Source organism: Limanda limanda, chromosome 15, assembly GCF_963576545.1.
Source record: "Limanda limanda chromosome 15, fLimLim1.1, whole genome shotgun sequence".
NCBI lineage: Eukaryota > Metazoa > Chordata > Actinopteri > Pleuronectiformes > Pleuronectidae > Limanda > Limanda limanda.
Genome location: NC_083650.1, coordinates 14,879,244 through 15,001,139, shown reverse-complemented (window position 1 = coordinate 15,001,139; position 121,896 = coordinate 14,879,244). Strand labels below are relative to the sequence as shown.

The 121,896-nt window shown below is 41.6% G+C and overlaps 5 protein-coding genes and 1 pseudogene across 6 annotated transcripts; 2 read left to right on the top strand and 4 right to left on the bottom strand.

The window, feature by feature from the left end:
• Positions 1-612: 612 nt before the first annotated feature.
• On the top strand, positions 613-10,565 carry oit3 (oncoprotein induced transcript 3). The gene is made up of 9 exons (XM_061087604.1): positions 613-740; positions 3,059-3,433; positions 3,516-3,626; positions 5,094-5,216; positions 5,303-5,425; positions 6,201-6,361; positions 6,513-6,925; positions 8,710-8,809; positions 8,974-10,565. The coding sequence occupies exons 1-9, from the start codon at positions 683-685 to the stop codon at positions 9,124-9,126; spliced, it is 1,617 nt and encodes a 538-aa protein (XP_060943587.1). The 5' UTR covers positions 613-682; the 3' UTR covers positions 9,127-10,565.
• Positions 9,559-14,258, bottom strand: pla2g12b (phospholipase A2, group XIIB). 2 transcript variants are annotated; one of them, XM_061087605.1, is made up of 4 exons: positions 13,166-14,258; positions 12,611-12,699; positions 11,715-11,880; positions 9,559-10,848 (listed from the first exon to the last, which is right to left on the bottom strand). In XM_061087605.1, the coding sequence occupies exons 1-4, from the start codon at positions 14,148-14,150 to the stop codon at positions 10,730-10,732; spliced, it is 1,359 nt and encodes a 452-aa protein (XP_060943588.1). In that variant the 5' UTR covers positions 14,151-14,258; the 3' UTR covers positions 9,559-10,729. The 2 variants fall into 2 exon arrangements, with proteins under 2 accessions (XP_060943588.1, XP_060943589.1); XM_061087606.1 differs by having other exon boundaries at positions 12,623-12,699.
• Positions 14,259-15,348: 1,090 nt separating this feature from the next.
• On the bottom strand, positions 15,349-18,653 carry LOC133021142 (uncharacterized protein C6orf118-like). Its single transcript, XM_061087919.1, is given in 10 exon segments — positions 15,349-15,425; positions 15,544-15,605; positions 15,732-15,785; positions 15,923-16,092; positions 16,403-16,464; positions 16,567-16,691; positions 17,176-17,235; positions 17,702-17,824; positions 18,041-18,611; positions 18,613-18,653. Coding segments are annotated over 10 exon segments (1,317 nt in total). The 3' UTR covers positions 15,349-15,376.
• A 5,443-nt stretch (positions 18,654-24,096) lies between these two features.
• On the bottom strand, positions 24,097-78,225 carry pde10a (phosphodiesterase 10A). Its single transcript, XM_061087614.1, is given in 23 exon segments — positions 24,097-24,313; positions 26,002-26,090; positions 26,753-26,833; positions 27,019-27,130; positions 27,252-27,424; positions 28,607-28,762; positions 28,887-29,037; positions 29,127-29,210; positions 29,439-29,581; positions 30,477-30,663; positions 30,816-30,908; positions 31,481-31,623; positions 32,245-32,296; positions 32,541-32,599; positions 33,025-33,075; positions 33,611-33,766; positions 34,669-34,809; positions 34,907-34,956; positions 35,923-36,043; positions 37,054-37,082; positions 48,394-48,525; positions 77,990-78,182; positions 78,184-78,225. Coding segments are annotated over 23 exon segments (2,538 nt in total). The 3' UTR covers positions 24,097-24,213.
• Positions 78,226-86,080: 7,855 nt separating this feature from the next.
• LOC133021026 (zinc metalloproteinase-disintegrin-like batroxstatin-2) lies at positions 86,081-92,286 on the top strand (annotated as a pseudogene).
• Positions 92,287-108,157: 15,871 nt separating this feature from the next.
• Positions 108,158-110,575, bottom strand: tbxtb (T-box transcription factor Tb). The gene is made up of 8 exons (XM_061087679.1): positions 110,370-110,575; positions 110,007-110,271; positions 109,744-109,878; positions 109,501-109,562; positions 109,340-109,401; positions 109,059-109,235; positions 108,612-108,744; positions 108,158-108,428 (listed from the first exon to the last, which is right to left on the bottom strand). The coding sequence occupies exons 1-8, from the start codon at positions 110,573-110,575 to the stop codon at positions 108,158-108,160; spliced, it is 1,311 nt and encodes a 436-aa protein (XP_060943662.1).
• Positions 110,576-121,896: the final 11,321 nt, after the last annotated feature.

The following is a 121,896-nucleotide window of genomic DNA, read 5'->3' as shown; positions in this document are numbered from 1 at the left end:
GTTCCACCTCATTTCTCCTAAAAGCCTTGTGGATTAATGCCTCCATTGATTAAATTACATATAAGACGTAAAAAGTGCGAGCGTCAGGTTAGTGTGGACAGTTTCTAAATGAAGCTTCAGGCCTTGTACATAGTAGTCAAGTAATGAGCTAGATGAGAACACGTTTACTCCACTAGCACAGCGTGTCCTTGCCGAGGGTCTCAGTCAACTCTGGTAAATCCTGACTGTGCAGACCCCGCCGACCCTTGAAGTGAAGGAGGCTCCAGCACGACACTAAGCTGATTAATGAGATCGGTTTAATGCTTCTGGAGATTAGATCATTGCTCGTATTTTCATGCCCGTTTAATCTCAAAGGATAAGAAAAAACGAGATAGACATTTAGACGTGTCATAAACCCCACACACACTTTTTCTCAGCATGATAGCAAAAAAAAATGAAAACACTGGAATGGAATATGAGGAGTGTTCGGTGTGAAACAATGGGAGGATTGTCCGTCCTGTTACTGGATTTGGGGAGCAGAAGGTGAAAGGTCAAGGTGAGAAAGAGACATGACAATATGACTCATGCAGATAAGAGGTGCCTATTAAAGACAAACTTCCTCTGAGGATGAACCAGAAAGGCTGAAGGCACACAAACATCCACACTGAGCTCCTGGTATCTTTGATTTAAATTTAAACACATCATGATTATTCTGGTGATGATCAGTCTGCTGCAGGAGCTTCTTGCTGTTGCAGGTAAAGGTGAGTGCAACATTTCCTAAGTAGCATTTCCTAGTTTTAAGATTATTTATTGTACTGAGTTTGAGTCTAAGCTCTGTGTTTATGAAATTCTTCTTTGCTACTATTCTTCCTTTCCTATTTACTATAGATTAAAGGATGAAGCAAAGACTACACTCTGTTGTCTACAGGTCAAACGAAAAGACCAATTTTGAGAATGTATTTGTTAATTTTTCAATACTTTTAGACTACCATGACCATTTTATAACACTCTGCGTCAAGTCAATTTATTTCTACTTATTATGGAAAAGTAAAACAATTTAACAAATATATATATATTTATTATTATTATTATTACTATTATTATATATATATATGTAAATAAATAAATATGTACATTTTCCTAAAGATGCTGGGTACTGAATGTATGTCTTTGGGACTATTCTAAACTGTGGATTAATACAAATAAAAAATACAAAGATATATCAGATTGTCGAAAAATGGGGACTACTTTTTTTGCAGGATTAGATCACTGATCTGTTATTTGAGTATGATTCGATGAGGATAAGATAAATAGAGAACATCACCAACTTAATAGTATTGCTATTAACACGACTGTTTTTGCCACAATAACAAGAACAACAACCTTGGTTCTTCATCGTCTTCATCTTCATCTGTACGGATGAGATGCAGCGTCTGACACAAGTAAAACGCGCCACAACGTTCCCTTAATAGCCATATTAAGCTATTCAAGCTCCATCTGGAAGATTTAACGCCTCCATTTACATACACCCACATGAGTCAGCTGTGTCCTCTGCCCCCCTCAGTTGTACGTCTTCAAAACCGGTCGTTTATTCTGTGAGTCCTCAGACTGATCCCTCTGCTTTTACTGGAGCAGCAGGCCGTGACAAGACGGACTTGTCCATTAGTGGATTAAATCATTTATGGTCGTAAAATTAGTCCCATGGCACACAAATGTGGTTACGTAGCTTTCAAGATCCAAGGTGCTATCAGTTAATTTGACTCAGCCGTAATGTAGAGAACGTGTTTGTGTGTTTTCATGTTTACTTTAGCTACAGGAAGAGGAACAGTTATTGTCACAGTAAATGTCAAGTCCATTAGTGGTCGCACGGAAAGTTATTTTCATTCGAAGTATGAGTAACAGTGTTAATATGGGATGTCTATGCAGAGCAATCTAACTAAATGGAAAGCCTATAGAGTTATAGTGGTTGGTTACTGCTCCACTAAAGTGTCACTTTATGTTCTGGTTGCTCGCCCTCATGTTTCCTGGCTCTGGCTTGTCACAAAAGCTTTGCGGCCGAGCCGATCGACCTCCTGCTGTGTCTTCATCCCAGACGACTGTCTCTCTCTGGCCCACTTTGCACATCGCCATCATCAGCACACGTCTTCTTCTTTTCAATTCGTCTCACATCCACTTCTTAATTACACTGTTGACAGGGCCTGAAGAAGTGAGAGCCCATTGATTGTTTTGCTGCACCTTGTTTACTCTGCTCGTTCAGTTGTTCTCCTGATTTGGCACAATCCGGCCGTAGTGAAAACGGACAGAAGGTTCAGGATAAAGAGCCGTTTGTGGACGGTTTGTTGGCTTTCAGTTCAATTAGAATTGACTGTGTTAGAGTTCATCATGGAGGTCCGAGTGTTTGACTTACGGCACAAAAGAAGATTTATAGCTTGTCTATGGACTGAGCTGACATTTGAAACCTCCCCAGAGTAACTAATGGTGTTTCCTAGAATTAGCGTCACTACATAACACACAAAATCACATCTAATGGTATTTAGCCATGCAGATAATGTTATTTCAGAGATTTATGTTCCGGCGGGGTCTTTCTTTGTGGTGTTTGCATGTTAATGCGGATTGGGATTAGATTCACTGAATACTCTGGATTGAAGAGGTAAATATTTACGTGAACGGTTGTTTGTCCCTGTGTGTCGGCCTTGTCCAGGGAAGCAGTGGCAGATCAGGGGCCAAAAAAAGGCCACAAATTACACAGAGGAACCGATTATATGTCCAACATCCAGTGAGGCACACGTTTAAGTTCACTGTAAACTCTGTAACTTTGAGCAAAGACACACATCATTGAATATATTGACAGTGGTTCCTCAGAAAAAAGCTTAGAAAATAAAAAATCTTAACAAATTATCATATTTATTGTTTATGTTGTTTTAAGTGAAAAAAATAGACAGGGCCCCACCAGCTCCCTATAGAGTCACTCTCTGTGACTGCACTGTGTTCCTACTCATTGTCCAGCCGTTCCTGTCTGACCTATTTTAAAACGCCCATTTAAATCACGTTTATAGTTTTTCCCACCCTCTTGCCTCAGCCTTGGACCCGTGCACGGCCTACATCAGCCTGAACGAACCCTGGAGGAACACAGATTACCACGTCAACAAGTCCTCTGGCGTGCCGCTGTGTGACAGCCACATGTCCGGAGAATGGTACCGCTTCACTGGCATGGCCGGAGATGCCATGCCCACCTTCTGTGTCCCTGAGAATCACTGTGGCACCCACGCTCCAGTCTGGCTCAACGGCAGCCACCCTCAACCCAATGACGGCATTATCACTCTCCAAGTGTGTGCCAGCTACAACGACAACTGCTGCCAGTGGAATGCCAGTGTAGACGTGAAGGCCTGCGCCGGGGGATACTTTGTGTACCGCCTGCCCAGACCATCAGTCTGCTTCCACGTGTACTGTGGCCGTGAGTGTGTGATATGTAAAAATATTAAAATCATGAATTTGCATTGGTTTTCATTTCCCTGTCCTGCATCTATGTTCCACAGATTTTTATGATATCTGCGATGAGGTGGACTGTACAGGTCCCAGTTGTCCGGAGTCGGACTGCCGCTGTGCTCCTGGAACTGAGCTGGGACCGGACAGACAAACGTGCCTGGGTGAGACAGAAACACAGGGAGGAAGAGAGGGCAGAGATCAATTGTGTAAGGTCAAAGATAAGAGGAGAGAACAGGGGATGGACAGGCTGGAAAAGGTTTCAGAAAAACAATGAGATTCAAGGCATCACCTAATATTTTAACAATTACATCTATGTTTTCATATTTTTTTTAGTCAAATATCCACATTTACTTGACTTCAGAATGGGGCAGAACTAGCAAAGACACAAAAAAACAATGCAATCAAGTGATTAGTGCAAACAGCAAAGTGCATATAGATATTTTTCATAGCTATGACTGCAGCTTTTCTGGAGCTTTCAGCTGCACCTCACAGTCTTCATCAGCATCATTATCACTCCATCAGCACCATCCATCACCTTCATTTGAATTGATTTTTAAATGGATAGTATTTAACTTTTAATGATATAAAAGTGGATATGAATAGTGGATGTTACAGAAATTTCGTTTCAGGTGAGCAGGTGAGCTGTGTTGACGTGCAGGAGGCCCAATACTGTGTATACAGTGTACAGCCATTCTTTGCCCACCCTTCTGTAACGCCTCTGCTTTTAGAAAGATTCCTGCTTGACTCTCTATCTTTCACACACTAGCTGACATGAAAGAATACTTTTACATTAAAATCAAATCATATTCAAATTAGCTCCTCCAGTGTCTGTTCCCCTTACAAACATCACTCCAGTGTACCACAACCTCATGACTTCTATTAGAGACATTTCATCTCATGCCAACGGGCATATTCTGTAAATGTGTGTGTGTGTGTGTGTGTCTGTCTGTGTGTGTATGTGTGTGTGTGTGTGTGTGTGTGTGTGTGTGGTCTAGATATTACTCATCTCTCTTTATTCAGTTGCAGAAGTGTAGTGGATATGTTTTGGTGTAGGTTAAGTCTCCAGGATATGAAGGTAATGTCCCCAAACAAGACCTATGAGCATGTGTGTGTGTGTGTGTTTGTGTTTGTGTGTGTGTGTGTGTGTGTGTGTGTGTGTGTGTGTGTGTGTGAGTGTGTGTGTGTGTGGGTGTGTGTGTGTGTGTTTGTGTGTGGGATGGTACACCTAATGATGGGTGACGAGCGTGCAGGGGGAGTCTATAGCCAGCGTGAGAACTGACATTATCTCATTATTCAACCATCAACCGAATCTTCCTCTCTCTGTCTCAGAAATAACTTTTTCTTGTCTCCATACCCACTCCCTCTTTCTCCTCACTGTGTCACACTCTCACTCTTTTCTCTCCTTTTATGTAATCCATCATATCAACCCATATACTTTTACCAGTTCTGCTCAGTATTATGAAATCTGTTTTGAAGTCCTTTAAGTTGATTTATCCTCCTCTTTCCTGGAACACTAACTGAATTGCCTTTTTGGCAATAAACTCCATCCACCTGGTACTCAGTCGATTAAAATAAGACTCATCTGCTAATAATATCTGACCCCGGTGTTTTGCATGTCCTGTGTTCAGATGTGAATGAGTGTGAGAAGGGCAATGGCGGCTGTGCCGAGTTGTGTGTGAACACCAAGGGGTCCAGGCGCTGTGAGTGTGGGCCGGGTCGCGTGCTGGATGAGGACGGACACCACTGCAGAGGTACATATGACACCCCAGCTGAGATACTTAAACCAATCACTGTGTTCTTCAATGTCTTCTTCTTTTCTCCGTGTGGCCTTGTGCAGAGATAGCAGGCTGCCACGTGAACAATGGAGGCTGCACCCACGGCTGCTCCTCGCTGCTGGACTCCTATCAGTGTCACTGCCCCAGAGGGCTGGAGCTGGGAGAGGATAAACGCACGTGTCAGGGTGAGTGTGTGTCTTCGTCTGTGTGTGTGTGTGTGTGTGTGTGTGTGTGTGTGTGTGTGTGTGTGTGTGTGTGTGTGTGTGTGTGTTAGAAAGGTAGATGCTGCAGTTAGATAATCAATCACTCAGTGAAGCAAGATCAATCTTGGTTACATGCTTGCATTAATCTGTAAGGATGCTCCGGATAGTACAGATTTGATCAGAATGGATTTCCCTCGGGCCATAACTTATATATTTCTAACATAATGCTGATTATTTATCTTTCAGGGAGGATTATATTAGCGGTGGATAATAGCAGTAGAAGACTGATCAATACTTTGCTACAGTCCTCCTTTTCAGGAAATGAGACACTCCATCCATTTAGTCATTTGGTCAAATTACTGCAGATTAATTTTCCTTTGATCAACTAATCAATTTTATATCATAATGTTAACAAAAGAGGAACATCTTGAATGGGTTCTTCCTTCACTCCATACCTAATTCTTCCACAAAGTTTTGTGGCAATTGGTCCAGAATTTTTTTTAGTTAATTTAGTTGAAACAAAATCAACAAAATCCAATATTTTAGTTAAAAGTCAGGCTGGTATAATTTAGTTTTTCTGTCAGTTTAATATTTCTTAATTTTTCTTTACTGCCTCTCCATCTTAGCTTTTACAGTTTTTTATAAAGCTGTATTTCAGGTTGTGTGTTATGTTTTCATTCAGTCCCATGACTGTGGTGCTGGCCCTTGTTATTACATCCATGCACAGGGTCATGATACATGTGTTTCTTTCCTGCAGTGCCAGTCCAGTGTGAGTCCAGCTCTATTACTGTGTCTGTCCCCAAGGACCTTGTAGAAGGATTGGAGCTCTTCCTGTCCAACTCGTCTTGTCGCGGCGTCTCCAACGGCACACACATCAATCTCAACTTCAGCCTGAAGACCTGCGGCACCACGGTGGAGGTCAGAGACGTTAAGTTGGAATTCTTGAATGTGCACAGGCCTCGACAGTTAAGGGAGTAATTCAATTTTAATTTCAGTGTATTTCAGAAATGTGTTGTGTGAGGCTGTCAGTGGGAAAGCTATTAAAAGTGAGGTGAATTTTGACCCTCAGGTGACAGACGACAAGATTGTGGGGACCAACCTGGTGACAGGCCTTCCCAAGAGCAGCCCCGGTAGCAGCAGAGACTTGATCGTCCGCACCAGCAAGTTGGTGCTCCCAGTCACCTGCGAGTTCCCCAGGGAGTACCACGTGTCGGACGGATACCAGGCAAGTCTGCGCAGCTCAGCCCTGCAGCTGGCAGGCCACAGCGAGGGCGTCTTCCCCTTCTCCCTGGAGCTCTTCAAGAACGCTGAGTTCTCAGAGTCCTACCGCACGCCGCCGCAGCTCCGCCTGCACGACTCCCTGTTCTTCGGGGTGGAGCCCAAAGAGAGACTGGAGGGCCTCTCGGCGCTGGTGGAGAGCTGCTTTGCCACACCAGGCCCCAAAGCTGACCAGGCGCTCAAGTATTACCTCATCAAAGATGGGTGAATAGTTTTATCTGTTGAAAGGCCACAACTCATCCTGACATAACAACACTGCTGAATCATCATTTACATTCTGTTTTTACTTTTAGTGTGACTTTTTCGTAAAAATAAGAATGTACTACACAGACAGTGATGGATGGGTCATGATAAACGTATTTCTTCATAAACTTCGACAATGAGCTGCTATTACTACAAGAGAGTTCAGGGCCACAAAATCGTAGAAAACAATTCTGAGATTTTTTCTCTTCACAACTTTATTCTCAAAAATATGATAACTGTTGTTTTCTACAATATGGCTCTAATACTCGTACATATATTAGTTTCATGTTTTATTTGCGATATGTAAGTTAACACAGGGTCAATGGGAAAATGAAAAGTGTTGGACGAGAAGCACAGGTCAGCTCTGCGTTGCAATAAGAGCATATCATTGAGAATATAGAGAAAGAAAAAGAGAAAAAAAAGAGAAACATTTTAATTAAGTAAAAGAGCTAAATATAGGAAAAGATTTAGTACAGTACTATATAAATTAGAGGAAGTAAGTGTAAAATCAAAGTGACAACTGTGTATATAAGTAATTGTACATTTTCCAGACAGACATGGTACGTGGACTTTTTCTTCTGGAGACACGTGGTTTATCATTTTTTTATTTATAATAATAACAGTGTTAATAATTTTACAATGTTGTGAGCTCCGCCGATGAAACCCCTTCGACCTCCATCATATTATTAAATCTCAGTAAATAACCTGAACAAATAAAAATAAAACTGCATGGTTCATTTCTAAAATAAGTGCTTTTTTAATATTTCGATTAACCTACCCTATAAAGTGTCCTGCTTATGCAGACACTAAAAAACTGCTGAAGTATGACTTTTTAATATTTTCCCATAAACACCAGAATACCTTGTAGTTGTGCAACATTAATAATTCTTATAATAAATGTCATTGATCCAACCCGGCTGCGGTGTTTGCACAAAGCCTCAGCAACAGCTGCTTGACAGTTATAGGACAGGAAATCAACCACTCCTTGAAAGAAATGTCAAATGAAAAATGCCACTGGCCTCATACTCTAATCAATGTGGAGAGAAAACAATCGTGTTTTTTGGTGGAAAACTCGAAACGTCCTCGTTATCTGGGGAACACTTAGTTCTGGCAAACCCTTTCGTCCCTGGATCCAGAGTAAGAGTTGATCGGGCAGCTCCCTGGACACCGAGACAGTGCAGGGCTGTGATCTGTTGTCAGGATTTCCTATTAGACTCGAGCCGAGGTTCAAAGCCTTGGGCCGGCTAAACTTAATGAAGTGGCTTGTTAGAAATACATACGGGTCACTGAGCCCTGTGTTGAGATCTCACCTGCCTATATGGCTGTATTTATCATTTATAACATCTTTACACTCTTATTGTTTATAACTAGTCTGAGCTGAAACCTGATGGTGCGATACTGTTCCTGGTCTCTCTCTATCTTCTCCTCCCCCTCCCCACATCTCTCTCTCTCTTCTCTCCCCTCTTTACCAACTATCTCTCCTCTCCTTCCCATTTTCCCCTGCTCACCTCAACCGGCCGCCCACTTTGAGTCTGGTTCTGCTCGAGGTTTCTCCCATTAAATGAGGGAGTTTTTTCTCTCCACAGTCGCCAAAGTGCTGCTCATTGTGGGAACTGTTGGGTTTCTCTACAATTTGTAAGGTCTCGAACTTATTATGTAAAGTCCCTTGAGGTGATGGATATTATCATTGGGCACTATACAAATCAGATTGAAATTGAATGTCCCCTCTTTGTCTCCCTGCTCAGGTGCATCTCTGATGAGGCGGTGACACAGTACACGTCAAAGGACCAGCTCTCTAAACACTTCCAGGTCCCAGTCTTCAAGTTCATCGGCAAGGACAACCAAGTGAGTACAACGAGCATGCTGGGAGCCAGGCGGCAGCTGTGTGTGGGCGTATGTCTGTATAATATTAAGACTTTACCCCTGGACTGAAGTGAATTAGCAGTATCCTCACATGCCATTTTTCTCTATCTCTGCTGTAAATATTCTTTGTTTTCCTCTGTTTACAGCAAGTGTTCCTCCACTGTCAGGTGTTAGTGTGCGGGACAGGAGACTCCCGCTGTGCTCAGCACTGTCGAGGACGTGTCCGACGGGAGGCGCGGACCAGTGACCCTCAGGAGCAGCACACGCTCACTGGAGGCCCCATCTTCATCCTGCCTTAGTCATGATGCTAACACACACCCAGAAACACAGCATGAGAACAGGCCAGCAGCATATAGAACGTTATATAACAGCAGGCGGGAGGGTTGTATCCAGTTTTGTTCAAAGTTCACAAAAAAAGAATAAGTTCAAAGTTCAGTTCTTAAAGATTAAAATGAACTACTTAACGCTCGTAACTTCCAAATTTGAATTTGAAGTTCACAGTCCCTGAAATGCACTAGTTCACGCTAAGTTCATACATTATTTTTAACTTGTTGAAATTCACCTGTGGACATATACATATACATATTTTTCAGTGTGGACATACTAAACTTCATCATACTGATAAACTACTTACATTTTTTCTAAGGTATTTCTAGCGATTATTAATTGGTAAGAAATAATAATTGTATACAGATATCGGACTTTAACTCCCCAATATTCAACCCAGTTGCTCAGGCCAGGAGATTCATTTTATTTTGTATGTACACACAGACACAGAGTATCATTTAAAGCCCCACATATACACATATACATGCAGATATACACACTCCTCTCTTCTCCACCTCCAGTGTCCCCTCACATCACTCTCGATCACTCACTTTCTATTTAATGCATGCGAGTTTGTGCGTCTCATCCACTTTGCCTGGCAGCACAATTTACTGACATTAGAGTGAATGGCATTTCTATTAGAAATCATTCTGAGGGGCCACAGTTCATTTGTAACAACTGCAGCATGAAGGATATTTTTCTGGGTCAGACTTTCAGGCATTTCTCAGGCTTGATTATGGCTTAAAGATTTAGTGGATTTATGAAAGTGGTTTATATTTCACATCATCACTGACTTGGAAAAATACATGTGATACATCCAAAGATGCTTCTTTTTTTTTTTGTTGGACTCATCTGCTCTGTATAATCACTGGCTGGGGAGCATGTCACACATTACAGCATGGCGGAAAAGAGATGTCGGAGCACGGTGCCTGGAAATTATTCACCTCCCTGCTTCATCAGCCTGACAGTTAATCTAGAATTAATCACGTCAGTTAATCTGCAATTAGTCGTGTATTTATTTATACAAAATAACAAATAACACACAAATAACTTACACCCAACATTAACTCAGTATAACTGTAATCGGCGTCACTTTTTATCTGACTTAGATTTGAGTTTTGAGCAAACTAGTGTAATAAAAGTCAAATAGCAGCACACAATGAACCACATGTGCCATAATACTGATCCTGTGTCTTCCTGTCTAGACCAAATTAATCCAACTGCAATATCCTCCCCATCAGGAAATTTGTTTGGAGTAATTTATGGTAATGGAGTCATAGAGACCAAAATATGGCCTAAAAATTAAATGAAAATGAAGTTTTGAGAGTGTAATATGCATGAGTGGTTCACTACGTTTCTGAAAGTCACAAGCAGACACTTAATTTCTATGAATAAAACCCAAGCAACTGTTCATCAGCAGTTTCCATGTGTGTCATTTCTTTCAAACTCTGACTCATGATAAATATCTCCTCTTTGACAGAGAAACCTATAAATACCAAGACTAATCTGCTGCTAATGAGTCTGGCTATTTGCCCGTGAAAGTGTCCATGCAGGGGTCGTCCATAGTTGTCTGTATCACAGTTCATCCCTCTCCTCGTCCTCGCAGACGCACGCTGCCCTCTGGCTGTTCATGTAGGGCCTGCAGCCCAGAGTCCCCACTGTGTTGTGGAGGACGTCGGCCATGGAGTCACAGGCTGAGAAGAGAGAGAGGGAAAAGGAAAAAGGAAAAAGAAGGGAGGCAGAGTTAATATACAGAACGGTATGGGTTGTTCTTACTGATGATCATATTCATAACAACATATATATTTTTGCGGTGGTAGAGAAGTATTCAGATCCTTTGAAAATACTCCTCTACAAGTAAAAGTCCCACATTCAAAACCTTACTTGAGTAAAAGTATTGAAGTAAGATGTACTTTACTACTGCTATTTTAAGTTACTTTAAAGTTATACTTTAAGTATGAAAAATAAAAGTGCAATGTAATGTTTTGCCATTCTCTCTGATGTTTTTGGATTCAAATTGCTGCTTCGTATATGTTGTTACTGCTGAAGTTGTTTCTCTCTCCTTTTAACTGTTATATTTACTGTTGAGTAGTTTATACATAATATTCTATTAGATATACATATCTATAGACTAGAGGAACCATGTCAACTATTCATGAGCTCAGAAAAACAGAGTTTGGATCAGCTTGAAAGGGCATCGTCAGTTTTTTGTGACGATGCAAATTCCAGTGGATCCAAAAGGTTTTTAAAGGGTTGATTTAGAATTTTCTCAACATAAGGTTTATCCTTCAGTTTCTCACAAACATTCAACACATCTGGAGACATATGGTTTATACTGACTTCCGAAAAGTAACTAAAGCTGTCAGACAATGGTAGTGGAGCCAAAAGTACAAATTTTCATTCTAAAATCAAGTAATAGAGTAGAAAGTTACATAAACATAAAGTACAACTACCTACTTGAGTAAATATACTTAGTTAGTGTCCACCACTGATATTCTGCCACAGTACATAGTCAGGGGAGAAGAAAAAGGGGAGAAGTAACTAGTTGCAATCTTCTCACCTTGTACCTGCGACACAAAGCCCAGGCTCTTCCTGAGGTCAGAGCAGATGTTGAGCAGACACGAGCGGAACTCAGCGTCACAGTCCAACTTGCTCGTCCCGCAAGTGTCGTAGCACAAGTCGTGTTGGTCACAGCATTTTGTCATGACAGGGACCCCGAGGTCGAGCTGTGAAAAGAACAAATTTTATTATGTCAGTGCAGCAGTAATAGATCTAGTCTTTTACTTTATCAGGGACCATTCAGTTATATGTCCTGATGGCGCTCATTTCACTATGTCTTAAGTCTTCAGCAAGTTTTGGGAGGTTCATCGTTCCGATCAGATTTCCAACCTGCTGGAAATCTTGTCGGAGTCTGCGACGACTCAAGCCAACTCCAGCCAATCAGAGAGCAAGAGATAACAAAGACTCAGGGTTTGGACAAAAACCTGAGTGTGTGTCGGGCTCAGGGTGGCAGTGTGTTTTTTTGTTTTCTCTCTTGGGCTTGGTCAGTTTTGAACTAGCATACACTGAAGAGTTTCACCTCCTCTAGCTGGATGTGTCTTTCTACAGCAGGATAATCACCAGATTAACCGTGTTTCTTTCTTAATGTAGTTTGGAGACCAGTCGGGGGGGGTTCTTCCTGGGGAAAGATTGTGTAGTGTGTGACCCCCTGTCGCCAGCCAGTTGTATGTGAACTCATACAAAATTGATACATTAATTGTTAGTATTGTTAGTAAACAACTATTTTATTAAAAAAACTAACAGGACAGGACAGGGGCACTTTAGGAGCCCCTCAGATCTCAGCTGGCCACCCCTGGATCTGCCCCTGTCCTGCTTATTAGTTGTGTTAATATAAATGTATTAAATGGGTTTTATGGTGTAGTTCTGAGCTGTTTGTGCTTCGAACAGGCCACCTACAGCTTCATTCACCTGGAATCCCACCAGAGACGAGCTGCAGCCATTGGGCTCCGGCATCTGGTAGCCGGCACGAGGCTGAGGAGGATCTCCTAAAAGAACAAAACCAAAAAAGTGAGCTGAATGTGTAAACGTGAACAAAGTAATGTCATCAGGTTTGCCCAGTCAAAGGATATATGTGTTCGTAGGTGTGATCTCTTCACAGATAAGATGTAACTTCTGTTTGAGAACATCAGTATTGATTGGGTAACTGTAGGAACAGACTGATAAACAGAACACAGGCAGGTTTCAGTATCAGCAGCTTCATGGTCGAGCACGTTATCTTAAATCGAGACATTAGTGGTTGATAAACTGACAGAAGCATTGATTCAATCTGAGAGTTCAAGTGAGCTGAGCAAATAAACACATTGCATGTAGACAACACAATAGTGACTGGAAGTCCTACTTTAGAAAAACCTGAACATCCATCTATCTCTGTGTCTCCTTAATGATTTCCTCCTCCAGGACAACAAAGATTTCTCAACTCTAAGTTAATTTGAGGGATCTCCTCGGTCTTACCATGTCTGCAGCGGTACTGGCACACACCATCGCGACCCCCCACCAGCTCCACCAGGGAGTCAAAGTATCCGTGCATCGACTGGAAACTACTCCTAATCGAGTTGAAGCCCCAACTGCTTTCATCTTCATTAGCTGAGGGTCTGTCCAGGGATGGCTTTGTCTGGACCGGTGCGATCTCGTTCCCCTCTTCCTCAGGGGGAGGTTGTTCCTGGGTGAGAGCCTCCTCAGCCAGGGCCTCCACAGCAATAGCGTCTTCTGAGGGAGGTTGTTCCTGGTTGACAACCTCCTCAGCCAGGGCCTCCACAGCAGTGTCTTCTTCCGAGGGAGGTTGTTCCTGGTTGACAACCTCCTCAGTGAGGGCCTCCACAGGAGTGTCGTCTTCCGAGGGAGGTTGTTCCTGGGTGAGAGCCTCCTCAATGAGGGCCTCCACAGGAGTGTCGTCTTCCGAGGGAGGTTGTTCCTGGGTGAGAGCCTCCTCAATGAGGGCCTCCACAGGAGTGTCGTCTTCCGAGGGAGCTTGTTCCTGGGTGAGAGCCTCCTCAGCCAGGGCCTTCACAGGAGTGTCGTCTCGCAAGGGAGGTTGTTCCTGGGTGACCACCTCCTCAGTGAGGGCTTCCACAGCATGGGTGTCTCCGGCTGGCACGTCACCTTCTGCCCCCGGCTCTTCAGCAGTGGCATCATCTACTATGAGGACATCCACTTCCTTGTTGTCAGCTGCTGGTTGATCCACTGCGAGTCTTTCTTCAGCTGCAGGAGCATCATCCTCTGGTTCCACCGCAGCAGCAGCTACATCTTCTTCAGCTGCATCCACAGAGGCAGCTTCAACAACACCATCACTTACAGCAGCTAAGTTTAGAACAGGGGCCTCCTCCTCCACTGTCGTCTCCTCCTCCACCTCCTTTGTTGGAACCAGGTAGTGGCCTAAAGCGGCCGACATGGCAACAGAGGTGCAGAGGAGAAGCAGGGCGACATTCCGAAGCAGCATGGCGTTGAAGTGGGTCGAAATCAAGGCAGAGGAAGCTCCAGGCAGGACGAGGTGTTGTCAGGCAGTGAGGGACAAAAACACAATGTGCCACTGGTGTCCCCGTCAGCCAGAGAGCAGACTTTGACCTGTGATTAGGTCCCAGCAGACAGCAAGGCACTCGCTCACGTCAGGGGCAAAGGTCACCCCATGATCAATCCAAGAACTCTTCTTCTGTTATTATTCTAATCTAATCATTCCCTGTGATTCTCCATCACATTAAATGGATGCAGTTTTATCCACAAAGCTATAATCGGAATTTAATGACTCAAAAGTCACGAGGAACTTGATCCTGGAAAAAAATTTAAAACCCCTCCTATCCACTCTATTACTCAGTGTTTCAAATGCTGGCATTTCATCCTGTGACCTTTCATCAAGATTTCACACACTTCAAATGATCTTCAGTGTGTTTTGATAAAGGTCACACATCAGCTCTGAGAATACAGATACACAACTAAGTATGTTCTTGTTCATTTGCCGAGATATTATTGGGTGGATCTTTCTGACTAGCTTGCTCCAATGCAGACTTCACAGTGTACAAGTCTTTTCAAATATGTTCCTGCTGCCCTCTGGTGTCTGAACTGTAATGTGCATCCAATGCTTTGGAAATTGAATTGTTTGTTATAGTTTGTCCTAAAAAGAGAGAGAGGTTTGTTTTTCTGATACCAGCTGTGATTTTTGATGAGGGAGTTTTCTTCCACTGCCTTTTTCATCTTGTACAAATTAATATTTATTATTTCCTCCTGTTGCTTAAAAAGAGAGCAGTTATCCTAATTTCCTGTTGCATCATGGCTCCACACAGAATATTTTAATTTTATCCTACTTTATATGATACTCACATTTTATTAATCCTCTATTTAAATATGACAGCTAAGGTAGGCTACTAGTAGTTAAATACATCACTATTTAACATAAATGAAAGATTTACCAACAAACGCATGATCCTGTTATAAAATATACTGCATCGTTAGAGGTCAAACTATTCAACCGTACATAGAGTAGCAAATATAAACTTCACATCAACCTATAATACACCAAACCACTGTTAAGATGTTTCATTAGTAACAATTGAAAAGTTATCAACTTGTTTTAAATAATTTTATTATGCATTACACTTTAGCCAATTCATACTGTCTGACTTTGAAACATGAATCTCCAGGGACGATTCTCTGGTTTACTTGTTGATGAAGCTATTCACTCTCTGCCTGTAGATCACTGTGTAGTTCATTCCACAGGGTCCTGTTGGTGAATACAGAACAGAGGAGAGAAGAAGAAAATAAGAAAGAGTCACTTGATCTCTGTAATCAACAGTAAAGTTCTGCAGTCAGCTGTGACATAAGTGCAACATTACATGTACCGTTTTATGGTCTTGCTTGACTTCTCTCTATTTAGCACCATGTGGATTTTGTTTTCCAGATTCTTCAGGGGAAAATACAGGGTAAAAAAATATAATCACCCACTGTTATGTAGCAGAAAATGCATTTACAATATGTGACGGTTTGATATATGTGATGATGTGGCAGGAAAAAGGTCAAACTCTCTTGCCTCGCTGGTGGCCTTCAGACGGTCGTTTATCGCTATCAGTCTCACTCTGTCTGACTGGAGGAAAACAGAAAAAGAGGTAAATATTATCTTTGGTTATATAATTCTTAGCACTTCATTTCTGAACGAGGGCAAAGGACAACATATTCTAAGAGGGAGGAAAAATGGAGGATAAGCGGTCTATCTCCCAGCACCTTTAGGTGTTTGATGTGTTGTTCAGCGGCGGTGGTTGTAACAGCGGACACCAGCTTTTCCTTAATCTCCTCCTCCAGCTGTTGGATCTCTCTCCACATGTTCAACACCTGGAGCCTCTTGACTTGGACACTGTCCCTGTGGCTGAGAGAGGTCCCACTGTCCCGCAAGCCTGACAGTGACGCATTTGTCCAAACACAGAGGAGCACAAACATGAATGCACTGTAGCGACTAATGTATGTGGACACGTGTGTTTGTATCCATGTGCATACACAACCCTGCAGACATCATAAAGTCACAGCTGACTCACGGACACTACAACACTCTCTTTATGTCTGATGACATGACAAAGTGATTATTTGCCCAGTCTATCCACAGACTGAACAAATGTGCTTCTGCCCTGCAGGGTAATAAACAGTACAGCAAATGCTTGGATGTGGTTTACCAATGATTAGACATACCGATGTAGTCTTGAGACTTACTCTTCATGGCACTGTCCTCTGGGCCTGTGAGAGCTGGAACATTGTGTGATTCATTTCGGACTCTGGGAAAGAAAAAAGAACAAATATGCTTAAACTAATAGAATGAACTATACGTTTGTGTGAGTGTGTGTGTGTGTGTGTGTGTAGAGAGATCCTTGCAGTACCGTTTATTCTCCTGTAGAGCTCTCCGAGCCTCCTGCTCCAGCCTGCAAACCTCTTTTTCAGCTTCATCCAGCTCCACTTCCATTTCTTTGCATCTGCCAAGATCTTCAAGTGAAATATTCAGCAACTGTAACATAGGAACACAACAAAGTAAGAAGAATTACTGTTTGCCATAAAGAGCGATGCTTGCTAGTGACTACTGCAAAACTACGTCAGGTTCCTGTCACTTATGTTGAGAGTTTTATTGTCTGAAATGTGCATCGCTACTGTTATGTAACCCCAACAACCTTATTTGGCTGTCAGTTATGTTCCTGCTTCATGACGATCCTCACATTGAAATATAGATGGAAATATAATACAGATGGTACTCCTGAGTTCAGTTTCTGTGGCCTGGCCTGTCATGAAAATGAATGACAGGCCTTGTTGTAAGTTTTATCTTTAACCTTTTTTAATGTCACTGATCCACAGGTGCAGTTGTTTTAATATTACTTTTAAATGTTGCAATATCAATTTAATTTATTTGAATTTTTTATTAAATTAATTATTAAATAATTAATACATTTTTATTTAAATGTACAGTAAACTGAATATAAGGGCTGTGTACATTTTACCTTGTCACATGGTGCAGACTGGGAATCCATTATGTGGTTGACATACAAATCATAATCTGTCTGGAAGATAAAAATATAAACAATATATATTTATATCATTACATGTGTGGGGTAGAGATACTGAGATATGTTAAGATATGCCACCGAAGTTACTGTTATATTTTTGATACTATTAAATTGTATTTTCTTAGTATTTTTTTGATATGCATGTTTGAAATAAAGCATAATACAAGCTCAACATAGTTGTATCCTGCCTTGACTGCATTATAATGTCAACCTGTCTACTCATTAGAACATATGAATACCAAGCAATGAACAAAACTTGTCTTACTCTGACATATTTATTATGAATGATGACAATGGACCTGTTGCCCTCTGACAACCTGCTACCTGACACACCCTGACTGGGGTCCAGTGGTTGTTCCACTTCGACACGCTTCACCAGGGACACACTCTCTCTTAGCGCTGTTACGTCTTATGGCACATGCTAAAAATGTGCTAGTGGGTACAGAGGAAATGGAAAAACCTTAATTTCCCTCAGGATGCGTCCAAATACTGGCGAGCTTTCACATACATCATCAAAGACGTCACTGAACACCGCAAGGCGGTCTCTGCTGGGCCAGCTCTGCACTGACAGCTTCTTCAGCTCCTGGATATGACAGAAACACACACACACATACACACACACACACCACACATCGTTAGCAAGTTTAAATGTGCCTGAGAATCTGTGCATGTCTTTATTCACCTTCTGCAAGAGGATTGAGAGAACATCAGAGAATTACCATCGCATTTGAAATGGACAAAGCGGAAAGAATGAAAGTTAAAAAAGAAAGTGTAGGGTGATAGTTTGTGTGCATCTCACCTTTTGTAGCTTCCTCTCATGCATTTCTACTACACTTCTTCCAGCCCAGAGGTCCTGCTTTGCTACTAATTCCCTCCCAAACCATTGTTTTGTCTTAAGACAGTCTTTGTTATTCCGTTCTCCGTGGTTAAAATGGCTTTTTTCAGAATCGGACAAGGGGTCAGGTTTTTTCCGGGAAGAAGCTCTCAGCTTGGACGGCACAGAGTTTGAGCAACAATGAACCATCTTGGGTACACTACCATCTTCTCTTCCGCCTGCATGTGATGAGCGATCAGAGGCCTGGTCTTGTCTCGAATCCAACAGCTCAGACTCGACCAAAGCTGTGCTGGCAGTAAACTCTGAGGGAGACTCTCTCAGTTCTTTGTCCCTCACATCGGTCAGTGTCTTTATTTGTCTCCTCTGGACTGTCAGAGGCTTTGGGGTTTCTCCTTGGTTCTGTGACATCCTCCAGAAAGGCTGCTTTGTGTCCATATGAGGCCGGTTCAGGCTGCGGGGCCCCAGCTGACCCGAGCACAAGGTCAGGGTGTCGGCCCTCTGAGCAGCCTCAGCAGCCTGCAGCACTCTGTGGACCAGCACTGAAGCTCCCAGGCGTCGGCCTTTAGCGGCTGGACATGAGTTTGTTAAAAAATCACATGAAGTGATCACCTCATGTATACTAGACATTATAAACTATAAATACAGAAACATAATAGCAGGACTGAGATGTTTCCATTGACTTAAGCTATAGATAATTTAAATAAACCGCACTGACACAGAATATACAACAAAAAAACAAAATATCATAATCATCAATTAATTAACTTTTGATTAAAACTATTAACTCACATACAATGGAACAGGTGAGTGACTTTGAAATAATTATCTGATGTTTTAACAACAAAAACACGTGAAAAACAAACTGTAGGAAACTATTGCAAATCCGGACAGTTCTCAAACAAACCACTTCCGCATTCGTCAGGCAGCACAGAGCCAAAATGTGCGTCGTATTTCTTTCTGCGTGATTTTAGAACATTTGTTAAGGCAAAACTGAAGCGTGAAAACAAAGTGGACGTAGGGAAAAGCAAAATAATAATCCAACCTGTTATCAAACTGTTTCTTACATCACGACAGAAAATGTTCCCTCATCCCAGTCTGTCCTCGCCTCGGTTACCAAGGAGACCGACACGCGTAAGCGTTGCGTTTAGAGCCTCGTTAATAATCGGACCCAAGAGCTTTGAGTTCCGTGTGATCTCACCTGAACCTGCAGAGACAAGACAGTGACGTGAAAACCACGACACGTTTGAAACGCAGTGCACAGGCGACCGAGGATTAATTAAAAGAAAAGAAGAAGAACAATAACTAAAGAGCAATTACTTAACTCACAGCAAGTCACGTGTTAATTGGTGTTGCTTATTGAACATCTGACACACAGAACCATAACCCTCGTCACGTTTAAACATCTTTAAAACTAGTTTTCATTCACAATGTCAAAGTTTTTAACATGTGCCTTTTCTTTTCTATACTATACGTTTCAGCCACGGATTCCTATATGTTTAATCTGTGTTATTTGTCCCTGCTTGTGTTTTATTTTGAAACTTTTTAAATTCCTTGTTGCCCATCTTGACCAGAACTCCCAGATAGAAGAGATATTGCATCTACATGTGACCTTGCTGGCCTAAATAAAATAAGTAGAGTATAGTGTCACCATGTGATAAACAGTTAAGCATGATACATTTAAGGACTGGTGTCTCATAGAAAAGGGTGTTCACACACTAAGTGAAGCTGATCACACAATGAATCATTCACTAGGCTTCATTTTAGTCATCCCCCCCTCACTCGCTCTCTCTCTTTCTCTCTCCCTGGGACTGAATAACCCGTCTACAAGTCAGCCGACTCATCATTGCTGCTGCTGCTGATGTCAATGCCATCTGAGTTCATCTGAACATCTGGCCTGTCTAAGATCTGAGGATCCAGAGGCAATAACAATGTGACACAGTTGAAGAATGGTTTCCAACACTGCAAATGACATCCTGCTTTAATATGGAAAAACTATTGACCAACATACATCCTCAAGTTGTCTTATTTTCCCAAACATCTCCCTATGATGAATCCTTGCACACAGCAATTACCCAATGAATCATGTAAACATTGGTAGTAGGGGAAACCCTGTAAATGCTTTAATCAAACTATTATCTTAATCGGGTTATTCACAATGATTGGCTTCTTGTATGCTGTGCAAGTAAAAACACAGTCATGAGTGGAGCCGGCGCTGGAAAACTGAAAAGAAGAGGAGTGAAACTCAGCCTCAGGGCTGGAATGGCCAGAATAGGAACGCACCCAGATGGCAAAGCTGAGCTTGAGGGAAGAGACAGTGTAACATGTTATGCTTCATTGAAACGAATAGGGCTACATGGTGGAGTTGAAATTAATTGTGATGTCCACTAACGTTTGATGAAATGATGATTAGAAGGAGGATGCTTGGAGAGCTGAAGCATTAACCTGCCAACTGAGCTTGTTTTGTTGATGACGACAACATTTCTTGCTCTATACTGCATATTATATAAAAAAGATTAAGGTTGTAGATAACTTTATGTCTCTGCATTAATTTGACCAGTTATCAATATGTCGTAAGCAGATAATGATCACATGTGTCAGTGAAAGAAAAATGTGCCTGTATTTGTAAGCCCTATAAAATTGCCTAACTGTAATAAAACACTCAAACTGGGGAACCCTGAAAAAAGAAATAAAGAAACATGGTGTGATGAGTCATCCCTCCAAATTAATTTTAATTTGGAAAACCCCAAAGAACGCTTTCTACATTAGTCGCCTGAATCTCACACTGTAGTGGGTCTGTCTGGTGATGGGCAGCCATCTTGCAGAAATGAGTAGGTTTCATTGTTCGTCTGAGAGCGCGTTCAGACAGGAATATTTGTGTCATGTGCTACAAATTTGTTTATATGATGATATAATATAGTGAAAAACACTTGAACAAAATTCAAACCTTTGAGATTGAGAAGAACGGTGACATTTAGGACTGTATGCGAGCACAAACTGACACTGTAAGAGCCACGGTCACGTAACAATTTTCTTAAATCATTCTAAATATTTCTATAATTTGACAAATAGTCTATTTGTTTGTCCCACTTGAAACTAAGGAAATATATTATTGTTTCTGCAGCACTACCAACACAATAATAAGAATTGACAAATTAGTTAAATACAGTACACACAAGTATAATTCAAACAATAAGTGAAGAATGATCTGACACACAGGTGTATTTTTTAGGTATTTAATAAAAGTCATTTGGGCTACTGCTCTTACATTTACAGTTGAGACATTCCTCAATTATTCTGGGTAACAGTAACATGTCTAGACCGTTTTGCTTCTCTTGATGTTTCACTTTGTACAAAACAAAAAGGCCAACATTATTTTTCTTTGTATAAAAAATATAAGTTAATTTAAATTTAACTCTAATTAAGAAAATAACAATAGTAATAGTCGTCAATAATAATAATAGTCGTCAATAATAATAATAATAATAATAATAACGATAAAGGTCATGAGCTAAACATAGTGCAGATGATGGGATATACCTGGTGCTGAAAAGTAGAAGGGACAGTGCAGTGTAATGGACTTAACCATGTTCTCAGGTGGGGTTGGAATGGGGGAAAGAGACAGTCGAAAGCATTCTCTCTCTCTCTCTCTCTCTCTCTCTCTCACACGCTCACACACACACACACACACAGTGAGAAAGCACACAACTGCCATTCAGTTTAGCACCATCAGAGTGAACAACTCAGTCTGTACAAACTATTTCCTAGGCTGTACACAATATACACCTATTATCCGCTTATGCAAAACTATATATAAACTTCAGTTTAGGTGCATGCTAATTGTTGCTCTTGGTTGAAGCTCACTGGAAGCAATTCGGTAAAAGTAAGACAGAGCACGTTGTGGAAACCGACGGCGCACTAGGACCTCCGCGGTGCCACCACCGAGGATCTGCAATCCACAAAACATTCATCAAAATGTACATTCACACCATTAATGGGGGGTGGGGGGGTAGGGCAGAGGGGATGGGGGAGCCACAGTACCAGTCGGAAAAACAAATGATTTGAGCAGTACTTTCATTCACTGGAATGACAGTTTCAGACAAAAAAAAACATTTGTCCTTTGGAAGATCTTGGGAACTCATTTGAAAGAGTCTAGAAAAAGTGTAACCCCTGTGCACGGCGTTGGGAGACTTGAGGGTCAAGGGAAGGTTTTGTTTTATTTTATTGTCACATCCAACGTCAACCAACTATGTTAATGTTGCAGTCCCAGAAGAAGACATAAGCTTAACAGGTGAGACGGATCTGAAGCTGACTAACAGTTCTGCTGTGGTGTCGGCCCTGAATCAACAGCAAAATGACAAAATGAAAGTTCAGTGTCGTCACTACAGCTTTGAACCCAGTAAGGACACCCGCTTGTGTGAGAGAAAGAGAAAACTTGAGACTGTGTAGGCTACTTATTCCACACTGCACTCTTTGAAACCCATCTCACCTTCACCAGGTTTTAGATAAGCATGATTTCTGGATATGACTTATACAACAGTTATTCACCCGTTGTTGCAAACAAACTAATCCTTATTATCTACGGGAACAGTTGTGCGGTATGTTTATTTGTCTCACTTAATCTACAAGAAGAAAGCAAATTTTGATTTTAGCTTCTCTTCTTTGGCTTTTAGAATTCTACAGTGATTTTAGGATTTTATCCTTGCATCTTAAGGCCTCGCTCGCCATCCCACAGTCCCATCGAGGACCGAAGGTGACTGAGGGTCTTTTCTGTCAGGACCCCCGCTCCATAGAACATAGGAGCTGAGTGAAAAACTCCTCATTCTCTTTTAAACCTCTCCAAAACAGTATATTCTTTACGTATGTGCTTTCTCTGGACAATGGGTCTGAATTCACCTTTAACTTTATTTATTCACTTTTAATCTAATTCTGATCTTACAGACTATTTTAAGAATTTTAGGTTTTATTTTATTCTTGTATTTATGCTCTTATGCTGTTGGATCTTCATACTGGTTTTAATTGTTTACCCTAATTTCTTAACTTTTTTAACTTGTAACTGTGTTTTGAAAAGTGCTTTATAAATAAAGATTTTAATCATTTCAATTTAAAGATTAGAGTTTAATTCATGAAAGAGATTTTTGATGAATAAAAGTAAATAATTCACGATGTGATAGTGGTGTAAGAATATTGTTATGACAGTGGAGACTCAGTAGTACGCAGTGTTGTCTGTGTATATGACACGAGCAGTGGTGCTATTTGTGCATCTTTTTTTTCTCGTGACCTCCCTCCTCCGAACATTATGACTGCTGGCCCGGGGTCAGATCCTGTTGATCAGAGGGGAGTCCATGTACTTCTGCAGCAGGTTCCTAAATGTCAGGGGGAGCTGGGGGGCAGTGCTGTGGGGTCCCACTGTGGGGAGAAACATTGTGACTCTCTTGTGACTGCGTTCACAAATGTCCACATTATCTAACTCCTCTCGCCAGGAGGCTGTATCACTTTATTCAAGTACTGCAAAGGATTTTTGCTCTAAAAGTGATAAATAAAATAAACATTCTGACGCCCACCTTCTCAATAAGGTGGCATTATACATCTGCTCTACACATTCCTTCTGTCTCTGGGAACACCTTGCTGAAGTAGTGCACGTACGATAAACCACAGAAGGCAAACAGTACCATTTAAAAAACAACTAAAATAACAAAGCCTGAACCGACAACAACGTTTCACATATCCTAGCCTGTGAAAGGTTCAGAGTAAGGCCTCTGCAAATACAAGACCATAAAAGAATCAGTTAAAATAATAAAATACACATAACAACCAGAATAAAACAACCAAATCAGCACAGGTCCATTCTACCAAATGAATTCCCAAGCTGAGTGGACGTAGGGTGATGGGTTGAAGTCCCTCAGCCCCACCAGCTGTCTGTCAGTCTCTGGGATTGGTGAAACCGCCAGTGTTGACACCTCCGTCACCCAATGAGGTAACTGTGTGTGTGTGTTTTTTTTTTCTTTTAAAGTCAAGTCGCCTTTAGCTGATCCGTCTCCCGCTGTCACAACATGTGGCTTCTTCCTCCTGCAGGAGTTCCAGGTCTGTGGCAGGACCCAGGTTGTGTTCCTTTGGTTGGCCAGAGACCCCTTTGGTCGTCAGTTGTCCACCTTGACAGGGCCTGGATCACATGGTCGGCTAGGCACCACATCCTCTGCCTCCCCCTTTGCAATCTTCTCCCACTGGCCATGGTTCTCCCTGCAGACACACAACAACTCAGGTCAGACTCTGCTGATATGGGTTTGCAATCAGGACAGTGCTACTAACACTGCTAACATCATATTTTCACCCCTGTCCATTTGTTTGTTGGTTGTTTGTTTGGTTTGTTTGACAGCAGGATTACGTAAAAAAGTGGTGGATAGAATACCATGAAACTTTGTTTTTGTTCCTCGTGGTTCAGGATGTGTTGAAGAAAATGTTTTACTTTCTTTCTTATTCTTTTTTCTAACACTGATACTTTTATATATACTGCTATAATAAAAAATCTGGCATATTAAGGGCACGGATTTCTATGAGTGGAGGTATTTCCTTTCCACTCGGGTTTTTGTTAAAGCCCAAATACATGGTTTAAAATTTGAAATGAGAGGATATAAAATCATCTGCCATTGTAAACCTGATCATAAATAGGGACAAAAATATATTTCTAACTTTAAAACAAACAAACAAACAGTAAATTATACTGTTAATTTAACACATTGAATAACTTTTTAAGTTAAAAGAGAAATTATAGATGTCTAAATTATGTAATTTCATGCAATAAAGTCGGAAATATAAGAATTAAAGATTTATTTCCTACAATGATCAACAAACCAAAAGGGCAATGAACCAAGCAAATCTGTATTTAGTAACTGAATGCATTTCATTGACACTTACCATTTATCCGAGTGAAAAATCTCAACAAACACATGTGACCACAGCCAGGGAGTGACTGTGCACTTCATTAGTCATCTGCAGCAGCAGCAGACCCATCAGCTCTGCTTGTTACGGAGGTAACCTCCTCTCCCCCCCCCCTGCTATAATCAAGCCTGACATACGAGCGCAAAAAGTGCTGCCCTTTGCTGCCATTCCTTTCAATTAGCCAGCCTGATGCAGTTTACACGTCTGTGGCAAATCCCACAACAAGCAGCCGGGCTCCTCGGGGTCTAGGCCTGCTGCCCACCCAGAGCCCAGTGCTGACGTACTGCCGGGGCTTAAATATTACCATGCTCACTTTGTTTGCATTCCCCGCAGATCAAGGTCACAGCATTTTAAAAACCAGCGGGTTAACCCCAGAAGGGCGGGCGAGCATGCAACACGATCCCGCTTCACCACCATAAATTACACACAATACATTCTTGAGCTCTTATCGAACGATGCACAGACACAGTTTCACATCACACACTCTGATGCACCATGTTATATAGGAGGAGCCAGAGTTTCCTGCTAGTACACTGTGTTCTATAAAGAAACTAATTCAATGAGATTTCAGAAAGCCATAGCACAAGTTTGTTTAATCCAATAGAGTAGCATGTGTGTTTTGTTTGCATTTTCAATGGAATGTGGAACATAAACGGACACACACACACACACACACACACACACACACACACACACACACACACACACACACACACACACACACACACACACACACACACACACACACACACACACACACACACTCCTTATCACCTCTAATCTTATTTTTCTGGCCAACTGCTGCACCCATATTATTGACCATGTCAGACAATACTGTGTAAAGGGACTGTTAGAAGAAACTAAACCAGCAGTTATTTAACAAATGTATTCTTGATCCATTCTCTGTCACATCAGAGTCTTTATGTCAATGCACGGAGTAAAGAGAGACTTTTTTCATCACTCTGAACCCTGGAGCTCTGAACACTTACTTGCAGGCTTTTAGTAGAGGGATGGATGGAGGGAAAATCTCTGCTAGTGTCGTGTAACATGGAATTGCAACAGCATTGTAGAACCCCACCTTTAAAAAAGGTACAAAAAGCAAAACAAAGTGAATAAAAATACATAATTAGACAATAGAGGCAAGTTTATGAAAGGTTATGATATTATACTGTATGAACAGCTTTAGAGACAGCCAGATAAATGAAGATTACTACATTTAGGAACAATGGGGTCATGTTGAATAATGTTACCCTTGCTAAAAATACACACAACACGGCAAAAACATTATCAAAAACCTAATCTGAAAATGACAGTTTTGATAAAAGCTTATTATTTGATTCACGTCCACATCATCATGAAAAGACAGTTACAAAAGTGAAAAACCCTTAGGATGTGTAGATACTTCACATTAAGTCTCTTAGTTAACCTTTTATAATTTAACATGCTAAATATATTCCACCACATATGTCTCTAGCAGCATTGGGCCTTTACACTGTATGGTGCTTCAAGTACTTCTTTTATTTTGATCTTGTGATCCTGGTATTGAACTATTTTTGATTCCAACTTTTCCACTTCTACATCCTGAACATTCTGGTTCTCACTACTCCTTGTTTTCTTCAAGTATCACTACCTTCCTTTCTCTGGCTGTTCCACTCAATCAGTGTGACATGTTAAACTCTCGAAGCACTTGAGGGTGTGAATGAAGGATCTGAGTCACATGAGCTAAAGAGCTGGTCTCACTTGGCCTTGGGGAACCTCGTGCTTCTTGTCTCTGTCCATCATTGGGATCGGCTGCATCCCAATCTTCTTCATCTCATCTCCCTGTGGAGGAAAGAAATAAAAAGAGAAATGCATTTTTTCTTTACTGCTGCATATCTCCATTAGACAACACTAGTTTGTCTCTTACAGACTGCAGGATATCTACAGTAGAAAGTATTTATAGAGATCTGACTGTTACACTGGAGGAATGATCATGACACTAAAACCCAAACAGTATCCCACTATACCTCGGCCCAGAACTCAGCATAGATGTCGTTGGCTGTGAGTCGTGTGATTTGCCATTGCTTGGTAACAGAACACAGGTCACATGCTGTCATCAACAGACCAATCACACGGTCCCTGGAGGGGAGCAAAGCACCGTTATGGCGATGTCGAGAAACTCAATGTGCCGTTTATGTGCACCAGATCCACACGTCTGTGAGGGATCTGGTCCCGTGCACCGGTGCAATCGTGACCTCACCTGTGCGAGTAGTTGTTGAAGTCCACCACACCCTTAGTCAGCAGTTCCGTTAGCTGCTGGTGGTTGTTGAAGTAGAGGGCGAGGTCCGTTGCGATGATGGCCTTTCGGATGATCTCTAGCACCTGCTCGTACTCAATGGAATTCAGGTTGGAGAAAATATTGTGCCCTTCCAGCTATGAGAAACAAAGAGATCAATAAAAAAGCAAAAGCTCCACTTATGAGGCGTTCAGCTCAGCGAGACTACAACAGGTTGTAATCTCAGATTCATCCCAGGCCGTCGTAGGTTCACGTCACCCCAGCTGCTCCTGGACTTCACAGGGGAGGTGTTGTAAATGTTGTGTGTGTGTGTGTTGTAAGCATTCATTTTCTAGAATATATATGTTAATCTAAGCAATTCTGCTTTCACAGGATACACCTGTCTGTGTATCTGTGTGTGTGTGTGTGTGTGTGTGTGTGTGTGTGTGTGTGTGTGTGTGTGTGTGTGTCATAGACTGTATTTAAAAATGGACGACACATCTCCACTTCCTTTCACTGTCCAAATAAAATAGTTAAAATATCTTGGATTCAAACTGTGTCATCTTTAGCATCTGGAGCCAGAGTCTGCACAGTTGGTGCAGACTCTGGCTGGTAGCGATGTCCCATCGAGACACATGTTCGACCAATCACGAGTCAGTCTGAGCTGTAAATTCTGATGTTTAACCCTGTTTTAGTAAACATGGTGAAAGAAATGTCCACTAGAACAAACATCAGTGTCATAAGAATTAGCGGAAATGACAGAAATCATCTTTGAGAAAAATTACGTAATGATTATTTAGACTTTTTGGTTTGGCCCATGTCCAAAACATCAACATACAAGAGACAGGCCTTAAATGCAGCCAGCCACCAGGTGGCGATCAAGATGGTTTGGCGTCACATTTGGGGACCAGTCATGTTGTCCATTTTTATAAATGGTACAAATTAAAATCTAAAGTTTAAATATATTCCAAGACGACTTTTATCTCATAAGTTTTAGTCTCTAAAATCAGCTCCATGGAGCGTTAATACTCATTAAATCATGTCAACTGTCTTTTTAAAATCACCATCTGTCTTTATTGGCAGGCTTCAATTTGTGATGTGAAGTTTGTCCGCATGTGGAATCATTTTTCAAATCCACTCCCTGCTATGTTCAATTATTTTGTAATCCCTTTGATTCTTTTTATGTGGTATTTCCATACATTTTGCCAAACGTCTGCAAGTCTTAAAGCAAGTTTATAAAGTTATAAAAAACATGTTAGGTTAAACATAAAACTTCATACTTGTTTCTAGCATTTAAAGACAATAAACAGATATAAATGTTTAACATAGGGGAGCTCTACCTGCAGGATGGAGACGGTCTGAGAGAAGTGGTGCTGCTCCATGGTGGAGGTGGAGTACAGAGCAGCCAGTGGATGGTCAAACTTCTGCAGGTACGCATTGCTGTAGCCCCGGTGGTCCAGGTCATGGCACAGGCAGGCTATCAACAGACCTTTCTTCTATAAATCACAGTGGGAACATCATAATAAAAAATGATTACATGACCCCAGAGGATAATCTTGTTCCCCAATTTGTTTATTGTAGTCAAAATGTGCTAAAACCCAGACCCAACAAGGAGCAAACCTCTAACTCTGTGAACATCCCAGAGGTTTTCTGTAGGATTGCATACATGCAGTGGGCCACCGTCACCGCGTGCTTCCAGTTGTGGTATGGCACACGTCGGTAGTTCTTCCGTACGGACATAGTGAACCGGCACAGCTTCTCCAGCTCAAAGCTACAAGCAGCGAGCGGAAAAGAATGATTAACTGTTGCTTTGACAAAGAACTGACGCTGACGAGTCATCAGAGCCGTGTGAGGCTTTACCTGGTCTTTCCACAGGAGCTATGAACCATGTAGATAAAGACTGCGGGCCAGATCTCCTCAAAAGGATTGATGTCAAAGTGGAACCTGGAGGGCGAAAGGAGAAGAGTCTTAAATTAGCAGCACACCTGGGAGACAGAAAGGAGACGGATAAGGGGACATCTGAGGACGGTGAATGTTGAAGTGACAGGCAGACAGATCCAGACAAATCCAGGTCTGGACTCTTTCACAGCCATGCAGGTCAGCTACTCTCAGGGTCACGGCATTCTTACATTAACAAAGCTGCTCTGAATCTGAATCTGAAAGTGCACTCACATTTCGATCTCTTTATAAATAGGTGCAGGGAGGTTGAGCTGGGTGAGGGTCTTCCATTCTTCCGATGTGCAGATGCTGTGATAGGACAGTTTCTCCATTGTCACTCTGTAGATGCATTCAGAGTGCCGGATCCTATGGTACATCTGTGGAAATCACAGAACATGAACTAGTTAAAATTCAAAATAAAGAATTTGTGAAAAAATATTCACTGTTGGAATTTCCAAAAGGGTCAAACAGAGTTAAGTTATCCACAACAGTCCTGTATCATATTTTATCTGCGTGTCTCCACATCTGGTTTGTATCCCTGTCCCCTTCCCAGACACGCAGGAATAAAGATGGTCAGGTGCTGGCGCCAAAGCCTTACACCTTCCAACCATGAATCACCATAAATCAGGAGCCGGCTCAAGTCCGTTTCCGTGAGACGTGCGGCATAAATTACGGCCAAACATAACTCCTGTCGGCGGACGGATGCAGACTGCTCGTCTCAAAACATTAAATTGCCTCATCAATTTTAAAAAGCAACTTTGTGACGCTGCTCCTGCGTAAGTTTGTCGCACGAGATGACGGTGAGTCAGGCCCCACCAAGGGGAGCGGCTTCAGACAGAAAGGCCATGAGGCTCAGAAGGAATCGTGAGAGGTAACAGACGGTCTTCATCGTCATGCGTCACACGAGAAGCTTTTTGTTCAGGTGTTTGGGGACAATGTACGTTTCAAATAACAGCTGTTGTCCCACTACCTCTAAAAAACCAGATGATACCACTCCGAGAAAACAGGGAAACCCGCAGCCTTACAGCAGCGGAAACGAGCCTCACAGCAATGAGAGTGAATTTAAGATGAGGCTCCTACGTCAAAGGTGCAGTTTTCTAAAAATAAGCCAGAATCAAGTATTCATTGCTGTGAAGTGTCTAACCATCACATAACCTACCTACACTGCATCACATTAAGAGGAGGCCTGTGCACACACACACATAGAGAAATCATGTTTCTGATGTTTCTGTTAGCGGTTTAAATATCTCAAGATGAATTTAGTGTACTCACATTTGCACAGTGCAAGGCCAGAGCACAAAAGACGGCAAACATCTTAAAGTTGTTCTCATCTGTATTAGTGAAGGCACTTCCGCTTAGCTTGTTCACCATCTGCACCACGCCTATTACGCTTCCCCTGCTCACGATGGGCATGCACAGGATGTTCCGCGTGGTGTAGCCGGTTTTCAGGTCCACTTCTCTGTTGGGGAAGAAAATGTGAGGTTTGAGAATCGAGGTGGTGTAAAATGAGGGCTTTACGGTACAAGAATCATTCAGGAAAACGTTGAGGAAGTTGACAGGATTGTGGATAATAACATGTAATGGGAAATAATTTGTAAATAGGTATTTTACCGGTTGAACCGAGGATCTGCATAGGCATCTGGGATATTTAAGACTTCCCCTGTCCGAGCCACCAGACCTGCTATTCCCTTGTCTATAGAAAACCTGGAGAGACAGAGAAACAGAAGAGGAAAGGAGTTTCATTCAATTGTGGATTTTTTCATTAAGACTTCCCAGTAACTGCTGGGTGGATGAGAAACAAAAAATAACAGATCAGTAATATGAAAAACAGAGGTAGGGGGGTTTGAAAGCCACTGTAATTTGGAGTAAAGACTTTTGACTTGTAAGCATTTTTCTGTTTAGCAGGAGAAGACCTTTTTTCACTGAATGATCTCTTCTAGATGCACCAAGATAAAACCCATTTGAAAACAACTTCCTCCTCCTTTAACATAAACTTGTATTTTCTATAAAAATCTGTGTAAACTGGAAAGTATAAGGCTTATGTCTGTGAAGATTCTCAGTCGCTCAGGTCACGGTATCTTCAGGAATTGTACATTTGTACATAGGCGACACTTAACATAGGTAGAAAGGTTTAATACTTGAAACCTCCAATTGCTCAGTTTGAAGAAGCATCTTGGTGAAACGTTTTTCAGAAACACAAGCAAGTCCAGTCGCCTAAGTGCCCTTGTACAGCCCCAAAGAGCCTGTGAGAGAAGAAGGTGAAACTTTTTACCAACCTAATTTCTTTGGTTTTCCTGAAGACAGGCTTTCCTTCTTTCTCTTCCCCGATATCGAACAGGTCCGAGTACAGTTCTTTGTTGTTGTGATCTACCTGGAAGAGTGCGCACCTGTCCGCATTCACCAGGTTTTTTGCATATATCTGTAAAACAACACCAGGCACACAGATTTCATAGCAACACTGAGGATTTGAAAGAACTAAAAAAAACAAACATCTCGCAGCTAAAGCTTAACTAAATCAGAAACATCACTACGACTCTTAATTCGTTTGGGTGAGACGGTTGAGAATGTGGAGACGCACAGAGTAAAACTACAGGTCATTCTAGTTTGTTTGAACCAGATGACTTGAATCACCTCAGATAACAACACAGTCACAAGGCAACAAAACACGTACAAACAGAGAGGTGGGTTTTGGTGATAAGACACAGGAAAAATCACATTTCACACACATCCACATCACATCTGTTTAGACAAAGTGGATGAAAAACTTGCCGGAGCAAAGTCTACAGGTACAGTATTTAGTATGTATGTAATATACTGACTAGAAACAATAATTCTAAAATATTATTGTAAATATCATGTATTATTAATGCCAACAAGCTTGTATCATGCCCCTCAGGTGTCGAGATGGCAAAGTGTGTGTCTGTGCGTTACAGCAGGTTTCAGTACTCGTCTCTAACACACAAAACCTAACGCACACTCGCGGGATGTGTAGCCTTGAAGACAATGTGAATGGACACATACTTGCAGGATTCACACTCACCATAATATGTTCAAGTAGAGAATCTATTGCCACAATGTTATCAAAGTATGTTCTGTGCGAAAAGAAGAAATGGTGCATTGAGATGTTTGACAAATGGGAAGCTCTGATGACGTTCACATTCAAGACATGAAGTTTTCTAATTTCTGAGCAAAACAACAAACTTTTATTGATTTAACCATGGGCCTGACAGGAGAACAGACTAAATAACAACATAAGTATTTGTTAGAGTTAATAAATAAGAATTTTTTCAGAATCGATTAAGTATTGAGGTAAACTGTCCCATTAGCAGCTCTTACTTTGACACATCTAGTAGGAAGTCGTTGAGCTCAGTCTGTTTGGCGAGGCCTCTGCACACCTGGAAACAAAACAAGAAATAGATCAAGACCCGGCACACAGACGTATGGAACATCTCCTTCTGTCTACACGCTTAGCTGTGGGCCACCTTCACATGTGTCAGTAGCAACAGGAGTGTTTTGCAGCGAGCGGCACGCGGGCGCTGCACTGGGACGCCGCTGCTCCTCTAAGGTGTTGTGCTATCTGTTGGTATGAAAACAGCGCTGGGCTGTAATGACGTCCTCGGGGAGCCGTTGCTGAATCTAAGGCTTAGCTGATTGGACTGGGCCGAGTGACAACCCAGTTCCTGCCCACAGTGGATTTACCCGTTTGAAAACACCGGTGCAGAACCAGAACAAACAAAGTGGCACAGGAACATAATAAGTGGGACGGGCAGGTTTCACCTTGTCCTTAACTCACACCGGTCCTCTGTGGAAGTGTGCTCACCTGTACTTGATGAATGGCAACTGACGCCCACGCTAAGTTCGCTGTTGCAACCTGGGAAAGAAAGTGAAGCTTTAATTTTAAATGACTGCAGGAAATGAAACAATAAAACACAATTAACACAAATCCTCCAAAGGGTTTATTGATCTTTCTTACTACTCAACAGATGGGCCACATGGGGATTCACCTCGCAACTGTAACACTGCATGTTCGATTCATGGGTTTGAAATTCAAGCAATGCAAAATTCAAGATGCACCAATAGATATATTTATGAATAAATAAATAGCAAATTACAGTGACACCTGCTTGAGATGTACAGAAATATGTAAAATGTTAAAAAACTAATTCAGGGAATTTAAAATGTGAATCTTCACAGCTTAGGCATTTTCTTGAGACACCTGTGTGTTAAGCCATTTACATTAGTGCCTCAGAGAAAGTCCTTGGAGACTAAAACATCACTACCATCACTGATAACAGAGATCAGATCTTAAACAGACCCAGATTAAAGTGAATACCAGGCTAACTGTCGTTCTGTGAGCCTTGCTCCAGCCTCCCACTCTTGGTGTGTTTTGTCAGGGTCAGACTGACCTCCTGGTGGCTGAGGTTGAAGGGCTCCTTGCCCCAGTGCCGATGCAGCTCCAGAATGGCAATGAGGTCCCCGATGGCAGTGAGGATGGGGAGGCACAGGACAGAGTGAACATGGATCCCTGAGTCCTGCCCTGTGCCGTCGGGGAAGCGCTCGTCCTGTGACACAGACGCAAAACAAGACAGTTGTCACCTGAGCTGCAGCAGAGGTTCGGAAAGGAGGTCAGTGTCGCTGCTGCGATGGATCTAAATGTGGATTTAACGGATGTAGACGACGATGTGGAAATGACATTTAACCCTTAGCAAGGCAAACATTTCTGTTACTGTCTTTGAAGCTGTCTTTACCACTGCACATCAGATTAAGCACAACAAATGTCAGTAACTGTGCCACGTGCTTTGATAATGTTACCTTAATTACACATTAAAGAATTGATTTATTTGAGGGTGTATTTTTTACAGACTGTAAGGACAAAGTCTGTACAAAGCCTGTGGGAATACTTTGTTACTCTACTTCTATTCTATTATCTATTTTATATTCTACTTTTTTTACTCTCTACATTCCAACACAGATATATGTACTTGATTCTCCTCGTATTTTAAAAACAGGCTCATTACTTTTGTTTTAATTTTGTTTTATTTGCATCAACAAGTACAACCTTCCCAACATCAAGACATAACTTAATCTAAATGGATGGGACAGTAACACGAAAAGTAACATGAATCAGCACTTTTACCCGAGTAATTTTTAACACAAGCATCTATACAACTGCATGAGTAAAGAATGTGTGCACTTTTGTATTTGTATTCTGTAACTACAATAAGTAGTGCAGTGCAAAAGTACATATCACTGCAAAATACAAGTCCTTTATAAATTCCAACTGATCATTTTTATATTTGTGTAACTTTTTGTGCTGAGTGCATCGAACCAGGTGCTGAAGAACAACAAGGATTTAATGTAGAGGTCGTAGAGAGCTTTGAAATAAAGCGTCACAGCTCTGCAGGGAAATGTTCGATTCCTGTTTTGGGTGAATCTGTGCTTGGGTGCAAGAAAACCGCCTCACCCCAATGATGTCCTCTACCAGCAGTGTTTTGCGAGTCTTGGCAACATGAGCGGCGATGGTTGTCCCAAATGCAATGGGGCCGGAGGGGATGAGGCTTGGAGGGCCGTCCTTGGCCCCCGTCGGAGTCAACACACATAAACTCTTTGGAGAAGAACATTGAGGGGGAAACAAATGTCAAAAACTGACTGATGGTGCTTTACTGTATGAAATGTCTTCATCAAATGTCCGGTGCACTTACATTGTTGCATTCTCCCAAGAAGTAAAGTGCAAATCCATCAGCTTTAGTTGCTGTAGAAAGATGAGACACACAGTGTTTTAAATACGGTCAAACTGTCCAGTAACAATGTCCACAATATATTATCATAATAAATATGTCTACCAGCAAACTGCAGGTTTAAGCCTGAGAGGGAAACTTGTGATAAAGAGAAAATGGTCCAGTTACAATGAAATAACAATCTATTAACAATGTCCCACATAACGACAAGGGCACTCTGACCGAAAGGCTTTCACTGTCATTCAGTTCATCTTATTCCCAACACTGCGCTCCAGTCCCATTTAACACTGATAAATAGGTCATGTTATCATACACAGTGACAACAGACAGAAAGTGGGATCATCAGTGAATACACACATGATCAGTGAGTTAATGAGTCATGTGGTTTTGATGGAATCATCCTTCTGTGGTTTGATTTGTAAGGTACAACATTTCAGTTTTTTGGTGGGAGTCAAAATCTGTTGTCATCATTGTTCCTGATGTTTATAGAGACCAACAACTAACTTCATTTTTGACAATAAAAATGTTTAGACACTGGAGCACCACATATCAGAGTGTGGGTACCCGACCCCGTCAGCCCCTTAAAGGCCTAGCCAGGTTCAGACACATTTTTTTTTATGATTTTCAATTTCAATGTCACGTTTGCTGGGCTAATGTCTGTAATCCTAAAAAAACAAGCAATAAACACGGGCGTGTCGGACGATCAGAAAAATGGACACAAAATACTGAATGTCTGTCGGGTTTGGATCAGGGTCGGTGGATTTTCTCTCGGGCTCAGAAATGTCTCAGAAGGCATTGAAGATGAAAAGTATTGCAAATATTGTTGGGTGATGCAAAAGTAGTTCTTGCTGTGACTCTTCAGGGGCTCCATAGGAACGCAGATCAATGTCTAAACCATAAATAAACATCTGGCTTCAAAATTTCGCTACACATATTATTAAATCTTCCAGACTCAGTGGGATAATGATTTCTGCTTCTACCTGTTTTGATGATGTTGCACAACTCATAGAGCAGGAGATTGTTGTCTCCTCCAGTGTCCAGGCGCTGCTCCATGTAGCTGTTGAGTTCGTACACCACACCCTGCATATTTGTGTCCTGGTACTGCTGGACAAAAGACACAGAACATTGCAACTGCACAGTCTCCCACAAACACTGAGATTGAATTTCCGAACTCCAGCGAAATGTGCTGTGACAAAGAAAAACGTGGCAACAATCTGCATCCGGTCTAATGTTACTGCAGCAGAGAGCTACTCACTCATGTAGCCAGATCTTAGCAGTTTTTTTTTCCTAATGAAAGAGTTTTATCTTTCTGCCATTCATCACGACATTATCCTGCTGCCCACCCTTACACTCTCCCTTTCTCTGTTGCATTCTAGCCCAGGGAACCCCCCCTCCCCAGTCCCACGAGGGGGCCGCTCCAGCCCCACAGCTCTGATTAGAGCCCTGGCAAGCTCTGATGCTCAGCCGCAGCTTTAAAGTGTGGTTACGTAAGAGGCGGACCTCCTGCCTTGTACGGGGCCAGAGAAGCGTCTATTTCTGCGCCCGCGGAGAGGGTGAGGACAGGACGGCAGGGAGAGTGGCGCACTAGAAAGCCTTCTCCTATGGGACGCCTTCTATCCTCCCACATCCTGTTTGCACAGACGTATGGATGACGCACTGAGGGGTCGAGTGGCCCTGTTTTTTGTTTTTTTTCCTTTCCAGTATCTATCTGTGTGAAGTCCCGTATACCCAGCTCCAGGGTTCTGCTGCGGATGCCGACACCTGGCATCTCAGGGTGCAGAGGTGTCTGACAAGGGTGTGAACAGACGTGCTATAGGTCGGGCACAAGGAATCAACTCTTTCTAATTACCTTCCTGCTTTTTTCAACTAAATAAAACATACAATTTATAATAAATAATAGTTTTTCTAAAGAAGACAACGAGGACAAATCTGTATCTAATGAGGACATTTTTGCTGGCTATTGAAGGACAGTATCCATTCATGAATATGAGCTCATTAGTCATTGGTGATTGGGGATTACAGGTGGAAAGAAATAAAACATCTAGAATGAGTGAAACTGTGTAGCTTTGTGTCACAAAAATATTCAAATATAAAATTAAGTAAAGACCTACCCTGCTGACATCTTTCGCTGACGTGTCATCTGTGGAGACAAAAATCACAATGTTCAATTTAAGACTGAGACTCAAGTACAACAGATAGGAAGGAAGGTTGGAGTCACAAAATGCCACCTTATCCACAGGCAGAGACAGTATCCATATTCTCTCCCACAGCCAAGCCAAGTGTATTGAGATAAATTCTGATCAGGGTTGATCAGTTAAACAGTTTTGCTTGTATTTATTTATTTTTATTTCTCAGTGTATACTACCCACATCAACAAAACAAAAACCCACAACCAAACAGTGTGATAATATCTGTAACTACTGTGTAACTGCAACACATGGAGAGGTAACAAACTATGCATGCCACCAAAACCAAAGTCATTTTAAAACGTGACAGACGTAGGGTCAAAGGAACATTGACTTAAGACCTACTTGAAAACATAAGCTAGTACATCATATTTTAACATATAACAAAACTTCATAAGAACTAAAACAGATCATTACATTGTAAACTTGTTGCTGTGCCTTTATCATCTATCTACAAATTAAATATGATAGCGTGGCAATAAAATACATCCTTTTATTTTTGTTCTTAACTTTACTTGGTGTGTTATGACCATGCAAACAATCTGCAGTTACTGAGTCAGTTTACGCAATAGAAGCCTCTTTTACCTGCTGTTACACCATGTTTTAGCCACAGTAGCTTTTATTTGGTTAAAGTTCTATAATGAATAGTTATTGATCAGGACTTGATTTCAGCTTCTAAATTAGACAAGGAGGTGAGTTGATGCTACTGTCTGACAACGTGTTCTGCCTTCCCACGATCCATAAGCACAATATCTAATTTATAATAAATAAATAAAGCGAATGCAGTCATCTACGTTTAACATCTGAAAAGCATCATGTGTGAGTGACACAGAAACTTGGCCTGGCTGTTGGGTGGATTAAAAAGACTCATCTCTACAAGGCCAAAACCAGATGTTGGCCTCACAACAGTAGTCAGGTACATGTGCAATAAGTCAAAGTATTTAAAGCATTATATAAAAACATTCTGCATTAATTTAGGATCATTATATCATCTCTCTAGATGCGAGGAGACGTCTGCTTAAACTTTGTTTCTTTTAAATGAAAATTAACAGAGGTATTCATTCAACTTGACAAGTGCAAAAAGTTGTGGCCTGAAGTACAAATTCTTGGTGTGATTTCAGGCTGCTGGAGAGACAGCAGACATATAACTATTGTCTTTGGATGCAGTCACTGAAGAATGTGATGATAATCAAAGCCTTGGCCAATCATAACAGTTTCTGGACTTATGGTCTGGGAGCGCGATGAAAACAAAAAACATTCACACAGCAGCCCGAGCAGGTCTTTGTTACACGTGGGTCAACAGCACACGAGAACAGTAACCGCTCAGATCACTGTGATAACGTCTGATGTGATCAAACCACGCGAAGCGGCCGGGCAAATTTTAGAAACGCCGACTGAAGTGCTGACTCAAGCTGCTCCTCTTTTGAAACAAACCCCTTTGAACATGTGAAGAAGAAGAAATCACAGCCAGCGCCACAGTTTGTTGTTTCAAACATTCCTCCAGAACGCTATGAGTTTCCTAACTTAGCCATGAGAGCTATTTTAGAGTGACCCCCCGGCCGGGAATGACGTCAATAAGAGGACAGCGAGCTGCCCTTGAAAAAGACTTCAGACCCATAAAAAAAGGGAATTTTTTTCTTTTCTTAATAATGACTTGCTAATGATATCATAAAATGACCTTTTTGACCTACAATTTTACAAGTAAGAGAGAGATCTGCATAGTTTGACTTCTATAACATTAACACAGTGATGTATCTATTGATTACTTTACCAATTGTTTCTGGAATAAAATTAAAATAAAACTAGAATGTCATCCAATAGAGCGCATATCAGTCTCCTTAAATGGATAGTTCACAGAAAAATGAAAATTCCCTCATTGTCCACTCACCCCCACGTTTTAAGCCTAAAAGTCAACCGGAAGTGGACTTTTATATAGATAAATTATTCTCTGATAAATCAACAAAAAAGTTACAAAATGTGTGAGGAAAATCAATCCTGGATCCAACTCATTATCCAGATTTGCTCCGAAACTAGAATGACACTCAGTACAGCACATATCTCTGCCAAGGCCCAACAATCCCCTTTAAATTCAACCAGGCTGCACCGATTTGCACACACTCATACATATCAGTTGCTTTAAAATGCAAGATCTTGTTCATGAAGAGTTTATTCTACAAGGAATCAAGAAAATTTTCAAAAAAGGCTCTGTCTCACATTCTTAAAGAAAGTGATCTGGAGCTGCACCAAAATTTGAATGGTTCTTCCCTGACCTGTAGACCATCCTTCCAGAACGTTTCACAGTCATATCTCCAGTACTTTTTGTATAATCTTGCTGACTAATAAACCAGCAAACGAGCAGCTATGAAAACAGCCTCCTTGGTGGAAGTAATGAAGAAAGAAATGTCCCAATCATACCCTTAATGCTATCCTTGAACTGTGTGCAACAGGAAACCCTGTTTAACTTTTATTTGCTTTTCTTTACTGTAACAGTTTGACATTGTGATGTAATGTGATATATGATGTGTACATGGTGCAGTGTGGTAATTGATATGTGAGCTCTGAGCAGGATGCTGGAGATAGAGCCCTGTTCAAATAAACCTGATTTAACTATAAGATGTAAGAAAAACAATATGTAAAAACATACCAGTAAATTTAATACTCACTTCAGTGTATGTGCAGCGCCTCAGTGTATGTGGTGCTTGATAGAATATGTGTGCACAGATACATGGGTAACTGCAAGCTCCAAGATCCAAAAACTATACATTCAGGTCAACAGGTACAGAAATTTAAAAAATGTATGACATGATGGGTTAAAAGTTAGACTTTGGGCATTTTTTTAAATATCAGTTTTTTCCTTCCCGATACACACTCTGATACTTGGACTATGTAGATCGGTCAATACCAATTACGGGCTGATCTGATACCAGTGCATTTAAGTCACAACTTATGCTGCTAACCCTGATTGAGTGAGTGATGATTGCTTGGTCGTAACACCGAGATCCGCGTTGTATTTATTTATTCATAATAATTTATTTACATTTTGCCTTAATGTTGTCTCATGCTGTGATCTGCAAATTTCTTGAAATTGTAATCTATTGTTTGCTTTCAATGTCTAATTTCTTCATTGAAAGGGTCTAATTAAATATAGTTTTTTTTATTATTATGATTGCATTGAACATCAGTGGGATTTTTTTGCACATCATTTTTCATTAGCCATTAATCATATTATTATTATTTCCACTGGATCTCTCAGCTCTACAGAAGAGCCTCTCTGCTCCCAGAGGTATTCCCTCTGCCAGGACTTGTGGGTCTCACCAATACTTAATGTTCCTCCTGGAGGAAATGGTCACCAGACACTGTTTGTACCGTTGCATGTCCAATTACAGCCTGGCTAACCACCTCCGCAGGCATCTTGAGCGCAGTGGTCCCAGTGGAACCACAGGGTGAGCGCTCATCATTGTGTCCTTACACTGAAAATGTCTAAGGAGCCAAAAAGTAACAGTAAACTTGTGTTTGCAGGTAAGGTAAATCTACAAATTCAGACATTTCCCGTGCGAAGGCAGGGGGCCTTTAAATCTGATTCGACCACTTCCGGGAGTGTCTTACAAGTCAACATGCGGGTGGAGGTCTCATATTCCTGCTTCTCCTTGGAACCAGAAGAAAAAGCTTGAATAAACTGTACTGTCTGTTGGGTTATGCTCTTGCTGCAGAAAGTGTGTATCAAATTCTCTCGGTTGTGGGACCAGAAACCGTTTTGCAATAATAACATCTTTGTTTCATCAGGTAAGTGTCGGGGGATTACATCTACTGATACACCTCCCCCTGGGCCTGAGAGGGAAGGAATGCGTACGGGTGTGTGCGTGTGTGTGTGTGTTTTATTGCTGTACAGTGTGTGGTCAGCCACCAGCACGGGCACACAGACCAGTAGCCTGCTCTAATGCCACATCCCATATTTTCAGGGAGCTGCGGTGCTTTCAGTAAACACGGCAGGAGAGGGGCCGACATGTTCTTAGAAAATGTATCTGCCAGATCCCAACACACTCAACACTAAACACAACTGTCGAGCAACTCAGAGACTGAAGTTGAACAGACGTCTTCTGGCAACTCCATCCATGCGTCTCCTGAACCCTAACAGCCCAGGGTTGTTCAGGTGTGCAGCTCTGAGACGTCCACTGTTAGGTTGGCAGGTATCAAATGTGGATATGTGCTTCTCCTCTCAACAGGTGCATGTACTGTACATGACCACATTTCTGTTTATTGCCTAAAAATGTCAAAAATAGCCGCTTTTGCATAATTTGTTTGAAAATTTGAATGAGCGTCATGCACCAGTAAGTTGAAACAAGGAAGCCACAGCAGACGGACTTTTTCCAGCTCTGCAGAGCATCACAATGTCACGTGACATTAAGCCAACAGGATGGCTGCAGTCGTCACAGAGTTGTTGTAACCCTCAAGCTACGGCTATAATAAAAAATCCTTAAAATGCATGAGTAGCCGATTTAAACCGACAAGAAGACATTTCGTGACTGATGCTTAAAAAATTACTCTACTGATAACTTAATTAAAACATTTCACTGCTGAGCCTGAATGTTGCTCATGGTAGATTTGGGAGGTGTTTCCTGAGATATGGAGTTATCTGCACCATTGACAGTTAAATGAAATGTTTGTTTGCTCTGAGGCAAGTGTGGAGAATCTGTTTGAGGAAATCGTTTCTCTGGAATTTTGCATATTCATACATCACAGTGATGTGGTTTGAAGAAAGACCTTCTGCTTTTACTTTCATCGATACTGCACATGCAAAATCAGCGAGGAACACTTTTTGTTTCAGGGCAGCCAAGTAGAAAACAAATACGTTATCTATCATAATAAACCCTCAACTCAAAGAAGAGACACGTCAGACAATAACCATGTATCTTTATCCAGGAACCAACACACTCAGCCTGTGGTTCACATACAGGTCTGTTTGATGAGATGTGGTGATGAATGAATTGAAGAATCACCCAGACGATACCATCAGCTCTGAGCTCAGGCCTTCCATGGAGCAGAAAAAAATCCCTCAGTTAGGTGAGTCTAATGTGCACGATACCTGATGAGCGCTTTATTGATCTGCCGCCACAGTGACACAGTCTTCCACGGGAAGGGCAGCTAGCAGTGACTCAGCGCTCAATACGTGTCGACCTAGTGGTCGTCCTGTGTTGACCTGCTGCATGGAGGACGTGCAGCTGCCAACAGCTGCAGTGTTCTTCATCTCAGCTCTGCTCTCTTCACCTGCCCTTGTCCTGTCATCTGTGCGCAGGTCTCTCTTCAAACAGAGATTCAAATGTCAACCAGACTTCCTTTTTCAAAATAAAAAACTAACTATAGTTATAAATATTTATTAAAACTTTTTGGTTTAGTAAAGACTTCAAAGATTTGTCTCTTGCCATCAACGTCATTCTGTATTTGAATGAATACACATGCAATAGCCCCGTAATGAGAAATAGTTTTCCAAAATAATCCATTATGCAGCCTCTGCACTAATTATTAGTTGTAGCAAAAGACTGAAATGCTCATTGGCGATCAGCTTTTGAATCTATCAGCATTCATAGAGATAACTGTTAATAGAGATGAGCCAAACTAGAGAAACTTTCGACGTGGACAGTCAAACAGAAGACGGCCTCTTGGCCTGGATATCTGCTTCCTACACCGGAAGCCTCAAGATATTGGCTGTTCCCCCAAGATGTTAATTTGTCCAGTTTCAAAGCCCCAAAATGACTTATTTATTTCAGCCATAGATGAAAGGACACTTACTTTTTGTTTGCCAAATATCACTTAAGTTGTATCTCAGACTTTGCTAGCATATCAAATTTTATTTCTAATTCTTTTTATTAGCATTTAAAGCAGCAAATACTGAGCGCTGCACAGGGGTCCTCCTCCTCCTCCTCCTCCTCCTCCTCCTCCTCCTCCTCCTCCTCCTCCTCCTCCTCCTTCTCCCCGTGATGGAATGCCCTGCAGGTGAGACAGCTATCTTATCACGGCGGAGGGGGGTATGAGTTTCTGCCACACAAGCACATCTTTGTTTCCATTGTGACTTCCATCCAAACACGTCTGATACACAGTATCAGCTGCTTCACAGTTGGCCCTGCTCTTGCCCTCCAGAGACAAAACTGGAGACTCACACACACACGTCTTCAACACAAGGTTCTCCATTTTTAACCAGACATAGCTGCCTGACCTGTCAGAGAGATAATCAGCTTGGAGAATGATGCTCTGATCAGGAACATTGGCAGATTTTGCTCATGTGCTTGTCAAGTGCTGAAGTGAGTGGTCAAGTAACAAGTTTGACTATTGATTACTAACTTGAGTAACTTATTGAATAAAAAATCTGATTATCTTCTGTATGCAGCCTCTCACCTTTGAGACAGGACTAAAACTGTGGGCTGTGGGAACAGGAAATGGTTCATTTATACTATTTTCTCACATTTGATTAATTAATTAAACTTAAATAGATCATTAACTGGTCTAGTTAAGTTAAGATATTATTTAATCTTCTTAAAAAATTATGAGGAAAATGAAATGTATGACTATGAGACTATTACCATATGAACGAAACCAAAAGTATAATAACGACTCAAAATTGTTAAAAAAAAGCATCATGCTTCATCAAGAATATAGATGTTCCTACCTTTACACTGTGTTTCTATGTATGTGTGTGTGTGTGTGTGTGTGTGTGTGTGTGTGTGTGTGTGTGTGTGTGTGTGTGTGTGTGTGTGTGTGTGTGTCTGTGTGTGTAAGAAGCATATACAATAACGAGAGCCGTCTGCATGGGAGCAACAGAGGGTTTGAGATTTATCAATTACGCCATGGCAGCGTGTGGTGTAAACATTGCAATGCAGGTGCAATGGTCAAATGACATCCATGGGGATTTTGGGAAATTGTGTTCTCCTCACGGAGCTCTCTGCGCTGTAGCTCACTGCTGCAACAAACCACCCTCTCACTTTAAAGCAGAAACATGATACGTAAATGTAACTGCACAAAAGTGTAATTCAGTTACGATGAGAAGACATATTGTTACCACAGAGCAGTATCAAGTGTGCAAATGTGGAGGCTTCCTCTAAAATTAGAGGCTGCAACACAACCTTTACAAAAACACATCCGCACACACACTTGTGTGTGTACAGACAAACTGATTTATGTAATCCAATGTTGTCTGTCATATGATAAGTGAGAACGGCACTGGCTGCAGGGACAGCTTCCAGGAAGCAGTGGTTATCTTAGTGATGATCACATGATGACAGGTCCTGCTGCTGCTGGTGCTTCTGCTGCTCTCCCATTCTGCATTAAAACAGCTAAACAACTGTGGTAACCAAATCTACAAGTCAAGTCATCCCAACACAGTGACCATTCAGCCTGCATGATGACCCAGAAATTAGACGGTGCTTGTCATATGAGCGGAAACAGGCACTGAGAGGCTTCAGAGTGGTGCCCAAGTGTCTGCTCACAGTGGTCTCACAGAGGAAGTGGACTGAAAGAGATATTACTGATGTAATGTAAAGATCAACCCCGAGAGACATGAGCTATAATGAGAGATCTGTCAGATTGATTACTGATGATTTCACTCTGGTTCGCCACTCACACAGCTTAAGAAACCAACTGTACAGAGCGAGTGGCTGAATATTGATCAATAATAAAACTGTATTAAGTTATGACCTCCACCAAGGGGGTTATGACTCTGTCTGTTTGTTGGAGCAGGTCCAGATAAACAAGCACTTTCTTTAACATGACGAGATACGGCAATGGCCTCGGCGGAGGTATGTACTCTTAAAGGCATCTTTCTAGTTTGAATATTTTACACAAAGATAGTTTACACTGCATGGTGAAACTATAGCAGCTACGCAAACAGAGGTTTGAGTCCTCTTGCAGCGGTTGCAGGTTCGGTTCTGAGTCTGACCAACCCCTGTGCTGCTTGTTTTCCACTCTCCTCATTTCACCCTCACCATCCTATCAATATAGGAAAAATGTCCCCAAAAAAATATAAAAACCTACTGCATTTTCAATTCAAATAAATTGTTGAAAAACATTCTATCAAGTCGTCCCGGCTCAGGACGGATTTTAAAAAAGCTCTGATAGCAACTCTGACTGAGGACATAAACTTTAACCTTAGTGAGGGAGTGGTTAAACCTATTTCCAGGTTAGACACATATGGAGCTAGTTCAGGCAACCAACTCGAGCTGCGCTGCTCCAATCATGTGACATACATCATGTGACTTACCCCACTCTCCACAACCGTCTATTATACACACCCATCTCATCAGGTGGTCTATTTAAGCAGTGAGAAATTTCCCATCATCCCCTTTGCTTGCACTGCTGCTGCAGTATTGCTACCAGTTGCTTCAGCCCCTCCACCACCCCAGTATCCACCTGTAGGCTCCAACAGGGGGTTACAGGTATTTTCTCATCACTCTCCTCACTCCTGTGTAATCATATGGGGGAGTGATTAAGTTGGAGCATAGATGCCGAACTCTAAACCTGTTCTAATGCTGCAATAAATGTTTGAACGTGAGTTGTCTGACTGAACTTTTTTTAAAGGGTGTGATTGGTTGTTGAAAAAAAAATATTTTATATAAAAATATAAATTGATAAACCCTAATCATAGAACACTATTAAGACATGGTGTGATTTTGAAAAGCCTGTTTTAGGACATCTCTGTTGAAATAATTGTAAGAGAAGACTTAGGATTTTTGCTTCAAATTACTAATCATGTTCTTGATTTTACTTTTTAATCTAGTGAATTCTAAAAATCAATGTCTGCGACTGCTGGTTGATCTAAATAAATAACGGCATCCGTTAATCTACCATAAACCAGCAAACACACAAACAGTTAATGGAAATAAATAGCACATCTTTGTACTGGGAATCTTTATGAATAGATGGCTACATTTCCGACGATGCAAATCGACAGCCAACATTCCCATCAAATATGCTATTCCTCTTATTCCTGTAGTCTCTAGCCATGAAAATAATGCAAAGATTTTTGATGGTTTTAGAATCATCCTCTGTATTCGCAACTGTTGCTGGCTCAATCACATCAATACAAAAAAAATTACCACAAAAAAACATTTTTGGGACAAATGCAGTCGATTTGTCCGAGACCTGTAACCAAAAAAACCCAAAACTCTAAAAATCAATGTCTGCAACTGCTGGTTGATCTAAATAAATAACGGCATCCGTTAATCTACCATAAACCAGCAAACACACAAACAGTTAATGGAAATAAATAGAACATCTTTGTACTGGGAATCTTTATGAATAGATGCCTACATTTCCGACGATGCAAATCGACAGCCAACATTCCCATCAAATATTCTATTTCTTTTATTCCTGTAGTCTCTAGCAACGAAAATAATGCAAAGATTTTTGATGGTTTTAGAATCATCCTCTTTATTCGCAACTGTTGCTGGCTCAATCACATCAATACAAAAAAAATTACCACACAAAATCTGCACTTCGTAAGATACATCACAGCCGTGTGTGTGTGTAAAGAGACTTTTCACCTGAGCAGCATTTACTTTAGTATTTTCAACACACACACAACACATGACCAGGGCTAAAGGCATGCAGGTGGACAAACACTATTAGCAACTGCTCATTTTAACACAGAACAAACTACTGTCCCAGACATTCTCTCAATCCCCATAAAAGGTAACTAGCTAAATTATCAGTATCGGCCTAGTTTCCAAACATAAACTGTGCTGTATGGTAACACCAGGATCTTCAGTAATATTGTTATTGTTTACTGTTTGACCACTTTCAAAAACAGAGCACTCTGGACCGTCTTGTCTATTTTCCCGGCAGTCAGTGGATAGCATTAACATGCTTTTCTGGACAACATGAGAATCGACTGAAACCTGAAACTTGCCTTCAATAATGTGATGCATCATAATGAGTGTCATTTCTGCTTTTGTAAAAAAATTTTTGTCAAAGCTTTGTAACGCTGTTGCAGTGATGCAGCAGCAACTCTGTACACTGTGATTGGCTGAGTTTCCTGCAAGTCAATATTTCTCCCATACTGGAGAAAAAACACAAATAGACACAACCCCACATTTTAAATCTGAACAGCCAGCAGTCATGTAATGGACATTCAATTTCTATTAAACAAAGTGGTTCTTTATATTATCCAGCCTTCGGACATCATGGAAAAAATGCATTTCCTTTGCAACGGGTGAGTTCTGTTTCATGAATCATATGACAACTGAACACGGATCAAATAAAAGCACTGAAACACATCTGACTAAAATCTTTGTGCTCTGTCATTACGTTTTTTAAATCAGTGTTCTGCTTTGCACAGGATTCATCTGCTCTGCTCTGAACTACTATTCCTACTTGGCACCAGAAAAATGATTTGGACTTTTCTTTCGAGTATCAAACCAAAACACACTCACACACACTCACTGTATACAGGAAATGGTTTCAAATGCAGGATCTGACCTGAGAAACCAGCGTCTCACAGCAGCAATAAACACCAGCGTCTGTAAACCTCATGTAGAAAGCAGCTCCAAAATGTGACAAATCCATCCTCCGCCAGCTTCCCCCTGCACTTCAACACACCCACACCCTGAGCCAGCACAACCCCTCACCGCCGCCGCCACCACCATCCCCACCCCTCCCCTGGGCCCCCTTCAGCCGGCTGCATGTCTCTGGAGGTCGCCTCTGACGTCAGCAGCTCGACTGGGCAGCGTGCCAGCTCTGTGGGCCCTTGATGGATGCGGTTGGTCTGAGAAACAGTCCGCTGTGTGCGCAGTGCACGGCACAGACTCAACTCGGCTCCGCTCAAACACATCTAATGACCCGTAAACACCCGGCAAGCCCTCACCCGCTCGTCTGTCTATCACACACACTGACGATTAAAGGAAACACGTGAAGATGAGTGATTTGTACTGCAAATGGCCGGGATAATAAATGGAACCCGCAGAGGCACGGTCTGCCTCGGCTCTGGTTCTCCTTTGAATCCCTTGGAGAGGAGGTTTGAGTTTTTCTGCGCAATAAAAGCAAACGACTGACATGGCTGCAGATATTCATGGCAGCCTGTACTTGTGGTCGACTGTTCGGGACCTGGTATGGGATTATGTGAGCTAGAAAGTACAAACATTTAACCAAAGCAAAATATTACAGAAATTACAACTGTGCGTCAATATGCTGAAATCCGCTGATCCAATCATTGTGTCACAGTGATCCAGGGATCTGCCGCATGTATGTGTGTGTGGGGGAGTGGGAGTGGGTATACTGTACCTGCAGGCCTGCTGCTGGTCTTTTTCTTCAGCCATCTGTCCAACGTCTCTGCACTCACACTCTCCAACACAAAGTCGTCCAGCATCTGCGGGTGCAGCGAGAGGTAGGCCTTCACTTTCTCATCTGTCAAGCCTGAGGAGTGCAGAAACAGAATGTATTTTACTTTCACGCAACTTTATCCACGACGAAGCAAAATTGTAGAAACATAAAAAAGACACCGGGACATGTTGCACAAAAATCGTGGAAACGGTGTGAGGAGAGAAATCAAAGATATTTAAGATACAACAGGATGGGAATAACGTCCCACTTTAGGCACACGCTGTTCCTAACAACCCTCCCAAAGAAACGGCCGAAGGGCATCTCTCTTTTACTTTTACTGTGAGGTGAGCGTGGTAGGAGCGCCTATTTTCCGGCTAAAGCTCTCAGATAGCCGGGCTAACTCACTTATGTTTACTGTAAAGCTTCATCTCCAGGGATAGGAGCCCCCAACAGAGGCAGCAGGATAAAGGAGGACTCGATTGTGCTTAATAGGCAATTAGGTTCTTGAGAGCTCGCTAAGTGCTGCTGTTTACTGTCTTTGTTGTCAGGGAAAAAAGCAATTTGCCAGACCTTCTTTGAGGGAAAGTTGTTTTTAATATAACCGCTGGCGTCTCCAAGGCAGTCATGATGCGCTGGGAAACCATTATGTTTAGGTCACTCACTTAAATGGAGTGTGTCTAAAAACAAAGACTTGTAGCTGTTTAAATTCAGCCGTGAGACGTAATCTCTTCATCGGACCGTGCAGCCCAGCGCTTACATACAAGGCAACCAAAACTTCAACAAATCCCAGTAAAAGGAAAAACAAATCTGCTGCATTTACATTTGATGGTGCTGTAGATAGGAAATGTATCGGTTAGTGAATACTTGCAGGAGAGAGGACTGCTGTATTCAGATGGCCCTGATCGTTTACCGCTTTCTCACGAAACGTCTGGTTATCAGAAGCATCTGCGTAGACTCCCTTCAAGTATGAATCACAGGAGGACATGCAGCTGGAAGGCATGTGTTCTGCTGTCTCACACACACACACACACAGTTTGACAATATTGTCATACTGTCTCTGTGTGTCGACAAAGTCTAAAATCCTGTATGATATTGAGGGAGTGAGCAGCTACAGATACTTGCGGACTACAAAATGATTCGTAAAGGGTGGCACAGATGTTGTGCCAGATGACAAAAATAAAACCAGATGCAGGAGATAGAAGCCTCCAAACCAGCTGCAGGTAATGTGTTGCATGTCAGTATAAAGTGTTTAAAACCTGCGTCTTCAGAAGAACTTCTACTGGCTTGGGTTTAATTTAATTGTAGAATCAAAGCGTCTCTTGTAAACAGACTTGAGCAGCTACCTATGACCTTTGATTTATTATCCCCCCCCCCCCCCCGAACAAATCATTTGATCTTCACTTAGGATGGATTATCTGCTCAGTGAGTGTGTGTGTGTGTGTGTGTGTGTGTGTGTGTGTGTGTGTGTGTGTGTGTGTGTGTGTGTGTGTGTGTGTGTGTTGGGGGGTGGTGGTGGTGGTTGCAGGCAAATAAGGCAAACAGAGGTGGGGGTAAGTTTGAGAGGGGGGCTTGGGGGGGCGCTGTGGTATGACGCTGTCCAGACTCGAGACACAGCTCTTCAGGACGCCTTCCACAACGCCTCACGAGACTCCTGGCCAGCTCTGACGCACATCGGCAGAACACGGCTTAATAAATGAGACAAAGTTGAGGGGGTGGGGGTGGGGGGGGGGGGGGCGGTGGTGGAAGTGAGCTGCAGGGGACAGAAAGACACACAAAGAGGAGTAAAATGGGAGCGCTGCAAAACACCCTTACAAATTTGTCCTATCCGACGCACAAAGGAGGCACTGTGATTAGCGACACCACAAAAAAAAAAGAAAAAACAAAGAGGCTGTATGAATTTATGAATACAAGTTTTGTGCGGTGGATGGGCTCTGAAAATTATTTAGCAATCATATGTGTGCACATGAACGAAAATAGTCAAATGTCCTATCTCCATGGGGCAAAAACAAACAGCAGTGATAGGAACTCTGCAACAGGCATATATAACGGCTGATAAAACGGTGTTCTGGCTGAACCCCGGTGCTGAAAATTACAAGCCCATGACGAAGACGAAAATCATGTAAAAAGAGGAGATTGTGAAGCCTCATTGGCGAAGAGCGAGCGAACCACGGCTCTGTGGAGCATCCAGTGTTTATTACACCTCACTCGACCCTTAACCCAAATGGAAGTGCGACCAAATTCAGTGTCTGTGCTAATAAAGGCAAGGAGAACGACTCAGCGTATCTATTAACTAATCATTATCAAACCAATCATGATAAAAAGAAAAGAACTGTATGTTCTCTGTTATTATTTTATTTTCAACAAGTTACATAAAGAGACCAAGAACCAACAATGTGTTAGTCTCTCTCTCGCTCTCAGTACTTTCCGACTTCTGTCTGCGGCTGTCAGCTCGAAGCACATTTGTTCCTGCTGAAGACATAAATCTAAAAGCAGTTATGAATGTGTGCTTTTATTTCAAATGATTTCCTGAAACCCTTCAAGTTTTGGTACTGTATTTCTTTTTAACATTATTTAGTATTGAGTAAATAGTGCATTTGTTGTAGACTGTTTTCAGTTTGGGATTAATGCACATTTGGTGCTGGTGAACTTTTTTCAGGCAGCAAGACTGGGACAAACTTGACAATATATTAACCAGATGCCTCCAACCAATGCCCAACAGTCCCCTTATGAAACCACATTTAAATGTACTAGATTTGGATTTATTTATTTTTGGGATCTGCACCAAATTGTACACATCAATATATATCAGTCCCCTATAAACATGACTAAGCTTTTTATTTAGATCCATGAATTAATCTCGGAGAAATTAGGGAAATGTTAGAACTTCACCGATAATCCATCCAATACTTTTTGCATAATCTTGCTAACAAACAAACATACAGAGGCAAAAACCTCCCAACTACAGAGCCAATGTTAATGAGCATGTCACCCAGTTCATCTCTGTTGTGTGTATTTGTAATTCTTTAAACAATGATGGAGCTTTTTTACAGATAAATATTAATTATCACACAATACTAGTAAATAAATTCCTTAATCGATAAATTGTTAAATTGCTAAATTGTTAATCAATAGATCAATTAAGTGTTAATAGGAATATGTATGACACTGTGCAACAATCAAATATTACAATGCATTAACCAGAGTTTGTTCACATGACAGGAAAACCTTCAACAGTCGACTTAAACAAAAGAGCAAAGATGTTTGTCCAATCAAAGTTTGATTATCTTGTAGAAATATTAGTTTTTCAGTGAATGACAAATGAAAAAGCATCTTCATCTGCCCTCGGCATCACAGTCAGTTCAGATAAACTCCAGCGGTGGCGTCTGGACAAACGTATTCATCTGTAAAATATAAAATATAAAAAATGTAAATATCGTTCATCTCTAATAACACACAGTGGAAAAAGAAGCCAGTGGAGGAAAGGCTGGTTTGACCCGGCAGCCTCTGTATTACAGCAGGATGCTGATTGATGGCCCCTTTTCCCTCCTGAACATTCCTGCTACTCTCTGCCGACCTTCCACGCTTTCTTTCTGATTCCCCCTGAAGTTTTTAGAGCCACAGCTCAACCTAACGTGACCGCAGTGACACTCAGAGCTGTGGGTAATGCGTCAGTGTCCCAAGCCTGCGACTACAGTGGCTAATCAAAGGTGGAGCCAGATCTGTCCCACATGCTGTGGTCCAAAACGGTTAACCCCACAGGGAACCGCATACGCTCACTCAATCAGGAGAAAGAGGGCGAGAGAGGGGGAGGCCGCTGCAGAAGAAGCGATGGTCACCAGAGTGTTTTTTTCTCTCTTATGTTGTCAAACCTCAGTGAAATTTTCCTTCCCACAGTGGTCAGTGCTGATGAAGACAATGGCGTCATCAAGTTATAAAAGCGAAGAAATGTTTTCCTTCACTGACACTGATTCTAGCAGACGTAATGACAGAGAAACGCGTTCAACACAAACCAACATGTGCAAACATTATTTAAAAAACATTTAAACCGTAATCCAGTGCAGGAAGTGTCTGCCAGAAGGTCCTCCCATGTTTATGGCTGTATATTGTAAACCTGTGGTGGGGAACTACTGCCTGTGGCAACTATTGTCCATGAAAAAAGACGCCTCTCAGCAGACACCTTACTGTGACGCGTTTGAAACAGGATCCATGAGTCCAAGATACATTTTGGGGCTTTATTTCACACTTAACCTTAAACCATAAAACCTCAACAAAAAATATTGCAAAACTATTCCCGTCTTTGTTTATAACTGGTCGTAATTAAAAACCAAACAACTGTCTGCAGTCTAAATAAACAAGTACGAGCGAATTAACTTTGGCTCCTACACTGCCACTTTTTGGTACTTTGATTTATTTAAAAGGACAGTGTACTTAATTAATATGAGCATAATGGTTCATATAAATATAACAGAGTTGATTTCTTAGACAAATTTTAATCTGCTCCAGCTCACCCGTGACCCCAAAAGGATAAGTGGTATAGAAAATAGATTGATGGAGTTAACTAAACTACCACCACGTCTACTTCAAGTATCAACAAGTTATGATGCTGTCCTCATGTCATTATATAAATAACAAGGTTTGACTTTAGTGCCAAAGCATCAGGATTTGACTGTGCTAGGTGGAGCTAGTTTGTTCAGTTTCCAACCTAAGGCTCAGGCCCCCTCCATACGGAATCTGTGGAATCCTGAGATTATTAATGAGGTAGAGATGAAAAGAAAAACTGCTTAACAAATTTCTACAAATAATTAGCAGTTTTCTCTGATTGTTGATCTTTTTGGTGAAATATTGCACCTTACATTTATTCAAAACATTGAACCATGTAAGAGGTTTCAAAGCTGAGAGGAGCTCTCTGCATCTGAATTTGGACGAAGGGACAAAAGCACAAGACGTTGCTTTTTTGTGAGGGGTCCCAAACCAAAGTGGAAGAATGTTTGAGTTCAATCACTGTATCATAGTTGTTTCCTATCTCTGAGCTTAAATGAGTTCAGTTATAGGATATCGCTCGTTCAGACAAGTGCACAGGTGGGAAACAGTGCAGTGTGTTGTGCAGCATGTTTATGAGTGGCTTAAGCCCAGTTGGCAGAGATTCTGGTGCCTGACTCAGACTCCGGCTTCCTGTGTAAAAACCAAATCCTGAGTTCATGCAGTGAGGTACTGTTGCATAACACTTATCTTGAGTATAGCGCACCACACCCTGGGACTGGGAAAGGAAGGCCAAGCTGGTCTCAGTTTGTCTGCGTCTTTCAATATGAACATGCTCCAGTTTGATGGAGAATGCATTTACATGGGCCACCAGTTTGTGGTACTTATATGAAAATCCAGGCATCAAAACATCCCGAATAAGCTTCAAATTTGTATAGTTACAATTAAAGTTTATGGGCTTTTTTTATTAAGGAAATCTATTAGGCTCTGATTTTATATGGAAAAGTAAATGGCTTGTAAAGATGCTGTAAACTGTAAGTAAATCACTACGTCGTATAGTAGAATGTGCTTTGAATAAATGCTTTTTTCATGCATTGTGTTAGTATGTTCATAAAAAGCAACAGAATTTAAAGTAATTTAGAGAATATGTATGAGTCACAAGACATGATGAGACACTTTGCAGATTAACATTTATCAATGGTCTACAAAGGGAAAAGAGTATTTCTGATACATAGACCTCTTTATAGGAAGCTCCTTCAGGAAAATAAAATAAACCCCAGTGAAGCAATGTATCATTTCTCTCTCTGTGTCCACAACTGTGTTATTTTTTACTCTTGCCAATAAATTACCACAGCTCTGAAGATGCATATCATTCAATATTCAGTTATGACCTGCTGATCCTTGGTCACTGATTAATATTGATATTGCAGACTGTGCAGAATGCATGGCAGGGATGTCTGGAAACGTGAAGGTACGGCCCTTGTACATTTCTAGGAATTTCTGCAGTGAGTGCAGTTTGCTTCATTTGCAGCTGGGAGTGACACAAATCCTAGCCACTGTTGTGTTAACTGCAAAATATATGATCCCTCTTGACGTATTCATGACCTTGGACCTTAGCATTGTCTGAAAGCTCACAGTTAAGGTGTTGCGAAATGTTTGCTCACGTTATCAGAGATGGTGGAGGAAGCTAAAAGAGCTTTTCTTATACAAATTATTGATCAATTGTTTTGTTTGGTCTGAGTTCTTCTTGAAAATGTTATAATGTTTACATGGAAAACATTGATAACCTCTACAGCATCATCTTTTTCCCTTTGTCATTAGGCTTTGATATTTCCTGGATAACGTTACCCATCTGTGAGTTTGCTAAAAAGTTTTGGATCTGTGGCTTGCAGACACCCATTTCTATTTGCGCCATAAAGCTAAACAGTCGTGCTTTCGCAACTTAACCATTCTAATGCCAAGCATAACGTCTTCACAACTTTCAATGTAGGTACCACAAGCTTAGGGGTTTCAGTAAAAAGGCAACAGGATTTTGGTGAAGACAAGGGGAACGAATACGGCACTGTGATTGGTTGACCTCCTCCTCTTTCTTTTGGATTTCAGCAGTCTAGACACTTTTTGCCAACCTGAGTGGCCTACTGTACAGCTGATTTCACAAGCTTTTTGTGTACTTTGATTATATATTTTTTTACTGAAATACTGCAAAAATTTGCCAGAAGTGCAAGCTCTTTAGTTGAAAATGTTAGGATTGGTTGATAGGTTATATTTCAGCAGATATAGGATAACAAAGACATGGGGACTTACACTATATAGTACTGAGAATAAAGCAAAACACATGTCAAAAGCAACCAGCTCCACCACTCATAATTTCTTTGTCTCATGCAGCGGTTAACCATCAGTGTAACACTGCCAGAACACAGGTGAACATGTGTCTTTAGCACTCCTGTCAGACTATACTGAGCTGTAATGTAAACAGAGGGAGGCCAAATATGACCAATGTTTCGTGAGCAAGGTGTTCCTCCTCTGCAAAAACATGGATGAGAAATGCACATGAGGGAGAACAGGGAAAAGACCACTTCTCTAGATGTGCATTCCTTCTGGCAGAGAGTCAAGGGCAAGCTGCCAAGGTACTACTTTTCACTCTCCTGACATGAGGCTGAGGCAGGAAAGGGGCGGGGCTTTGCTGCGAGGTGCGTGCGTCAGCAGGTCCGCCTGGGACTCCCTTGCCAGGAGGTGGGAAGAGCATGTGGTTCTTATCTTATCTATGGGAGGGCTGGAGCACAACGTCCAAGACCGATATCCAGTGAGCGACGAAGAGGGAAAAAAGAGCAAAGACTGAAGATGAAAATGCTTCGACTGCTCTGCCACTGCTCACCTCATTTATTCATTCAGTCTGTGCCCATGAAAGTTTTGCGTGTGTGTGTGTGTGTTGTATTCAATGCATGCACACATATACACACCCCTCACATTCCAAAACAGCCAAGGGTGAGGTGACCGGTGCGGCTAAATCAATACACCAGTCAGTGAAAATGTGTCAAATTAAGAAAACGCTGTTTCACCGTGGACTGCGGTCCCCTCACTTCCAGGGACACGCCCCCACATGGCAAAAACAAACACCGCTGCACAAACATGCATGATCACACCTCTCTCTCTTAACCACACACACACAGAGAGAGAGAGAGAGAGAGAGGGATTTCCATGGAAATGTAATTTGCATTATTTCCAGGTCATTAGACGTAAAGGGTAAGGGTAATAAATGGCAAACTCAGATGTAGATAAGGCATGTCCCTTGATCCACAGTCATAGTGTGGTCACAGGGAGGCCGCAGCACTCTAATTGCAGATAGAGATCCCTTGCAGGTCAACCTTCAACTCAAAAAAGTCAAAACTTTCTTGTGTAGTTTCCCCAAGTGACAGGAAACTGAACGACAGCCAGAGGTTGCAGATCACACAGCCAACAACACTGCTGAGGATGAACCTGAACAGTAACGCTGGAGTCGCTGAGAGGGACAGCATCTTGCCCCCCCCCCAGAGTCACATCAGTAATCAGGGGTCATGTTCCCAGCTCCACATCTGGACTGATGGTAAACTCTGCAGCCGCTGTGCAGAGGGCCCGGCCGGGAACCGATAATGAGAACCACAGATCCTTGTGTCTTCTCCAGGGCCGTCTCCTTTTATGAGTCCCGACACGAGAACAAGCTGTAAAGAAATCGACATGCATGTGGCCTTTTCCAATCCCCTCAGATCTCAATCCACGACAGGAGGACGGGGGATAAACCGACGCCTTGAGGAGAATGTCATCTGTTTCCCTCGCTCAGATCGTGCACTGTGCCCTGGCACTGATCCAGTCATGGACGGATCTTGATATAAAAAAGGACTCAAACCGCAAACAAGCTAATTTTCTTTGGCTTGACTTTTCCTGCAAGTTTAAATAAACACTGAAGACAAATCACAAAGAGAAACTATTTGGCCTATGCTCTGTCCAGTCTGGAGTTATTTAGCAATTCAAATTTCAACCTGACTTTAATTTTCATATTGCAATCATGTTTAGTGATATAAGTGTGTTTTTGGTGACCATGCTGAGAGAAACCCTGGCAGTGTTAGAAAAGATGTGGTGAGACGGGAAATATCCAGTGTGAGTACTTCCTGCTTGACAGTACTTCCTTCTTCACTGAGTCAGTTGCGAATATGAATTAAGTCAGTTGATACACCCCTCTGTTCAGCGCTCCTTCAGAAACCCCCAAATCCATGGACGCCTTAGGCGACAGAAACAACTGGTCTAGCTGCAGGGTTGGGAGGGGGTGTTGAAAAGAGTGACAGTGCAAGTAAAAACTTTATGGAGTTTTTTATGGTCCTCCAGGATTTCCCCCGGCAGTCCTGATGATATGTGGTATAGTTCCATGGAAGAGCACAGAGAAGGGATGAGAAACGTTATGCTGGCAAAGACGTCTAATTCTAAGGTAAAGTAGAATTGGGCTCGGAGAGATGCTATACCCACGCTGATGCTTTATTATATTAAGTATGTACTACTTTAACAACAACAGGGTTTCAAAGGTTTTAAAGCAAAGGTGTCTTGATTTATGAGCAAAGATGTGAATTCCTACGGCACTAAAGATTTGACTTGTCTCCAGCGCATGCTTACCCAAATTGTTATATTTTGACCATGAGGTACACTGTTTTGGTACTTGGGGTGCCCCCTATGGGTTGGGTTTAAAATGTGCTTGTAGGCCCATTCCCTAACCCCATCTCTAGAGATATCTCCCAGGAGGCATCATGATGGGACAAATTCTCAAAGAGTTATAGTAAAGATTTGTTTGTCCATTGTCACTTTTTTATAATAACCTTATTTAATATTTTATAATGTGTATCTCAGGTTATTTTCTTATTCATTTCATTTTTCTGTAATTTGATCCCATGCTGTGTCCTGGACTTTTGATGAATTTTTGCCAAGTTTCATCCAAATTGAATTGTAACTCCCAGGGCTTTCAAAGACAAATGGGCAAATAGACACAACTGATTTAAATACATACTCACTATCATACAGCACAGATCTAAGGTTTGCTGTATCGAGTAAAATATTATTTTAGTTTGCCAGGTAATATCTCCTTCTTGGTATTCGGATTTCACTGCTATCATGGTGCAGCTCTGTTTTTAATGGGCAAAGTGGCTGAGGCTGCAGCTGGTAGAAGCAGAGGAAGAGCCAGAGGTGCAACTGGTCCACCAGCCTGACCAGCACAAACGCCCCCTGTTGCTGATTTGCTGGAATAGCATGTTGTGGCTCAGTCCCAGCTACTTTGATTCCAATTTCCTGAGCCAGGGGTGTGTACATGTACAGGATTTTTATTTTTTCAGAGCAGCCACAGAATTGACAACTAGCAGTCCATGTGGAGATGCTTACAATAGCTGACTACACCTCTAAGCACTTGGTTTTCAAAATGCCTGCGAGATCATATCAAGGTTGACCCAGACTGACCTCACACAGTGACCACAAACAATGCACTCAAACTGACACACGCATATATATTTTCCTGTGACATGAGACTTCAAACTTATACAAATCACAGGCCTAACTCAGTGCAGAGAGATATGTTAGTAAGCAGGGAGCGAACACACCAACATGTTGGTTTGGTCTGTCTCTCCAGGGAGCAGTGGACAGTCCAGCAACCAGTTCCATTTCAGAAAGGCCAAACAATGATGGGAAGAACAACATACCATCAGTTGCTAGAAAACAGCGCAGAAAAAAGCCCCTTCTGTACCCTCTGCTGAGTACATTTAACAATGCGAGATGTAACAATGGTGTAAAAACACACAGAGCACATGACTTGTATCAGAAATGTATATCCACATGTGTTTTTAATCGCTGTCAAAAAGCCCAGGGTGAGGCATAATCAAATTATTTCCTGATCTCAAACAAATCAGAGGGAAACACGCAGTGAAAAAGCAAACAGTATCTCAAGTTAATCCTACGTTTAGCCCAGATTAATTGACAGCTGTACAACATTTGAGAAGGGAGAGAGAGACAGAGAGACAGAAAGGGAGAGAGAGAGCAGGATAACTGAGAGCTGTGCAACTCACACAAACACACAGCTAAGGCAGAAGTGGACAGGGTAACTTTTTTCTCAAGTCAACATATTGAACAATGGCTTGTTTTTAATATAAAAAATAGTATAAGACGGATGAATGTCGCAGCTCATCCTACAGTAGATGAAACTTTTAAAAGTCTTTGACTCTGACATTCACAGTTAGTGTCAAAAAACAAGTTAGGAAACTTTGTGGAAATTTAAAATGATTGTCCTTTTTTGGTCAGCACAAGGGCAGGATACCTCCATACTGTACCTCAATAACACGTTCCATGACTGCACCTTACTGCTATGCGTGTACTTTGGCATCATTCAGCATCGCAGGCCCCAAAACGGCTAACTGTTTATTACTCGCTTGCCACTAAAGGTCACCTGAGGTTGCACTGAAACAACGGTAGCCACTGACAGAATTATTCATGTGCAGCACAGACACAGAGTAAATTGTAAAAACAGAAAGTTGCAACAGCTATATTAGTAAGATATTAGATCATATAAAATATCCAGTAGCCGTGCCAGAGAACAACAGGTACTTTTTAGAGGAATTATTATCATTTTTTATTAAAATGTTGATTGTGGTTGCACCAATTTATCATTTAAGTATTCTTTTTTCCCCAAAAATAAATAAGGTTAAATTATGAGGACATCTACCTGAGATGTTTATTATAACACTGTGCTAATAATGAGAATATGAACTCTTATCAAAACTATGGAATGAGAAATTGAGAGTTATATGAATATTATTAGTTACAGGAGTTTATATGAAATTCTAATCAGATCGTTTCAATAAGAATAAAAGCCTCATAGTGATAATAATAATAATAATAGACTCGTGTTTCTTCAGAATGCAGTTAAAGATTTAATATTTACACTTTCTATCCTCCAATCCTGTTCATGACTCTGCTTGGCTTTCTGATGACATGTCTGCCGACTGTCCCCTCCGAGACAAACTCACAACTGAGATGGCAACAACATATTCTCTCTTATAATTGTTCTAAAACTGAAAACACACACACACACACACACACACACACACACACACACACACACACACACACACACACACACACACACACACACACACACACACACACACACACACACACACACACACACACACACACACACACACACACACACACACACACACACACACACACACACGGATACGGGCTATATTTGACCAACGGCAGTCCTGCTGAATCCCCTTCCAATGAAGTCCCCACCCATCTAAATCAGCTTTCAATCGGTCATTCATAAAGTTGAGCAGACACATTTCGTCCGCCTGCAGGACCAGCAGAAATAACGCATCCCCCAAAATAAATGAGTCCATGTTTCAGCCATTAACTCCCCGGTTACTGAAAGTCATCACCCCCCGTATTTCTGCGTAAAATGCAACTTAAGTGCTTTACAAATAACACCTACTTGCACCCAGGAAACAGTCCGTTATCCTTCTGAAACAGCTTGTTGAAGACGGACCATCTTCCATGTCGGATCGTGAGCGCACAGGGGGAGAGGAGCCTGGGAGGAGAGCGCGCCTCTGCCGCAGCAACTTGGTGCGTCCGGGCGACGGAATACAACAACAGGAAAAAAGAAAAAGAAAAAACTATTCCAGGACGCGTCGATGTGATGGTGGTGTCCTCGGTGCTCCCGGTTCAGGAAGGGCAAGAAGAGCAGTGCGCGGCCCCAAGCACCAGCACCACCACCACCGCCCCCCCTCCGCCGCCGCTATGACCCGGCACCGCTGGCCGAGGTGAAGCTGCAGTGGGTCCGCCTGCTCGGCGCGCTGGCTCCGCTGTGCTGGAGGTTCAGCAGCACACTGGAGGAGCGGAGGGAGGCTGCATAGACACACAGCGATGGGAGTGTAAACACACACACACGCACCAGCACGCACACGCACGCACGCACGCCGAGAGAGAGGGAGAGACAGGAGCCCGCCAGCGTCAAGTCAGCCACCACACCAAGTCACGACTTCCTCTCAGATTCTCATAATAAAAGCCCCCAACAGCCAGAAAGCTGTGTAAGGAGCCTTGTAAGAAATGCTATATTTAAAATGTTTTTTTGATATAGTAAGTAGATTAAACAATAAGTTATCAAAGTCATGCTGTTTAATCTGCTTACATGTTATAGGGCCTATGGCTTATGCAGATATTATATTACAACAAATGGTAAATTGAATTTGTTCAGTATTATTCAAGAACTCAAGTTTGCTACGGGTCCCATTCACTCATTCATGCACACAATCAATCAGCAATCTGCCACATGAATCATACTGTTGCCACTGCCTTCAAAGAAATGTGGGGTTCAGTATCTTGCCCAAGGACACTTCAGAAAGCAGAATGCAGGAACCAGGGATCAAACCACCAGCCTTCTGGTGAGTGGACGACCCGCTCAACCTCCACGGCCACAGCCACCACCAACTATAATGACAGAGTGCTTAAATCATATGTTATAGTCAAATAAAATGTACTTTTTATCATTACTATCAATGTGAGACGATATGATACAGCCAGTTAACTTTCTACCTTAAAACGTATTTGTTTTATTCTGAAGGGTGAATTGTTGGTGTTTCCTGTGTTTTGCAGCACTTGACGTGTCTGGTCAGACTCCTCCTGACGCTGCTGCGCCGAGCTGCTGTTCCTGTTCCTCAATGTGTCTGCGTAAAAGGGGCCGAGCCTCCTGCGCTGCTGCTTCCTGACCCACCACTCACCCGTCAGGGAGGAGACGGACACATCAACGAAATGTGCTCGTGTAAAAATGAAAAAATGAACATTACACTGTTTTAAGAAGCTGGGTTGAAGCATCTTGGTGCCTCACTGATACGCCACTTGACAAGGCACTGGTATACTCCCTGGTCTCGGGGTGCCAAGTTCGAACCTGAGCGTAATGAGGGAATTGGAAGAAAAGAGACTGACACTGTACAAACCAGGTGTCTTATCCAGCTTGAAACTTCACATAAGATTCCTAAGTAAGACAAGATTGTTCTTTCTGCCTCTTTTGACTGTTGATATTTCAGTTCCTGACCTGCACAGAATTTAATTTACAAAAGGAATGTGTTCCACTGATTATTTTCACCAGGCCAGCTCAGTCGTACATTTACATAAATTATAATTGTAAATCACATCGAATGGAAACAATAAAATAAATCTGGTATATACTTCAGCAAAGGCCTAAAAGTCTGCAAACACTATACAGCTACAGTGAAACTGTCATATTTAGACTAGATGCTCTCACTTGAATAGAGGAGCTGAGTTATAATAATAATAATTATAATAATCATGATAATATAATGCATCACCCCTCCTGTCTAGGAATAGCCATATTTACAGACACTTGTGCCATAAACCCACATAACTTACAGTTTATATAAAGAACTTGGTTTAGATTACTTGTAGGATGGACTATACATGCGTGTAAATCTTCAATGTTTAAATAACCAATCTGCTTTTCTCTCTGTGTGAATAGTTAAAGTGAGGATCCCAAATGAAGTGAGCTCCCTGGTTTCACGTTGTGGATGTGTGTGCTTTGTGTGTTATCAGCGCCCACAGAGAGCACCTGAACAGCCCTGAGTGTGCAACATGATACGCCATCAACTGTGCACACACACACACACACACACGGCCGTAGCATTACATACTGATCGTATCGAAAGAATGAGAGAGAGAGAGGTGTGGGAGCTGTGGTGTGTGACGTCAGCGTGTGCGCTATCAATCTTTGGCATTCCTGCACTCTCGAGCAGCTGGTCTATTCAGAGGTCACGTATGTAACATAATGGATTCTTCCTGACACATTGTAAAAGCCCTTATATGTAGAAGCAACCTTAAGGAAACACATCAAGCAGCTGATCTCACATGTGTGATGCTGCCTTTTGGAGAGTATATCAATAAAAACATGTAGATTCAGCCATTTAGGTGAGTGAACATGCAACCCAAAGTCAGCCTTTCATTTTAGGAGACACACAAATCCTTTAGACACCATTTCAATCTGATTTCCATGGCAAAGTAATGATGACACATTAAGGTTGTAAAAACACCAACAGACACAAGAGCCTCTGAGTGGATCACCGAGCTCACCTCTGTGCTTCCTCCCGGTTTGAATTTTAGACAGAGAGCAAACACTAAAACATTTCCAGCAAAGTTCGTGACTGGAACTTGATGAGCTTATGTGAGACGGTTAAGGACGAAGAACTTAGAGGGAAGTGTGGTGGATCACAAGGGGTGCCACAACTCCGTCTGTAACCCACCGGTGAACCCATCTGATCTGCGGCTCTGCAGAGGGGCAGAACTATCCCATAATTATCACACAGCGGGAAGTGAATGGCCAGCCTGACCTGTCGAATTAAATCAACATATATATTTGATTGAGCCCATGTGGTTGAAGACAAAGCTCCGATAGACAAAATGAAGACTTCCATGAGTTGTAATGTATGAGAATATAATGGTGAATTCTGTTTCAGTGTTAATATGTTTGTGAGACATACCTCAGACTCATGGTTGGGTAAAAATACAAAAGCAACAGAATGATCCCAGCAAATCTCGAGCTGTCAGATGTTTCCTGTGCTATTTTTAGCGAGCTGAATTTTGTTAAGGACACACTGCTGCGCTGCTTTAAGGACTAGTTTACTAAATCTTCCTCTTACCCTGATATCGAAGGATTGTTTTGAATAAGTTCACAATTACTTTAAATTTGAAAGTATATTTAATGTAGCGATGCAGCTTCTCCATTGATATTAGGACAATTCATTCTCGATCTCCTGACATTTAAACACTGAAACACATCATTTGTCCTGGGCAGTGAGGGAAGAAATTTAAACATTTGTGTTTTAGTAAAAGTGGAAATTCCATGTTGTAAAATGACTGTGTTATTGTTGTGACTGAAATGTACATATTAGCTCTTTTATTGTTACTGATGCACCAACGCAAAAGCAGCATTTTGATAATTTTGTTAAAGATTAATTTGTTGATAATTAAGTAGAATTGTGCAAACGATTGTTCTCTTCAAGCAATCCCCCAAATTATGAATTTTAATAATAGGGAAATATGCATTTTGATGCTGGAAACATGTCAGGTCTAATTTCTATTATCATTGGATTATAATTTCTAAGAGAGCATCATATTTTATAAAATCAGCATGTATTTTTTGTGTAGAAACCAAATTTGCAAGGTCAATATTTACTAAAGCTCTCGAATAAATTTTGTTAAAAGGTAACATTTCCTTTAGATATAAGCATAATGTGGTTGACACACCTCAATTGTACTTACAGTACTTATACTTAAAACATACTTGTTCTAGTTTATTGAGCTGGGCAGAGGTTAATATGGCAATGGATTGCTCATAGGCACAGGTCAGCAGATGGATTTTGTGGCTTCTGTGCGTCACAGTATCTTTTTAGTAGTTCGGATACATTTGGAATAAATGAGCTCTAAGCACCACAAGACCCCAAGATACCCTCAAAATGTATGACAGGCTTCTCTGTAGCTTGATCTGTATGAATTTGTTTCGGGCAGTGTGCATGTCAACATTATCCTGCCACCAAATCCCATATCCATCTGTGAATGGATAACATGTGTGTTACAGAGAAATTTATGGAAATCAAAAAGGTGATGTAAGAAGCTGAAATCTCCCCTGTCCTAATATGGAATGTGTGTGTGTGTCACATGCAACGGGCTCCTATGGCTGTTGATAGAAAAGTCCAGCTTTACAATTGTTCGCCGGGGGATCAACAGCTGACTGAGGAGAGAGGTGGTCGGCAGCCATGCTTAACTGTTCTCCCCTCTCGGCTGTTTTTAGCAAACCTCCTCCTGATGACTGCGGCCTCTGTCTCCTGACGTAAGAGCTGCACATCTTCAGACATGTGTGTGCCTGTTCACACACGCACACACACACACGCACACACAGCTTTACCCCCTACCCCCACATTACAGACCTCATCCACTTAAGCACATTTCTCATTCAAGGCACTCTACGAGGTTTTTGCTCACTGCACACACACACGCTTCACACACACACACACACACACATGCCCCAGATGTAAGCGAAACGTTTACAGATCACATGCAAGCACACTTCAAACAGGACACAGGAGCATACTTACATCTATGTAGGCACAAACACACATGCACACACACACATACACGGACACGCACACGCACACTCACATCACATGCGGCAGACACACACCACAGAGACTTCCAGTCCCCTCCCCCAACTGAATAGTCTGTTCTGACAATCCACAGGACAGCCGGAGCATTGACGTCAGAGGCAGGCCCATGAAAATACAGGGTCCCTGGGGGGCTGAGGGAGTTATGCACATCTTCACAGCTTGGCTCACAACTAGTTCAACAACCAGCGAGCATATCGCTGCCTATGTATACTCCTATTTTGAAGGAAAATGCAACAATTAAATAAAAAGGAGCTCCTCATTTACACAAAGCCCACAAATTTGCATGCGACTGCAGTGCGAACCGTCTCAAATGTGACGTCAATGGACGTCACTGCACTGCGATCCATTAGGAGGAATGTGAGATAGGTGCATAATTTAGGTTAATGGAAATACAAATCACAGCACATCATTACCTGCCCTCTGTCGTCTTAGTAATTGCCATTTTGAATAACTGTTGTCAGACCACAGTATATTAGACGTACCCAGAGGAAAGGTTTGTTGCTCGCTCAGACATCCTCACGCTCCCAGGAGGAAATATGACATCTTTGTTTATCGCCCAATGTTCTCAACCTCTTTCTGTTTTTTTTCTTCCTCCTCTTCTTCTAAGACATCATTAGGACACCGAAGCCATTAATCTCATTGTTCTCTCTCGTTCTCCTCCTCTCACCTTTTCTGACAGTGGCATATTATGTAACATGGTCAGTTTGTCCATAGCCAAATACAATGTGTTTTGCATTGTCTCAGCTGTGAATAAAAAACTATTTGTCTGCTGACAGTGTTTTACAGTATTGTCATGATTAGCTTGTAGCTTGCTAGCTTTATCAATCCTTTGTTGCATGTTGGTAACCACATAAAATGACAAAAAGGAAAATAGAAGAAGTTTGAATACAGTGATTTTAAGTCTCAGGATTACATGTCTGCAAAAGTGAATGGTTAATGGGTGTTGGATTACTAGAATCATGACCATCTTCATCGCCTGTTGGATTTATATATCTAGTCGAGGATAAGTAGATATGAGTCCTTTAAGAATTTGTCAAAGGGATATGATTCGTGTCCCACCATAACTGTAAATGCACTATCAGTGATGGGTTTGAGGGAGAGGAAAATGTAAGATGTTGGTCCCCACTCGACTTAAGTATAATCATTATGGCCGTCTAGTCTTGAACACTTGTTGGATTGACCCATAAAAAAAGAGACATGTGATGCTTTTTCAATTTAGTTAAAAGTTAAAAAGGCTAAATCTATTGGTAAAGGGAGCTTTGAGACAGAGGCTGAAAAGAGGAGCTGCAGCGGTGGACTGTATCCGGAAGGTGATTCGTTTTCTGAACATTAGAGCATAACAACCTTTTCAAGTGCTAACACATGTATGAATCTAAGCAGGAGAATAATACATCTCCTTTAAAACAAGTGATTCTTGGGAAATTTCAGTTGCCAAAGAGAAATGTTGACAGTTGCAATAAAGTTGAATATATAAGTTCCTTATGAGATCAAAATGCAAACATTCAGCAATTTAAAGGTGATGCAAAATCTATTCCGTAGAATGTGCTCTATCCAAATGCTGGTGAACTATGAGGACAATTTTGAAACGCCTTCTCCTCCATATGGGAGTCCATCTAAACCTCTCCTCTGTGGATATGTTGAGTGTCCATTAATAAAGCTCCTCCGCTAACAACTGACTGTGGTAGTAGAGGCTTGTCAACAGGAAACATGCTGATCTGAAAGTTGCCTTTTATGGCCTCAATGACGGTAACAGCGAAATGCTCAAGTAACTCGAGGAGGCTGAGGGTCCGAACTTTGAGGTTGAGCTGATTAATGAAACACAGCCCTGTTCTTTCCATTATGGTGTATTATTTCATATAGGCTTGTGCTGTCTGCTATGCTTCGTCTGCAGTTATCTCAGACATACAACAACCTTTGCAGACTCTTTTGCAGCAGGCCTTTACAAATCCACCACCTACAGTGTGACAAGCCCCTTGCTAAAAGCTGTGCTGCAGTCTCTCTGCACAGCACGTATGGGAGCATGACAAGTAGCTGTTCGGGTTCCTCAAATGGTGGAGATGAGAGTTTCAGTACAAGGTAGGAGGAAGTTTCAACATGCAGGATTATGGACTGAGTAACAGAATGCAACCTATAATTGTTGAATGATAATTGTTTATCATTTATAATATTTTGTGACAAAACTAGACACATGCTACTAATAACTGTTTAGCACATCTCTGGTAAAGGTGAATGTTTCAATTTATTAGCAGACATGTTGTTCTGAATAATTAAGAGGAAAGGTTTCATCATACCATTGACCATTTATCTCTGCTCCATGGATGTCAGAGGTCTGGAAGCTCCCCTGGAAGCTGATGGGTAGCCTGTTATTGTGCATCACTGAAACCTGAAGCAGGTCACTCTCAACAGAAATAAAAACATTGCAATATCAGCAACATAGATTTGTAAGGCAGCCCACCAAACAGAAGAGCGTAATCTGACTGCCAAATTACACTTTTGTAACTTTAGAGGACGGCTAAAATCACTAATACCTACATTCAATGCATCAAACCCACTGTTAGCAGTTTATGTGGTGCAGGCTTCTCAAATGTACAACGGTGCTACAACTCTTGTCATATGATATCAAGCAAATGAGAGAGAGAAAAATGTATGTGTCACATTTTCACAATTTCTCATCACCAAATACAACTGTGAGTACAGTGTCAGTTTTGGAAATATTACATTTTCTGTTTAAATTATTTTTAGTTAATTTGTCAACAGTAACCATGTGAATTAGAAAAATAACCAACGGGAATACATTTCATTATTTGACATTATTATAATTATAAGTGTATATTTATTTATCAGTTTGGACCTACATTAGCATCTTATATGGGATTAATTGTGTCTGCACGTCTAACCCATTTTGGTAAATCCATATTGGTGTTGCCCATTCTCAGCCTATCCAACTATTTCCATTAGCTATTCAACTGGGACCCACAAAGGGACAACACTTGGCCGATGTGGGACCTACCCGGAACACATACGTCAATTACCTATTTATATACTACCTTGGACCCACCAGTCTATATGGGATTGTGTTTGTACATTTCTAACCCATTTGGTAAACCCGAATTAGTCCCATTTGCATTGCCCATTCTGAGCTCATGCACTCATTTCCTATGAGAGATCCAGCTGGGACCCATATAGGGAGCCCAACTGGGTCCACCAATGTGGATCTTATCTGTCAGAGCCAAGTGGGCACCAAATGCGATGCCCATTTTAGGCCGATAACCACTTGGTGCCCATGTAGCCTTTACACAACAGTTGAGCTTGAGGGTTGTTACGAGAGAGGATGGAGTTGATTAGCACTAAGTTATTATGCTAGCGGTTTTTCAACACAATACATAAACATATTTGACATAACTACATTACAGCTATTTCTTATTATTCTGAAAAAAAGTATTTATTATTTTGTTCTTTTAAGTTTTTCAGAATGTGGTTTATGTATCCACCATATGCATGTTCTCTTTTCTTGTGGTAGAGGGCGACACTCCATCTTTCTGGTAGTAAGCTGTTGGCCAATTCTTACACATTGGCTCTTTAATGTGGCCATTTAACCAATCTAAAGCTTTCACTGTGGCTCAGCTGGATTCAGACCTCAACTGCACAAATACATTCAAAAGGAAAGAGGATTTACGTGGATAATATTACGCATTAAATGAAAGAAATGCTGATAAGGTTCTTATCAATGCACAAGAGAAAATAAAAAGTACGTCCAGAGGGCACACAATGGACGGGGGGGGGGCGCAGATATGTGACGTGGAGCTGTGCGGAGCGCTGCAGTGGAGGGAACCGCAGAAAGCGCATGAATAAAAAAACCAACACTTAAATAGGTGGAAAAAAACGTGATGAAAGAAGTCTACAGGGGTGGGGAGGGGGGGGGGGTGTATCTGCGTCAGAGCTGGAGCCAATGAAGTCAGAGACGGGGCAGGCTGAAGCAGGAGATGCTGTTACTGCCACTCACAGCACCCGCCTGGGCCTCATGTCCTCTACGTCACAGAGCTGGCACAAATTATGCCTGCCTGAGTGTTTGTCAGACACACACACACAGACACACACGGTTAAATGTAATTTATGTGCATCACACACTTATACCACAGCATTCACGACATTTAAATTAGCGTGTATTAGCGTGTAAAATATATGTATTTTATTTCACCTCAAGTATAACAAATACTCCGTTTTAATTTCATAGTTCTGAAAAAATTCAGAGCTGAAAATAAACGGAAATTAATTTTTTCTCACAAATCAGCAGTTTTTTCAATACATTATTATTTGCACCTGATAAAGCACAAGCTGTGTAACGTAAACGTATATCTAAATAATTCTAGCAAGTAGCCTAATGGCCAAATGGCTTTCTTCTGTCAGTATCAGAGGATGAATGGCAAGATTAAGTCATATTATACATTAAATAGTATGTATTAAGATTAGGTCTGAAGGGTATTTAAACGTTAAGGGATTGATTATGGATTTCCCGCTTAAATAAATATAGATTTGCTTCAGTAATTTGATAATAAAAGCATAAAAAAGGTGACAAATTAAAAAACACTATTTCATTCTTAAATGTAGAACCTAATTCACAAAAAACATATTCACACACACACACACACACACACACACACACACACACACACACACACACACACACACACACACACACACACACACACACACACACACACACACACACACACACACACACACACACACACACACACACACACACACACACACACACACACACACCTCTCTCATATGCAAATCCTGGTTATTTAGATTAACGGGCAGTGTTTCTGCTGGCACCACTTCTGACCCAGATTATCACATCCGTATTTCTAGAGGATGATAACGATGATGAGCATGTGGTCAGAGGTCTGTTGGGAGGTGGGGGATGAGAACGAAAAAAAGAAAACAAACAGTGCTTATTTGCTCTGCTGACGTCACGCGCTCGTGTAAAACGCTTCACTGTGCAATCTTGTAAAACTGCAGGCAAGGCAGGAGGTCAGACGTGTGTCTTCAGATGTGAACATGAAGGCATCATGGGTTTAGCACTCATGTATAAAACACGCACACGCACACACAGGTGCAAATGTAAAACCATATTGAAAATGTGAAAATATGAATTCTATTGTTTCTGCATTTTATTCATATTTGTTCTCATCAGGGACATTAAGCTTTCCCCCACAGGCCAGCCAGTGTGATGACTTTCCTCAAAATGATTTATAATCAAAGAAACATATATATATATACGTTTTTTTTCCTTTTTCTGTTTTGCTTCTGACGCTGCTGCAAAAAGCTCTGCTGGCGGGAGTCACCTCGTTCAGGTGATGACACAAGCAGGAGACATGAGCCATGACCTCATCAGCTCCCCATCAAACCATCACTCTGCTCTCCACCTCCCACACAAACTCTCTTTCTCTCTCTCTCTCTCTCACACACACAGACACGCACAACAATGATGAGTTACTACTGTTTTTTCAAAAAGGCGAACACCCTGCTTCAGTGTGAGCACTCTGCTTGTTAAGCACACGTGTGCCGATGTCTGAGCTGGCGTGCACAAAGTGTCCTGATCTATAAAGGCCTTTCAAGCAGCAAACACACAGCCTGTCGGAGTGTGCTTCTTGTGACGCTGCCCCGTGTGTGTGCAGTGAGACTCACGCATAACATGTGAACACACATTATCTGCAGCACAGTTTATTTTATATATTTGATGATGCTTTTTTTTATTTCGTGCATGTTGATTAAATTTTTTCACTGACCATTGAATATTTGATTTCAATTATATTTTAAAAATGTAAATTAATCCCAGTGCAATTAAATTATTTTACCAAAAGTAATAAAAAAACATTAACTAAAAAGTAAGGCTTGAATGATGTGGAACTACTTTACTACTCAATAAGGAACAGAGAGAGAGAGAGAGCGAGAGAGAGAGAAAGAGAGAGATCAAGCTCCATATTGAGCTCAAAGAATTTGGGGAGTGGCCGGGGGCTGGGGGGGGGGGGGGGGGGGGCTGTAGCTGGACGCCTGCAGCCCTCATCAGAAGCCAAAAAGTCATGAATCATAGGTGGGAAATCATGGAGCTGACGTACAGGGCCCTCTCAATCTCTCAGAACAGGTCGAGACGGCCCAGCAGCCAGGTGTCAGGTCTGCGTGTTTACTGATAACACATGGACACAATCCATTCATGAAGGAGACACAAGCACAGACGGACACACACACACACACACACACACACACACACACACACACACACACACACACACACACACGGGTCACGTCCTTACACAATTGATGCTCGATATTCCAGGAAACATTATATTTTTACCGTTCCTTTTGTATTTTTTAATCCAACAGTTCAGCCCTGCAATCGAACTGGAACTGTAACATTGATAACCTCTGTGTGATGAAACAACAATAATTTCACTCATTCAGTTAATCAGTGGAATTATTTTCTTTGTTCTACCTTCTCCTAATTCCTAGAAGAAAAACCATGAAACCTCTTTTGAAATGAGAGGATCATACAAAACTACAATTTTGTGGAACATTTCAGCTGCTATTTCCAAGTATGCAAAAAAAAAAAATTGATTAAATATGAATGAGAAGGACATTCAGAGTGAGTGGTGAATTTCTCTGATGCCTCTCCCTGCATTTCATCTTTATACTTTAGCCCCACCTAGTGTCCATTGGTTTGTTTGCATGTCTGAGTACACTGAGGGAAGACCTCGTGTCAACGACAGGTCAAAGGTCAACAACACATTAAAATATTTTTTTAAAAAGTAACAAATATGATTGTGTGAAGACATTTTGGATATTTATCTGATACATATCTTTGCCTGAACTACTGTGACCTGTAATGCTCATTTAGATCACTAGGTGATGATCTAGTACAAGGTGAGCTTGTTCCAAACAGTCTGCAGCTCAGGCCTCACAGACAGAAGCTGATTCTGCACTAAGTTGTGTTTGAGCAGAATATGGATGAAGATGTGTGTGTGTGTGTGTGTGTGTGTGTGTGTGTGTGTGTGTGTGTGTGTGTGTGTGTGTGTCTGTGTGTATGTGCGCATGTCTTTCTTTAGTTATGAGGGCCAATTTGTGTTTAATGCCATCATTGTGAGGACATTTTGGCTGCTCCTCACAAATCCTAAGTGCTGTTTAAGGGTTTAGACTTTAGGGTTAGAATTAGAATTAGAATTAGAATTAGGTTTAGGTAAGGGTAAGGCATTTAGCTGTGATGCTTAAGATTAGGGATAGGGGCTAGGTAAGACATCATGTCAATGAGTGACCTCACAACTATAGAAAGACATGCATGTGTGTGTGGGTGTGTGAGAGGCTGCACACAGTTTATTCACTCAGGGCTCTGTGGCGTCATGAGAATGGAAAATGGCCCTGTGAACGTCCTTCTTAGTGTATTGTTAATGAGATGAGACGGGAGCGCCATAATTTTTACAGGTGGGAGGATACATGGCAACTATTTGCTCTGAAGGCCTAGCAAGAAAAGAAAGATGACAAAGTCAAAGGTTTATCCTGCCAGTCACCGTATACTACCTTGATAAACTTCAGGATTAAGTTGAGCTATGTTACAGACACTTTTTGTGTAAGTTTTGGTTAAGTTGAATAATACAATTTTTTACTATTCTATTCTATTGTAAAATGTAAATAAATAAATAAAGACAGAGGCATATATGCAACAATGACATAAACATCATTGTAGCTGGACTAATTCAGATATTTGTTACAACTGTAATGGAACTCATACCTCTGCCAAGGCCCAACTGTCCCCTTATGACACAACATTTAAATTCACTAGATCCGAAATTTTATTTGGATCTGCAACAAATTAAATGCAATCATAAATATCAGTCCTCTTAATATACCTGATTATTTTCATCAAGATCCATGGATAGCTTGCTAAGAAATATAATACATATTTAAAACTAAATCAAAAAACGCCCTATGGCTCATAATGTTGAAGTAGTGAAATCCGAAAAAAACTTCCCGGATCTGCCCCTTTGTCTGTATCCAATCCAACATTTAATGAATTATTTTTCAGTTCATGTCCCATGCTTTCACCGAGTTTTGTGAAAATGCGTTCAGTCAGACAACTCATGTTCAAATGTTTAATAAGGTGGGTGTGTATTATAGATGATTGTGGAGAGGGTGGTATGTCACGTGGTGTAAGTCACATGATTGGAGCAGCGCATCTGGAGTTGGCTCCCTGAACCAGCTCGCAGACGTCACTCCATTTCTGTTTGTTGTGTTTTCAGGCAGTTCTCCTCAAAGGCTGCATTACATCAACCAGCGAGTTCAGTTGAAAAGAAATACTTAATTTGTCTTTCATCTGTTTTGATTATTATTTATATATGGTTATATGTAAGAAAAACTACAACTGGAAATATCGTCATATTTGCTGTACATCAGTGTCGATCCAGGGCTCCATGCGACCAAAAGTGGGGGAAGTGCCAGGACAACGTTTTTTAAGTGAGTGGAACGATCTGGATTCATGATCTGGCATCATCGATTAACTAAATACATTGGATCGTCAGTTTGTGTGTGAAGCGTGACAGAGAAGAGAAGACACACACACCCACGCACACACTCCCCTCTGTAATACATCGTACAATACAAAGCTAAAAAGCTCATCTAAATCATGACCATCCAATCTCGTTTCCTGAGCTGGTAACATATATTCAGTGTCAAATGGTTTTGTGTTTATTCAAGAACAAAGAGACAGAGAGTACATTTTATTCATTGTTTTGGTAGTGTGTGGTTTATTTTGTTCATGTTTTATTCTTTTAGGATATTTTAAATTTTTTAATTGTAATTAAAATGTCAAACTGAATACTCTTAAGAATAAAAAGTTCATTGCTCATTCAAAGGGTGAACTTGCATGATTATGCTGTAATGTTATCATTCTATCAGCGGTTTAAAAAAGGTTTAAAAATGATGACAATAATATCATTTATCACAATAATTTCTAGAACAAAATATTGTCGAACAAAAATTGTTGTCGTGACAGGTCTACCTTAATATTTTTTTGAATGCACCAAATTAGAGGTTTTCTAGTTCAGTTTACAGCTTTAGTTCTCAGTGGCGATACCCAGCCCCAGTTATGAAATCACCAATGTTTATGTGAACTGTCAAGAAAAGGTATAATAGGTGTATTATTGTTATTATGATAGCTAGGTGACCCAAAAAGGCACAGTGAAATATTGTAGGTGCACTTAATTTATGTTCTGGTGCACCTGAATGAAAAAGTTAGGCGCACCAGTGCAACCAATGTAAAATGTTAGTCTGGAGACGGGAAACCTTTAATTAGCAACACATTTGGACATCAAGACTTCTGTCTTTGTTTTCATGCGTGTCCTACTGTGATGGGAGAGATGTGGTCATTTGCACAGCTGAAGGCTGTTGACCAGCTGTAGTGATGACTGGTGGGCGGCTGAGGGCCCCAGGAGTGGCCCTGTAATCGACAGGTCCAGGCTGCACCAAGACGCCAGACAAAAAAGGCTTTGTGCTCCTGATATGAATCTAAATGCCCTGGTTCTAAACCTCCTCTTGTGGCCTCGCCGTGGACATCTGAGCCAGTACAAAACGATCTCCATGAGAAAATACGAGCTCCAACACTCAGGGGGATGGAGCAGCGACAGTGGCAGCACCATACTGACATGGCACTCATTTTCAGATTCTCTTCATGATACACACATGCATCATGAATTTATTGTCTGCTTTTTGTAACAACAGCCACAAGTTACTATTACCCAAAACTGTTTGACATCAATTTCATTTGAATATAGTTTTGTTTATATTTAAGCCACTGAGGACAGTTAAGAGCCAACATGTTTCGACCTGAAACAGAAGCAGATGATCAAAATATAATGCACTACTGCCTGTTGTTGTAAAAAAATTGAAAAATAAAGTATATTCTCTCTGGCAAAAACGACTGTTCTATTAATTCTATCAATCTTTGCTATGACAAGACACGCTTGTGTAGTGCAGTGTTTTGAGCCTGTATTAAAGCTTGCATGATCAAATCTAGAGTGGGAGGGATTCAGTGGGTGTGTACCCCCTACATAGTCACATATGCCAGGCACAGTCGGGGGGAAGGAAGTGCCCGGCTCTACTTCTGCGTTAGCCAAGGGAAACTCTCATTTATGGTGTGGGCCAAAAAAGGTTTGGAGCCAAAGACTGTGATGCAAACAGGTCACATGTTCAGCGCAAATATACAAGGAAGCCATTGCTATAAGTTCGGCACAGCATCTATGAGTTTATTTTTATTTCCAGGTTTTAGGATTAATTCTGTCAACTTCGAATAAACAGCGGATTACTGCAATTTCATTTGTTCAGCAATTTCATTTGTTCAACTAAATGTTTGTGAGATCTTTTTACATTTTGTTTGATGTTTTTACAGGATTTAAAAATATAAAAATCCCTAATATCTTATTCTGGACAGTTTTTCAGGATAACCCAATGCTAACACGGCTAAAACACTGTGGATTGGTAAAAACTATACGGATGAAATAGTCCTTGTGACAACTGTTCTGTTTCTTTAAAGACATGATATTGGAATTTCAAGGATGTCATTGTCAAATGCTCTGAGCAACAAACACATTCCATTTCACCTCTATTGTAAAGTGGGTGGAGGCAGAGATCTCCCAGATGAATATCTCAAAACCTGGGCATGTAAAAGCATAACCGTCTGCATGCCTTGATATTAGAAGTGAGAAAATAAACGTGGAGGCATAACGTGGAATAAAACAAAAGAGTAAATTCCGCAAATTTCAGACGTTAGATTGTTGTAGTATTAAAAAATATATAGATATAAAGAAAAGCAGAGATGACATGATGGACAGTATTGTATGATTGGGGGAAATTATTCTCTGAGGCTGAACATGACAAATGCTGCTTCACGATCATGATACTGGATTTCAAACTTGAGTAATGGGATGCAGAGGAAACACCACACGTCTAACCCCTCACGTAAGCCGTCTCCATTGCTACAGCACTATACATGCAAGCCAGCACCTTTCTCTGCTTGTAGGTGATGTTGTTCTTGGCCTTGAACTTAAAACTCCTATCATGCGTCGGCCAGCATAATAGCAGCCACGTTGCCGATCGAGCTGTTTCAAAAGCTACCTCTTGAAAAAGGAGGAATGCTTGAATATCAAAAAATGGAAGAAGGACGAGCTGAACCGGTGTTTTCAGCAACACAACCAGGGACGCAGGAGAAGAAACCAAACCCAGCTGCGACTCGGTTTGGCCACGTAAATCATCAATATGCAAACAAATTGTATACGTCAGAGACGGTTGTAAGTTACATGAGAACGCACGGGGCTTTGAGGACAGCAAAGCAAAACATTCCATGAGACAGGACAGATGTTTTCTTTAACATCTAAAGATAATGCAGCATATTTAATTTACACTGTTATCAAGTCAATGTTATCATCCCCATGACTGGATTAGTTCTTCTACGTGGCCCCAGGGTGTTCACTGTCAGAGAGATTGGACCTGCTATTACACTAGCTGGTCTCATTTAGCGTTTCATGATGAGTAATGAGTAAAAAATAACTTCTACTCACACAACCCAATCAGTCACATGGCCAGAGGGGTAAGGTGTGGCACTGGCCCCCCTTTCCTGAACCCCCTCTATACCAGAGTCAGATGGAGGGATTACAGAACAGGCCTATCCAGTAAAGACCTATGTACACTGGACTGAACCTCTTTATGAAGTGACTTGTAATGCCTGGAGTCAATTGAGTGACAACAAAGAGACAAATTTATAAAATAGAGACGCAAAACAACTGCAAAGAGACAGAATTACCACATAGAGACACCAAACAAATAGAAAGAGACAAAAAACAACAAGGAAGAGACACAAAATTACCACAAAGAGACAAAAAACAACTTTACACACAAAATGACCAAAAAGAGACACAAAATATGCAGAGATAAAACGACTAGAGAAATTAAACAACCACAAAGAGACACAAAAGGATCTCAAACGGATGAAAGACACAAAGAGCAACAAAAACAGTTTTGTGGAACAATTGGTAAATGCAGCTGTGAGTTGTCCCACAAACAACCAATCACAAAACAACATAAAACTACTACAAGGAGACATAAAACGACCACCGTGATACACAAAAAGACGACCGAGACAAACAAAACAACCCCAAAGAGACACAAAATGACTACAAACGGATGCAAAACAACAGCGACACAACAATGTGGAACACTTGGTACTGCAACTGTGCCTGCTCCTCTGAACTGGAACAGTACATCAGCATATTAACTACAACAACCAAAGTCAAACTACAGCAGTATCAGCATTATACTAAATCAACAGGTCCTTCTTGGCCTGCACGATGACAGGTCTACAAACAACAAAAGCTTTGAGTTCACCCAGATTCTTCTACTCTGGTGACACACATTTCATTCAAGCACAACAGTTCTCCACTGCAGCTGAAAATGAAAGTATGTCCTGCAGCCAAACCTGCTGTCACACAAATGTGACTCCAGCAGAGATTACAAAAAAGTAATCCGCAGCAACAAACAAGATCGTTTTCGAGGGATAAACATACTTGTTTCAGTGGAGAGTTGATTGCATGGAAGCTTGGTGGTGTCAGTGTGCAGGTTTAATACTGAAAGGATGCGTGGATTTAACACAGCAGCAGCAGCAGAGACCAGGTTTTTACAATAAAACTGCGGCTCCTGCAGGGCTGAGAAGTTATAAGACTTGGTCAAACAATCCCTAACACCATCACACACCAGCACTTACACGTCCCCACTTGTCCCTTGTGTCCTACCTTGGTCGCTGGGTCCCGCAGGCAGAGGTCCCTCTAAGCCCTGGTCGTCTGGACTTTTCCGTTTCTTCGACATTTGCCGCTGCTCCCTGCTCCAGTGATGGATCTGCCCACCGCTGAATCGATATCTGCCGATAACGTGGGACACCTTCAACCAGCGGGATACACAACACATACAACAGTCTGTGGGGGGGAGGGAGGCGAGAAGAGAAATGCGAGTAAATCTCAGTCCCATTCATTCAGATCCCCTCTCTGTCTCTCCCTCTCACTCTCTCTCTTTCTCTCTCTACATGTCATCCGTCCAGCATGCTGTGTGCGCAAAGTTACCATGTGGTGGCCAGCCGAGCATCTGGAGGCGCAGCGAGGCATGGAGCTGCAGCCGCGGTCCTCTCCTGGTCCTGCAGCCGCACACCAAGATGTGCCTCCGCGGACGGTCCGGGGCTTATTGCTCCTGACAAATGAGAAATACTTGCAGCTGAAGTGATTTGTCGATCACGTGTGCATGTGGCGGATTACGCGCGCAGCCTGCTCAAATGGAAATTACGCACTGGAGCCCCACTTGTTGATCCACGTCGTTTCGTTCTTCGTCACTCCGGATGGATTTTTTGGATGAAAAAAGAAAAAAAATCTATTTAGAATTTCAATGTTGTATGAGATTTGTGTTTTTTTTTTTTCTTGAATGATGCTCGGCGACGTCAGACTACACGTCTAATCAGGCATGGATGACGCACAGCGGACAAAACGGGAACTCTCGGGTCTCCTGAAGAGCAGGCTATGCACACCGAGATAATCATCAGGACGTGGTGTGAGTGCTCCGAGTCGTGGGTCCGTGTGGCGAAATTTGAGCTGCACACTATAGTGGCCGGCAGAAAATGTTGTCCGGCATCATCTGTGAAGGAGGCGAGGATTCCCCAGTGGAGCCAGTGCGCTTACAGATGTGGTGCCTGGGGAGCAGAGCCCGGCAAAACACCGTCTCCTCTCTTACTACACCACGAGTCCAGGGGACGAGCAGAAACCACTCGGGCTGTCTGTGACACTCTGTGCGTAAAACCTCCTGATCCAAATGCCAGAGTGACATGAGACGAACAAAGGCGCATTGTGTGGTGCCAGTCTCGAACGAGCCTTTCAACTCCGGGGCTGTGAGCGCAGAGCAATTTGAGAGTAAGGAACAAATGCGGAGGGAGAAGAGGAGAGGAGGAGAGAAGAGGAGAGTGGCGGCGTTGCGCGTTAAACTCATACATGCAGAGGATGTGACGCCACCGCTCTTGCGCTTACAAATCGCTGGATGATAGTTGTTTCCCCTGCAGCTCTGAATACCAGAGTTTATGAAAAAAGCTTCTTTCACCGAAACAGCAAAAGGACAAAGTGTATGCTTCGGTACTTTTATCTAAACTGCTTCTTCTACACCTTTAATTCCCTGACAGTTGATCCAATAAGGCTCCATCCATCCATCCATCTCTCCTCTTCTCTTCATTCAGTCATATGCTGATTTATTTATGAACACTCCCGGGTCAGGGGGATCCTGTTCCATTTAATACATTTGGTTTAGATTTCCAGTATCTCTGCAGCACCTCTACGTTCTTCTCTCTCTCTCTCTCTCTCTCTCTCTCTCTCTCTCTCTCTCTCTCTCTCTCTCTCTCTCTCTCTCTCTCTCTCTCTCACTGTCTCTCTCTCTCTCTCTCTCTCTCTCTCTCCATGCTTCTATGTCAGGGCCAATTTTTTTTTTTATTATCGTCATTATAATTATTTCATCCATGCGCACATCCGCGGCGGCTCTCTTGTTGCACACAGACACGGTGACGCTGGTATTTCGTGGTATTTTCTGAAGGCAAACACGCCCCCCCCTGCCCCCCCTCCTCTCCTCTCTCTCCCTCCTCCCGTCCCTCATTCACTGCAGCTACTGACGTCAAGACATGCTTGCGTCAATGCTCCCTGCTTTGACAGAGAGCTTTTTTTTTTCATCGGGATCATAGTTGGATTATTAGACTCAGAGAAATACGCTGCCTTCGTGGCTTTTTAGCAGTTGCTTTTAGAATATTATTTATTATAATAAGACACGAGACATATAATTGCTTTTAGAGCATCACAAGTACTGACTGTATATAATTCCACAATGTGATGCTGCTCTTCCCTTTTCTAATATTTGTAATATGCATAAAGCCACTGGTGAAAGCCTAGACAATTAAGTATAAACATATCATCTTATGTATTCAAATCCAAGTATTTATGGACCTGCACAAAAATACTTTATTATTGTTGAAATCACCCACCTGCTCTGTGTTGATGTATTTGACTCCTTTTAATCCTCATATTTTTGCACAAACAATATTATTACAATAAAAAATGTGTGGCAAGCCCATGATCATCATTCATCCACTTGGCTGGCATGACAGTGAGATGCTCCGAGATGTGACCGAGTGAATCAGTCAGTTGTGTATTCAATTTGACGGATAAGATGTCTGTTCCTTCTCGTCAGTCTTCTGCGGCTGCTCGTATAAGGAGGAGGATGTCATGATATCCTCATACACTGACCTTGATCTTTCCTGGCTGTATGGGCTCCACTTGTGCAGTCGACTGTGCATGAAGAAAGGTGAAAATGAAAACATGATGCAAATGTCATCCTCTCAAAAAGGTATTTTTCCTCTAGAGCTGGGACTTAAAGGAGATTTCTGAAAATACTGACGAAAAATCGCATATCTTGACATGAGCTGAATCTCCATTACGGCCCTTTCCATCAAGTTGGTTGAGCATGTAGTTTAAAGGTAGTTGCGGCTGTAGTTATAGGGCCTTGAACAAAAACATTTTGAAGCAGTCTACTTGTCCACCTCTTTGTTGACAAATTATTTTAACACACAATCAAACATATAATCAATAAGTGTATATTGTTCCTTTTGGTATTTTCTAACTTGTTTAATCAGAAGTTAACTTGTATCTGAGGGCCATACAGAGGGAAGAAGACAATCGGTAGGTTAGATTTTGATCTTGGTTATAAATTATAACGAATAAAAACTTTATAATAAGAACAGAATGTTAAATTATAATGTTATGAGTCATTTTTTAAAACAACCTGATGTGTGTCCTGAGGTCATTTTAATGTCATGCCTGCCCTGACATGACTTAATACATTTTTCATACCAATTTGACAAAATATATGTCTTGACTTGCACTATATGTATGACAGGATGCTGCCAAACAGCTCTGCACAGCCCATGACCAAAGGCTTTAAGTCATATGTTGAAATGATCAGACATGTAGCATATACAAAAAAAAGGTGTTTGTGGAATAATGTTGTATAGATCTCTCAGTTTAAAGAGAACATTGGGCTCAAAGTGAATTAAAGTGGGTGTGATATGAGATGCTACCTCTCTGAGTAAACACAGTGAAGTCAACCATCACAAGATCCCTGACATGCGCATCATGTGTGACCAGTATCCTCCAGGAGAAAACTGCCCTCATGTCACGGACGTGAATGGGAGCAGGGGTGAGAGGGTTAAAGTTGCCTGTTTTTCTCTGGGGGCTCTGACCCTGACATCCACACACTGTCTACACAGTCACAGCCCCCCCCCTCAGATGTAATTCCTCACCCATCTGTGCAAAAAACTCCCCCTTTCTACTGCTCTACCCTCAAATCACTGTAAGAACCAATCTCTGACTTACTCTTTGCAAAACTCTAATAAACTGTTTTAAATTAAAAAATAAAATGGTTTTCAAATTTTTAAAGGCATTTTCTAATTATATTTTAGCATTAGTTGCTTGATAGAAAGGCAACAGCATGCAGCTCATTTGATCTCAAACAGCTTACTGCTTGTTCATGACAAAGAGAGACATTTTGGGAGGATTTCTTAGTAGGTCTTTTGTATTTTGGGGGTGTAGGCGGCACATTTCAGCAAACTGGTGATGGACTTAAACATCTAATGATATCTTCAGAAATCATGGAATTTGGACTTTGATCCTTTGGGCCACGGACCCAGTTTTATCTCCGAAAGAAACCAAGAACCCTCACACCAAACTGTTCGATAAGTTGTTGGGGACCTCCCTTAATTTGGACGAACACTGGAGGCCCCTGGACCTGACATTGTGAACTGTAGCAAATCTTAAATATACAATGAGAGCAGTGCAGCACTGATTCCACTCCAAAGGAAAAAGGAACACACACTGTGACCAAAGTGGATGAATTATGACAACTTGAAAACTAGGTGCAGACGAGTGTAGTGAGCAATGAGCAACAGGAAGTGAAGCACATGGTCTTAAAATCAGCCAAACGAGAGACCTTGGCATGTTGTTTTTAATGACATGGAAAATAGTGAATCAACTATGGCAGAGTATTAACATCTTCTTTTTTGATTTAATCATTAAAGTCATCTGGAACATAAGAACTCAAACAGGCTCATGGAAGCACAAAAAGCTTCATCATTCTATCTACAGTTAAATCCTAAATTGCTTTCTCATTCACACCATAAACAATGTTTACATTTTCAGCTGTATATGTTATATTTATCATGGATTTATGCTTAATATAAGCAGGTTCAAATGGTTTTGGTCACAAATATTAACACATGGTGGAAAATTATCTAAAAATATATATTACATATATATTATATATATTACATGCGCATCTGTGGCAGCATCGCTGTCATACATGGAAGAGCCAGAGGAGGCAGGGGCGGCTCCTGGTACAGTCGACATAGGCGGTTGCCTAGGGTGATAAATGCCGAGAGGGCGGCACAAGAGACTGAATTATCATGATGTGACACATGCAATGTAAAACAATATATTAATGTCACACCATCATCCTCTAACCCCGGGACGCAACGGAGGTAGAAGCGCCGCGAAAAGCGGTCCGCCTCATTTCCTCGCCCATGTTCGCACCGGCAGCGTAATGCCGGGAAGAACCGGGAAGCGCCGCGGCCACACAGACACACATAAGCACATAATCTCCTGTGGGGGTTGGGGGGTGGGGGGCGGCTTCAGGCTTGCGTAGGTCAGTCACCTGTGAAGACCAGCATAATTGACCCATGAACCAGCGCGGAGAAATGCGCTCCCTGGGCCGCAGGGATGAGCCAGCCCCACGCCACTACGCTGCCATGGGTGGAACCAGGACACCAGTGGACACAGGAGCTGGCTCCGAACTCATGGGTAAGTTTGGCAGGCTGTCGTGTTGGCAGGACTTCAACCACCTATTCATTGCACAATATCTAATAATATGTCAATTTAAAAAAAAGTTAAATTAAAAAATAAATTAAATTAAATAAAAAAATTTAATTGAATTACATTTTTTTTTTTAAATAAAAAAACTGTGTGCTCACATCCTACGCAGAAGACCATTGCGCACATCCTGCGCAGACACCCATTGCGCAGGAATTGCGCGTACAGGTTTTTTACATTTTTATTTTTAATTTTTTTTATTCATTTAATTTAATTAAATTTTTATTTTTTATTTTTTTATATTTAATTAATTTAAATTTACATAGTGTAATATGTTTTGCAATTAATAGGTGATTGCCCTACTTTATAGAAATAAAGTTTGATTGGTTGAGTAAACAGCTATTAGACACTAATGTCCTATGTAGTTTTGTATGTTCTGGCATGTGCGTTTTCCCAATAAAATAAATGAACTTAAACATATCCTTCTGAAGTCCTAATAGAACAAAGCAATGAAAAAAAGCTATATTTTTTTACAGCACTTTTAATACATATGAGGCTTATTTCATGGAAAGCACTTGTGAACTCATCAATGTTGTTTAATTAAAATAAATATTCAGCAAGATTTTTCCACAAATGTCTAGAAGTCTTAGTAACATGATTTGTAATGTTTACACTACCAAAGCAGCAGCTGCCAATTCATCCACCTATACTGTGCTGCCACCTGTTGGGTATTTGTGGGGCTGCAAGAAGTGTTGGAATAAATTTACTTAAAAAGAAGGGGGGAAAATGAACATGATAAAAAACCTTGGCTTGATAATTATAAAGTTTGAAAACCTCTGAAAAACCTCTCACATTACAGACTTCTCTAAACGTGAACATGCTGTTTTCTCTCGTATAGTTCAACTTTAACTTGACAAGTTCATCATGGTCCAAACTTTAAAGGAATCTTCAGACTTACTCAAGTTGTAATCAGTCAAGATTCTTACAGTCTGAAGGAACAGATTTGTGCCTTGGTCATTTATGTCCCTGTAGAGACAAGTTATCAATTAAATTGTAAAGATGATACACATGCTGAAGAAAAACAAAGCTTTGCTGAACTCAAGTTTGTGAGATGTGACAATATAGGAAGTTTGATAAAATAAGAACTAGAATGACACATCACATACAGAGTGTGTGTATCACTCCAGAGGACGAAGAACCCCCACATTCAATTGTTATTAAAGTAGAGATATAAAAGCTTGCCTTTGTCTTCACACACACAGTGAGCAATCAGTGAGGGAACACATTCCATCTCCTGCTATACACGTTTATTTCGTTCTTTTTTTTTAAACCAGCAACATCTTGAGTTAATTGGTCTTGAAACCTGCTTACAAGACTACGTCTGCTACTTCCCGTCAGAGTGAATGATAAAAGAACAAAAAGTAACAACTAGTCAGAAACAAAAATTAGTTTACAGTTGCTGTTTACCATTCAGCTTTACACCAGAAAAAAACAAGGTAGGTTATGGCTGCTTCTTATCGTCTACGAAGTGGAAACATATCCTTGATTTATTGTTTTCTTGTTTTCCCACCACAGTTCCCTTTGCATTTTATGGTGCCGTTTGTTCAAAGAAAAAGAAGAAAGAGGGCAAAATCCCAAAACAGATAAACACGGTGAACAAAGGTACAAAAAAAAAGGCTAAAAAGAAAAACACAGTAAGCACTAAAACTTACAAGAGAGGGAGGATGGAGGAGAAATGACAACAGGGTGGTGAGGCGGCCACGGGAGGAGAGCACTTTGCAAAACTTTGATCAGTTAAAATTTCTTAAAACAAACAATTTGGTTGTTTAATGGTGTAATAAGTGATAAAATAAGTATTAGAATTGGCGAAATGAATAAATTGGAGGACTTGCCCGAAGCAGGTGGCGAAGGAGAATGACATAACGTCCGTTTTACAGAGCTCTGCGCAGGCTCGTATAACAGAAGTGAAGGAAAAATTACAAAAACTAAAGGCATGATATCAAATAATCGATCAGGTAAGGTAGAGCTCATCAATCAACTTTCATTCATCATTATTTATGTTGAGAAATTGGAAAGATATTAACTGTGGCAATTAACAAAGTACTTCCGTTCTGATGGCCGGGAGCGAAAAAAAGCGTCCACAGCAACCACCTTGGATATGACGGGAAAAATCTTCATAATAACTAACAAACCAAACATCGTATGTACTTAAGGAAAATATTGAAACTTAAACACACATCTCTTGCCATAAATATCATCAAAATATCTTTTAATTTGAATATATTTTGCATTTTAATTGTGAACTTCAATTCAGTTTAACTCCCCCCAAGATCAAACTACAGGGACCAGAACAGTTCAACCTTTATGTTGCAGATCATTCAATGTTACATTTGTTCAATTTTTACAGATGTCTAGAATACATAAGTTTCACCAGGCCTGATGCGCCTGCAAAATTTGGTGAGTTTTCGAGTATGTTCCAGCCATCAAAACAGCCGTCAGCTTTGCTTTGACCTCATTGTATCTCTCATGAAGTTTTCTTCAGTCCAGCAGAAAATGTATCAGCTGTTGGCCATTCATCTCATGTGCCATTATGGTCTATTCCTTGATTTACTGCACAGTTGAGTTTAGTTGTTCACGTGATTACTCTGAATATGTTAACCCTTTGATACACAATATAGGCAAACCCCTTCTAATGCACAACATTGGTCAAAATGGCTGGGTGTTTCTTTGCTATATTCTTATCTAGTTTTTTCTTCCTTCTTCATTTAGGAGAAGGCTCCTTTGATGATAGACAATGAGTCTATGTCATGTAAAGTCAAAGATGAGTCTTCTTCATCATCAAAGGAGCCTTCTCCATGTAGGAGAGATGGATTCCAAGACACACCCATAACTCCACCTTGACCCTGTAGAACAGTATAGGTCCTCAGCATCCGAGATTTCAGACACACAATGAGCAACTTGCTTCATACTGGATATCTGTTAGGAATTCTCCTCTCCTCCTGGGGTACGACCCTTCCTTTCTTTTGTCTTTGTTTGTTTCTTGGTTTCTTTACTGAAATATCTCTTTACTTGCAGGAGTAATAGCGAGCAGTGTAAGGACGACTCTACCTCATGTGAAGAAGTACCAAACTGTAACACCTCAGCGACTGAAGGATTCATCTCTCACCAGTGATGCTGCTACTCATCAGGTAACAAACACGCAAACACACGTACACAATGTCTCTCCCTCTCTCTCTCTCTCTCTCTCTCTCTCTACTGCACACTTTATTTAAACATCACATAGTGTTTAATCTCACTGAAGTTGTACTAAAGTCTCCCCTGCTGTGTGTGTGAGTGTAGGCATACCCTGATGAACTCTGGTACTCTCTGACAATCGCAGGGCAGAACTACACTCTGCATCTGGAAAGGAACAAGTGAGATCTTTTTTATTGTGCTGCTCAACAGATATTCCTCTAACTTCATTGATCTTTCAATGATATAATAAAAATCTGTTCTTTCCAGTGATCTAATCAGGGAAAACTTTTCTGCGACACACTATTCTGATCAGGGCGCTCAAGTCCCAACTATTCCACATCTTGGGGTATGTACCTTTGAACTCTTTCATCAAAATCAAACAAACATTAACATTATCAACCTGCGTTGTAATGGACTATATATTTTTATTAGTTGAGTTTATCCCAAGGAAATATCTGTATTATTAAAAACTTTGATTATAAGTTGTCTTAACTGTATGTATACATGATGAACCCAAACCTGGTAATGAGACATTCATTTCCCCTTTCCTTGCTGATATGGCAGAATGAATTTAGTATTGTGGACGATCCAGAGATCTGTAATCAGACTGTCAGACAGCATCAAATGATCATCCTACTACACAGAGCATACATGCTTTATTCATTAAGTACAGTATATCCTATCACATGCAAACCCAGGCCCAGTGGTTTTATGCAACAGCCGAGATATCGTCACATTTTATGTAAGACATGAAAGTCTTTTCCTCAGATGTCATGACAAATGTTTAAGCTTTACGTAGTTTCTCAACAACAAAGCTTCTCATTATGAGAGATGACACCACACGCTGTCATTCCAGATTTTTGTCTGGAAGAGGACTTGACATATATACACACAGTTAAATACATCCTCAGATCACATTTCACCCCTGTGCTCAAGATAGACAAAGGAAAAAAAAAGGGGTGAGAGGTGTGAATTGGCTCCTTCTGAAATGATGTGTGTCTGTCCAGGTTCACTGCCACTACCAGGGACACATCGTGGGGGTGGAGGACTCGTCAGCCAGCGTGGGACTCTGCTCTGGAATGGAGTGAGTGATGCTGCATGCAGATTTATTTGATCTAAATAGAAAAGGTTATTGTTTCTCATCCCATCCTGATTTGGGATTGTAAGTCTCCTGCTGTGACTGATGACGCACCGTGTCCAATCCGAAGAGATCATCAGTCCTGCAGCTTCCATTTGCTCCCTCATGAAAATCATTAGGACAGAAAACCTGTAATCGGGTCAGACTGCTCTGATTAAAGCTGCCTTCTGCTGTCAATATAAAATACATGCTAGTGTCAAAAGGTGTGGAAAGTAAAAACAAAGGCAGCTAAATAATTAGTTTAAATGTTTGAGAATTGCATATGCAAAGGAAATGGATTGGGTGTCTGTTTACTCTGAAACTCCTGTTTGGCTCTACAGGGGGTTTGTGCTTCTCCAGGACCAGATGTACCTGATCGGGCCTCTGGCCGATCCTGACGCAGGAAAGCAGAGCGACAGACACAGCTCTGAAACTGAGAGCAACGAAGGTCTTCGTGTTGTTTACAACTACAAACACCTGAAGTGGAAGACGAGCTCCTGTGCCCATGGAAACCCGACCACTTACGATGATCTCAGAGCTCCTCCGTCTGGACTGTTCGAGCAAGGCAGTCTGGTAAAGAAACAGAAACTTGTATATACCAGGTTTGAAACCTGCACATTAAACAACTGTTGATGTCCAATACCTTTGTTCTTCGATGATTTAATAACTTTTTTTTTAGAGCACTTTTCAAAATCTAAGTGACAAAGTGCTTTACACGGACAGCAAATTTAAACACACAGGTCATAAAATCATGAGCACAGCGAAATTGAAGGAATCACAAATATTAAAAGACAAAATTAATTTAAAAGAACTCGAAAATACATATAATAATTGTTTGAAATATGTAGTTTAAGTTTCATGCAAGGAAGACACCCTTAAAACATTGATTCAAAAAATTAGCTTAAAAATGCGATTATCCTTTCATATTTTATTAATGCAATATTTGCATGCATCAAAATGATTCTCTGCGATTAATGCTGTATTTTTTTTTTGCTACATTGTCAGAAAAAAACTAAACTCAGTACCTTCGCTTACTGGGCTTTGTTAATCGTCATCAAACAATAACCCGGGTTTAACTAAACACAAACACACTAATGTTTAATATTGTGAATGTCTTGTGTTATTCAGAAAGTTGAAGCCCAGACCAAAGCTGTGGCAGTAAAACCCAGAACAGTGGAGCTGGTTCTTGTGGCCGACCACACTGAGGTTTGACTTCTTTCTGTTACTGCACATTCAATCATAATGATCTGTAATTCACTTTACCCTCCAAATGTGGAATGATTGTGTTTTATATCTGAGACTTTATTGCTTAAAGTTCCCTAGGTAAAAAAAATGTATCTCTTTTTGTTTAGTATAAGAAGTATAAGAAGACAATAGAGACCAGGATGCTTCAAATAGCAAACCATGTGGACAAGGTATGTTTGTTTCTGTCTTTGTCTGTCACTTAAAATGATTCATCACAGCTCTGTTTGAACAGAGAATCAAATCTGATTTGAGAAAATGATCCAGGACCACATTAAAGTTCAAATGAGTATAAAAGCTTAATTTTATGTAATTTCACATATTTATTCTCTGGACTTAATAGAACATCGTACCTATTTTTACCAGTCATTTGGTTTATTTGCCTTGGATGCAGACAAGACTTATTTTCCTCCACAAAGCAGCAGCAAGTATGATATGTCACATCAGACTCCACTTCTCACTGTGGATGTAAATCAATGCAGAATTGTGTCCTAAGACTATCCAGTGTTTACAGACTGTATGTCGACCGATGGAAGGGAATGAAAGTTTCCTTGCTGTGAAAATCTGACTTTAACTATAAATTTTCAAACATATCACATAATCCTCTTCGCATACTCTGAAAGAGAAGGGCCGACGTGAATGACAGCGCAGACTCAAGTGTCTCACTGTGTGACAGCATCAGTGGCTTAGTGATTTACAGCTCCACCTGTTTCCAAAATACTGATATCAGCCATTAACCTGATGATTCATTTTATTTTATCATCGTGTGTTTAGCTGTATCGCCCTATGGGTGTCCGTGTCATGCTGGTCGGCGTGGATATCTGGTCAGACAAAGATCAGATAGAGGTCAGCACCGACCCAAAGGTCACCCTGAAACGATTCCTCGAGTGGCGTCATAAGAGCCTGCTGCCGAGAATCCCGCACGACAACGCACAGTTCATCACGTAAGACACAGAAGTTTGAACTCCCCTTTATTTGAACCTGTCAGAGCTGGAGTCTAACAATGTTTTACTCTTCTTCTTTCAGAGGTGGGGATTTTGATGTTCCCTTTGTCGGCATGGGAAGGGTATCCTCAATATGCAATTATGGATCTGGAGGTGTCAATCAGGTGAATCTCATTTTTCTATGTGATGTTAATTCTCTATATGTTTGTATGGTGTTTATCCTTTTCTTAAACTTTTTTTGTGGCTCATCTTTTTTCTGATTTACACACAGGATGCTAGCACTGACACGTTCAAAGTGGCTTCTATTATTGCACATGAGATGGGTCACAATCTGGGCTTGGACCATGACACTGGAAATTGTGTCTGTGACTCTTCATTTTTTAAAAGACCATGCATCATGTCTGCTACCATGGGGTAAGCTCAGTTTTTCACCTGCACTAAAACAACCTCACTTCTACCTATTCTTATATTCTTCTCCTATTTACCTTCTCTTCTCCTTCCTCCAGATACCTGTATCCGAAGCAGTTCAGCAGCTGCAATCAGCAGCAGCTCAGCCTGATCTTTGAGAAGGTGAACCCGGCCTGTCTGCTGAACACCCCCTCCACCAATCGCATCCACGGAGGGCCAGTGTGCGGGAACGCCTTCCTGGAGCCCGGAGAGGAGTGCGACTGTGGCACCATGCAGGTCTGTCTTTGCATGTTGCGCTCAGAAAGGCTGCATGCATAAAATCAGGGAATTAAATTACTGAATTATATTATCCTCTGTCTGCCTCATAGGAATGCAAGAATACCTGCTGCATTGCCACTACCTGCAAACTTGCCCAGTGTACAGAGGGAGACTGCTGCCACAACTGCAGAGTAAGTCATAGTCACTTTGTCTTCTCTAGATGAGGGAAGTCACGCTGATACTAAATGTGTTACCATATAGCGAGACACTGTCCGACTGTGCCACATGGCCAGGTGTTTGTCAGTGTACGTATTTTGATGAGTTGATACATCACCATCTGTGTTTCTCTCTGCTCCACAGCTGAAACCAACCGGCAGTGTCTGCCGACCAAAGGCAGGGGACTGTGACCTGGCAGAGTACTGCACCGGCTTCTCTGCCTCCTGTCCGACTGACGCCTACACCCAGAACGGCCTGTCCTGCAACCATGGGAAAGGATCCTGCTACATTGGGCAGTGTCCTTCACAGCAGGACTACTGCAAGAGACTGTGGGGTCCAGGTAAAATTACAGTTTGGTTTAGATCTGCTTTGATTCTGATACATCAGGACTCTTACATCTGCAGCTGTATTGTCTTTTTATGTTTCTGTTCAGACGCTGAAGTGGCTGCAAAAGCTTGTTACTACCTGAATGGAAACTGCAAAAAAACACTGTTTAGCCAGAGATGTTCCAGCAGGTAGGAAACCAACAGTCAAATATCTCATGGTCACATATTGTTGGGCTTTGTTTTATTATCAGTTTGTGTTTTTTTTGTTTCAGAGATCAATCCTGTGGGACACTTTTCTGCATTGGAGGGTGGGAGTTTCCTGTGACATCCTTGAAATCCTTTTTCAAAGTCGGAAGTGGAGAAATATGCAAAGAAGTTTTAAAAAACCCTGCAGATAACCTCCCTGCAGATCTAGGCATTGTACCTACAGGCACCAAGTGTGGCAACAACATGGTGAGAATACTGCCTGTAAGAAAAACCTCCCTGGACTACAGATTGGTGAATGGTGTCCTTACGGCGTCTTTTATGTCTTTCAGGTGTGCTACAACCAGCGGTGTCAAAACATCACAAACGTCAAAGCGTTTGGGAGAAACAACTGCTCGGCCAAATGCAACAACCACGGGGTAAAAAGTTTTTCAACTCATAACACTTTGGAACACTGCAGATTTGTGACAGCATAACTGAGTGTGATCTCTGACAGGTCTGTAACCACGAGAATAAGTGTCACTGCGACCCCGGCTGGGGCTCCCCCTTCTGCGACGTGCAGATGCAGGTGCTGCCTGAAGGTACACGCTCCACATCACGCTCGATAGTCGTTTGACCATTTAAATCTCCATGCTTTACACATGTCCGCTCCTCGAATGCTGCGTTTTTCACCAAGATTTATTAAGTCTCATTGACTCTCACATACTTGAGGTCTGTGCTGATGAACGCAGACGAGCAGGGGTCTCCTGGAACTGCCCTTCTAAGTCCTTACAAATGCAGTAATGATGTTACAGTGAATTTTGTTCTCCGAGCAAGTGATGCATGCTCGTCCATGAGCAATAGATTGAATATCGTTCTAATCATAACATGTGCTTGTGTGTTTTTGTGTGCGTGCAGAGACAGGCATGCTGGTTTTGTTTGTGTGCCTGGGGGTTGGAGCACTTCTGCTGGTGGTCCTGGTCATTTGGATTGTGATGTACTGCATCAGAAAAAGACAATCTGCAAAGAGGTAAAGTTATTCCCACAGTGCATAAGTGAAGCTATGGAGACAGAACTCTGAAGCTTTTCCATATTTAATTTCAGCCACTGTGCTTATTATACTACAGATGACTCCGGTCCACTTCAGGACAGTCAAACCTGGTGCTTCGGTCGAGAAGCACACAAGACAGCTCCTGTCTCGGGAACACACTCATCAGCCAGCCTTAAATTGTGGAGTTTTTTCAGCCACTCAGCCCTGCCAACCTTTGTGATGGAAATTCATCTTGAGATTTGAAATAATGTAATTCTCAGACTGGAGTTGCCTTTGAGTCTTTTTAATAGTAAGCTCTGCAGACTTTACCCAACACGCACGGGTGCTCAAAATGGAACTTGCCGCAAGTTCACAAAAGCCAGAACTTATACAAAGAGACGTTTCATAAAACATAATGATTACATGAATGATTACAGGCCTGTCGCCCTGACCTCTGTGGTGATGAAGGCATTTGAGCAACTTGTGCTTTGTCACCTCAAAGCCATCACCGACCCTCTCCTGGACCCCTGCAGTTTGCCTACAGAGCCAACAGGTCTGTAGACGATGCAGTCAACATGGCCCTCCACTTCATCCTCCAGCACCTGGACTCCTCAGGAACCTACGCCAGGCTCCTGTTTGTGGACTTCAGCTCTGCCTTCAACACAATCATCCCGGACCTGCTACAGGACAAGCTCTCCCTGCTGAGTGTGCCTGACTCCACCTGCAGGTGGATCACAGACTTCCTGTCTGATAGGAGGCAACACGTGAGGCTGGGGAAGCATATCTCCGACGCCAGGACCATAAGCACTGGTTCCCCTCAAGGCTGCGTTCTTTCCCCTCTACTCCTCTCTCTGTATACCAACAGCTGCACCTCCAGTCACCAGTCCGTCAAACTCCTTAAGTTCGCGGACGACACCACCCTCATTGGGCTCATCTTTGGTGGGGATAAGTCAGCCTACATGTGGGAGATTGACCATCTGGTGACCTGGTGTGACCAGAACAACCTGGAGCTAAATGGTCTGAAAACAGTGGAGATTATTGTTGACTTCAGAAGGAACCCAGCCCCACCCACCCCCATCACCCTGAGAGACGCCCCACTCGCCTCTGCGGAGTCCTTCCGCTTCCTGGGCACCATCATCTCCCAGGACCTCAAGTGGGAGCTGAACATCAACTCCCTCACCAAAAAAGCTCTACAGAGGATGTACTTCCTGCGGCAGCTGAAGAAGTTCAACCTGCCAAAGTCAATGATGGTGCACTTCTACACCTGCATCATCAAGTCCATCCTCACCTCCTCCATCTCCATCTGGTTCGCTGCTGCCACTGCAAACGACAAAGGCAGGCTGCAGCGCAGGGCCGGGTCTAGACAGGCATGTATGAGGGGGCAGCCACAAATCTTGAGGGGGCATTGTGCTTTATTATATTATTATTATTATAAATTGGGATTTAGTTTGAGGGGGCACAACATTTATTTGAGGGGGCCAGGCCCCCTCTTGCCCCTGCCTAGACCCGGCCCTGCTGCAGCGTATCATCCGCTCTGCTGAGAAGGTGATTGGCTGCAATCTGCCATCTCTGCAGGACCTGTTTGCCTCGAGGACTCTGAGGCGTGCAGGCAAGATTGTGGCCGATCCTTCTCACCCGGGTCACAAACTCTTTGAGGTTCTTCCCTCTGGCAGGAGGCTGTGGCCCACCAGGACTAAAACCGCCCGCCACAAGACCAGCTTCTTCCCGACTGTAGTGGGCCTTATCGACAAGGCCCGGGACCCCCACCTGACTTGGTCTTTTATTCCGCCCCCACTCCCCTAAGAAGTGTTAAATTAACACATATTAGATTATATATATTATACTGTATTACATATACATGTATACATGTATGCATATTGCAATTTGACACTGTTCACTGTTTTGCTATTTGCATTGTGCATTGTGCATTTCACCTTTTGCTTCACTTTTTATATTTTATCTTTTATATATTTTTATATAGATATGTTTATGTCTACATAAATGCTACCTTGTATAAATATTAGAAAAAGTGAGTAAATAAGAAGTAAATAGTGAGTAAATATATATTGTTTTTATTTTACTATTGTTTTTCTTATGTGTGGTGTATTTATTGTGTTTTTATGTTCTCTATGTTCATTGTATGCACCAATAACCAGAGCAAATTAAGGGTAGGTGTAAACCTACATGGCAATAAATACTTCCTGATTCTGATTTCTGATTCTTATAATATGGAAAAAAGACATGAGATCATCATCTGTGTCTATCTGCTGTGTCTGTCCGCTGTAGCAGTTGGAAGAAAACATCACAGAATAAGGGCATACACCCAGTTTATCAAGGTCGTAGCAGGGCTGCTGTGGCTGAGGGGTAGAGTGGTCATCCTCAACCTGATGGTCGGCGGTTCGATCCCCAGTCTGACCCATCATTCCTTGGGCAAGATGCTGAACCCTGAATGGTCCCCCATAGAATGACAAAGTGCTGTGATTAGATGCACTGTATGAATGTGTGTGTGATTGGGTGAATGTAAAACTTTACTGTAAAGCGCTTTGAGTGGTCTTCAAGACTAGAAAAGTGCTATATAAATACAAAACCATAGCGGTCAAACACAGGCAAATAAGGGTTCCATCCTGTCAGGGAGACAGTATTACAGCAGTGAGACACCTGGTCAGTGGAATTTTCCACTACACCTCTGTTCTCTGTCAATGCCCGACCACACACTGAGCATTAAAACTTGTTTTGTTAAGCTACGTATTAACTTTCTTATTTTATCAGGTTAAGCCACAACCTCCATCCAGACCTCTGCTGCCACTGGCAACAAAATCGGTACTTGACAACATTACAAGTCACTTAACCCAGAATTTTCATACATTTACATTCATACATTTCACTGCTCATTTGAAACGTGAAAATGTGGTTTATTAAGATCACCAAGGCAAAGTCTCCAATGCCTCCCCTCACACTCAGCTGCTATGTAAGTCACTGTGAGTAAAGACATAAACGTCTAACAGACAGCTAAAACACAGATGTGCTGAAATAATAGCTTACAAATAAGATCGGGTTTGGAGGAAGAAAATTGCAGTTGTGCTTAGCGATACGGAAGCCCTAAACGGACATGGAATGATACATTATATTTACTAGGGATGAGCGAGTACAGCATTATCTGTATCTGTTAACCATATGAATTATCCATATCCGTATCCGTACTCGGAGTGGATGGGGCCTAACCCGGAAGTGGGTGTGATTTAACCCGGAAGTGGGCTGGTTCAACATAACTTTCTTTTTTAACTTTGACATTTTTTTATGATTATTTTATTTTTTATTTTTTTTAAATTTATTTCCACACCAGGTGTGTGTGTGCGTGTGTGTGTGTGGGTGTGTGTGTGTTTGTGTGTGTGTGTGTGTGTGTGTGTGTGAGTGAGATGCGAGGGACGTTCACTGTCTCCCGGAGAAACGAACACTCTGTGTCCCCAGCACAGAAAGACGCGATCCACATTCGTTCACAAGTCACACAGACTGGCCTTGTTATTTTCACCTTACATTAACACTTAAAGTTTAGTGCAGTGTAATTGTTTGCCGTGATAATTAAATGCCAGTGTGATAATAAATGACAATTTCAAACCATACAAACTGTCATGTTGTACTGTATTTAATAGAGGTTTACTTTACTGTAAAGTAAGTGTAAATGTAAAGTGAAAATAACAAAACCAGTCATTATGACCCGTGAACAAATACAATTCACGTCTTTCCATACTAAAAACACAGAGCGTTCACCTCTCCGAGAGACAGTGAACGTCCCTCGCATCTGCAGCGCTCCTCTACTGAGCCAATGCAGGTCTCGTGAAAAATGTTCCAAAGACTCGTACCCGAAGACCCAGTCGGGAAATGAACGAATCATTTCTGCTTCCTTGACTGAGCCTATGGAACAGTCCCGATGCGCAGTGAACCTGAGTGACTGAGAGACAGAGAACTGCACCTCCAGCCATCCCTCTGTCAAACTCCTGAAGTTTGCTGACGACACGACCCTCATCGGATTAATCACCAATGGGGACAAAGCCGCCTACAGAGAGGAAGTAAGCAGCCTGGTTTCCTGGTGCAGCCAGAACCACCTGGAGCTGAACGCTTTAAAAACTGTAGAGATGGTAGCAGACTTCAGGAGAAGCCCAGCCAGGGCTGGACTGGGAGAACAAAACGGCCCGGGCATTTTTTGGCTCAGACCGGCCCACATAATTAGCCGAGCACATCTGCCATTAAATTGACGTAACTTATGTCTTCTAAATGTCTTAAAGTAGCTCATATTAAAAGTACTTAAGTATCAAAAGTATCTGGTGTTGAAATGTACTTAAGTATCAAAAGTACAAGAACTAAAATTAAAAATGCAAAGTGCTTTTTATAGTAGGTCTATACAGACACAAAACAACCCAAAATGTTTCTCCTCAAGATTTATCTCAACTGACTGAAAAATTACAACAACAATATGCATATAATGTATCATTTTACCAATTTTGAACCCTAGATGCTGAGGTTGAAATAGTAATGGACCAGTGCATCTGAACTTCTAATTAACTATAAACAAGTGCCTCTTGTGTCTGCCCAAGAACATTAATAAACCACAGTATAACCACTATACTATAGGCACACAAAATAAGACACTATCTCTATTCTAGAGGAAGTAAAAGTCGTAACAAGATTTCTGAAGGTGAACCTGCGGAGCGCTGCACCCCCCCCCCCAACGGCAAACACGCCACCGGACCTGCACATCTCAGGAGGGAGGGGGCAGCGAGAGAGAGTGAGAGAGAGTGAGAGAGAGTGAGAGAGAGTGAGAGAGAGTGAGAGAGTGAGAGAGGGAGAGAGGCGTGCGACGCCAACCTCCGCTGCTCAAGTAACGAGCCAGTTTTGAGAATGTATTGAAAATGCGCGCTCACATGTCTGCCTCCACTCGCTCATCATTGTCGAGTCCTCCTCGCTCGTCTCCCGGCGCACCTGCTGCTGCTGGGCTGGTGAACCCGGCACCACATAGGTCCGTCAGTTTGGCACATTTAGCAGCCTCCACCTCCAGAGACTTCAGCTTTTTTTCCCGATGCTTCTCAGCGCCACCCGGGCGTTTTTTTACTCTTATTATCCATTAAGTTAAGTTTCTGTCTCAGCAGCCAATGCCATGAGGTCCCGCCCCCCCCCCCCCCGCCCCCGGTTTGTGTTGTGATTGACAGCACTGTCGGGGCTCTCTGAGCCTGTCAGCCCATGATTGATTGACAATGACAAACAATAGACCAATAATATGTGTCGATGCTGGCAACACACTGCTAGCCCTCTGTAGCCAATTGGCCGGCCCAATTGGAGGGAATTTAGAGAGGAAGAAGAGAAAAAAAACAAAACAACAACATAGCGGACCAGACCGGCCCACACTGGGTCAACGGCCCACCGGGATTATGCCCGGTATGCCAGATGGCCAGTCCACCCCTGAGCCCAGCCCAAACCGCCCCCCTCAGCCTGTGCGACTCCCCAGTTAAAACAGTGGAGTCCTTCAGATTCCTGGGGACCATCATTGCACAGGACCTGAGGTGGGCGAAGAACATCACCTCCATCATCAAAAAGGCCCAGCAGAGGATGTTCTTCCTGCGGCAACTGAGGAAATTCAACATGCCGCGGAAAGTGATGGTTGAGTTCTACACAGCCATCATTGAGTCCATCCTCACCTCATCAATCACTCTCTGGTTCGCTGCCTCCACTGCCAAGGACAAGGGCAGACTGCAGCGGATCATAAGGTCAGCTGAGAAGGTCATCGGCTGTGACCTGCCGGCTCTCCTACACCTGTTCCACTCCAGGACCAGTAAGAGAGCAGGCAAGATCATTGCTGATCCTTCCCATCCCGGTCACCACCTGTTCCAGAGACTTCCCTCCGGAAAAAGGTTCCGGGCTATCAGGACCAAAACGTCTCGCCATCTGAACAGTTTTTTCCCCGTGGCAGTGGGGCTCACAAACAAGCCCCCTGCACCACACTGACTCTGCATCACACTGACTCTACCCCACCAGCCCCCCCCCCCCCCTGCACATAATTTATAATTTATAACTTATATATTACTGGCACTATCACCAATCTCTGCACCTTCGCACAGCACGTGCCCATAACTCTTTTACTCTGTAACTGTATATATGTATATACTTTATTCTACTTTATTCTATTTTATTTTATTTTATTCTATTTCTTATATATTGTTGTTTTTCTTATATTGTTGTTTTTATGTCCAGTGCACCAACGACACCAAGTCAATTTCCTATATGTGCAAACATACCTGGCAAATAAAATAATTCTGATTCTGATTCTGTTCTGTGAGTGAGTGAGCAGAGCCGTGTGTGACGGGAGGAGCGCTGTGACGCTGTGTGAGGATTTTCATTCAGTCCGAGCACAGATAATGACTCCGATTACTCGTATAATAATCGTACTCGGCAAAAGTGCTTTATCCGTACCGGATACTCGTTTCAGCCGAGTATCCGGCTCATCTCTAATATTTACCCTGTTTTCAGTTAACATATACTGACATTTGTTGTGCAAAAATGGTTAGGAGTGATACCATAAGCTGGTGTGCCTTTAGGCGTTCAATAAATTTGGTTATCAAAATAAAATATAAAACATTAATATTTAAAATATTTATATTAAATCATAACTTGAGTTTGTTTAAGTTCTCGCGGGGCACCACCCTTCACAGAAGGGAAAAGATAGCCAATTTATTGATTAAGATCAGTCTCATATAGATCTAGTTCACTTAGAAATCTTAATATTTACTATTACAGATTATATAATGAACAGTTAAGGTTTATAGAGTTCTTGACAGTGTAACGGTTGGCAAAATTCTCTTATGCAACATTAATGAAAGGACAAGTTTGAAAGAAAACATTTATTATGACATGATAAAGTATCAAAACACAAGTTACAAGCAAACTGTACTAACTAACAAATATGTGTATGTGAGTGTGTGTGTGTGTGAATGAGGGGCTTTCAAAATGTTGGTCATCAAGGAAAGTCACACCTTCCTGTAGGCTTTTAAGATGGCCCCTAAAATAGCACAACCCCCCCCTTCTGAAGTGGGGCGTAGTTAAGTAGGTGTAGAGATATGCGTTTCTGTGAAAATGCTAATCAGATCATGGAGGAGAGTCTGTGTAGAGCCCAACTTACATTAACTTCGATTTACAAAAACACAATATCACCACATATATCAAACTTATCAACAACATGCAGAATCGAATAAACAGTCTTGTTTAGTCTAGTAAAATTATTAAGCCCAGTATGTTACCAGTCCTTAAGAAGGGAGAAAGTTGCTGTGCAGTTCGCCGGTCGTCCTGGCTTTGTGTGACGTCTCCGGTTGGTTGTAAGGGTTCTGTTTTCGCGGTTCTGCTGAGCTGTGGGGCTCCGTTGCTTGTTACCTGCAGGATATCGAATCGCTGCTGGGAGCTGGTAGAGTTTGAAGGGCGAGGAGATTTCCTTGAGAAGATGAGCTGGGAGCTCGACCTTTGCCCTCCGGTTGTTGGATGGAAAGAGAGTGAAGCAGCCTGGACCCCCCTCCCTTGGAGTTGCAGGAGAGACGGCTGGCCGCCTGCTGTCTTCGGTGGGGTTGAGGAAAGAGGGAGAATTGGGGGAGGCCTTGGTCTTTTATAGACCCGGTTGTCCCCAGGTCATGGGGCCAGAGTAACAAATTGGAGTTGACCCCGGTGGCTCTTGACACCTATCTGTGACTTTGCTGAAACAAAGGGGACATGCAGCACTCTGGGAGCCTGAGTTTCTTGGACTTCCAAAAACAAAGAAAACACGTTGCACCCTGGGAGATTGAGTTCGCTCCAGCACATGCGGCCATGTGGTTTCATGTTTTGTCCACACATTTAGTCCGAAAAGGAGGCCTGTAGTTGCACAAAAACATTGCCCAACACATTTATGGTAAACGCATCCAAAGCGTTTTTTCAAAATAAACTGTTGACATGGAGCATATACAAAATGCATAAGTGAAAATTAAATGGATTGGATTATAGTCACAAGAAGTATACATCATCTCATATGTCATTTTTATGAATAGCATTTTGACTGTATCAATTTAGAGATTTTACAAATTAAAAGTCAAACATTTTTAGCTTCAAGTAGCTAATTTCTGGATATTTCAATGTACTGTAAAAACACTTTGCTCCATTAGTTCAGAGTAATGATGTAATGATGAGGACGATATTCTATCTATTGCTCATGGACAAGCACGCATCACTTGCTCGGAGAACAAAATTCACTGTAACATCATTACTGCATTTGTAAAGACTTAGAAGGGCAGTTCCAGGAGACCCCTGCTCGTCTGCGTTCACCAGCACAGAGCTTAATGATGTGAGAGTCAATGAGACGTAAAAAATATTGGTGAAATTGAGCATTAGAGGAGCGGACATGTGTAAAGCATGGAGATTTAAATGATCAAACGACTATCGAGCGTGATGTGGAGCGTGTACCTTCAGGCAGCACCTGCAACAGCACGTCGCAGAAGGGGGGGCCCCAGCCGGGGTCGCAGTGACACTTATTCTCGTGGTTACAGACCTGTCAGATATCACACTCAGTTATGCTGTCACAAATCTGCAGTGTTCCAAAGTGTTATGAGTTGAAAAAACTTTTTACCCCGTGGTTGTTGCATTTGGCCGAGCAGTTGTTTGTCCCAAACGCTTTGACGTTTGTGATGTTTTGACACCGCTGGTTGTAGCACACCTGAAAGACATAAAAGACGCCGTAAGGACACTGTTCACCAATCTGTAGTCCAGGGAGGTTTTTCTTACAGGGAGTAATCTCACCATGTTGTTGCCACACTTGGGGCCTGTAGGTACAATGCCTAGATCTGCAGGGAGGTTATCTGCAGGGTTTATTAAAACTTCTTTGCATATTTCTCCACTTCCGACTTTGAAAAAGGTCACAGTCCCCTGCCTTTGGTCGGCAGACACTGCCGGTTGGTTTCAGCTGTGGAGCAGAGAGAAACATGGATGGTGATGTATCAACTCGTCAAAATACGTACACTGACACACACCTGGCCATGTGGCACAGTCAGACAGTGTCTCGCTATATGGTAACACATTTAGTATCAGCGTGACTTCCCTCATCTAGAGAAGACAAAGTGACTATGACTTACTCTGTAGTTGTGGCAGCAGTCTCCCTCTGTACACTGGGCAAGTTTGCAGGTAGTGGCAATGCAGCAGGTATTCTTGCATTCCTATGAGGCAGACAGAGGATAATATAATTCAGTAATTTAATTCCCTGTTTTTATGCATGCAGCCTTTCTGAGCGCAACATGCAAAGACAGACCTGCACGGTGCCACAGTCGCACTCCTCTCCGGGCTCCAGGAAGGCATTCCCGCACACTGGCCCTCCGTGTATGTGATTGGTGGAGGGGGTGTTCAGCAGACAGGCCGGGTTCACCTTCTCAAAGATCAGGCTGAGCTGCTGCTGACTGCAGCTGCTGAACTGCTTCGGATACATGGATCTGGAGGAAGAACAAGAGAAGAGAAGGTAAATATGAGAAGAATAGAAGAATAGGTAGAAGTGAGGTGGTTTCAGTGCAGGTGAGAAACTGAACTTACCCCATGATACCACCCATGATGCATGGTCTTTTAATTACTGAGGAGCCACAGACACAATTTCGAGTGTCATGGTCCAAGCACAGATTGTGACCCATCTCATGTGCAATAATAGAAGCCACTTTTAACGTGTCAGTGCTAGCATCCTGTGTGTAAATCAGAAAAAAGTTAAAAAAGGATAAACACCATACAAACATATAGAGAATTAACATCACATTGTCATTCCCATCTGATTTCTATATTTTCTATGCAGAAATTCTACATTTATCAAAGAAAAATGAGATTCACCTGATTGACACCTCCAGATCCATACTTGCACATTGAGGATACCCTTCCCATGCCAACACATAAATTATCAAAATCCCCACCTCTGAAAGAAGAAGAGATAAACATTATCAGACTCCAGCTCTGACAGGTTCTGATAAAGGGGAGTTCAAACTTCTGCGTCTTACGTGATGAACTGTGCGTTGTCGTGCGGGATTCTCGGCAGCAGGCTCTTATGACGCCACTCAAGGAATCGATCGAGGGTGACCTTGGGTACGGTGCTGACCTCTATCTGATCTTTGTCCGACCAGATATCCACGCCGACCAGCGACCTGATATCAGTATTTTGGAAACAGGTGGAGCTGTAAATCACTGAGCCACTGATGCTGTCACACAGGGAGACACTTGAGTCTGCGCTGTCATTCACGTCGGCCCTTCTCTTTCAGAGTATGCGAAGAGGATTATGTGATATGTTTGAAAATTTATAGTTAAAGTCAGATTTTCACAGCAAGGAAACTTTCATTCCCTTCCATCGGTCGACATACAGTCTGTAAAGACTGGATAGTCTTAGGACACAATTCTGCATTGATTTACATCCACAGTGAGAAGTGGAGTCTGATGTGACACAGCATACTTGTTTCTGCTTTGTGGAGGAAAATAAGTCTTGTCTGCATCCAAGGCAAATAAACGAAATGACTGGTAAAAATAGGTACGATGTTCTATTAAGTCAAGAGAATAAATATGTGAAATGACATAAGATTAAGCTTTTATACTCATTTAAACTTTAGTGTGGTCCTGGATCATTTTCTCACAGCAGAATTTGTGTTTTTGCTGTTCAAAAAGATCTTTGTCAAATCATTTTAAAGGGGACATATTACGAAAATTCCACTTTTGTAGTGCATCTACACGTTAATTTGGGTATCTAGCTTGTCTACCGTCCCAAAAACTCTGGAAAAAAACAACTCCCGCAATTTGTTGTGGTTGCTCTATGTCAGAAACGATACGCTAGATGGCGTTGAATGGGATTACGACCCGAAAATACGTCATTGTCTCGCTACACGTCCCGGTTAGCTGGCGAGCTAACGCTAGCCTGGTTCAAAATGATATGGTTGCAAGATTGTATCTTCGTCTCCAATAGCTATATTTCTACAGAGGTAATGGATAGCTAAAAATCTGGGCGCTTGTATCTCGTGAAGAAGGGAGGAGGGTAAAAAGGGTGCTGTTTTAAATGATCCTTGTGGTATTTTGACCAAAATATGTTTCAGACATTTCATTAGGACCCCAATGAACCACATCAACTGCGGTAAAATGGGCATAATGTGTCTCCTTTAAGTGACAGACAAAGAGAGAAACACACATACCTGGTCCACATGGTTTGCTATTTCAAGCATCCTGGTCTCTATTGTCTTCTTATACTTCTTATACTAAACAAAAAAAGATCATTTTTTTTTACTTCAGGAACTTTAAGCAATAAAGTCAAAGATATAAAAAACATAATCATTTCACCATTTGAGGAGAAAAGTGAACTACAGAACATTATGATTGAATGTGCAGTAACAGAAATAAATCAAACCTCAGTGTGGTCGGCCACAAGAACCAGCTCCACTGTTCTGGGTTTTACTGCCACAGCTTTGGTCTGGGCTTCGACTTTCTGAATAACACAAGACATTCACAATATTAAACATAAGTGTGTGTGTTTGTGTTTAGTTAATCCCAGGTTATTGTTTGATGATGTTTAAAAAAGCCCAGTAAGCGAATTTACTGAGTTTAGTTTTACTGACAATTTAGCAACAAAAAAAAATACAGTAGTAATCGCACAGAATCATTTTGATGCATGCAAATATGGCATTAATAAAATATGTAAAATGATATTTGCATTTTCAAGCTTACTTTTCCAATAATACTCCAAAAAAATTAAAATCAATTTATTATGGGTGTCTTCCTTGTTTCCTTTCTCTACTGTGTTCCCATGTTTTCATTTCCTTTCTTTTTATCTTAGTTTGTTGGACTGAAGTTAAAACTAATGTGTAAAGTGGATTTTTCAAATTACTTAAACTCATCTTTTTGATCTAATGTTGTTCAAATAAAAAAATCCCCAGTATAGTTTGTTTGTCTGTTTTAGCTGTAAATTTGTAGCATATAGAGAATTATCAGGATGTAAAAATGTGTATCGTGATAATGATACGAAGCTGATGTGAACAGTAGTATTTTATTGCATGAAACTTACCTTACATAATAGAAACAATTATTTGATGTATTTTAAATGAATATTGTCTTTTAATATTTGTGATTCCTTCAAGTTTGCTATGCTCATGATTTTATGACCTAGATTTTCCTCTACACTCACACACACAGCAGGAGAGACTTTAGTACAACTTCAGTGAGATGAAACACTATGTGTTGTTTAAATACAGTGTGCAGTAGAGAGAGAGAGAGAGAGAGAGAGAGAGAGAGAGAGAGAGAGAGAGAGAGAGAGAGAGAGAGATTGTGTACGGGTGTGTTTGTGTTTGTTACCTGATGTGTAGCAGCATCACTGGTGAGAGGTGAATCCTTCAGTCTCTGACGTGTCACAGTTTGGTACTTCTTCACATGAGGTAGAGTCGTCCTAACACTGCATGCTATTATTCCTGCAAGTAAAGAAATATTTCAGTAAAGAAACAAACAAACAAACAAAGGGTCGTACCCCAGGAAGAGAGGAGAATTCCTAGCAGATATCCAGTATGAAGCACGTTGCTGTGTCGGACGGACTGTATCATTGTTTGCTTTGCAGTCTGAGGTCTCTCTCTGTCTCTCCGCTGTGTATTATCATGAACAATGTCAACAATATCAAGTAAATGTTGCACAAAGTAAACAGTAATCATTTCCACTTGTTGATACAAGGTTTATCCTTTTTTTGAAACACAACTGAGACTTGTTTTCTTTCCACACATGACTTTCTGATCAGAGTTTTTCTGATTGTCAATTGTTTCAAATCCATATTACCCAATCACCACAGGCATTTGCATTTCAAATGTTCCTGTGTGTATATTTTTAGAATATTTTATTTTTCCATATATTTTCACAATGTAAGAGAACATGCAGAGCATACAGAACACTCTACATTAAACATTACAAAAAAATACATGACAAAATAAAACAAATAAAAAAATACACACATAGATGAAATAAAACTATTTAAATAAAGTAAATAATTCCCCCCACCCAAAGAGAAAACAAAAAACTAAAAAAATTGGTGCATAGGATGACACACAGAGAAATACCGCAATGACACAGTAAATAATGTAATTCAGAGCTCCAAATAGTTACAGTCCTATGGTACCGTTGGTGGTGTATCCATGTACTCCAAATAAGGCTGCCAGATTTTCAAAAATAACTTATATTTCTTTCTGAGACTATATGTAATCTTTTCAAGAGGAATACAACTGTTCATTTCCACAGACCATCGGTCTATGAGAGTCGGGGAATCAGACTTCCAAGTCATTGCTATACATTTCCTGGCCTCACATAAAGCAATTCTGTGTGTATATTTTTATCGGGAAAGATAAACTGTGAATTGATTGATATGCATTTGAAAATATACTTTTGATTTACATCATCCAGAGTATTATTATGGGTGGTGGCAATCATTTCAGACTCACGGTTGCATGAAGAACAGCAGGATGGGGAAAATGAGGAGGCAATACTGGACCTTGATGCTGAGTCTGGAATCTCTGATGCTGAGGACCTGGACTGTTCTACAGGGTCAAGATGGAGTTATGGGTGTGTCTTGGAACCCAGCTCTCCTAAATGGACAAGGCTCCTTTGATAACACAATACACTCATATATTGATGACATAGACTTATTATCTATGTTATCAAAGGAGGCTTCTCCTAAATGAAGAAGGAAGAAAAAACTATAAAAAAAATGTTATCCTGCTGTATAATTTGTTAACAGAATAATGGATCCAAGCAAATGAAATAGAAAAGATGCAATCAAAACTCTGACACTAAGTCCTGAGTTCAGAATCTTCTACTGGAAATATTAGGTTTCGGTCCAAAAAAGTGTTGTCAGAATGAAGTATCTTATTTTGTTGTCAAGTATCATTACCAAACTTCACTTGGAACTGAATGACAAATTTGAGTTCTGTACAAGAAAAGCAAACGCAATAATGCTGCATATAGCAACCACACTAAATTGAACATCAACAATGCTTTGACACAGTAAGGGTATCCTGTAATATCAGAAGCTTAACATTAGAATGGAGAGGAATGGAATGGTCATGTGTTCAGTGCTGCAGGAAGACTTCAAATAAAGGGGAATCGGTCTAGAAATATGAGAATTAATTAATCATCATCTGACTAAAGTACAATACCTTTATCACTTGTAATTTAGCTGATTTCAATTACAAACAATCATTGCCCCTACAATAGTTTAGTTTTTCATTTGTTTGATTGTTTTTGGTGAAGGTACGCAGTGCGACCGCTCAGCTGAACAAATCACAGTGGGCCATCATAAACGCTTCTCACAGCATGCGATTAATTCTGGACGACCTGAAGGCGGTGTCTTAGAAGCTGTCAAATTCTCGACATTAACACCATTCCAATTTATTATACTGCACCTGTTCCTTAAAGAGAGAAATCAGAAAAATTATTTGAAAACATAGTTTAACATCATAATGGACATATGTTCAGAGAATATCAGAGACTAAAACGCAAGCAGTAAGAAAAAACATGAACAGACACAGCTTATGCATATCAATATACAGCACATATATTTAACATACTCAGTCAGTCATTTACTGTATATATTGATCTGTCATATAATGTCTGATCCTGTGTCTGGAGAGTAAGAGTCAAGCAAGAAAAACAAAAACATATACATGTCATCTGCTGTTGTGCACTTCTCTTATGTGTTTACATTTCACATTTGTATGTATTGATAATATCACATGTCCCTGAAGTACTTTGTAAATATTCATACACGAGAACATCTCAAGTATCTTAAACCAATGAGACTGATTTTTTATGTGGCATATCGTTTCCTATCTTTGATGTTTTCTGGTCCCACATGTTTCTCGTGTGATATTTGTTTCCCTTTGTTAGTTAAAATTGTATAACAAAGTAACACAATAATATAAATTGACTTTATGCCCTGATGGTTCATTGACGTGACTTTTAATAAAAGTATAATTGGAGATAATTGAACAGTTTTCTTGTTTGAATATTATTTGTTATAAATATGAAGTTATTTTCAAAAAACACAAATTTGAAAAAACAAGCTGAAAATAAAAAAATCTAAAAACTCACGCTCCAAACTATAGTTGCTATACTTCCCAGGAACGTTACTTTAATTACTTTGTTTCTTTAGTTACTTTACTTTAGTTATTTTAGTTACTGTACTTTACGTCTGTTGTCATTTCACTCTCCTAAATTAAAAAAAACTCCCACTCCCACCATCCTCACTATAACCTACATATATAGTTGCTATGGTTCCTGTTACTGTATTATATGTTAAACATGCACAATGAGAACAGTGCGGCACTAATTCCACTCCATAGGAAAAAGAAACACACACTGTGACCAAAGTGGATGAACTATGACAACTTGAAAACTAGGTGCAGACCAGTGTAGTGAGCAATGAGCAACAGGAAGTTAAGCACATGGTCTTAAAATCAGCCAAACAAGAGACCTTGACATGTTGTTTTTAATGACATGGAAAATAGAGAATCATCTGTGTAGCAGAGTATTTACATTTTCTTTTCTGATTTAATCATTCAAATCATCTGGAACATAAGAACTCAAACAGGGTCATGGAAGCACAAAAAGCTTCATCATTCTATTTACAGTTAGATCCTCAATTGCTTTCTCATTCACACTATAAACAATGTTTACATTTTCAGCTGTATATGTTGTATTTGCTTAATTCTGTGAATATCATGGATTAATGCTTAACATAAGCAGGTCCAAATGTTTTTGGGTCACAAATATTAAAATGTACTTTTTGCTGCTCTGCTGAACATAAACATCTGATGGAAAATCAACCAAAAATATATACTTTATATGAAATATTGAATCATAATACATATGTTAACTGTACGTGTCTTATAACATTAGAAAGTAAACCTTTCAGTTCAAGAACTCTATTTTTATTTGACCAAAAGAAATGTGGATATTAGTTTGATTGAAAAGATCTTAAGATTAATTCAAGCTCCCTGAAAACATCTCTATCCCAGCCCCCTCCCATCAAAGGGACGGAGGTGTGACAGGGGTCCAGGATGATGGGATTCGTGCGTGCGGAGAGGCGTCATACTGAGCTGTGTCATGCACATCTGTGGCAGCGCCGCTGTCATACATGGGAGAGCCAGAGGAGGGCACTGTGACCGAGTGAGCCAGGCCTGGGTAGTAGTTGCTGGACCCTCGCAGGACCTGGGATGTCAGGCTGTTGTTTAAGTCTCCATTCTGGGACATGGGGGTCAGGGGTGAGTTACTCACTGACCACAAGCTGGTGTACTGACTGCAGAGAGATGGAAAGGAAAACGTCTCACAAATCTTGGAATCTTTTTTCAGGTATGTACAAGTTTAAAACAGAAACATCGGAAGAAGAGATGGACACTGCATCCATTTAGAAATAAAGGGAATTTCTTATTTTTGTCTTGAGTGGATGCAATGCAAATAAAAAAAGAGCGATTACACAAACCTAGAGTTGTTACCAGAGGTGGAATTGTGGGCCATGGGCATCATGCTGGAGTGTGATGGCATCTGCAGACTGGACCAGTTATCATGATTTGAGAGCATGGACAGGCAAGCTGATGAGTTATCGGAGTACCCAGCTGCAAACAGAGGCATTGGGGTTACGGAGGCTTAAAAGTCACAAATTATTTCAAAAACCAAACCCTCTATCACTACACCAGTGGTTTCTCTGATAGCAGCAGCTATGACAGTCAAAGATGTGAATCTTCTGGCCGTACATTCCTCTTCTGAAGCCAGGCCATTTACAGCTCTGTGGCTCCACTCACACAAAAGCCAGAGGAATGCATAACATTCCTCACTCTGCAACATTTGTTTGCGTTTCTTGTTAATAGCCGGGGAGGAAGTGGTGTGATTCCTGAATGCATGAAGGTGAAAGGTGGAGGAGGGCACTCACTGGGCGAGTTGGTCCGATGGGCGTACCGGCTGGTGTACGGGGCAGAGCGGTGGTTCCTCAGGGTGGAGTAGCGTTCACAGCCGTGGGATGGCGAAAGGGACATGGGACCCCCAAACTGGCCATGGGGACTGGCAGGGGGGCAGAGGGAGCCTGTGCCAGGAATAAACCAGCCACCTACTGGCTCCACAAGAGAACAGACATGATGGGACCATTTGAGCTCTATATAAATTACCTGTCTGTAAAGCATGACAAATTGGGGGTACATTATAGTGTACACTTACATTGAGAATAAGTTGTTTGTTGGTTTTCATTGGCATCTTCTCTGATGTCTCTGGTATCACTTCTGCAAAAATACAGTAAGACATAATTTATTTATTTTAGACAGATCGCTGGACTCAATTTGTTTCTTACATCCTGAAAACGACGTCACATGTAGTCTTACCTCTCCTTTGAATCCAGGAAGGCCTTGGCAAAAGGATTGTACTTTATTTTAAGAGCAGTTACCTAAAACCACAAAATAAACAAACAAAAAATAATCAGGATAGTGTTTGGCATAATTTAACTCACTTAAGCTCCAAATTCAAAGCGTGCGTAAAATTACGCAGATCATTTTACGCACATACAACAAAGATCATTGTATAGAATAAGTATTTTTGAAATTGCGTGTTTAAAAAAAGCTACCAACCTCTTCGTTTTGGTATGCAGTTACTGCAATGAACTGTGTCTCTGGGAAAGCGTGGCTGGTGATCATCCTCCTCGGGCCTCCGACGCGCACGATGTGGATGCGTGGCTCGTACTTGTGTAAGGAATTTAACATAATCTGAAAAACAACACGTTAGAACAGTTATTTCGTATTATCGAGCTATATTTTTCATTTCGATTTTTTATTAAGAAATCAAATATTATCTGAAAGAAAACCTGCATACAAAGTACAACTCGTCTCCTCACCTGACCGCCTCCGTTGAGTTTATTGGTGAGTTTCACTTTGCTACATGAGACCGGAGCTTTCATCCAGTGCGCTCCGAAGTTGGGGGAGTCCGGATGGATGTACACGCAGCTGGGGGTCTGAGGTTCAGGCTTCCCCCCGGGGACCCACTCCCCGTTCACATATTTCCACCTGTGGTTGTCCGCAGACACAAAGTCCAGCAGAAACGAATACATGGCGTTCGGGTCCAACCCGGACACGTTGACTTTCAGCACAGGAAACATGCGCCTTAATGAAAATAATAACAGAATAAAAGTAACACACATTATATTAAAAGTGTGGTGTTCAGTATTTTTCAACATGGGATGTTTTTTCTTTTTCTTTACCTGCCGTTCTTCGTTACTATCATTTCATTTGTAAGATCCTTAAATTTCTGCCAAAGCTCGTTCTCATCCAGGGTGACCTTCAGCTCCCTCTCCGTGGGGTCGCCCTTCTCGCTGCCGGCCTGCAGCTCACTCTCCACCGCGCTGAGGAGGTGGTCCACCCGGTAGTTGCTGTTCTTCCCGGGGCCCTCACCGGCGCCTGAGGCCATCCTATCCAACAGCTCCAGGGCGAAATATTTCTGATCTCACGGTCAGTTAGAAATAAAAATGAAATCTGCCTCTGAGTCTCTTTCCTCTTCTTGTGTCTCCGCAGAGACAAACTTTAACCGAGGACGTTCACTGTCCGAATATATAGAGAGAAGAGGAGCTCCATGTCAGGATGGGTGTTTGGAGCAGAGGTGGTTGGCTCGTCTCCTCTTTGATCTTTGCGGGCTTGTTGCTGATTGGCTGGGAGGGGCCATATCACCGAGGTCCACAGGATGACAGAGAAGTGAATGGAGCAGTTGAACCTACTTTATTACATCAACCTGTAAATATTGACACTTAGATCAAAGTCACACCTGCAAGAGCTAAACCACTAGTCTGACTGTCCCTGGTCCGTCTTCAGTGCCACAAGGATTACATTTGTCTCTAATCTCACTTCAGCAAGTTTATTTCTTGTGCCATCGAGCACTGTCGAAATCATTCTTGATAACACATCTGGGTGACATGTGTCATTTCTAGATGAACATGGCCACTGCTGTTTATTATGAGTGTCTCTGCATGCACTGTCCTGCAACTCTAAATTCTCAAACAACTTCTTCATTTAAATCTTAAAATAATGACCAACAAATAAATAATTTAATGCTGATTGTTTGAGGTTTTATCAGATCTATGGTGAATGGTTTTACTGATTAAAAAAGTTATGAGTCAATCCAATGTGGTTGGGTTAAAATAACTCAGCTAAGGTAAGTCAGGAAGTATTGAGACACACTAAAGCAGTTTTTTCTTAGATAATTCCTGCCTTGTGATTTTATACATAAAATGTGATAATATGTTACGGCAAAAAAACAGCCATTAAAGTGTCAATAAATAGAACCAACTAGTGGCCATAAATTATCATCAACTTTTGTATTAACAATAATAACAATAACTAATATTATGTAAATAATAATTCTACATTTTATTTATATGGTACTTTTATCAATGCTCAGACACTTGCAGGGAAAGCCAATGAAAATAAATTGTATACACACATTGAAATATAAATTACACATCATAATCACTTTTTAAAAACGGTTCTAAAGAGGTGGAGTTTGTGATTAGAAACTTTACATGTTGTTATAGTGATACTTTAATTTCATAAAATTCACACACGCATTAGGTCTTTACTGTGTAAAATGTGCTAAAACCAATGAAAGAGATAGCATAAGAATTATTAAAATATAACAAATGAGATAGATATAGATAGTTGCCTATTTTAGTATGTAATATGTTTGTATGACAGTATCAAAGTGTGTTATATGGGTTAATCACAACATGGACAGAAACTGGACATATTCCTAATAAAAAGGTGATGATTTCTTCAATGATCTTTGTTTTCTGTGTAGTTCCTCCACAGTTTAAACCCACGGTCGAGGATCTAAAGTGAAAAGAAAAACAAATATGTATAAAAAAGTAATCTTTAGAAAAATAACCTCACTGAAATAATTTTACCTGTAAGTGCTTTTGTTGACACGCATCCTCCATGGATAAGGGATCGGGTGTTTTCCGGCAGCACACTGCTGTGTCCAAAACCAGAGTCTCAAAACAACTGAGGCTGCCAAGAAAACACCATGAAACATGCCAAGTGAGAATCCCTCCTCTGTCTCCAACAAACAAGTACAAAAACAAGGTTTAAAATATTTGTTTTCATGCACCTGGACGGGGTCATTCTGTTCAGCTGTTGGGGACATGGAGGTTTTCTGGACACTTGTCTGTTTCAGGTCCCTGAGAGGTGGCTGGTTGGTTTGGCTCGTCTTCCCTTGGTTTGGGTTAATACCTGGAAGAACCTTTGGAAGAACAAGAGCGGAAAACACATGAACTCATTTACATCCAGATAGGTGGTGATGTGATGCATCAGTGTACTCACATATAAACCACTGTATGCAAGTAATTCTATTCGGTGCGACCTGTTTCCATGACGGCTTTCAAAACAAATAAAATATAAAGCTTACAAACATCAAATGGCAGATAGCGTGTGACAGCTATGTGTAAGCTTCCATAGTGCCCTGTGGTGTTGTGTTGTGGCTGGTTTGGGTTACTAACCAAATCTTGAACGCCTTGCTCCTCCTGCCAGCACAGTGAGTCTCTCTCTCTGTCCAACAGTCTGGACCAGAGTTCACAGCAAGCAGAGAAAAACAAACCCCACTCAGTTTAAAGAGCAGTTGAAAGACTTTTCTGACGACGCTCCTGATCTTCTGTCTCCTCACTGATCGCTACTCAAAAAATCCAATTCAAACTCATAGAAAGGGGATACAATCTCAGAACTTTGCTACAATACCAACCTTTGGGAAAAAGCCATGTTGGTCAAGCAAAGACGATGCATTTGTCTCAGCCGTCTCAAGTAAATCTCTGCTCTCCTGCTCTGCTCAGGGATCTCAGGTGTCTGGTTCGAGAAAAAAGTGAAGGGTTGTCATGTGTCTTCCTGTGTCGGGAAACAAAACACTGTCACCAAAAGAGGCTACGTTGACGGCTGACCTACCAGATCAGGCATCTTGCTTTGGAAGTTCCTCATGATGTTGGGCTGCAGAGTTGCAAATGTGGGGGCTTTCATCTAAAGGTGGCACATATTACATTAATTTATCATTTACTTGTCCATTAATCGTTAAGTAATTTAAAAAGAGACACCCCGGGGTATGAGCTGAGGTAACCACTGGTGTAAAAGTCAGAGGTGTCATAGCCAGTGTTATTTCCCACAGTCCTAGTGTTCCGTTTGGTGCCTTTCTCTACTTCTCCAACACCCCACCCAGTGCTGACTGTCCCACTTGGCCACTTCCTGATGTGAGACTGCAGCACTGTAAAATTAACATTATTGCTCTATGGTAGCAATAGATCTCCCAGCCCATTGCCTCTTCCATCAAAGGGTAAATAAAATGCAGGTGCAAGTCAAGTAAACACATTAAAGCATGTGTTCACTCTGCTTCCTTTTAAAGATTAAAGGACCATCACAGATCAATCCAATCCGAATCAACATAAATCACTTTATGTTCCTGCTTACAATTTTGTAAAACATGCCATGTACTCAGTTTTGTTAAATCAACTATGAAGCACAAATGTATAATGTGCCTGATAATGTAGCCTATGAGTGTAGATGGATATACAAAATCTAAACTCTTAAATATACAATATAATGTTACAACATGTTACTTGAACATAGCCATGAAAATGACCAAAGAATTGAGCTAACACCTTGTGATTCATCCATGTTAATGTCAGGGAAATAAAAAGGTAGATTTGTGGCTCAAGACAAACAAGATCTTAGAATATAGATATTTACATTTTCTACCTATAGCTTTATACTTTCACAAACTAAGAAGTGAAGATGCCGCCTGCGTCAGCACTATTTACCTATCACTTATATAATGAAGAGATAACCACGTTAGAAATAAAAATACATTATACTTATCAGAACAATATAACAAACTCAGGACATGTATGTTATGAAGGTATGGTGGTTGTGGCACCACATTCCAACTCGTCCATACAGTACGTACTATAGGTGCCTCACAAACACTCAAAGCTGGACAGGGATGTCAGGCCTCTCTGGCAGCGGTGAATCTGAGACGTCAACTCAAAAAGCCGCAGTGAGTAATGTTTTTACCAGTCCTGTCTGACTTCTGTTTGCCTTCCACTGCTCTCCCTCCACCCAGGCTCATCCTCTGTTTGCTCAGGCCCAATTTGACACAGAGGTGAGAGGAAAAATGAGTCCTGCGTGCTTGTCCGTATGTGCTCAGCTCAGCACCTGAGCATCACCTCATCTCGCATCTGACTTTTCTTTTCCAGCCTCTCCCTTCATCATTTCTATCGTTGTAAAGATTGACAATAAATGCTAAGCCAAGACCTGGTGGCTGATGGCAGCTTGATAATTCCTGTACAGAGAAAAGAGTGGCCCCCACTTTATTTGATGGTAGCTGTATCGCTTTTCCAATGGACTGATATAAAGATGAAGTCTCCGCTTACTCCAACTATCAATAAATGAAGCCAAAATGCTGCCATCTTGCCAAGGCTGTAGTCATAAAACATTGGGGGGGACCAAAATCTCACAAGTCATTATTAACAGAAAATGAATTTTTATGTATTTGGTTATTTAAAACAATGTTTATTACAGTATTTTACAGTTTCCTGAAACGGTTGTGCCCACTGTCCTCAAACCGGAAGTAGTAGAACGGCGTCTTATGAAACTAGCTGGACCGGTTGTGTTTGGGTATGCTCGAAAACAGAAAAGTAAAGCCACAAGCAACGTTCATTAAAATACGATATATCCGCCACTGTTTTTGTTGTTGTGCTTAAAGTTAGTACTAGCATTAGCTGGGAGAGACGTATACAGTGAAGTCATGATGACGTGACTCTTTGAGCTGGAGCATTATTCCTTAATTGCTCAAAGTTTCATGGTGACTATTTTGGACGGTTGTGCGTTTTTGCTTGTTGTCACAGCAGTTTTATTATTATTATTCATGAAAACATTGGCGGGACTTGCCTCAGCTGCCAATGATGAAATATTTGTCTGTCACAAAGGATGAGGCCCCTAAAATTGAGACACAGTTTATGTCTTATTCTTTGAGGGTCATGTGGGGCTAAAACCAATGCCAGCTGACACTGGACGTACACCCAGGTCGCCCTCCAGTCTATCACGGAGAGACAAACAACCATACACGCCAAAACTCACTTCACTAGAAGCAAGTTAAGTCTCTAATTAACCCACCCTGTATGTCTTTGGACTGAAAAGGGATGTCAGAAAACCCAGAGAAAACCCACACATGCAAATTTGACACAAAAGGCCCTAGCCGGCTGTGAGGCAACAGCTTGAATGACTGCACCCCCAAAACTGCAGAATGAGAGGAGGCTAAACTAGATACAAAGGAAACACATTTAATCCCACATTGATCCATGTCACTGCTGATCGGGGTGGGTTTAAAGAGGCAGTTGAGTGAACACTGCTCTCACTGGCCTTGTAAAGTGGGATTACTGCCCCTATGGTTTTGACACCGACCTTGGGAAACACCGGCTCAATTGCATCCTTCTCCTGGCTGCCCCCGAAGATCAGCTCAGTCGAACTCTCTCCTGGACCAGACCATTTCTCTAAAAACCTACACACACACACAAATTTGCAGTAAGTTAGTCTCAAAGACCAACTGCGTCATCCCTTCACAACTGTGTAAAAACTCGTTTATCAGCTTTCTTGCTGCCTTGATATGTGACCTGCACACAAAATGTCGGCTTGTTAATATATTCCTAACGGTGTGCTACTTCACAGGAGCAGCCATATTGTGGTGCTGCTCACGACCGATAACACTGCACACTCGGGTGACAACACACTTTGTCTGCTGGGTGCAAACTGGCTGCAGGGAGGTGTCCTGAGCAAGGCAGCGTTTACTCACAGGACAGTGCAGCAGGTAGCAGATCTATACAAACCCCATGTGCTGTGCAGGATGCAGGTGGAGGAATGAGGAGGAGAACCTCTCCACTCGTACATGCACACTATTCGTGCTGACGTGTTGACAGGTGGCGCTGTAGAAGCTTGAATGTGGAAAAAATCGAATTACTCTTTAAAGATGCGGCCCTGCAGGTTCCTACAAAACAGGAAGCGGCAGCACCAGCCCTGTCTTATGTTCAATTTCCACTCATTGAGGTCAATTTATAGTAATAGACGTGGTATGTTCTGGTAAATTTAATTTTGCTGATCGGTACTGCTTACTTGTGAAATTCAACATGTTGACGGGACTATGACCAGATGGCCACAAATATAGAGAATTATAGCCTCCACTTTCCAATAAATCACAGCAGCTAATAATAAACGTATAAATAGCCTCAAACAGGACAGATTGGAGAAATTTGCTCATTACTTATATAGAAAATAGCCAAGGTTTTTTCCAACTCTATATTTTGGCTTCAGCTCTAATTGCTTTTATTTGGGGTATTTCTCATGGAGGCGGGGAATGCGTTCATGGCACAGGCAGGCTGGGTGTGCGGCGGGTGGAGGGGTGAGCTCCTGTCTCCATGTTTGTCTGTGGAGTGGTGCGATTTCACACTGATGGAAGACTTGTCGGCGCTGGTCTTCACTGGCTTTCTTACTGAGCTCCTAATGTCCCCAAGCCGATGTGCAGCTTCACAGTGGCAGCCTCGTACTAACATCATACATGCTCCTACTAAACACAGCTCAGCCCTAATTAACAGTATGACACTGTTCTGTTATACATTCACAGCATGTAAACACATGGGACACAGAGGCTGAAGAGAACAGGTGCAAACAGTGAAAGCGGACCTGATAAAACCTCATTCTGAGTCATTTCTTCACATTAAAACTAAAAACAGTGGCACAGAATAATTCTGAATTATGTATTTTAAACTTTGCCTGAATGTAATTGCCTCTTGTTGTGTAATTGGTTGTAATCATTGTTTCAGGGTGTTCAAATAAAAAAGATTATAGATGGAGAAGAGGGTTTAAATAATTTAAATTGTGGGACACTTGAAGTAGTTTTTAAAGTGAAATTAAGCTCAAATATCAGATACAAATGGAAGTGCTGAAAGTTTAAATTTAAAAAAGGGCTGACAATTTAATTTCAAGCTCTGTGAGAAGTTGAAATATCAGAGCCAGAAGTGTCAGTCTTGAGGGAAACGTTTAGTTTTTTGTGTGTGTGTAAGTTAATGACCTGAAAGACAAGGTCAGTTATGCATCAGCTGAAGTTTTATCTTCAATAAAGGTCCTAAAGCTAAATAATATTGTTTTCATAGCAGGTAGAATACTTAAAGCACATAACTAATGATGAGTGGAACCACAAACAGGCTCTCACATTATCTCTCCACTCTCCGCAAATGGAGCTCTGTTTGCCTGGAAGCCCATAAAGCTTTAAAAGGAAAGAAAAGCTCCAAACATTTTAACATCTGCTCACAGTGCTGGCATGAAGTGACACCACCGACCCAATTGCTATATCTTTGTTGTAGTGGACATAATTACGACATCCCCCTCCCCAGATGATGTTTGCGAGAGTCGGAGCGGAGCGTCCCAGGGGGGAAGAGGCTGCGCAGCACAGAGGTCAGATCGGAGTTTGGCCCTCTCACTTCTACGTGAGTACTCAGCTCTCTCCTGCAGGAGGGTGCGTGCTAAACAAGCCTCCAGTGGACTCTGTGTTTGCACTTGAAGGCAGCGCAAACAAAGATCCAGAGTTGAGACCAGTTGAGTACCATCTCCAAAACCTAAACCTTTGAAATGTAAAACTCCAGTTCTACTAGGGCTCCTAAAATATAGTGAATCTACTATAAGCCTTTCAATACATCTGTTTAACAATGACAAACATTTAATCTCCTCAAAAACCATGTTTGTATGGGTTAATACATGGTTTGAAGCTACAGTTATATTTATTTATCTACTTGATAAACAGAGCCACTGAAATATGCTTTGCAGGAGGAAAAATTATGAATATTCATAGTGGTCCATACAGAATCTGATTCAAAACAAATGCAGACTTATTGAAGCATAGATATACACAACCTGGGACAGCAAACGTCATCCTCCTCTTCTCTTTCCTCAGCAGTGCAGGGGTGTTTGTTTTCTGACGTCTTGCTTTGAGACGTCAGATCAGCTGCAGACCTGCTTTCCAGCACTGTTAACATTACGACATCATAACATCACATGAAGATTCTTTCCACAAACTGTATCTCTAAAGGCTCTTATATACTTCTACGTTCTCCGTTTCTCGGAGAGGGCTCCACGGGGGGCAAAGAGTCTTTTTGATTTTTACTAATCCGACCACTGTACGTAGAAAAAAAATTCACCGCCAAACCCATAGGTGGCGCAACGGAAGACAAGCTCAGAGAAGCCTACCCCATTTGGGAAGAAGAAGTCCACGTGTCTCTGTTTACATCTGTTAGCTTGCGTCCCACACACTGAACCATGGCAACTAACAGAACTAAATAAAGTGACACCCAGCGGGTCAAAATGCTGATGTTATCGTTTCTTAGTGCAGCGGTTCCCCGGTCTTGTTTCCGAACTGTGTTGCTGATTCCACAGCTTGAAGCTCCGTGTAGCTTGAAGCTAGCTCCCCTCCCAGCTTCCACACACAGTCAGCAGGGACTCCCGGCACTAACTACTACCCAGTGTTTGCTTCTAACCTGGCGGTATTATAGAAACAGTGTCATGATAGAAGTGGAATTAAAGTCGTGACGGCAGGTTCTTGCACTGTTACCACCGCAGTTAGCATGGTGGCTAGCCTAGCCCGCTAGCCTAGCCTGCTAGCGCCGTTTTGAAAGCTCGTTATAACTGTATGTGACCGTGCACACATGCCCTCAGTGCTCTAACGAGCCACCGTCAGCCGGACAACTCCGCTGGCTTAACACACACGTCACATTAATCGTAGAATCGTAGTTGTGTTTATTGTGAATCAGGAAGTTACAGGTCCGGAAATGACGTCGAACAGAAATGACGTCGTACGGAAATGACGTCATACGGAAATGATGTCGTTCGCGGACCAATCACAGCCAAGAGCTGTCGGTCGGGTCTCCGACACAACACGGAGAAGTAAGAAAAATCAGACCTGTACGAAAAGCTCTCCGTAGCGCTCGGAGAGGGCGTTTCACGACGGATAGGGCGGTCTTATCTGTCCGTTTTTTCAAAAACGCAGAACCGTAAATTGGCCTTTAGATGAAGACAATCTAAAGTTGTATTAATGGAGCTGAAACTTAACTCTTTTTCCGGACATCCTGCAGACTTCTCTGGAGCTGTGGTGGGGGACTGTTGTACTTGATGCACGTGTAAAAGGACTCCAACTCGTGGTGGGTTCTCAGACGCCCACGCTCCACTAACTGCTTCTGCAGGTCAAAGATCTCAGAAAAGAGTGATTTTGATGTTATTATGAGGAATGAGACATTGTCCTTTTTGTTGTTATGACACTTTCAGTGATCTACCTGGTAGTAGCTGGTTTTGGGGAGAGACCTGAGGTACGAGTCATTGTGCTGCAGCTTGGAGACGGCCAGCTTCTTTTGTTTCTGAGTGGAGAAGAGGAGAGACGGCGGCAGACAGACGGTCAGAGACAGGAAATGAGGGAATAGAGATCTTAAAGTGAGCCTCCCTTGTGTCAGGGGCTGGGAACCAGAGCACACACAACAAATGAGAAGTAAACACGCAGCCACAGGAAGTCATTCAACTGCACCAAGGACCAATTAGGCCCCAGCAGGTGTTGTTGCCTCTGCTTTGGTCCTGCCTCACCGCCATGTCTGGGACAGAGCCTCTCCATCCCAGTTAAGGAAGATTTGCTCAGCAACTTGAAGCAAAGGATTCCAAGTGGAGGGTCTCTAAAGTCCTTTATTGTGCTGTGTCTTTATCCCCCCCATCTCAAGTGCAAGTCATTAGAGGGGACAATTACATCCTCCTGAAGGAGCTCAGCTTTTATAGGAGGGGAAGATAAGACAGGATCTCTCTCATGTTAGACCCCCACCTCTCTGAAGTTTATTGTTCTTTTCACACCCACTTAGGACAGAGACAAAAAAAGTAAATCACAACGGAAGGAGAAATATGCACAAATGAAAATTAAGAAAGAAAAAAAGAGAGAAGAGAGTTTAAGTATTTTCTAAGAATTCACAGATTTAGAAAGAAAGTTCCCAGCTTTAAAATTAAATGTGTCAGTCGTGGATTTTAAATTTCGAGTAAGGCCAAACATTTATTTTAGAAACCGTGACATCAGAACAGAAAAATCCTTTGCATTTCTATTAAGTGACAGGTGCACCGGAGAAAGGCGAATGGACAGATCAAAAAAATGTCCATAATGTTTTGCTGAGAAATTGAAATATGGAAATTAATGATTTCAAAAAAGTCAACCTTGAAACTCAGGCTTGTAGTCGATATTTAATCGAACCTGAACTGAATCTATTACACGTCTGTCCTATCAGATAATGATCCAAGAAATCTGTCCAGACTGGAAACAGCAAGTTAATGTTTGACTGACATGGATTCCAATAGAAATGTTGTTTTTCCACACTAGCTAGTGACAGTCTGGCCTTTGGGTAGCGACAACAACACCAACAGTATTTTCATTCAGCTCTAAATGAAGCAGACGCCTGTTATTGTGTGTTTGCGTAGCGCCTTAACTACATCTCTCTGGTCTCATAGTGCACAGAACACATACTATTGTGTGTGAGTCATTTTAGTTGCCATGTGAGTATTAATACAAGCTTGTATACGTCTGCAAGCCCTCTGTTACTGTTGGGAAGATGCATCTACTCTAGGTTGAAGAACCCCCCGTCCATCCTCCTGATGTGTGAACACTTACTGACCCCTGGTGTAAAGTGTTAAGACTGGATAACCAACCAGGAGAGAAATCTCTCATTCATTTATGTCAGATGGGTTTGACCTGATTAACTCCGCAAAGGAGGTTATGTTTGCACCTCTGTACCGATTGCCATAAAGCTTGGAGGAAGGATATGGGTATCGGTCACGGAAGAATTCCTGGGGTTTCGGTGTGGATCCAGATCAAGGGGAATATCAAAAATTTATTGTTATCACTTTCACAGTGAGATAGGGTGTTTTTCAACATTTTCACAGATTTCTCAGGGAATAATTCATCGAGATATATGACAAAATCTAGGTCGATTTAGGTGAATGATATCTATGAGCGAGAAATTTGGTGCAGCTTGATCGAGTTTAAGAGGACTCTGACAGAAGTATGAGCTGCACTCATAGTGAACTTGTTGAATAAAATAACCCAAAATAATTATCACACAGAACCCTGGGCCTGGTAATTTAAATTTACTTTGATTATGGTGTGATACATTTTGTAGGCATAACACACTGGAGAGAAATATAGTGCTACAGATAATAACAACTTACTTTTCATTTGAACCCTTTATATGTGAATGTCTGTCTCTGCACAAGACGTGAATAATGTTTCCTGATGATTTACCTGCTCTGATTCGGGCTCTGACTTTGCTCTGAGCCTCTCGTCTCTCTGCTGCAGCAGCACTCTCTGTGAGTGGAGCTTGTCTTTGAGCAGAGCAGCGTAGCGACAAGACAGAGCATCTCTGAGATGGTGCATGTTCCTGTATGCCTCTAGATGGCGCTGGAGGATAAAAAAAAAGGAGACATTGAAGGAACTGTTGGGAGATAAGCTGAAAGGAAGTGTTACTTAAGTGTGAAGGCAGAGAGCAGAGTGTCAGTTTTGATTACAAATAATATCATAATCACATTATTGATTGCCTTATTGTTTCTTTGTGTTAGTACAAATACAACATGTATCAACCTGATCCAGCTGCGCCTGACGCCGGACTCTGGCCTCTGTGTCTGAGCTGCAGTCCTGCACCC

Excerpts from the sequence above, each read along its gene's own strand:
- oit3 (XM_061087604.1), top strand. The coding sequence starts at position 683 with ATGATTATTCTGGTGATGATCAGTCTGCTGCAGGAGCTTCTTGCTGTT. Across the intron at positions 3,434-3,515 it reads CTTCCACGTGTACTGTGGCC|ATTTTTATGATATCTGCGAT; the intron begins GTGAGTGTGTGA and ends TATGTTCCACAG. Across the intron at positions 6,362-6,512 it reads CCTGCGGCACCACGGTGGAG|GTGACAGACGACAAGATTGT; the intron begins GTCAGAGACGTT and ends TTTGACCCTCAG.
- pla2g12b (XM_061087605.1), bottom strand. The coding sequence starts at position 14,150 with ATGCTGCTTCGGAATGTCGCCCTGCTTCTCCTCTGCACCTCTGTTGCC. Across the intron at positions 12,700-13,165 it reads CCAGTACCGCTGCAGACATG|GAGATCCTCCTCAGCCTCGT; the intron begins GTAAGACCGAGG and ends TTGTTCTTTTAG. Across the intron at positions 11,881-12,610 it reads GATTCCAGGTGAATGAAGCT|CTCGACCTCGGGGTCCCTGT; the intron begins GTAGGTGGCCTG and ends TTCTTTTCACAG.
- tbxtb (XM_061087679.1), bottom strand. The coding sequence starts at position 110,575 with ATGGCCTCAGGCGCCGGTGAGGGCCCCGGGAAGAACAGCAACTACCGG. Across the intron at positions 109,402-109,500 it reads TTCCTGGATTCAAAGGAGAG|AAGTGATACCAGAGACATCA; the intron begins GTAAGACTACAT and ends GTATTTTTGCAG. Across the intron at positions 108,745-109,058 it reads CCATCGGACCAACTCGCCCA|CTGGGTACTCCGATAACTCA; the intron begins GTGAGTGCCCTC and ends CTCTGTTTGCAG.